Source organism: Paramormyrops kingsleyae, chromosome 8 (assembly GCF_048594095.1).
Source record: "Paramormyrops kingsleyae isolate MSU_618 chromosome 8, PKINGS_0.4, whole genome shotgun sequence".
Taxonomy (NCBI): Eukaryota; Metazoa; Chordata; class Actinopteri; order Osteoglossiformes; family Mormyridae; genus Paramormyrops; species Paramormyrops kingsleyae.
The window spans coordinates 13,219,434-13,363,612 of record NC_132804.1 but is presented as its reverse complement, the minus strand read 5'-3'; the positions used below and the strand labels follow the sequence as shown (position 1 = coordinate 13,363,612).

General features: G+C 39.5%; 7 protein-coding genes and 1 long non-coding RNA gene across 19 annotated transcripts; 5 read left to right on the top strand and 3 right to left on the bottom strand.

Annotated features, from left to right (window-relative positions):
• Positions 1-38,478: 38,478 nt before the first annotated feature.
• On the top strand, positions 38,479-40,163 carry LOC140592195 (uncharacterized). Its single transcript, XR_011992483.1, has 3 exons — positions 38,479-38,739; positions 39,402-39,467; positions 39,580-40,163. It is a non-coding gene; the product is annotated as an uncharacterized lncRNA (long non-coding RNA).
• An 8,730-nt stretch (positions 40,164-48,893) lies between these two features.
• LOC111857093 (monocarboxylate transporter 1-like) lies at positions 48,894-75,415 on the top strand. The gene is made up of 5 exons (XM_023837598.2): positions 48,894-49,047; positions 62,742-62,987; positions 69,118-69,261; positions 70,340-71,155; positions 72,336-75,415. Exons 2-5 carry the CDS (start codon positions 62,771-62,773, stop codon positions 72,608-72,610), a joined length of 1,452 nt encoding a protein of 483 aa, XP_023693366.1. The 5' UTR covers positions 48,894-49,047; positions 62,742-62,770; the 3' UTR covers positions 72,611-75,415.
• Positions 75,416-75,693: 278 nt separating this feature from the next.
• Positions 75,694-97,668, top strand: sycp1 (synaptonemal complex protein 1). 6 transcript variants are annotated; one of them, XR_002841291.2, is made up of 36 exons: positions 75,694-75,996; positions 76,186-76,253; positions 76,796-76,922; positions 78,120-78,204; positions 78,458-78,501; positions 78,642-78,806; positions 78,909-78,976; positions 79,141-79,214; positions 79,328-79,386; positions 79,505-79,562; positions 79,736-79,809; positions 79,894-80,002; positions 80,097-80,191; positions 81,327-81,511; positions 81,593-81,639; positions 81,717-81,778; positions 81,862-81,978; positions 82,829-82,933; positions 83,032-83,129; positions 83,285-83,378; positions 83,948-84,015; positions 84,097-84,178; positions 85,013-85,060; positions 85,151-85,213; positions 85,307-85,369; positions 85,445-85,561; positions 85,647-85,757; positions 85,832-85,924; positions 86,155-86,229; positions 86,332-86,403; positions 86,701-86,874; positions 87,085-87,159; positions 87,332-87,439; positions 87,614-87,685; positions 91,606-91,691; positions 97,422-97,668. XR_002841291.2 is itself a non-coding variant. In XM_023837555.2 (35 exons), exons 3-35 carry the CDS (start codon positions 76,797-76,799, stop codon positions 89,313-89,315), a joined length of 3,024 nt encoding a protein of 1,007 aa, XP_023693323.2. In that variant the 5' UTR covers positions 75,699-75,996; positions 76,186-76,253; position 76,796; the 3' UTR covers positions 89,316-89,826. The 6 variants fall into 6 exon arrangements, 5 of the variants coding, with proteins under 5 accessions (XP_023693323.2, XP_023693324.2, XP_023693326.2 ...); XM_023837555.2 differs by lacking the exons at positions 91,606-91,691; positions 97,422-97,668 and adding an exon at positions 89,178-89,826 and having other exon boundaries at positions 75,699-75,996; XM_023837556.2 differs by lacking the exons at positions 91,606-91,691; positions 97,422-97,668 and adding an exon at positions 89,178-89,826 and having other exon boundaries at positions 75,699-75,996; positions 76,186-76,296.
• On the bottom strand, positions 87,155-92,844 carry LOC111857072 (uncharacterized). Its single transcript, XM_023837567.2, has 4 exons — positions 92,731-92,844; positions 90,654-91,171; positions 90,261-90,419; positions 87,155-90,095 (listed from the first exon to the last, which is right to left on the bottom strand). Exons 2-4 carry the CDS (start codon positions 91,159-91,161, stop codon positions 89,854-89,856), a joined length of 909 nt encoding a protein of 302 aa, XP_023693335.1. The 5' UTR covers positions 91,162-91,171; positions 92,731-92,844; the 3' UTR covers positions 87,155-89,853.
• On the top strand, positions 92,726-109,232 carry tshba (thyroid stimulating hormone subunit beta a). The gene is made up of 4 exons (XM_023837568.2): positions 92,726-92,858; positions 107,288-107,446; positions 107,801-108,017; positions 108,756-109,232. Exons 2-4 carry the CDS (start codon positions 107,388-107,390, stop codon positions 109,035-109,037), a joined length of 558 nt encoding a protein of 185 aa, XP_023693336.1. The 5' UTR covers positions 92,726-92,858; positions 107,288-107,387; the 3' UTR covers positions 109,038-109,232.
• On the bottom strand, positions 93,161-112,131 carry slc5a8l (solute carrier family 5 member 8, like). 4 transcript variants are annotated; one of them, XM_023837561.2, is made up of 16 exons: positions 112,115-112,131; positions 104,437-105,008; positions 102,791-102,856; positions 102,361-102,412; positions 101,999-102,066; positions 101,472-101,626; positions 101,110-101,250; positions 100,846-100,975; positions 100,594-100,682; positions 97,961-98,073; positions 97,416-97,483; positions 95,288-95,374; positions 94,856-95,052; positions 94,210-94,319; positions 93,959-94,047; positions 93,161-93,870 (listed from the first exon to the last, which is right to left on the bottom strand). In XM_023837561.2, the coding sequence occupies exons 2-16, from the start codon at positions 104,788-104,790 to the stop codon at positions 93,745-93,747; spliced, it is 1,845 nt and encodes a 614-aa protein (XP_023693329.1). In that variant the 5' UTR covers positions 104,791-105,008; positions 112,115-112,131; the 3' UTR covers positions 93,161-93,744. The 4 variants fall into 4 exon arrangements, 3 of the variants coding, with proteins under 3 accessions (XP_023693329.1, XP_023693331.1, XP_023693332.1); XM_023837563.2 differs by lacking the exon at positions 112,115-112,131 and adding an exon at positions 105,306-107,336; XR_002841292.2 differs by lacking the exon at positions 112,115-112,131 and having other exon boundaries at positions 94,210-94,233; positions 104,437-107,336.
• Positions 112,132-113,516: 1,385 nt separating this feature from the next.
• slc25a55a (solute carrier family 25 member 55a) lies at positions 113,517-121,416 on the top strand. Of its 4 annotated transcripts, XM_023837565.2 has the most exons (10): positions 113,517-113,659; positions 114,950-115,016; positions 115,898-116,023; positions 116,294-116,349; positions 119,100-119,190; positions 119,274-119,392; positions 119,486-119,675; positions 119,764-119,918; positions 120,008-120,083; positions 120,240-121,416. In XM_023837565.2, exons 2-10 carry the CDS (start codon positions 114,997-114,999, stop codon positions 120,397-120,399), a joined length of 993 nt encoding a protein of 330 aa, XP_023693333.2. In that variant the 5' UTR covers positions 113,517-113,659; positions 114,950-114,996; the 3' UTR covers positions 120,400-121,416. The 4 variants fall into 4 exon arrangements, with proteins under 4 accessions (XP_023693333.2, XP_072571371.1, XP_023693334.2 ...); XM_072715270.1 differs by lacking the exons at positions 113,517-113,659; positions 114,950-115,016 and adding an exon at positions 117,544-117,611 and having other exon boundaries at positions 115,939-116,023; XM_023837566.2 differs by lacking the exons at positions 113,517-113,659; positions 114,950-115,016 and adding an exon at positions 117,544-117,653 and having other exon boundaries at positions 115,939-116,023.
• A 2,358-nt stretch (positions 121,417-123,774) lies between these two features.
• On the bottom strand, positions 123,775-143,777 carry tspan2a (tetraspanin 2a). Its single transcript, XM_023837330.2, has 8 exons — positions 143,570-143,777; positions 134,976-135,078; positions 127,656-127,753; positions 127,407-127,481; positions 126,778-126,861; positions 126,507-126,572; positions 126,309-126,392; positions 123,775-125,684 (listed from the first exon to the last, which is right to left on the bottom strand). The coding sequence occupies exons 1-8, from the start codon at positions 143,636-143,638 to the stop codon at positions 125,619-125,621; spliced, it is 645 nt and encodes a 214-aa protein (XP_023693098.2). The 5' UTR covers positions 143,639-143,777; the 3' UTR covers positions 123,775-125,618.
• Between the last annotated feature and the right edge of the window lie 402 nt (positions 143,778-144,179).

Here is a 144,179-nt window from a genome sequence, read left to right as displayed (position 1 = left end):
GAAAAACATGAAAAAGGAAAAATGTGTTAGCGGAAGAAACGACTGACACACCCCACCTACACAGCAAAAAAATAATAATAATAAAATCAAGAAAACATAATTGCAACAGTAAAGTAGCAGTAATAGTAAAATAGCATGTTGTCTTATGATCTTTAAATACAATTAAGTTAAAAAAGGGAAAGTTTTGGAAAGATGTCTTTGTTGACCCTATACCAAAAACACTCTTTTGACGGGCACAGTGAACATTAAGTGCACGCATATGGACCATAAATATAACCACAATTACTGGCTGGCTCCGCTTTCTCAAATAGACGTGGATAAAAGTGTCTCATAAATAAATAAATGTAAGTGCATAATTCTTTATCTCAACTCTATACTTGAAGCTTTTATACAAAGATATGGGGAAAAAACGGGCCCATGTACTTAGTTTTATCTTTGTGGTAATTGCCACAGATATAGAAAATTATTACAATCGCATCACTATTGGAATAATGAGTTCATGAAGGATATCACCATACAAACAAAAAGGCTCAAGTCCGTGTACCCAAAAACATCTGAACAAACACAGGACCGAGTGGCCCAACTCTGCTGTTGCGGATTACATTACTGAGTATATACTGGGAAAGCTGGGATATGGGTTGTAATTTCAGCCTTCTGAGTTGGATTCTTTCCCAATTGCCTTGCCTCTTAGCAGCTGGATGCTAAGATAAAGACTGAGCTGAGAACAAACAACCATTACAAGCTCATTTCACCAGTTAAATACAGACAGCAGGAAATGCACCTTCTATTCTGCATTCATTTCCCTTCTGCCGTGTGTGTGTGGACATTTGAGGGTCCCTGTAGCCCAATAGGAAAGATCTCTTCCGTTTTTCTGTCATTGTCCAGGAGCTCTAGCTTAGCCCAGCTATACACCTCTATTTCCAATCATCTCACATGCTTGCCTCCATACTACGTCTCTCTACATTTGTAGTCTTCTTTAATCACATAGGAGCAGCCATAACATTGATCTTTGCCTTTTAAGTCCATGTCAGGTTTTCCTTTGTCAGCCCCTTCGGAAAGTAGCTGGGGCTACAATACGCTGTTGTACTTCTGTAATTTAATCGTTACTGTCCATTAGTTTCTGAATATCTGTTTTTGGCATGCTGTTGAAATGTTACGACTTTGGGGTTCAAAAGCGTCTATTTTAATGGACATGTTCCATAATACTCAACAAATGTATACTGTACATTTACCAAAAGAACAGTAAGTGGTCTGTCACTCCAGCCTACACTAAAAATAGCCCAGTTTCATATTTAATATGATTTCAATTGAGTTTTCCGAAAAGCTGGAGTCCACTGTTGCCTCCCTCAGATTGGCCTGCCAGTAATCTTTCTCACTTGGGGTTTTATTTCTTGCTGAATCCACTCGCCTTAGTCTTTAAACAGAATTGAATTATTATGCTTCTGCCACATGCAAGTTCTTACTCCAGGTTTGATTGCAGGTCTGTTGCAGTGTTAGCCTACAGGAAGATAAATAGAACTTAAGGTAGTATCAGATTTTGAAACGAACATGCATCAGCATTTATTGTTAAAAGAGATAAAATGTCAATCACACTGTGCCACATGTCTTTATATGAACAGACAAACCAAAAGTTCTTTCATTTACTAGTACTGCTCTCCAGCACCCCAAACACTGTGTGATTTAGGCATCATTTACTTTTAAAGACTTGGCATAACTTACAAAAATCTGCCATACATATATATGCATACATACTTCCATGGTCCCGGAATATAGTTTTCATAGAATGACAAACACATGCGTAAAGGAGACAGATGAAATTCCCCAAGAGCACTTTAATCAGGCCTGCAATCTGCCTCAATATCTTTCAAGGTATGACAGTGGGATTGCCATCAAATTGACTGAGGAAATTATCATAGTCTGAGTTGTCATCAAACTTGAGCTTCCACCCCCTCAGGCTGGAGAAACATGCTGATTTCCTCTGCTTACAGATTCACACTGATGGGTTAACAAAGAAGCAATCAGTCAGTGCTGGTCGAGATTGTCTGGAGTTCCAAATAAGGTTAATGGGGGTCTGCCTTTGGGCCAAGCCTTGCTGCACAACAAATTGGGATCTTTTGTGGATAGACGGCTGCAATTTATTTGCAAATGTGTTAATATTGCCATGTATATTTTATGATCCGATCTCACTCTGGCACTCGGTGAATGACTGTTTTGGCAAATGCAAATTTCTGCTTTTCATTTCTACCCTTCAGCTGAATCAATGATTGCTGGTAAATGGTTACAAAAGGTGTCAACATGATTCTCTTCTTGAACAGCAGAATAAAATGGTCCCATTTTGAAAAGGTGGAAAATATTTAATTGTTGCTTTGGGTTTATACAAACACATACGAACAAACTATCAGTCATATCGGAATTAGATATTTTTAGTGGCGTGAAAGATAGAAAATATAACTTATATAGCATGTGTTTTTCCAACACGGCATCCTATCTGGGTTCCAGTTGCCTATAATTGATTGAAAAAACAAGGGCTCATCAAATACAATGAAAGGGCATCCTTTTGCCATAAGAAATACAAAAATACTTTCATCATCAGAGAGAGGCATTGTGGAAAGAAAGGGGAAAAGCACCATAAAAATTGCATTTCACATCAGCAGTTGGAGCTAAAACTTTCAAAATTCTGACATTTACGTTCCTTTTCAGAGTCTGCATTTGCTTCCAAAGCTTATTGACTGAAATAAAGCCTCTGCCCACTGGCCCTATTGGTTTATCGATCAAGCACTCCGGTTCAGCTCTCCTGCATCTTTGGGAGTTCCCAGACGTTGATGCATCTCCCCCATGGCCTTGTATGACAGAAGTGGGGAAAAAGGATGGGGTAAAGAAAGCAGTCACTTTTGGCACTTTTTCCGAGGCTCATACAGACTTAAGTCCATCAACCAAGATCACCCCACGGCAACAGTGCTGTCCTTGGCTGGGAACCCCCCCCCCCCCACACACACACACACACGCACACACCACACACACACACACACACACAATATAATTGCCATTGATGTATCTGTGAATGGTGGGATGGTAACGAGGACAACAAGAGGACTTCATTAGGGTCTTAACAGGCACGTTACAATGCAATCGTCTGCATTTTAAGCCATAGCTAAAGAAGATTAGGGCTACCTTTCGCATTTAGGAGTCATTTACTTTGAGTAAAGCAGGGATATATGACTGAAAGGCACAAAGTTAAATGTCTTTATTCAAAAGGCAGTTTGTTTTAAAAATGAATAAAAACTAAGCCTGTTTTATTCAGAGTAATATTTAAACTTTATGAATAAAAACTATAGGTAGGTACAGTATGTGGTCTTCAGTTATATTGCCTTTTACAACACTTGTGTTAAAGTTGGATCTTGTCCTGCTGCATTGATGACCTGACATTGAGTGCTTAATGCATCATTGTCAGTAGTTGTCAACCAGAGTATTCTGTCTATCGGTTGACTTTTGATTGTGCCAGATTTTGGCAGTTACCATAAAAACTGTTTAACAGAAAAGATTAGACATGGTGCCTGCACTTTTCCAGTCCGAAAGCACAGCACATTTTCTTTTCCAAAAATTCTTGCTGATGCTAGGTTGCCATCAAATCAATCTAAAACCTCTCTAACATCCAGGCAAGAGAACTCTGTACTCTGAGAGCTCTGCACTTGTTACCCCTGGCTGCCAGGTAATAAATTAACCCCATTCCAGCTGCAAATCGGGGCACATCTGATGGAAACCAAGGAAACTGACATCTTCACTTGGTTTTCATCTACGTTTCCATGGGCAAGCATCCCTAGAGGCTTGGATGTGAAAAGTTGAATAAACTGGTGAAATAAAACAGAATAAAAGCAAAAAAATAAATAAAAATACAATTCCTGTAAAGGATTAGAAATTTCTTCATTCTGCTAGAACCTATGGTCAGTAGATGGCAGATGCTCTTCTTCCAACATAATAGCATCCAGTAAAATAACGAAGTATGACATTAGGGCTGATCTGTTTGAGATCCAAATATTCTCATCGAACCGGAGATGACAAATAAGGCAATTTCTTTAGCCTCCTCTCTTCAGGACAAAACCTCCAAAAGCAGAGCAATTTGCCCAGGAAGGTCATTGAAGTATAAATCACTGAAGATTTTTTTCTTCTGGATTCCTTTGTTGTCCATGTCGTCATTCGGAGCAGTTTCCAGTAGCCTTCTCTGAGTGCAAAGGACAAATATTAATATACTATGAACAACCACCAGCACTGTTCAACATTCTGTATTGCATCATTCAGTGACCACACAGGTCAGGTTCTGCAGGCTCGTATCACTGTGGTTCTGGTTGGATCAGGCTAGCAAGATCCTTTCATGTGGGAGATATCCCTCTGTTGGCAGAAGTTTAATTGTATCTACCACATTCTTTACAGTACAAAGGAAATACAAATAGTTCAGTATAAACTGAAAAATGATTTTGTTTGGTAAAGGTTACAATAATTTTATATTAGGTACATAATACCCATATTTTACTTCAATCAGAAGAAATGGAAAAAATGTTTACTTTTTTAAATGTTTAATGGGGTTTAGCTTGAGGTACTGGTTTCTTTAAATTGTCTGTAGTACTGTATGTGTGAGTGTGTGCCCTGCAATGGACTGGCATCCCATCCAGGACGTCTCATGTCCTGTGACTTGGTCCCTATGGGATAAACTCCAGACTTGCCATGTCCCTCTGTTGGAGAAGTGGTCATGGATGGATGGATGGATGGATGGATGGATGGATGGACTCTCGCCTTATACCTCCAGGGTTGGGGGTCTGAGTCTATTAGATTGAGTGTATGTGTAGGCTTTGCATGCACCATATCTTTATTGCATAGCTTTCTATTAGGCACTCTGGTCATAAAACAGATGAGCATTCTATAGAGGCTCTGCCCTGAGCTTGTGCCCCAAGCAGCCTTTGACAGGCACCGGCCTCAAAATCTCACTGCACCGGACACGGTAAGATGGATTATACTGAGAACATAAAAATGTCTAAAGTCACAAGTAAATAAATGGACTCCAAAATATATTGTTTAAATGATTTTTTAAGCTAGATCTTTTGTTTTGTAGCTTGACATTATTTTGTAAAACTAGATAGATAGATTGATTCATTCATTCATTCATTCATTCATTCATTTGCCCATTCTCTTGCCCATGTGGCTGTTGCTGGAGACCTGACTCCATACACAAAGGTACATGCATATGTCTGCATGCATACCAGTCCCCAGAACCAGGTCACCTTCAATCTGATGCACAAGATTGCATCATCTGTTCTTCCTGTTATGCTAGACACCTTACATAATCTATGTGCTTATAATGAATCACTTATATAATCAATCTAAATCAGTACTCACATAAACACGATCATTATGTACAATGCTTACGCTATTGCTATATTTCAAGAAGAAATGATGTAGTATATTAAACCTACATGAAGATTAGCTGATCTGTCTTATACCTAATCTGAGTTTCACTGTATTGTCTGAGTGTTTAATAGTACACAAATGTTGGAATATAGAACTGAAGAGCTATACATATTAAAAAAACAGCAAGAGAATGTTGTGTTAATATGTTTTGGTGCAAATACCAGAACAAATTCTTAAATTACAGACTGCTGTTCATGTCAAGCGGAATATTTGACCTGTGTTGAAACACTCCTGCTTTCTGCACTTTTACTGCTGGGCTTTTTGTGGACAAAGGTCAAAGTTATGATTTCAGCTTTTAACATAATCGTCTTACAACTGCAAAAACTAGCTGAAGTGATCAGTCAGACAAATTTATGTCTGTGAATGATTTTAGTTTAATTTGTCACTCATCCTGATAAGGTCAAACGGAAAATTTCAAATCCATGAAAAGATTGCACAAACTGCATGGAAGAGATATTTCGGGGTATTATTGACCCTCTTCAGCTTTAATGAGTAACATAATTTGTTAGGAAAAAAATCACCTTCAGCGATGGGGAGTAATCCAAGTTCCCCGGCTGATCGATGACCTTACGGCAAGAGTATTGATTAGTTAAGATTTTTTCACTCTACATGTAAGAAAGACATCATTTCACTTGGTGAATGTTGTATCATTAGATGTGTATGCTGTGATTTTTTTTTACTGTGGTTAAAACAGGTACAAACTCATAGTGGATGATTCCTTTCTCATTTTATAATGACTATCATTTATCTCAACTTGGCATTGTCTCATTCCAGTATCTCATTCTCATTATTGGTATTTGGAATTATAGTCACTATTAGAACTACCCAAACACAAAGAAACAAATTAAGGTAGAGCAAAATTATATTAACGTGGGTTTCTGATTTAAGGATGTTTGTTCAGTGATAAATACAATTTGTGTAAGTTGAGTCCTCAACCTTTTCAGTTTCCTTCACGTTCCTCTCTGTGAGACTGGTATAATGACTGTCTGCTTAATGAGGCAAAGCTTTCATTTATTTCTTCCATACTTTTCCGTCTTCACATCTCAACATTTTACTAAAACAAAGTAACTTCAGTAGCTCGTATAATAAAAACAAAACTTACTCCCTCGTCACATTAAAAGCTACTCCATATTACTTGTTTTCTAAGACGTTTAAGCTCTATTCTAGCCACATATGAACTGTATATACATGCCAAACCTCTGCATTATTGAATGGCAGAGATTTTAGGGATGTTTAGGGTTCGCCTGGGACTTAAGTGAACCGAGGCTGGTGTTTCAGCCCAAGGACATCTAACAGAACATTACTAAATGAAGACTGAACCCGTGAGAGAGCAATAGCAGGCTTCTACATCAGATTCCGAGATCCCGTTTTTGCACCTGAGATGAAAATAAATGCCAAAACTAACCCTTTCTCAGTTTTATCATGTTTGGGTGTTTTAGTGCCTTACTTTATTCCTTTGTGATATAAAAATGAACCGTTGATTCCTTCAGACGAATGCACACTTTTGATTCATTGTTATAAATTGAACGCAGCAGGAAGAAAGGGAGTACGCTTCTGATCCAAAACCTAATTGTTCTTCAGTGACGGTGAGTTTCTGCCGGCCAGCTGTTGTTTTCACGTTCGGGTGACAGAAGTGAGGTTTTCTGAAAGGATCGATCTAACAATAGGGCCTAACGGGTGGAGGAAGGGGCTGATCACAAACAGGCAGAGGTGGAAATTTCAGGTCCAGAAAGTAAAAATCCCATCCAGGATTTTGTTTCAACCAACCAACTGAGTATGAAGAGTCACTGTCACGGAGTGCTCAGCTGGTTGGTTGAAACAAAATCATGGCCTGGATTTATACTTCCTGGACCTGAAATTTCCACCTCTGCAAACAGGTGAGTCAGTCTCATCATGCCACCACGTGAATTTCTATTCCGCCCCCAGTAATTACAAAGAAGGTCTGGGTTAGCTTGGCAATGTCTGTCCGAGTAGAAACTGGTTACTGCTGTGATCGTGTTTAATGTGTGCTGTGTTCAGGTTTACTGCACCAGTATCAATAAAAAATCAGTTATACATTTTCTAAACTGATGCATAAGACAGAGGGGTCAAGCCCATCCATGCATCAGTAATTGATTAATGATTGTGAAAGATATAAAGCAGAAGAGGATGAGAGGGACTGGAAGATACAGCCTGCCTCTCATAGTTTTCCCATCAGTTTCTGGATTCTTGGATTCAGCTTCCCAACCTGCTGTATTAAGGTTGCCAATACACCCCCTTCCTGCAATCCATTTGTTACTTACTGTATCTGAAAAGATATTTTTATCAGTTACAGTACATGGCATTGCTATCAGCGTCATCTTCATGCAGGAGAATACTTATCGATGTCATGTCCATATCAACCCAAGCATCCATGCAGCCACGCCCATTCATAATCTACATAATCACTATAGATACCTTCATAATGCATTATAACGGTCATTATAATGCATTAAGAAAGTATTTACTTTGCATTATAGATGCGAGCTTCATAGAGCATTCATAATGCATAATAAACATGGCTATAATGTATGTCTTTTTATAAATAGTTATAGCCGTGTTTATAATACTTCATGAATGCACTGTCATGTGTTATGAAGGTATTGTTACCGTTAAATTTTATAATCAAATGGAAGACCAACATTGCAGTCACATCAACAACAACGAGCTCTGCATAAGTAACTATCAGGTTGCAGCGCAACATAACAGGTCTCGGTGTTTGATCATTTTTATGTTGTCATGGTGAGTGATCAAATCAGCCTCAGTGAAACATACATGAATCCCAGGTTTATTAGGAGTAAATAGCTGGGCAGCATCAGAACAGAGACGAGGATAACGATAGCAAGATCCTGATAGGGTAAGAGCATCGTTCATGGTCTCTTATAAGTTTTGGATCCTCTGCTGTCCTGTGTCTCCATCCCAACCATTTGGCTGCTTCAGCCCCATAATAGGACACATTATTAATTTACCACTCACAGATGTTTTGAAAATCCTAAAATAGGGGATTGGGTGAACTGTATGAGGTTCAACACAGCTTATGTATTTACTGGTATTAGTGTAATTCCTGAAAGGTACAGACAGCCAGTGTCATGGCTGCTCACAGTCGTTTGTGTGTAGCAGGCAGCACAGCAGCTAAGGGGAAAGGCTTGCAGTGTTAAAGTTGCCAGTTCTCACCTTTTTAGATGTCTGACTTTTGGTATCTCTGATAACTCAAAAATCTCCAGCAGAATAGGTGGTTATATAAATGGGTAAAAAACAGCCATTTAGAATATAAGATCAGATACTAATGAAATGACCAATCAAGGAGTCGCAAACCAAACAAGTGACCCACCGAGCTTCAACCAGATTGCTCTACTGGAAGCGAACTGAAATTTTTTCACTGTCCTTCTGAGTCAAGATTGTTTAAAGCACAGAGAGACTACAATAGGCTCCAGGCCTCAACTATATTTGTTTCCATTCCCAAAAGGTGACAGCAGAGATTGGAATTGGTGGGGGTGTGGAAAGATAATGTGGGTGTACTTCGATTATGACACCTCCTGTAACGAGGCCATCCTTTCAGTCCCCTGTAACTTTAGACTCCATAGCTCTGGTGCGTCAGATGATTGCTTGTGCCATTAGCCTTCAGGAAGTTAAGCATATCGGTGTGTCGCTCAAAGCACTTTATCTCCGGCCTGGCCTTGGATGGATTGTGGGAGATCGGAGCGAGCAGAGGGATGAGGGGATGAATGCAGCTGATGAGAGACTAATGTTTGAGGCCCCAACCGCACAAGGCCAGCTCGCCTCATCACAACTCATCTCTGGCCTCTTTTGATGTACTCCAGTTATGGAGGTTTTTAGTTACAGTTTGCACTCCAGCCGCCATTGTCAGCTCATCACGCCTTGGGGGTCAGTCAGCTGACTGCAGAGCATAGCAACCAAATAGAGTTATTTGAGTAAACATGCCACATCCCTGGTGTCAGAGGACTGGGATAAAAGCCATAGTAAGAGATGTCCACCAGGGGGAGGACTGTCTCAACATTGACTGCCAGATCACTCATTTTATCAAAACCCATAGTCCCTTTGGTGAAAGTATTCAGTTACCAATTGTGATTTGTCATTTAAAATCTTCAATAAGCAGTAGGATGTTTTGATATGCATAGAAACTGGCCTCATTTGTTCCAAAGTGTCACAGTATATCTGGGCACGGACCGAGGAAGTAAAGGCAGGACTCCAGGGGTAGGGAGAATATGGGGTTTAATCGAAAGGGAAGACAAGCAGGGCAACGGAACAGGCAACAAACTCAAAATGACGTTAATGACCGGACTGGGGAAACATACTTCAACGTGGACTTATATACACGAGACTCATTAACAACAACGAGAAACAGCTGGTAACACGGGGATTCCACACGAGGCATGGCACACAGGAGGATCAGACGAGCAGGGCATATATATATATATATATATATATTAGTGCTGTCAAATGATTAAAATTTTTAATCAGATTAATCACAGGGTTCCTGTGGATTAATTTTGATTAATCATGATTAAATATCATTCATTTTTAATCTATATTAATCACATTTCATTTTGCATGAGCAAACAGACTCAAGAAAAAAGGAATATATATGCACTTAACATGTTTATTGAACATCTTGAACATGAGTCGGATGCATTCCATCTGCCACAGAAGTGCAATACCATAGACCCATATCAAAAAGCAAGATTTTTTGCGTAGCCGGACAACTTGTCGGATTTAAGGTACCTCAGTTTAAATGGTCTTTATCTTCGTTCGCTTACAATTAGCACGAACTACCGTAAATCCGACAAATAATCCAACTAATCATGAAGTCCAATTCTAGCCCGGTTAATTGCCATTCTTAGCAATATCAGATGATAACACATTACGTGTGTTGCTTTACATATAAAACTCCGTAGCAACACATCCACAGATAAGTTGGACGGTATAGCGTGTGCAACCGATTTAATGAGCCACAAATGAGAAGTAGTGCTTAAACAGTATAAGACTACAACTTTCCCTTCTGTTGATAAAGGTCGCAGCCATCTTGGATTCTGAACTCGGGATCCTCTGTGCTGCTCCGAGAATTTTTTCGGATGTTCGAGAAACGGGAGCGCATGTAGTCACTTCCGGCTTCAAAACTCCGGAATCCGACTCGGAATACAAGTTCCGAGGGGAAATGGAACGCACTAAAACTACCCGAAATGGGTTGACAGAGACATTTCAGTGATTTTGAATCATTCTGCGCTGCAGATGGGTTAATTGCGTTAAAAATTTTAATCAGATTAATCATGATGATGGATTAATCCGCGTTAACCCGTTAATTTTGACAGCCCTAATATATATATATATATATATATATATATATATATATATATATATATATATATATATATATATATATATATCCCACTCATTGTTTGCACTGAGTATATACTCCATATACAGATGGAGTATAAGTTCAATTCATTTTGTATTTATTTACTTATCTTACATGTGTACGTACTACATAAAAACGAAATAATGTTGATCAACTTTTCATTTTCTCCTTCAAAGAGAAACAGCAACACGTGGAGTAAACAGTATTTACTAAAAATGATGCCATAATCTGAAACCTGTGAGACTAAGAATGGTGATGAAGAAAGTGCCAGTGATGCTCCTGGAGAGCCGCAGTTTTTCATGTCAGGGTAAGAGCCGCCAAAGGGTCACCATGTCAGTCTATAGCTTCAGAGTTGGCTTCAGGTCTCTGACTGAACCATAGTTGTGTGGGTTTCCTTTGATGTTCTGGCTGCCTCTCATCTTCCAAAGCTTCAGGTAACCCAATTATTCTAAACTGCACTGGTAAGATGTGTGAGCTAAATGGTTCCCCACAGGGCTGTCTCTGGACCCTCACTAGATAAACAGCCAGTGGAAGAGCAGAGGTAGGTGGAGTGGAGGTGAAGTGGCAGGCTTGGGAGTGAATAGGCATGCAAATGAGTTTTGAGTGTGCGGTTGTATTTGCTAAGTTAACAAAAATAAATAATAAAGACAAAAAAAAACAACTTTCAGGTATAAGCAAGTAGGTCAAAACACCTCTCAACACTGAGAATCAACTGAACATTAAAGGCGTCTAATGAATCAGATTAATGCACATGTAATTAATTACAAGGCCTCGCTTGGGTGTGACAGTCAGCTTACCATAAAATGGCTACTAGAAAGGCTCCAGGGCATAGGAGCTCTGCATTATTCAGGCAAAATTCATTTCACAATTTCAGCATTCCCCATGACTGAAGGTGTGGGCACATCTAAAGTCTTCAATTATGAAGTCTCTTGCTTGTTCCCCCTAAAGTAGGAGATAGATCACCTCCAAATTGCCCGGCTGCACTCATAATTCAGCTGAATTTCTTCCAGCAGATCTACAACTCTCCCGGTACTTATTTCCTGATTCAGTGTGGCCATAAAAAGGCTGCAGGATGAAAGAATCCAGAATGGTCTCATTTCCAAAAGACTGATTGATAACTAAACTCTCTGCTATGTAGGTATTCATGGCAAGTAAGTTTTAATAATCTATTTATTTGTGAGGACATTTTTGTCCTGTGCATATGATATTTAGGATGAGTTTATAAGTTTCCAGTCACACTTTATGTGTTTAATAATTTAGGCAAGCATTCATTTCATTATTTAAGCACATAATATTAAAATTAGGGCTGTCAAAGTTAACGGGATAATAGCGTGTCAACGCGAATTCATTATAACGTGACTAATTTTTTTGATGCCATTAACACGTGTTGAGTCAGGTGGCAGCTCGGGAGAAATAATGAACAAAGAAAACGGTATTTTGAATGGGAGGTTCAGCTTCAAAACCAAAGACCAAAGTTATTTGCAGTTACTGTCAATGTGAAATGAGTTACCACCGAAGTACATCAATCTAGTCTTAAATACCATACCAGGCTGCAGCTTTTCTCAGAACGATAGGCGTATTCACACTTTCATGCCTTAACATATTATGATAATACTTTCCGAATTTTCTTCAGTGTCCAAGATTGGATGTAGGCTTATTAAGTTTATTGGAATTCCTAATTCTTTCATATAGTTTTCGTAGTAAATTGTCACCACGCCTTCCCAGATCTTAGTAAAATTATTATATTTTCTCCGATTTACATATTATAGCCAGCTGAGTGGTAAGGACATTTTGCACCGCTTGGTCAGCAGAGTTACAAGTAGTGAAGTGGAGAGTGAAGGGCAGACAACTGCAGAGCCAAACGAACTTGCGTGAGGGTGAAGACTGTCACTACAGAACTGAACAGTATTGTGATATGTGACCTTTGTGCTGTTACACATCCAAGTGATTTAAAACTGAGAACCCCCCCCTCCCCCCAAAATGTATTTTTTGTAGGTACTTGAAGTTTTATTTTTGTGTTAAATGTATATATATCACATTAAAAGTTGTATCTCAAACCCTCTTCTCTATCCATTGGGGCTCTTTGTAAATTTTGGGTCAGACATTTAGGATAAAATGGCTTTTTGCTTTAAAAAGGTTGCCCACCTCTGCTCTATACAGTAGCTAGTTATATGACTAAGTAATATGTAAAATTTAGCAGGTCAACGTGCCGATCTGTTGTTGGGCTTGGTTTTTCCTTAAGTGATGAAGGGTTTCTGATGACCTTTGGACAATTTTTGTTGTTGTTTATTGTTGGTAATTGATTTCCGATAATAAATGCATACATTTGCATAACGCAATCATGCCTTGCCAACTCTAATATTGATAAGAATATTAACACCTGAAAAAATCCCTTAATGGTAAATGTTGAATGTTAAATAAATTCATGATTTAATTTGTGATTAACTATGGACAGTTGTGCGATTAATCACGATTAAATATTTTAATCTATTGACAGCTCTAATTAAAATACCTCAAACTCTGATTATATCCAAATACTTATTACACAATATCCGCACTTACCAACACAGGCATCCATCCTGGGATGCCCTGGTGCATTAATAAACCAGGCATCTTGCACATCATTGTTGAATCTGTCAAGCCCAGATTGGGTGAGGCAGCCCTTACCCGGAGGTTGCAACAATCTTGCGACTCCTAGCTACATCCTTATTTTTATGCCAGGGAAGTAGAGGGGTGGTGGAGGTCTTGGTCTAGCGTGTGTAGACAGTCACCATAAACTCCGTCATTGATCTCTGTCTTCTATAAACCTGTCTTACAAACTAAGCCATTCAAACACATCCGTCAGACTAGTCCTTCAGGGAGGAGATTTTATGTGACAAGCAATGGGCTGTGGTCAGTGACTGGGGGATTAATGTCTTATCTCAGCTATACATTGATCAAAACACAACTGAGAGACATCCAAAAGTGTGTTCAGTATCCACATGCCCCCCACCCCCCTCATCCCCAACAGATTTTATGGCCTTTTGTGGGCAATTATGTGATAAAAAGACTGCAGTCCCAAACACTTTCACGTGTGGCAGACCAAAACTCATTATCACAAGGAATATTCCATGTTTAATTGAATTGCCATCTGTAATATATGGTAGCCCTACAGGGGAGGAGAAACGTGGGGTGCAGAAAGAGATAAGTGTAGCAGGCACCCTCTTAATGAAAATAAACAAATTTCTGCAGCATGCCATCAACTGTAAAACTACAAGCGATATATCAGTCAGGTTCTGCCCAGTGGCTGCACGCGGACACGCACACCACAGCTGAAGCCTGCTAAGCTGAAGCTGGAAGGTGGCTCATGACTGTTCTTCTCACCGAAAGACAGATTGCACATCTTCTAGCACTACCACTTTCCATAACGCTTGATCATACAATAGACACACTAGTCTATGTCTCACTGACTTACACTGTAAATTATTTCAATAAAACTGCTAAGGAAAAGCAGCTGTTGAAAGGGAAATAAAATGGATATGATATACTGTATTGACTGCTTTACTTCATGCTTGTTTATGGTTGTTAATCTATAGCTGAGATTCTATTTTTTTGTCAAGGGAGATTCCCAACCCCTGATCTTAAACTACATGTTGACCTTCATTAAAAATTTCAGAATTATTTAGATGTATAAATCTCACCTGTAAACATGTACTATACTTCATTGTTTATGCTGTACTGTTTTAATGTTCTGACTTGAATTTGAGTAACAGCTTCTTATAGTTGTTTTTAATTACATATGATTAAAAATACTGCAATGTAACCATGGCAGAGCTGTTTTCTGCACTGGCATTTTGCACTTATTCCTTTAGCATAATCACTGTGAAAGGACATTCAGACTCTTCTGACAAAATCAACAGGAATTAACTTGACACTTTTGTTCAGAAAACAACCTTGTGGGATTTCTATTAATCCAAAGGGTTTTTAAGACATTACTTTATTGCCCCCAGATTATGGGAGGTATTTTCTTCAAAAAATATATACAATAGAATATACAATCTCCACTTTACCATTTAGTTTTTAAAGTGAAATGAAAATGAAAATTAAAATGAAATAGTGCCATTTGAATTTTAATTGTCCACTCATGTATAAGTCAGATGAGAAAATTTAAAAAGAAAATTAAAAAGCCTTTTTGTCTTTTCATTTTCCAATTTAACTTTTCATTTCCTACTTTTCAATTTGCAAGTTCACAACATGCAAATATATGTTAATTGGAGCAGGCAGTGGGCGGAGCTACGGATCACTGCTGCGCTTTCTCTGTGCGTTTGCGGATTCTGATGTCCTTTTGTTCCTTGTACATGTTCGCCCATGTCGCCCAAACTAATGGCAAAGTGACACGCGGCTTAAGTTAGCTACTTTTTTGCAGCTTCGGATTCATTTAGCTTTTTATTCGCAGCATCTTATTTCACGGCTTAAGTTAGCTTCTTATTTGCAGGTTCACTAACGTGGAATGCTTGTGCAGCACGTGCCATTTTTACACAAGACATTTTGAAAATACAAAATAACATATGAATAAAAGGTTTAAGCTGTAGCACATATATTTATGTCATATAAGAATTTCAAAACTATCCCTGTGATGAAAATGGTGGAATTACACGATGTGATTTTTCTTTCGTAACAATAAACTGGTCGCACGACACTTTGAGCAATTGTACACATTGATTAGAATATGAACCACATTTCCAAATGCAATGTGGAGGTCTTAGTCATCTTGGGTAAGGCAAATATGAAATGTATAGCATACAGCAGGCACGCCACTAGGACACTGAATTTAGCCTGGGCAAGTCTGGGCCAGACTAATTTCAGTGTTTTATTACAATGACATACCTGCATAAATATGTGTGTTACAACGTAAAAATTCTATTCCTATTATGTTAAGTATAAACTGTGCGGCATGAGCCGCTGCACACACTCCCCTTTAAGGAAGCTGGGAATAACTGACTGTGCGCAAGGAACACAAGGACAACGGAATCCGCAAACGCACAGAGAAAGCGCAGCAGTGATCCATAGCGCCACCCACTGTCCCGCTCCAATCAACATATATTTGCATGTTGTGAACTTGCAAATGACAAAGTAAGAAATGAAAAGTGAAATTGGAAAATGAAAAGACAAAAATGTTTTCTAATTTTATTTTTAAATTTTTCCCATCTGACTCACAAATGAGTGGAAAACTAAAACGCATATGGTGTTATTTCATTTCAATTTTGGCAGGATTTTTGCATATAGACCCAAAGTTGACCCAAAGCACCCAGACTCTCCAGTTTACTAGACAGGAACTTCGACCAACCACAGTGCCACCTTAATCAAGGACATACTATATCAGTTCCAAAAAAGAAAGGATTTTTAATATTATATGGGAACACATACACATAACATCTGCTGTGGAACTGATAATGATACATGGTACTTATTAACCAGCTTTTTGGTTCAAAGAGAGCTTGTACCAATAGGGTACAGATTGTCAGGATTGTCAGCCATCTCATTTCCCTGTCTGGCCAGCAGATGTCGCTGGTCACCCCTTCCCTAGTGTTTGAGTCCTCTGTGATTATGACCCATACCTGAGTCTTGTTTGTCCTAGCCCTAGTGTTTGAGCCATAAGTATTTGTTAATGACCCTCACCTGTGTCTTAGCCCCTGTGTTTGATTGATTAGTTATGTCCTGCACCTGTCCCTTGTTGAAGCCCTTGTTATGTGAATTTAAGTGCCTGCTCTTACTCTGTTCCCCAGTTGGTCATTGTGTTTGCTACTGTTCTGATGCATGTATTGCTTTGTGTTCGGCTCCCTGTTTTGCTGTGCTTGTTACTGTGCTATTCTTGTGTTGTACCTGCCTTCGTTAGAAACCTAGTGGTTGCTTTTGTTTCTTGTTTTTTTTCACATTCAATAAAGTTCATTGTGTCTTGTGTGCCACACCATGGCTCGTCCCTCGTCTTTTCTCTCATGCCCACCATAGCACATATGATGGTAATGTTGTTGGGATAGCAGTCCATATCATTCCATGTACTTTGGTATATATGTAGCAAAAGTGTGCTACTTATGAGCTGGGCAGCAGCAGAATCGCTTTTATATTTGGTTATAAATCCAGATTCTTGATTATTAAGCGCCAGCCCAAAAGTCCTGCTTCAGTGAATTCAATAACGAATATCTTGACCAAGACCTATTATCGACGATGTGCTTCGGGTTCATAAAAACTGTTGATCGCATATTCCGGACATGCCACATTCCTCAGAAGTGCTTCATGCCAGGCGAAGTTGTGAGTTATGAGAGTTCTGATCTAGTGCACCAGGTTATAAATCATTGTATTAGACTCGGCCTGCCTCGACTGCGCACAGTTATACCTTCAGTGCAATGCTCTTTCGTTCAAGCGTTCAGTATTCACCCTGGTACCATTACACTTCACCCTATTGTGGTCAAAGAGGGAGGGATTTGTTCTCACCTCTGTCAACGGAAAGGCAGTCCACAGCCAGTTTACCAATAAGGTGGAGAGTCATTGATTTTATCATTATGTTTACCAACTGGGACCTGCTGTTCCTCACTCAAGGTCTCCTAGAACGTCTTGCACCCAATATTCAGTTCCCAATTTCCCACCCAGCTCAGCATTTTTGATCTAAACCAACCTCCTTAGTTCCAGGCAAGGTTGAATTGGACAATTTACACATAATTAGAATGCAAATGTGTTTTAATGACACGCAGTTAACATTTAAAGCTAGGAATTTGACTTGAAAGGTGCTCAGTTTGCACTCTTTGTGTGCCAAAGTCTGAATACATTGAAACTTTTCATACTGATTCATTAGGTCTACAGGATTGATGCTGTAGCAGAAAAAGACACAAACTGAAAGAAAGCGGCATTAAGATGCCACCATGTTCAAAGATTTGAAAAGGATTCACCAAACTGGTTTTGACATGAATCACATGAGAATTGTAAAGGATTGAGCAGGTCTCCATGTACAGGTATGTTCTTTTGTAGCTGGCAAACCATGCTGCTTCCAACCTTTTTTTGGTTGTTGTGCCTAGAGCATGTTGGCAAGCTATCACCATTATGGAAATTCCATGTCAGGCTATTTACATCCCAAGCCTGTAGAAAGCTGACTGCTCATGAGGAAAAGAGACAGAGAGCGTCACTGTAGATAGTGATTGTTGTTTCCCTCTTAATTCACGTTATTGTACACAGTGTATTTTTGTCCGAAGACATCTGGACACATGTATCGTGTGAAAAAGGCCCTTAACGTCAGAATCAGTAACATCTTTTATTCATTCAAGCACTCAGCATGTGCAAGAGCCACACACACACCACAATATAGACAGGGCCAATGATCCATGCTGCAGACAAGGTTACATGTAGGGCATTCAAAAACATACAGCACTTACAACTAGACAGAGCATAACTACAGCAAGCACAACATATACAATAGAATGTATGTACAAAATTACATTAAGTAATAGGCAAGTGATGATCCAAGTTGCAGGCATCACATAGAAAATACTGGGATACAGGAATATGCTACGAAATCAGAAAACAGTGCTATACTATATAAAAATAATGCTAAACAATACATACTACAGTATATACTACATTCTCCTCTCTGCTGGCATTTATACCAACTGCTTATTTGTGTTTCTTGAGGTATGTTGTTTTTTTTTCACAAAGAATGACACCATTTAAATATTCAAACCTACTTTCTCATTTTACATCTAAAGAAAAAAATATGGGGATATGTTTAGGGAATCAGAGAATTTGTTCTGTGTGACTGATCATGAACATCAAGCCAGTGAGATTATGTCATAGTGCATATGGTTTTACATAGTTCTTCTATGTAGCCTTTGAGGAATAGAACCCCGTGTTACCTTCCCAAGTGCCCTTTGCTTACTGTGGTTTTTTCCACCTTGGGCAAAGTGCTGTTTATTTAGCATTAAATAGGCCTGCCGTTTACGCTGCCCTGCCAGGAGCAGATTAGAGCACACTTACAACTGACGCGCTTGTCAGACCTCATCAGATACTGGCTTTGTCTCCTCCTCCACGGGCCTGCAAAGGAACTGGCGTTTTTAAGGAGCGCCCACCTACGTACGTGTCCCCAGGAGGGGAACGGTGATGCAGGAGTAGGGGAGGTTCTTCCTCCAGTGTACTTAACGTCGCCCCGGACCTCTTCACCAGGACCGGAACGAGTCCATTTGTCACGGGCTGTCCTTTGCAGTCAGATTTATATATTGCAAAAGTCATTGGCCTAATCATGAGTAGCTTTTTCATCATGAGGCACAGGTTGCCCAATTGATGAGTGGGTGGAAAGGCAACTCAAGGTAATGAATGTTGATAAGCGGCGATTATGGTGCCGTCCTCCAAAGCGCAGACCAACTCGTTTCCTGACAGAGGTGCATAAACTGCAGGCCAATTTAGTGCTGAATAAACAGTGGTTTGCAGAAAGCGAGAGCACCGCAGTAAATGAAGTGTGCTTGTGGAGGAGCAAAATAGCAAAGCACAGACCCATTTCTACACTTTTGACCAAATGTAATCAAAGAGATGAAATCGCAGGCTATTAAGGCTCAGAATGGCACTCTTTCTGGTGGGTGAAGGGCTTTTGCGCTCATTTAGTATACAAATATATCTCTAATATCACGTGGGCAGAGGTCAAATCAAGGGGAATAGAATTCCTCTAACTGGAAGGTGATGATGAGCAACAGTTTGTTTTTTTTAATGTCACAGGAAGAGGACAATCACTATGACAAAAAACATCGAAAATATTTATCAATATAATTGATTAGATCCATCTATTTTACAGCGGCATAGCCAGTACACAGTGAGCCTGGAGCCGATAACATTTGTAAGTTAAGTACTTTGCTCAACATTGCAAAGGCGGAGCCTCGTATAGATCTTCAGACCCTGACCTTTTGGCCATATATCCAGTAAACAGCCCACTACGCCACCAGCTGCTCCTAACAGACCCATTCATTTTAGTAGTTTGAGCTGTCTCTCTTTGCAGCCTCATTCTGAACAAGGGCTCTCTGCAGTTTTGCCTCCTGCTTTGCTTAGGCCGTGCAGCTTGTAAACGAATTCCCTTTGATTTGCTGTCACTGGGCACGTAAAGCAACACAAAGAGGCTGCAAATCTCAGCCAGACCTGCTTATTACCAGAATATCGATCTGATATTCCCTTGCTGATCTGCTGTTTCCTACTTGCTGATGGTGTCACAATCATCCGAGTCCTATCGCTGAGAGCACCTTGTATTCCTTGTCTAGTAACAGTGAAACATGATAATAACCCAACATTTGTATTCTGACAGACAGACATGGTGCACAGCAAATGAGGTTTTGGCAAGTTGGAGTCGCCCTTGTTGCAGAAACATATCAAGCCTCAAGCAAAGATGCAAGCCAGGATTAATAATGTATATGGATGCTGAGGTTTAATTATTCATTCCTCTCATGAATTATATAGTAGAGGTTGCATTAATATTTAATGGCTTTAATCTCCACCCACCTTCCAACCCACTTAGTTATGGCTACAATATGAGTGGTAGAAATACCAGAGTGGGACCAATCAGAAAAGGAATCCCTGAATGGCCTTTTCACTGGCCACACCTCTGTGTGGCAGCATGTCTATCAGCGACATGAGTTACTTTGGTTGGGCTCCCTGTGAATTGTGGGATGGCGCTGAACCAGCAGGCCCAATTGAATGTTTTTCTTCCTACGCTCCGTCCACCCTGATACCCCACTGACAAATTGCTTTCCCCATTTTCTCAGACAGCACTCAAAAACCTTACTGCATTTACATAGAAAGGGGCAGCATGTGGCTCGGTGGGCTAAGCCTCTGTGCCTGCGATTTGGAAGGTTGCCAGTTTGAGCCCAGCCTCACCATGTCTGCGGGTCTTTGAGCAAGGCCCTTAACCCCCAACTTCCTGCATGTTGTAACAGGTGGCCGCCCTTCACAGTCAGCTTGCTCTCACCTACAGAGAGCGAGCTGAGGGAGGCATAAAGGAAATTTACCCACAGGGAGCAATACAAGTATCAATTACTGGTATTACAAGGCAATCATATATTTTACCATAAAACTTTAGCACATTTGCACAAAGTTTCTGTACAAAGAAAAGTTATTGGCTAAGAGTAACTAACACATGGTGAGGAAATACACTCACAAGATGAAGGTTTGACAAAGATACATTCTAATGCTGTTCTCACACAAACTATTATGGACCTGTAAGTCATAAGACTTCATCTCATTCCTTTGATGGCCTGTAAAGAAATTTATATTGTAGTTGGAAATAAATATATCTCAACGAAACGTGCCCAAAAGGAATGAGGAATAAAACAACTAATGACACGCCATTGTTTAATTTAAATGTTTATTTCTTATTTATGACACTCGGAGAATAAATCATTTAACTCTTATACTGAACCTTGCAGAATTACAGTTAGGATGTAATTAAATCATTTTACTTTGTTATACTTGGAAAAGCTATACAATGCATATAATTGGTACCAAAATGCAAATACCATTTATTGTAGGTTTTGGTGTCCACCAGAACTGTTTCTGTTTGGTACAACAGCATACAGATACATCTGCCACAGGAAAAGATGTTTATTTCTGGGAAAACGTTGTCCTTTTCTGGGGTTTGAGAAGAATGTGGCAGACAGCAAACAAAATAAAGGAAAGTCCCTTTTCAGCATGGATTAAAGGGAGAGCTGATGCTCTTGGTGAACAACTGGTCATCTAATGTTAGGGTTGGGGTTAGGGTTAGGGTTAGGGTTAGGGTTAACATCAGGGCTGCCTAAAAATGAAATCATTGAAGTTTTGTTTTTTCATTACACTTCTTTATAAAGTTTCATTTTAAGGAACTTTTTTCAGTGTTCAAACACAGTTGAAAAAATTAAGCATTGTGCAAGGAAAATGTTTTGACTAAATTTTTCACCAAACGAGATGCCTGAATTCACTGTATGCTGTTAATAATATTAAAATTACTTTGTAAAAAGAGACCAGTATGACTCTAAAGATAAAAAAAGATGTGGTCTGGTCAGTATTATAAAAGTGAAAATGTAAAATAATGGGAAGGTTTTATCATGGTTTTCCATTCTTCAGAGGGAAAGTATTCAATGTTTTAGTTGCTTGAAATCTTGCTGTGTAGACAACCATTGTGATTAGACTTTAAAACGCCATTTCTCTTGTCATGTAAAATATGTTATTATAGACAAGAATTTATAGTCCAGAGCATCTAGTGATTTAATAATAGGTATCCATGAGATTTGTAACTGAGATGGTTTATCACTTTATCCTGGTGAAAACAAATAGATTTTTAAAAGCTGATAACTGAGCTTTTGATTTAATAAAGACAGTGGTTTAAACCACATTGAAGGGAAGTTGACAGTGTGCAGACATTGTGTTTTTCAGTGGCACATTAAGTATATTTAATAGTGCATACATACTGGTAACTGTGGACAAATTAGCAATATGTCATTTTTATTTTTAATTTTCTTTTTTGCCTTAACATCAAAAATAAGTGGTTATTATAGCTAATCAGTACAACAATCCCATAACATATAAGTCTGGAGTTACAATACAATGTAACAAAATTAATTACAAATTAAGTAAAGATGAATGTTCACAATTGATACAAAGTAGACTACCAAAAAAACCCAACACTGGAAGCCCCGGGGGCAGGGAGGGACCCTGAACAATTTTTTTTTCCCTGTGATGGTGCTGATCTCAGTGTCCCTTGCTTGCATATGATTTAGCTGGAGTTCAAGTGTAATTCTTAAGAGATAAAGGTAGACATCACCGTGGCTTTTGTTCTTGGTAAAGTAAAAAAAAAAAACCTGGGAGACAGTGATTTAGTTTATGGCCCAGCTAGACAGAATTAGACCCCAAAAGGACAGATAGACCTATTATATCTGATAGATTGGAATGCAAATGCCAATAAGATGGACAAAATTCACACAGCCGCTGTACATCTTTGCTGTCTTGCTGAATTTCCATGTCTAGGTGTGATTTACTGGTGATGGGAATGATTGCCTTCTTCCAGCTCTCATTAATTACCCCAAAATCTGTTAACATTTATTACACCAAAATCTGTTAACATTTAATGAATATTTCAAAGGTCAGGGTCAGCAAAGGGATGGTTACATTTCTATAAAATGTTAAGGATTTAATTGCCTTTTCAAAAATGATTAATTGAGGTGTAATTTGCCAACAGTTATTATCTAAGAATATCTACAGGCTTGATAATTAAACCCAGATGTGCTGTCCTAACTATTGTGAGCCATTTTAATGCCTGTAAAGGGAAATTATATGACAATCAACAGCAAGAAGGATGCCAGGGTAGTTTATGTGTCTTTAAAAAAAAGTATTTTCACCTGCTTAGTGAAAACTTTTGGATTAGCTTGGAAACAATTCATTTCAGGGGTTATTAGGAAAAATGATCAGTATGCTCTACTGCATCAGCACTGAAATGAAGGACCCTGCATCTGGACCGAAACACTTGAGTGCCCCGGCTCTGCTGTATGATGGCTCTGTACCCAAATGTCTACCAGAACAAGGTAAAAGAGCAGAATCAATGTAGGTACAGAGGTGTACTTATATGATTATGGAAAAGCTCTTAATATCAACCCAAAGTTACAGAGAGGGACTCTCAGTGCATTGATTTCTTCCTTTTAGTCTGCTATTAATCACGGGGGTCCTCCACAAAACCACTGACATGACATGTTTTTTTTTGCACAATGATTTGTCTAACAAACAGCCAATAAATCTGTCGGAAGAGGCATGTGTATTACGCACTGTGGTATTGACTATCTGTCCTGATCTTGAGTTAAACTGCGATAAACAAATTAAAAGATGCTCACACTCCATAATCACTTTTCATACTTTTTCATGACTTTTTCATGACTTAATTAAATGATTGTATATGACAGCATAGACCTATCAGGTGTAAATGTGTTTCTTTTTCCCCAAATTAAACTGCATGTTACAGAGCATTGGCCAGCGCCAGTAAAGAAGTCTTTAAGGTAGTGAGGTCACTTTTTTCTCTGGTACGGTACCCTTATTCTGCATAGTGGACAACTGAAAAACACAACATGTATGTGTCCAAGCAGCCCCCAGAGAGTGTTGCTGTGGCTAAAATTTGTTCTTGCTTCAATGCTGCACTGCTTGATCAGCCATCATGAACAGCCAGCTAACACAACACAGAACTGACCATTGTCTGCGTCACAGAAACCAGTGTGACTTTGGAAGTGTTAGGGAAGCTACTTTTTAAATGGTAGATTTTCAAGTTACAAGCTACTTATGATTACGTAGCTAAGCTACAGCCAAGCTACTGATTTAATATAGTAGTCATAGCTACACTGTAAGCTACAGAGAAAAAGTAGCTAACTACATTGAAGCTATTTCATCCGGTAATACTTAATATTTAAAAATGTGAAACATGATGTTAAAAGTTGAAATGAAAATCTATATTTTTAACAGTATAATGTCAAATCACAATGAGGTTTCAAAAACGTTTCTGTATTTGGTGTAAACCAAGAGTACTTCACAATTGCTGTGTGGAAATTAGAAGGGGTACAACAAAAAAAGGGATTTTGATAATCTGTCCAAGAGCCAAAGTGCTCCTATGCATTTTAATTAAAGCGTCTAAAATAGTGTTTGCCGTGAAATGTTTTTCAACCCCTTAACATCCATCCCCAAAGAATTCAAGCAAAATTCACACTTCGTAGTTGAAAATATCCGTCTTTGTAAAGAGAGAAAAATGATACAGGTCGTTGGTTCAGTCGGAACTGATCGCGGTCGGAAGTCTGCCCTTTATTTTATATGAAAAAATGATCATATGTATAGTACAGTGTATAATAGAATTATATCAGCTTTAAGTCATATTGTTTGGTGTTTTTAACCTTTTTATCGACATTTTCCTTGTTCATTATTGTCATAACCTTTATATCAACATTAAAGTTGCAAAGACACGGACAGATACGAATCTATACTGTTCCGTGACCTGTGCGAGCAACAGCCTGAGCACGAGACGAATGAATGACGGTCTGCTGCTGGCAGTTGGGGCGGAAATACGTCCATCCACGGTACATTCACGCAGGGCAGGACTCGCGTTGCCTGATGCAGCGCAGTCATGGCCACGTATTTGCAGTCTCGCCGAACTTTACACTGTCGCATATCCCTTATGGGAAAGGTTGAACTGAACGCAGATTGCATTTGATGCATATGGTATCACAATAAATAGCCAGCTCTTCCACAAAAGGAACTTTGTATCATTGTGTTATAAGAAATGTAGTGTTAAGTTTCCAGCTGAAGTGAACCCCATGCTTCTACAAAGATACAGAACTAAAACATTTGCTTTTTAAGGACATGATTGCACAGATCTGTTACTAAAGATGACTAGTGTTGTGAAAATAAAAATGCTAATGTGAGAAATACGTAAAGGAGCTTTCTAATTAATCATATAGGTACAATCCAATTGTTTATTACTGCTAATTGTAAAATGGCATGTAATGACATGGATTACAGGAATACATGAACAATCAAAAATCAACCTTAAAACACTGGGCAGGACTAGGAAGTGACAAAAAAAAGTCATTTTGCAAATGGGGTCAAGATTTACCATGTCTTTTTTTATTGTCACAATGTCAAAATGCCACTTTAAAATAGGGTCTTTTAATTACACCCATTAATTATTAACAACTCAATTATCCTGTAATGGGTTGTCCATTTTAGTAGCTTGGCAAAGTCAGCAGTGATTCATTAGCACTTGCATATTTGCAAAATGTAGGGCATTAGCTTACAAGCCAAACTTTTGAATTATACGTTGACTGAAACCAGTAGTCTCCACATTTCCTGACATTTCCACCAGTGAGGTCCACTGTGTGTTTCTCTATTGCTCTTGTTAATGTAGAGAAACAATAGCAAAGTAACGGATAATGGGGATAGCAGGAGCATTTTAGCGATAAAGTCATGAAGGTCCAACGAAACAAAGCAGTGCCTTTTGACTAATCATGTGCTCCACAACAAAGTTTTGGAACCAGTATGCAAACCTGCCATATCTCAGCATAAAGCCCATTTGTCTTCATTGCGTTCATTTAATCCTTAAAGGACAAAAATTTAAGGCTTCAGTGTTTTGAAATGAATTTCAGGACTGTGCCCTATTTCTCATTAGGAACAGTTCTGTGGCAGTCACCGGGAACAGGGGCTGACGGCAAGATTTATTGGATTCCTGCAGATCTAGATAACTTGCCTTTGGAGCCACTGTGGGTGTAACCTAATTCAAGCTCGAAACTACAGTCTTTTATTTACAAAAGAAAGAAGCTCTAAATTCTAATGAGGCAAGCAATTTCTTACGACAGCGCTCTCTTGGTTCTTACCAGCAGGCAGCAGAATCTCCTCTTCCTTCCTTCTGAGTTCTCCGCACTCGAAGATTCCATAATGGCCACTCTGGTCTCATGATGCCGTTGCTGTCATAACAGGCTGCTTTACGGGGGAAGCTGCTCCATCCGATCAACATGGTTGATGTGATCAAAATGCAAGATATTTCCTCCCCCTCGAAAGCCTTGTTTAAATTTTGCACGTCCGCGTAGCTGCCAGGGTCTGACACAACTTTCATCAGCAGCCACACAGATGTTTGCGTGTCTGTCATGCATGTGCAATACGGACCATGGAGGCCTTCGGCAAAAAGTTATATGAAGAGATCTGCCACAACCTGTCTTTATACAATCGGTCCTTGATAGAACACAAGGAGACCCAAATGTGCGCAAATTTGTGGCACGAAATGTTAGGAAAAGATGAAACCTTCTGCCAACACAGATGTTAATTCCAGGAAGCGCACATAAAAATTGTAAACCTTCACTCTATTGTAAATCATTCTGGATAAAAGTGTCAGATAAATGAATAAAATGTGAATGCAAATGTATTTGCAGGATGACGCTACTTACTGTGCATGAGAGGGAGGCATCCGCGTCAGAGGTGGAGTTTGATGTTTGCACTTGGGGGCAAAAAAACACGCATCCTTCTTACCGTATGTGTTCACACATGTATGTGTTGCACACATAATCTATTATTTTGTCTACAGTACCTATAGGGTACGAACAAACGCATATGCAAAGGTGCAAAGTGCCAGAATGTAACATAATTATAACCTCACAGCGGCATTGATTTTCTGAGGCTTGGCGGTAAACAATTGCATTCCAACAACTAACCAAAACAACTGCTAAATCTGTGCATAATACCATTGGACACAGGTGACTGGGGGAGGGGGGGCTCTGCCCATGGTCTGTATCTGCTCACCACTGTTTTTAGTATCAACAGAACTGGATGTACGTCTGCCATCCATGACTCTGTCAGCAGCTGTGTGCGTCTGTTTAGTTTCGAAGTATAAATCAGCCTCAATTCCCCAGCATGTTGGCAGCCTGTTCTATTCAGCAGTACTGTCTTTGAGGGAGTTCACTTCAGTAGCTTATCAAGCAATTATTCTTGTGCCTTGTCTAAACATGTAATAAAATGTTATAAATTCTGATTTGATCAAAACACCATAGTATATTTCATCTTTTACATCCGCTATATTTTGCGATGTTTAACATTTGTTCTGGTTAAAGTTTACTTTAAAATTATAGTTCTCAGTTCAACCCCCAACCCCAATGGAAGGAACGTTTTTTTGTTAGTTTTTTAACATTTAATCCACATCCAGGGACTTTATGCAGTTTAGTCCCTTAATCGTGTTGCCACATGTCCACTACAGTCAATCCCAGGAGCAATGAAAGTATTTAAAGTAAAAAATTCTCTGTATTATCAAGGGATGCTGCAGAATGCCCGAACTTCGCCTTATTTCCCCTAAAAACCTTATAAATATGACCTGGAAACCGTTCCATCTTTGAAACACCATCCGACAGAGTGGCCCACTTAGTGTGACGCGTTACTTAAATGGAGCCAACGTTTGAAGATGGAATAAAGAATAAGGTGGGTTGTCATCCTTCGGACGCACAAATCTAGCAGGATCCCTTTTTTAAGAACATGTGGGCCTCGTGTGGCATGTGCACTATTGTTAGTAAGAGTAGTGAGGTCCCGCAAGCTGTACTGCCTAGGGGGCAGACCCAGTGCTCGGCAGCATCGCATTAACTGTAATTTATACTGTACCAGAAGGTTTACAGGTACCCCCCCCCCCCCCCAACACACACACGCACATACACGCAGCTATAGGTCCAGGGCCCATGGGAATTGGTAGGCACTGAAGAGCCTGAGCATTTGGGTCTACCAACCACAGTGCATGCTGGGAATCCTCAAGGTATAACAATCTCCTTCGTTAATATCACAGGGCGCTCAAGAGGGAACATCTCTGCAGTGCATTGTTCTACAGAAGGGTTCTGTCGTTCCCCTAGCCTTAATTGCTCATCTGCCAGCCTCTTCGGTATAATCCTCAGAGCCTAAGTACTGTTAATTGTTCACAGTTAGCAATTTGGACCACAGATAATGAAAATTATGTAGCAAGTTCGCATGAAACAAAGCCCAGTCCTCTGAGCAATTTATTGGGGTTATTACAAATAATGTGATTATGTTTGCAGGCTCCTTCATTCCTTACATTTTACTAATGGAAGTACCTCACACTCTGATACATTGTTTTTTGTTTTTTTGCAGACACACTTGATGTCCCAGCACCAGTTACTTTATGCATTTCTGCTGAGGACACAAATTACTCTAAAACAGTTGCAGATGTATTATATCTGGGCCAAGGGAAGCACCAAAGCAATGCTGAATGCCGTTGTGACTTCACAATGAGTATAACGGCCCCTCAGTTTGCCTCAAGCCCAAACTCAAACTGTTTTCCTTTGACTAAACAGAGCTGCCCACATTCTGAACTCCTCTATTTAACAAATGTGTGGCAGGTGACATGGTAGTTAAGCAGGAAAGGATGTATATGAATTCCAAATAAGCAATTTTACTCCTTGCTGCATTTGTGCTTTTGAGAAATATGCGTACTTTCAACCTGAACAGTTTCAGGTAATATATCTAGCTCTATTAATAATTTTTATTCAATATATGCCAGCGTCTTTTCAAAATACCTTAATCTGTAAACCCTTTACATAATATATTTCTCACATTTTTAAAAGTCTTCTATACCTTTGACTTGATGAACCTCCATACATCACACACATGAACAGCTCCTGTCATGAATGGACTCAGAGCAAGTCAAACAACATTCAGTCCATTAGTCGAATGAGAATCACTGTTATGTTTTTGTGTGGAAACAAATCAGAGATGGGTCAAATCAGCCATGGGCCTGGTCTCTCTGCATGGAGACAAGTAATCAACAGTCAATTTTAAATTGACATCTGTCACCCATGTTGATGCTGGCATAACACTGATATCGCTTAAATTTAAATTAAAAATAACAGAACATGTGAATCAAAATGCAATAGCAAAACAAGCATGAACACATAAAATTACAAATAACAAGGATGTTGTAATAGAAGGTAGTCATCAAGACTAATTGGATGCTCACATAATTCTCCTTGCAGAGAAACTTAAAGGCTAACCAAAGTCAAACCAATAAAATATTTTTTTAGTAAAAATTATGCACTGGAAAGTTGAAGAAAGGCCCCTTTAGTTCAGGTATCTCCACACAAAGCATTAGGTAAATATCATCGGGATCATATGATCTATCAGGTTCTGCACCTTCATAATTGTTTTATAATGCATACAAAGGACATTCAGTTCCCTTTCATAATGCATTCATTGAACATTCATAAGCAGCATGTTATGACTTTATGCATAACATCCTAACATACCGTAACAGCTGTAATACACATTAATAACAAACATTATATGATTATTCAATAATAATTGTGTAATGTCTCTTATTAAAGTATATTAAAACACTCTGAAAGCACTTTGCTTTGTCTCTATGTCTGAAACTTGCTATAGGCAGGATAATGAAGAGAACCACACAGCAGATTTCAATAGCTGTTGGGTCATGGATAGGGCTACAATGAGGCCCAGACTCAGGTCTCAGGTTCTCAGCTTGTTTTCCAAAAAAAATGACCTCTGGAACTGAAATGAAGGCGTAGGTGAATAAATATACTTGTCACCTGACTTTACTCTTGGACAGGGCTTATCAACACTATAGGCGACATAGGCGGTTGCCTAGGGCACCAGCTTATGAGAGGGCACCGACTTGCTAGCCATTCTCAGACGTTGCGATGATGCCACCCTAAGGCTCCCCATCAGCTAAGACTGGTACTGCTCTTGGACCACTCGTAAAAGTTCAAGTTTACTTCATAAGTAGAACTCATTTACAAGATTAGCTAAAATTCTAATTGTGCATTCAAGTTTAACATGCAAACCACATTTTCGTCTCGACACATTATGATGTTATTAAGCCATCACAGAGGCACTCCCCCTACCTCTGTAAAGCTTTTGCCAGGAAAACAAATGAAGTTTCAGGTTCAAGTGATCCCCTGTGTTTAGGATAAATGTTGTCACAGAAACGAACAGTCATGTCATCGTGAAAGAAGATGTGGTAACAGAAAACTGTCTCCGCTTGCCTCAATCCATGCTTTCACATCTTGGCCTCACCAGGAAACCCCAGTAATACACAAAGGGCTCCAGAAAGACAGTTGGGTAGAGAACTAAGCTGTATAATCTGCACATCGACTGCAGGCCTCGAATAAGACCAGCAGCAACAAGCAGAGCAGCAGCTGTGACAAGCAGCTAGGCTTTGTGGGAGCACTTTGAAAAGTTGAGGAAACAGCCCACTGTGTCTTTGCTGGAAAACCAGTTGAAATTGCAGAGGTGCCTCAGCAATATCTGTGTATTGGTCTGCAGAGCCAATATATGTGTGGCCTACCAGTGCTATAAAGCACACAAAACCTATTTCAGCTAACTTAGAATTATAATGTATTCTACCGATATTGCAATATCTTATGAACATTTTTTTCTAGATCCTAGAGATGGTCACCGAATACAGGAGCAGGGTAAACAGCAGGCCAGGGCAGCGTGTAATGATACTGAATCACTGTGCATACAAATAATGTGAAAACTTTTAATATACGCTAATCCTATTTAAGTTAATTTATATCGTTCATAAGAGCTGCAGTGAATAAAATAAAGCAATTTGCAGTAAATAAAGCTGTAGAAATAACTGCCAGTTGATTAAGTAAGCCTTAATGATCATTTTAAAATGGAATTGGTAGTTCCACAAAAACATATACAATAATTTCATTTAATGAAAACAGTCTAACAATATAAACTGAATCAATTTATTTCAATTTAAATGCCCAATAGGTATGTGAAACTGAATGGTATTATAAGGTATATTTGTAAATTGTGTGCTTAAGATACATACTAATTAACATAAGTATTTCAACACAGACACCACTTTATAACCAGATCGTTAAATGCAACTGAAGCCATGAAAAAAATGGTATCAAAACGTCAGTAATGCAGAATACATTTAACATGCAACTTCCATGTTCTTTTAAATGAATAATTAATATCTTCAAAAAAGCATCCAGTCATGTTGGCATGTTAACAATAAACGTCTCATCAACCATCCAGTGTTAAGTCTCATCAAAATGCCAGGTTAGCTGGAGCGGAAGAATACATTCTGTTTGGTTAGACCTACTGTACGACACGGGATCCGTGCTGGTCGACCGCAGATAGGGCCCTAGTTGGCTGCCTGTGTCACCTAATGGGTTGACTAGCACTGCTTGGGACTAATGTCTTGCAAGTTGTGTAATTCTGGGCAATAAAAATGTCTGATGTCTAACACACCTCTTACCTGTTCTTTAAATCCCAAGTCTGATTAATCACGTACACCAATGTATTTAATGGATGTTTTACTTACTTTACATAAAGGCATTCCTTTTTAACTGTGGTAATTTTAATTTAATACTGTATATAAAGCATACACAGTGCATAGGACAAGCAGGAATAGAAAAACAATATTTTTTTGTTTGTCTTCCCTATTACATGGTGGTTCTGAGTTTGTTGTTAAGGGTCCAGGACCTGTTTTAGATTTGGCAGTCATTTAAATTTTATGGGACAATCAGTGACATGTAGTCAGTTAGGAAAGGATGTGCCTACTGAAATAGTCAACAGAAAAATACCCCCCCCCCCCCAAACAAATACAACCATATACAAATATCGCTAATGACCCATTTATTCTCCACATACCTGCTGTTCAATTTCTTTTGATAAGAGCGTTTTATAACTTATTTTTTTTTAAATATAAATACATAAATCTGACAGCTAGTCAGACTGGAAGGTGCTTCAGTTTTGTAAGAAAAGTGGTTCCCTGTAAAATACATTTGATTGGATAAAATAACTATGTTCCACCCTTGGTTTTTTAAATCATTGTTCTGTCCGTTTCTGCTGCAGCAGAACAATGCTCTACATTCTCCACAATACCCAAACTTCCCACCTCTTGCCTCCCCACCCAGTCCTCGAAAGCCTATTTGTGAAAATTAGAAAAGACATTTTGGTTAAGTATAAATTATAAAGCCACTTCACTCAGGAAGAATCTGAGTTAATACGGGTCAGGACTCCTTCTCAGGCTTCTTGGCTTTTTTGAATTTTAAACACAGCAAAATAAATTTGCGCACATTTGGGCATTGTGCAGATGATTAGTTTTCATTCTCTGTGGAAAGCCAGAACAGCCCTGACAAAAAAAGCAGTAATGAGTGAAGTATATTACATCTCATCATTGGGGATTCAGTGTGTGTGTGTGTGTGTGAGAGAGAGAGAGCCGAGGGGGGCAACATGATTAATCTGGACACCATCAGAGCTCAGACAGATTATTATCCCATAGACAATGGGATCCTAGCCAAATAAATACACAGAGCCATCCAGAAAACCGGAGGGCAACTTCAGTTTGAGTAAAATTGAGACATCTGTTATGGTGGCGGTTGAATCTTGAAGGAGGATTTCCAAGTGGCATGTCACGGAACTGTTTCATCAACTCGATCAGAGAAACTTACACTACCCAAATTTTTGTTTTCCTGTAAGGTGTTTAGAAAGCAAGAAATGTTGATGTCAGGCAGACAAGCCAGTGTCTGTCTGTCTGTCTCTCTCTCTCCTTACCCGAAGGAGCTAGGATCAATCTATTATGTATTTCAGATAATGTGCTGCAGGAGGAGAATTCTACTTGATGCTTCCTCAAACCTGCAGGAGGACAAACTAACAACAAGAGTCCAGCAGAGTACAGGTATATGCCATGGAGATATTATTACAAGACATTGGGACCCACTTAAATGGTTTAAGTCTGCGCCATGGTGCCGGGTGTGGAGTTAGCATGTTCTCCCCATGTCATCGTGGGGTTTCCAGTTAAAACATGCTAAGGTCAATTGGAGTTACCAAACTGCCAGTAGGTGTGCATGTGTGAGAGGCTGGTGTGTGAGTGTGCCCTGTGATGGGCTGGCACCCCATCCTGGGTTGTTCCTGGCAGGCGCCCATGGCCTTTGGGATAGGCTCTGGACCTCCCGTGACCCTGAATAGGACAAGTGGTAACAGAAAATGGATGGATGGATGGATGGATAGATGGAAACTACGTACAGTGGTACCTCGGTTCTCGAACTTAATCCGTTCCGGACTCCGGATCGAATCCTAAAAAGTTCGAGTTCTGATCGAATTTTTCCCATAAGAAATAATGGAAAACCAATTAATTGGTTCCCGGCCCCCCAAAATTACAGCTAAATATGTTTTTTTTTTTAAGCATTTAAACACAAAATGAACAGGATAAAACAAGAAGAACATTTTGGGTGCGTTCAACTTGCTTACAGCGCTGGCTTAAAGCAACGCATTCTGATCCTGACAGCATTACGGTCACCCGGCTGAACTGCCTCTGTGACCACACACCTTTGCCCTTATTGGCTGAAGAGTTTAGTTACACGCATGACGTTTGTATCCCAGGCAGTTCTGATGCGTAATCTGCTATTTCTCCCGAATATCACGTAAAGCAGTGAGAACTGGTTTTTAGTTAATTTTCCTGGTAAAATAAAGTTTAAATAAATGACATAAATGCTCTAATAGTACACGTAAGTTAATGGTTTATTTATTGTTAGTTACTGTAATGTTGCGCTGCTTTATTTGGTTAATCGTCCAGTCTGTGAAGAAGGCATTCAAGTAAGAATTGCATTGTAGTATGACTCATTTCCTGGTGCGTACAATTTGTATTAGGTCAGCGTTCACGGTTCGACTTCTGATATTCAGATCGAGTTCTAGGTCAAACTGGTTTGTTCGACTTTCAAGAAATTTGAGTTCTAGTGAGTTCGAGAACCGAGGTACCACTGTAAATGGAAAGTTGCCATATAAAGAATGCCAGTATTCTGATGATTCACTAAGCCAAGGTGTCCATTCCTAAATTATGCATAATCAAGTATCTACTAACACAGATACCTAGACCTGTTTGAATGTTTTCAAAACTTAAAGTTCATTTCACAACAGGGAAACACTTCCAAGCATCTCACATCTCCTATGGCTACAAGAGACTGGTTCCCATGAAATTACTTCTAGTAAGACTCAGGGAATTAGTTGCAGACAGTATTCAAATTTCAGCGGACAAAATCATAACAATGACAAGACCTTTGAGAGGCATTGCAGTGTTTGGATAACAGTGCACCTTCTCCCTCTATCGGGAACATTAATCTGCTTGTTACAGTGAGAGATTGAGGGCCACAGCACCGGTGTTCATCACAAAATGCCCACAGTTGGAGGCTGATGACTACAGTCGAAGAACTGAAGAAAGGATCACTCACGGTAATGATGAGGAATACCTACTCCTCTATAACAGGAAAGTTAAACAGGTAACATTGCATGCTTTTTTTTGTGTATCCTTCCGCCCCCGTGACCCTTTTTGTACTGGTATTCTAGAACATATGCAATCATACTGGAAGATTTCTGTCAAAGCATCCTACCTTGATGATAATTACCTTTTTCACAGGTTCAAAGTACTTCCATGAAACTGGCAGACAGTAATATCTTTTGCTTTGACCTATCTATATGTATATGACTTATCTATACAGTATACATGAATATATATAATATACAGTATTAATGTGCAAGTCCCAGTCAAACGTTCTAGGATTTCACTCCAGTAATACTGTTACAAACAAGGGATCTTCACCAGTATACCCAAGCACTGGACTGTTATGCTAAGTGACCCAGATCTTCATAATGGGAACTCAGTTTCTTAATGTCCATAACAGCTAGCCCGGAACCTCTATTATTATTTAGTTCATAATAGAAAAGTTTAAGAAAGAGAGGGAGTAAACTGGAATTAAATCACTTACAGCGAGTAAACAGCTCTCACGGGAATTTAATGAATCATTTTACAGCTCCCATTTGAAGTTTATTCAACGCAGTCAACCTTTCCATGTTGTTTTTAATTGTACTGCCACTCATGGATATTGATTAGCATGTTAATTGGGCAGTTTTTTAATAACTTTTGGACTAATTGCCATGTAACACTGCCCCTAACCTCCAAATCTCCATGGCTTTCAATTAATGAGGCTGTGGAACCAAGTGAGCCAGTGGAACGGAGCAGTGAATTTAATACAAATAGTCCTGTTGTCATAGCGTAAGATGATGTCTGCACTCACAGAATCTGCTGTATTAACATGATGAATTAAAAAAAAAAAAGCAGCAGTGGCTGAGTTTTTATTCCAGGGGAATATTCAGTCATAAACAGACTGTGACAAGTGACGATGAGTGTTCGTGCTTAGAAACTCTGAGGCGTAACCTTTTCGCTTCCGTGAGCTTAATCGGATCACATTCCTGGGACTCACTCTTTCAGTCCTGTGACCTCCGTGCGTTTGACGGTCTGTGCCGATCTTCCCCTGCACCAGCACAGCAGTTGATACTGACATTTGAATTTCACAAACAATATCTGCAGATGCAGAGGAAATCAGATTATACTGTCTCTCCTTCGTGTCTTAAGTATGTCACCATAATGGTTAAAAACACTGTAGATATTTAGATGAGTATACGCAGCATTAAATCGTTATAGTACATTTAAATCTTACATTTTTATTCCAATACTTTTATTTCTAGTGCTGAAGCCTTTTCAGGAATTAAAGTTAGTGTCGTATGGCATCTGCTGACCTTTTGTATCTTTGATGTGACCTTTGATGTGCTGTGGTACCAAATGGAATAGGGAGAGTTTCTATTACATATGTTCCCATTTGGCTTTGAGAAGGCAACATCAAATGCCTTATATGCCATCTTCGGTGTTTGAAACGAACACCGCTGTTGTACGCCTTCTCGATCAGAAGGACCAGCAAAGTGCTATCATGAATCTTTTATCTTCTTGAATTGTAGCATCCCAGGTTGTACGCAAATATCCACCGTACTGGAGATTTGATACCCTGCCTCTTTAACGTGTGGAAAAAGCTTGACAGTGCAGTGGATTATAGCGATTTGGAGAATGTCGCACAGCTTGATGCCAAAGCAAAGTACAACTATACCTCTAACCATTTTAATGGGAAAAGGTGACAAAATGGGAATTGAATGGATTAGATTTAAAGAGAAAAAAGTGGATGGATGGATGGATGGATGGTTATGATTTGGTTATGGTTTGAGGTCAGTACATGGGAAACCCACAAGACAGCAATTCAGGAGTTTGGGTTCATATATCAATTTTTATCAATGTTTCTCAGTCCAAGAGAAACTCAGAACTTATAGGTCTGGTAAACTGAATGAACTGAATGAATGTGCTTATCACTGAACTTAGTTAAAAATAACTACCGTTCAGAATTGTTATATAATGTATTTGGTGCAAAAAGACTGTTACTAGTCCACTTGTAAGCACTGCAGTTCACTTTCACCTGTACTTGTCTTCATGCTACTATGACACATTACAGACTTGTTTTTATTATTTATATAAATCCTCTAGGCATTTTTGGCCGATAAATATTGCATCAGCTCCTGTTTGACTGGTCAGCCTGTTATTTAATGAAAACACCAAGAGGCACAAAATTACCCAAAACCAAAATAGTGGAGATTAATAATTCATTCCTATATTTTTGAGCTCAGGATACATACAGTTAGTGAACACATTGGAAAAGGTTAATTTCATTCAGACACAATTTTTTTACTTTTCTTCTGAGGTTCTCTGAAATCTCCTTGGATTAAGCCATATTGTACTTAAAAAGAAAGGAGGAGTAGGTAATGAACATTTAGTGGATTTTATGTGGCAGGGCAGGTGAAACCCACATCTAAATTGATTGGAACACTGTGAATCAAATTACGCACCCTTCAATAGATCATGATTCTATCAATGGCAATGGTTTTTTTAAAAACCATTTGTTCAATAAGGATATGACAAAATAAAATGTTGTGTTTGTTGTTTGTCAAATTTGTTAATATTTTGAGTTAGCTAAAGATCACGGTCATCGCTAGGTGACCTTTAACATTAACCACAGGTCCAAATGAATTTCTTTGTATCTGATCAGAATAAGGTTTTATACCAAGTCATCATCATCTTCATCTTCATTTTTTAAAAGTTACGATGAGTTTAGAAGTTCTCCAAAAACCCAATGGCCTACTGATACATTCATCAGAATCTAATTTCAAAATAACTTACAATGAGGAAAAATGCACTGTGTGTAAATGGCAGAATATAATCAATAATGAGAATCCAAGTTGTCGCTCAGTCTGTTTGACTGGTATTCATTACATTCACTGAACTTGTGCAGTGATGTAGCAGCTGTTGTATGAAGAGGGATTACTACCAAACACTGACTATCCCAGCTAAACTGCTGTTATTTAAAAAGACAGTGAATTATGCATGTCCACACACACTTCAGTCCTCAACATAGCATAGTGAGAAGCTGTCTCCTAAAGTGACAGTGACTCCTAGAGTGACTGAGAAAACGACTAATTTGCCACCCGCTGCATCATGGCTTGCAAAATGCATGACCATGCACCAGTGTTGTATGTCTACGTTCTCCCATCGCTGGTTGAGGGGGGAGCCGCTTTGTGTACAGTCAATTTTCCCTACTTCGCCATGCAGAAAATTGATAATGTGGTGATGAGTAAAGAACGGCCAGGCTGGGCTATATGTCTTGCTTATGTCAGCAAGCTACTGTAGGGGATAATTACACCGGTCATCCATGGCAGCTCCTGCACAGCACCGCACCCCTGATCCCCTGGCTCCACATCCGCGGCTAGTTTGTAACATTCCCAGAATCAATCCGTCACCTTGACGCAGACCGCGGCCAGCCAAACGTTTGTGCGTGAGCGTGACCCCCGCTTTGCGGCCTACTCTGCAGGTGTAGCTGGTAGGCATGTTGCCAAGGAGATGGGTCACAGTGTGCCTGAGTGGAGAACAACTGGGGACAGAACCTCCCAAAACCCCAGCAAATACATTCACCGGCACAACACAAGGTTGCAAGAATCACTGAATTGGAAATGGCTGCAAAAGAATGCATTGTTACGGAATGTTAATATACCAGTAAAGAAGAAATAAGTCTTTCTTGGATTAGAGGCAAGAGTTTGAGTCCCTTGGAGATGAGTTAACAGCCCAATTAATCATTTACCTGGTTATTTACCCATATAGCTAAAGGCTGATTAATTCATCTGTGCCGAGCGTATGCCTTGGTCTACACAAGTGGCTCCCCAGACAGCAATTCCCTCTGTGCCGGATCCGTTTTCGAATCACTAGATTCGCGTAGCAGTCACACTCACTATGCACCTCTGCGCCAGCTTTGCAGCATATTTGTCCGCAAGCTCTGACTGACAGTCCGTCAGAAAGGTCCGTATCTGATCCGGAGCAGCAGCGCAGACCGGACCCGCGCTTTTTTAAATCTCGCAGATGCGCGTGTACGTGCCTCAGTAAGAGGTAACTGAAGAGTCACACAATAACCAGGAAGACCTGCTTGTGGTTCTTGGTAAGTGCATTATAAAACTATATTAAGATTGACATATACCAGGTGATAGTTCCATCTATGCGATTAAAAAACATAACTAATGCGAAAGTAGGCTTAAAGTAAGAATTAGCGATTGTGGTGAAAGCCTGTTCTCAAAATTGGTGAATATCTCCGTTCGCGTGGATGTTATGTGCAATGAGATGCGGGCAATATTTTTGTACGTCTGCGTAAAATTCTAATTTTGGGTTCAGTGTCACCAACTTGGCAGTAAATATTATCTAAGCTCATTTCCAGCCTGTTTGTGTCTTCCAGTTGATTTATCTGGTTAGCATGCAAACGTTACTTGAAGTTGCTCAAACTTAGTAGGCCCAGTTGATGGGACCCTGTTTACACGGTTTTTGGATAAATCAGCAAACTTCGTTTAGTTAAATGTTTGCATAACGTTTATTGCTAGTGTTAGCATAAAATCTTTTTCAGATTTAATTTTGATAGTGTTTGAATAAATATGTTTATTTAGATTTGAATTGTATTTTATCTATTAGGTGAAACATTAAGTGTATTTTCCCCCCTTTTTTCAGTTTCTTACTTGTTCATTTCAAATTCAGATTCTCATTTTTGCAGCAGTGTTAGAGTTTTTTTTGAGTAGCTAAATATCTCCTATTTCTTTGAACTGTGCTCCATAGGTTTTGTTCCATTCCATCTGCTGATGCTAGTCAAGTTGAGGTCAAGCTGCCCATCATCTCTTGCAGGTAACCAGCTATATCACATACATACAGTCACATTTTGAGACACATAATGCACCTGTACCTTGATTTTGAAACTTGTTGCTTGATCTTTATTTCCACCTTTATTTCCACCCAGGTCCCTCAGATCTGTTGATAAAGGTTTCCTTCATGTTGCTCGGTCCCGCCACAAAAACAAAGGGGACCGTGCTTTTGCCGTGGCAGCTCCACGTCTTTGGAATGGTTTGCCTCCAGATATTAGATCTGCACCCACGATCACAATTTTTAAATCCAGACTAAAGACTTATTTGTACTCTTTGGCCTTTGCTTCTTAGTTTTTTTTTATTTTTATTTTTATTTTTTATTTTTATTTTTCATCTTGCTTTTGCTTTTTATGTATGTAATATTTTTTTTTTTTTATTGGGTCATGCTATCATGTTGCACTGTGTCCACGTCTTTCTATGCAGGTAGTTCTCGTTTGTGTTTACTGTAATGCTTTTAGCATTTTATGCTTGCTGTCTTTATTTAAATTTAGTTGTAGTTTTAGTTTGACATTGTACAGCACTTTGGTCAGTTTTCACTGTTTAAATGTGCTATATAAATTAAACTTACTTACTTACTTACCTGATTCCCTGTCGAATAACACATTAAGATTTAGAAATGACACTCTATAGCAGGGGTCTCCAACTCCGGTCCTGGAGAGCTACTATCCAGTAGGTTTTCTGTCCCACTTGGCTTCTGATGAGCCACACCTGGCCCTGTTATTTACCCGAGAACAGGTGTGGCTCATCAGAAGCCGGGAAGGATAGAAAACCTACTGGATAGTAGCTCTCCAGGACCGGAGTTGGAGACCCCTGCTCTATAGGCACCACCAATATCATCCAGCACAAATGTTGAATTCCTTTCCTCCTGAATAAAGTCTGAAAACTGTATTCCCAGTTTACTTTCAGACGTGCTACTTCCTACTCTTCAGTGACAGACCAAGTAAGATACCACCACACACACGCAAACACAGATCAATGTATATTCAGAGATTAGTAAAATAAATGTACTTTTTTATGTTCAGACCTGTACCCGGTTCCACTGGCTCCAACTTTTGCTGATCATCTGTTTTCCTTTAACCATCCAAACTATCATGTAAGTTGACTGTTATTTTCAATGTCTTGCTATTTGACACTTGGTCTCCGCAGACACGTAAATTCGTAAAAAAAAAATTTTAATTATTGCATGATGCATTATTTTTTTTATAAATACAATTGATATTGAATTGAACAATTTATTCCACGCAAGCTTGTCACAATGTTTTTGAATATATTTTTTACATTTTTCATTTGACTGGAGTTTTTGTAATGACAAAAAATGTTATGTGTTCTCTGGATGAGATTGAGATTCAGAAATGTAAAATAAATAAAAATAAACTGTTTTGAAGATGAGAAATGTGTGGGGATTTATTTGGGCCATGTCTGGCCCAGGTGTAGCTGAAAAAATTAATCACCAATCACAGACCAGGGCCAAATGAGCCCCAGATGTAAAGTTTGAGTCACGGATCTGAGCCAGATCCACACCAAATATCATAGCATTAATAACTGTATCGGGCCAGTACTGGCCAAGGTCTGTTCCTGATCCCCAATCCAAATCCGTGCCGGTATTGGGCCGTTGGAAAGAAAGACCCCGGCGCAAACCCGTTTTGCGGATCTGCACCAAATTCTATCCAATGTCTGGCCCAGATCTGCCACAGTTACCTTTTGCTGTCTGGGTCCTGCAGTTGCAACCATTTATACTGTGGCTTGGTCCGAGTTGCCGCAACACGTATTTACATTTCTGGTTTTCGTGGCTACACTGTACTTATGCCATACCGGCGACGCAGATTCTACACAACAGCATATATCAGTATTTAGAATTTCTAAATTTGTTTGTGATTTTTACACTTTTTAAATTCTTATAATAATAAATAATAATAATACATTTTATTTAATGGCGCCTTTCATGACACTCAAGGACACCTTACAGAAGCACATAATAAACATAAAACATTCCCAAAGTAGACAAATGTTAAGAAGGTCATGATCAGAAACACGTACACTTATAGTAAAATAAAATAAAGTATTAAAGTGAATAAGCAAGTTTAAATAAATGAGTTTTCATGTAGGATTGTGTATTTATGTCTTATGTATTTCAGTTATCATTTTACTTGTTCGGTACTTTTTCAGAATCTATTTGTGAATCACTGTTGTACATACAGCACTTTGGTCAGTGTCTGCTGTTTTAAATGTGCTTTATAAATATATTTCCCTTGATGGATAATGAATAACTGATAATATATACAAATAAGTATACAGAGGCATACATTTAGTTAATAAGAGGATTATTTTTATAATCTTAGCTTATTGTTGTTTTCATAAGCATACCCTAACACAAAACTTTTTGCCAGAATCATATTTTCAAGTCAACTCAAGTGGCCTTCATCGCCATGTCATCCATATACAGGTATTGCGTGTCACGAGATAATGTTCCCCCCGGACAGCGATGCAACATACAAACGTAAAATGATAAGGGGAGGGGTTTGCACAATATCTGAAGTGCAAAACAGCGAGGGGGCTAGACACAAAGCTTTATATTCATAGTGCAATGTTTATGTAAACAATAAATAATACAGTAGCATAAAGTAGCAGAATAAATATCGTGTCAGTTGACTGACAATAAATACATACATAATAATAAAGTGACCAGTGCCGGGAGTGTTCCTAAGAATGGGTAGATTAGGGGGGGGCAGCAAGGTGTTGAGTGTCCTGGCAGTCTTCCGTATTCAACATATTTGATGAAATATACTGTCCATTGTTTGTTTGCAGCTGCTTCCTTTGTCTTTGGAACCTCTGTTCAGTGCCGCCGCGTTTTTTCTCAGAGGGGCTGATGGATGTCTCACAAGTGTGAGATCCTCGGGGATATGCAATAATGGGAATAAGCATATAGCAGCGATGCCCTTTCAAAAAACAATACTTCTCATGTTGATTACTGTACCACATAAATGAATTCGTTTAATACCTTGCAGTTGTCGTGTCACACTCGCGTGTGATTTTTGCTTTTGTGATAAATTAATGTGACTTAGATATCTACAGATAGACTGTGCTTTCGCTTTTAACTGGGCTTGGTTCGACGTGTTTCTTTCCCATTGCAGAAATGCAATATTATTTTTGGTACTCATGTTTAGCTCAAAGTTCAGGAGAAATTCATTGCAGTGGGGTTATTGATTAGTTTTACACACCCATATGCATCCATCTCGATTATCATTGACAGAATATGTCAGAATATGCAAATATGAAATAGGCTACAATATTTCTGACGGTATCCCAGGCTTAAAATATTTAACCCTACATTTTAATATTATCCCGGTAGTGTTTCATGCTTCCACGAGGTGGCGCTTTTAGAACATAGAAATGCGTTTGATTGCCTTTTATGGATAAAGTTTGAGGTAACTAAACTATGGAAAATGATCTGATCTGCCGCGTTTATATCATACGTTCAAAACCATCATGCAAGATTGTCATACTGTTACTATTAAACTAGAAAAAGGAAAGGGATATTTTGCTGTGATACTATTCTTTTTCTATAGAGAACCTAAAAAATGATAACTTGGTGTTTTTAAACAACCTTTTATGTAATCTAAAGAAACCTTTTTTGCACAAAAATCCTTGGACTATTTTAAAGTATAAATGTATTCATTTATGTAGTTAGTTTCACGCCTGCAATGATAAAATGCATACTTCAAGAAAAAGATTGAGGCTTCACTGCCTTCATTAATTTTTAATACATGAACCCAACTTGAATCTGGCCATTGGTTTTATATAATATATCAAAGTTTCATTTAAAAAAGACAGCTGTTGAATGAACCAGACATCCATGGTTATCCTTCTGTAATATTATTGACTTTATTCATTTGTTTTGTTTGCTGGTGTTTGCTGTTTATAGCATTTGTCCTTTTCATTTTGAACATTTGCAAGCGGAACACTATGACCTACTTTTTCCTTGGTCAAATTGAACTATGTAACATTTTGCTCATTATGCCTAGAATGTGACGCCCATGTCTGTACATACGGGCCCTTTAACCACGCATGCATACATTCAGGGGGACGAGGACCAGTTCCCTTCATACCTCGTAATTTATGCTTGTGAGGCTATGAGATGTTTATTTTTGTATACACTGTGACCCTATAGGCAGTGGCATAAAATAATTACAAAAGTGTGTGTGTGTGTGACACTTGCTGAAAGAGATAAACCTCTATTTTTAAGAAGGTGTGTAAACAAAACACTAATTGGGATTGTGGGAAGATTTTACTTCAGATTCCTACTTTTCCCACAATTCCCTGGGGCTATCGAGTGTTCCGCTGCAGCGATATGGCATTGTTTCTACTGCTCTACAGGAACGCTATGAAAATGTGACACGTTTCTTCATCTGTGGATCACAAGAACATCTGTCCGTCTTTTAAAATTGCGTGAGCTTAGAAATGCACCACTGCTTCTGAAATTGTCATGCATTGAATCAAGAAACCGGCCGGCGTCAAAAAGCGCCGTAGCTGAGCACCAAGGCTTTCGGATTTTTGAAGGAGAGTCGCACTGCGGCTGCTTCATGCTTACGGTCCAGATGCTGCAGAAGATCTGAGGATCATATTAACATTGCATTCAACTTGACTGATGACACGCTGTGAATTGATGGCTCTTTAGCTTGACGTGTTTCCATGACCTTTTGCTTTATGATCGCGTGTCTGGTTGGTTATAAATGGACGTGGATTCTGGTTCAGGGTTAGGAAACACAGATTGCTTGTTTGTGCCGTGGAGGCTGCATTAGTCCAGATGGATGTAACATTCAGAGGCATCTATCTGGTGTTAAGTCTTGCCACTCTCTTAAATTTGGTCCCTTGTCGACTTTGTTCACTCCTGACAGGGTCAACTTATGCCCCAAGAAGATTTGGAGAAACTAATCGAATGCAATAAAAAGGCTGGGTGGGGGGAGGGTCTCTCAGGTAAGGAGGGGGCATTGGATGAATATTGTCACGTGTGTAGATGAGAGCTAGGGAGTGTGCTTGACAATCCCCCCCCCCCCCCCCCCAAAAAAAAAATGAAAAGCACTGCTATGTGCTTGTGGTGATGTAGCATTTTTATTGAGCATGGCAAGGCTGGAGATTCAGGCCCAAGGATGAACAAGAGCAGCCAGATTGTATTTTCGTTCTCATCACTTCGTGCTCTTTCATCTCAGCGTCGGGGAGTTCAGTCAACAAGGGGTTAAACTTGCCTCCTCAGCAACCAGAAATCTCACCATCTATCTCCCAGTAAGAACGAGGATCAGTTTGACAGCTCTTCAAAGTCTTCATATGATTCCAGAGAGTGACATCATCTCTCCTGTTCCTCAGCACACCACAGATTTCTAGCATGAGTAAAAGACATTTCAGACTGGCCACTTCTTCCAGCCTAATGAGAACACCTCTGGCTCCAATACACTTGGATCCAGCAGAGAAATACTAAGTGACTTCCATGTCATTAATATTAATCTCTGCAACCTCTTTCTTCCCAGTAGAGATGCACTTAGATCCACCTTGGGATTGCAAGTTAAAGTTTTAGCAGTTAAACTGTGCATTGTTGACATCGCCAAGCAGAGGATTTTGTATCTGCTATTGTTTATAATAGATGTTTTTCAGAGTTGAATAACAGAGGATTTATGTAGCAGGGATGTATTTCCCCAGAACAAAAAAAAAGCCGTGGAGTGTTTTCATTCTGTAGTTCATTAAAGCCCATCATCACTCATGCATTGAACTGATTGGCTATCGTCTGCAGTGGAATGACAATGATAAGACAGAGGCAACCAATCCCAATGTGCATCCATACTCACTGTACTGTTCTATGATTTTATGCATGCCACACAATAAGAGATTCATACATATGCTACATATTTTAACAGCTTACTAGAGTGAGTAAAGAATATGGATAAAGTAAAGGTTTAACACTACATGTTTGTCACAGTAATACATCTAACAAATGCTTTATTTCACAGCTTCACAGGGTCAGTATTACTTTTGAAATTTGATGCTAATATATATAAAACAGTCTTAAGTGGATTACTTTCTTCATACAAACACATTCATTAAAACAGTTAATGTTCATCAGTAGTATAACTTGATCCCATGGTGTGGTCTCAGTTGGTAGGCTTCTGACTGCTTAGTGATACAATCTGTGTGTTTTTTTTGCAGTAACATTAGTGTGGATCTGCCTCTAGGTTTTAACGCTCTGCCTTGATGTTTGAGAGTAATCAGGCTGAACGACTGAACAGAACTCCAGCGATACTCTCTTGTCATCACCAATACAGATTACATTGTTTAAAGGAAACATTAGGAGTTTGTTGGAAATCACAATTGACAAGGCTCTAAAAATTAGGAAACAAGTCCATGGCATTAGGCTTTCACCTAAATCATTTCACGCATATTCTGAAAGAGTCCAATATTAAGTATTCCACACTCGATTAGATGGCTCAGCAAGCTTCTTCCATTATTCTAGGGCATCTTCATCATAAAAAAGCAACTCATGTTTTTCAATATTTAATATGTGCTGGAAAATGTATGCCAGGAGTAACTAAAGCCAGTCAGTGTGACTGGTATTTTTTTATTTTTTTTTTTAAGCATTCTTCGATTTAAAGTGTTTGGCGCATTCCTTAATTTTATGTTTTTCTTGGAATGGGCTGAATGAACAGTCTGAGATCAGATAACTGAGGTAATACAACATTATTAAGAGTATCTACTACAATAATCTAAAGGAAAACACATCTTTAAAATAAAAGTGTCATTAAAAATGTATGCTATTTCCCTCCAAAGGTGCCCCTGATTTGTCTGCGGGCATTCTGTAGACAGGACTGCCTCTAATGCCATGCTTCACTATTCTGGTCCTTGTGATCCATGCTGTATGCTGGCCCAGCTGAGCTCTTAATTATTCAGGGGAATTTTAATTATTAATTTAACGCACCACAGGATTTAAATCATGCTACTGAATTTGTTTGATCAAATCTTGCTAAAATTTTTAATCCTGTTAAACAAAAGTAAAAACAAAAGTTTTTTGAATGAAAAAATGTACACACCCTTTACCAACTTTCTTTGCAAAAAAAAGTGAGACGGCCCTACAAGACGCAAGCGCAGATGGGGCTTGTTCAAAGCATGGTTCCACATTTCACCGAAGAACGTTTCTGCACGTGTTTGAGCTGCACGCATGATCACAGCGATCGCCGGTTTAACACCAGACTACATCTGAAAATGGGTCCCCACGTCAAAAAACAGGATTTTATTACATTGTGGGGGACATTTGATAACCCTAACCCCCTTGTAGCCCTAACCCTAACTATAAGTAACCAAACAAAATACTAGTCTTTTTTTGAAAATGTGTACTTTTTTGATTGCATTCACAGATCTTTGTGGGGACCTGAAAAGGTTAAAACAATGCTGTGGTCCCCACAACATCAAAATGACAGGTTTTTATTACATTGTGGAGAATATTTGGTCCCCACAATGTAGTATAAACATAATCCACACACACACACAAACAAACTCCTTTACTGAAGTGTGTTGTGGCTTTTGATGCAGAAATATTTCATTAGGATTCCCATTTTCTTAGCCCCCTCCCCAGCATGAAGGGGCATTTTTTGGTGGCTCAACAACATTACTATAGATTAGTTTGATGAACGAGTCAGTGTGGATGATTAAGATGATTAATCATGACCCACAACAGCTACACCTTATACTACACATTTTTGGGTTTAAAAATATCTTATGATATTTGTGTGATTTAATTGCATTTTATTTGAAACACAGACACAGTATCTATCACTAGAAAACAATAATTCCATTTTGATGATGACAAAGGTACACATAACCAGTACTCATAGATATGCCTGGTCAATGCTAATCTGAGGTTTTTTTGGCCTCATTTCCAAAAACATGTACTTTTCCAATATAATTGCATGAATAATCTTGAGTATGAAACACAAATTCTATGAATATGGGATAAACAATTAATCTTTCTCCTCAGAACTGTGAACAAATCAGTGTACTAATCACTCTCAAATTTTGACATTTTCCGAATAAATTATTCATCATGAACGGAAAACATTATGTTCATTCAAAGCTCTGTGGAGTCTAAGTAAAGATGCATCGTTTCATAAACTATCTTGGAAAAAGAAATATTTTGTATCAAGGCAGCTGTACAATGGTGTGGTCCAGTTTCCACAAATGTATAGCTTTATTACATTCTACTCTGCCTTGTACACTGTTCCTTCCGAGACAAGTCCCCAGATTACCGGAGGACAAAACGGACCCCATCTTGACATTTGAACTTCTAACCTCTATGGAGACAATACTTGGGTGCCATATTGGGGGGATTTTTAATCTGGTCTTATTTTATATTTAAAATTAAAAAACAATTTTGAGTCATGAAACTGTCCATTGTACAAAGAATTCACAAAAATCTAAATTTGCATATCAAAATATGGGTCTGTCCATTAATCTAAATCAATGTAATGAATGTGAAAGGACTAAATATTTTACTGCAAATCATTTTTTTTTTCTTCAGAAATTCGGCCTCATCTTCAATCTCAACTTCATCCATTCTTATCACCAGCAGCACTCAGTTCATATTCGACCATAAATAGACCCATTTCCCATTCCTGCCTACAGCCCAATTCGCAAGAATCTCTGGAGGAGTTTTCCCATCCACTGACAGTTTAATTTAATGTTCACACCACATGCTGTAACCACAAAAACTGCTATTGCCGTTTGGTGTTAAGTTTTACAAATGATACCCATAAACTGGTTACTTACATTGTACTGCAAAATTATTGCATGTGTTTTTAAACAAATTTATTTGTATTTCTAATATTATTTAGTTTAATAGTTTTGTTTTATAAGTGCTTTCTGGCACTTACCAGGCTGTTCTTAATGCTTTGTCTGGTAAAATAAAGGTTAATGAATGAATGAATGAATATTATTTTAAAGAGATTAGGGGTAGCTGCATTCAAATTGTCGCTTTTAGCAGTCGTTTTAGTTTGCCTCCTATTTAGTTTGCATTCCCCTTTCTATCAGTAATCATTTATTAAGGCTTTTTCTATGGATGATGGTTCCTGTGAGCTCTCTGTCCATAGTTTCCAGTTACAACCCTCATATACTGCACTCCATTCATTAAATATGACAAAGGAGAAATGCATCGTTTGCCATTCATAAAAAGGCATAGTCTAAAATAAACATCTCTTGAGTGCGTAACCTGTCCGGAAACATGAGATATGCTACATATATAATTCCCCTAATCTGAACAAATACAATGGAACTTTGACGCTAATTCGGATTTTATTATATTTCAAAATCCGCTTTCCTTTTCCTAAAAAAAAGCACACCCTTTGCTAACCTCCCGACTGCCCTGCATGAGACGCAAGCGCAGATGCGGCTTGTTAAAAGCGCGCTTCCACATTACGCCCCGCAAAGTTTCTGCATGTGTTTGAGCTGCAACGCATGATCGCGTCGATCGCCCGATTAACACCAGGCTACATCTCAGTATTCGCCGTCACTAGTAACGCTGTAAAGAGGTAAGCAATGTAACGAATGTACTGTGATCATTTAACATCACATCACTGAATATGATACTCATCTCAAGCCGCTGAGTTAAACTTGCCAGCATCTTGGTCTACAGCAGAAAAATGTGGTCACGATGTTGCTTATAATGCAGTTAACACTGCCAGGCTAATTATAACCTCCAGGCTCCTGCAACTTGAGTTCTCTAGCTAGCCAGTAATGGTTATTCTGTAGCCAAAACTATTATTTTACTTGTTACTTAAGAAACAGTTGTTCATTTAACTTTTATTGATATATCAAAAACATTACTTAGTTCAGAGCTTCAGATTGATAATTACGATTTTCGTTGTAATCTTTTTGAGAACTTGAGTGACCTTTTTGGTTGAATAGCGTATTTTAACACGAGACTGCTTCCATTCTAACAATTTTTTTGGAATTTGGTTATAGTGCAGTTATTTTAACGTAGTTAGTTTCTGATTGTTTCAATTTTTCAGACGAATGATCATCCGTCAGGCTCTCACTTAAGTAGTACTTAAGCGGGGTTATTTACTCATGGATGCCACGTAGGGATTATCTTTGCACAGTGTGGTCTAGCGTTTTGCTTCGTAACGCCCCGATCTCTGCCTGGCCTGATCCGGTGCTCATCGGAGCCACGTGTATGTCTTTGCCGGGGTTCGGAGGGAACATCCCATGGCTATCGCTGTGTCCGATGCTAGGGGCGAATCAAATGTTTCTCATTTGTAACTTAACACACAAGTTAAGTTGATAAAACACAGAAGTATTACAGTACACATTTCTTAAAATTCTTTCCTGGTGGGTAATTGCAATTTTTTGGGGGGGCCAGTGCGTGTTTTTTCTCCTACGTATGTCTGTTTAGACTCATGGTTCACCCTCAGTTCGCAAGATACTAGGAGGAAACGCTATACACATAGCGGGACACTTGTAGCAAACGCATGTTTCTCTCATTAACTGCACTAGCGCGGTACTTCCTGCTTACGTAAGCGGTTAGATCCCTGGAATCACGCTGCACCAAAACAGGACGCGAGCTCATGTGATACGCGCGCGCGCCATGCCCTTTAATGCTGCGCTCAGGCTTTGCACAGCCCCGGGAAGGTCTGAGGTCCTCTTGGTTTCCTCATACACTCGATTTATGGTTCCTTGTTTTATGTCCCGGAGGCCACAATTATTGCAGTGCAGTTTCTCTCCCACTATCATTTCTGTATTACATCCTCTGTTTTAATTTCCTATTTCAGGGTGCTTTGCAGGCATGTCTTGTTGCAGCAGACACAGGAACATGCACTGATAGATACAAATGAACAAAAATAATCTCATTAATTTTGCAATATACCGCCATCAATATTATAGTGTTAATAAGAATGGAGTCAAAATATACACTTTCTGGCTACTGTATCCTGCAGCCCCTGCTCAGTTCCACTTTGCAGACTAAAAAAAAAGAGATTCTAACGCCAATCTAATAATATTTCCACAATGTGCCAAAAGTGAGTGAAGAAGCACAAGAGAAAAATTATCGCAAAAGACCTTTTAGCCTTTACTGAGACAGAGATTAAGAAACGGATAAAATGCTGATTGGTCAAAGACCACCTTTCCGTTACACCACAAAAACAGCTGTGCTTGCACACTTAGTGTCACACTCCAGAAAAATGGAACCAAGGAATTGTAAGACATCTACCAAACGTGAGGAAGGGGGATTATTTCTAAGAATGATTTACCACTTTGACACACTCTCGTTAGAGTACTATGCCGGTGATGCTTTTACTCTGCTATAGGTGTTGTCTTCTGCATTTGCCACTGATAGCCGCGATGTGAAATAGATTTTGTGGTGTTCATGCAAACGGCAAGTGTGCATTGTGGCTTCTCAGCAGAGTGCAGATCTGTACAGATTGCTGTTGTGAGGTCATCTGGAGAAAGTGAAGAATCCCAGTCTGCTTTTCAGATTATCTTTGCCCATTCTTTATCCACAGGCCTATAAAAGGGAGTTTCAGGGATTCATTTTTTCCTTAACTTGCTGTCTGATCTGGACAGACCGTCAGAGGCAGGCAGACACCGGAAGGCCCCTCATTCCCGGGAAGGTGACCTTCGTTGAAGGACAGAATCTTTTAACCTGAATCCAGCAACTGTCACCTGTGCTGGCTTCCAGGGAACTGCTTAGTAATTAAGCTTTGCAACATTTAGATTGCTGTTCTGAATCTATATGCAACAGCTTTTTTATTTATTGATTATAACGGGGCTCCATGTGTGTGGAGTTTGCATGTTCTCTGCATGTCATCGTGGGGTTTCCTCTGGGTTCTCTGGTTTCCCCCCACAGTCCAAAAACATGCTGAGATTAAGTGGAGTTACCGAATTGCCCATAGGTGTCCATGTGTGAGTGGATGGTGTGTGAGAGTGTCCTGCGATGGGTTGGCTCCCCATCCTGGGTTGTTTTCTGCCTTGTGCTCCTCGGCTCCGGACCACCTGCAACCCTGAATAGGACAAGACATTGCAGAAAATGGATGGAGGGATGGATGAAACTTGCTTGATGGATGAAGCTGCTGTAAGGAAATACTGTATTTTTGAGCAAACTTGTCTTGCACAAATTGCTAATATGTCATTAAATGGTGTGTGTGTGTGTGTGTGTGTGGTGCAGCTAGGCTGAGCTTCCAGTGAATGCCCATGCAGGTACGAGTGTAAGCAGGACTGGAGAACAACTTCTGACATTATGCATGTTTACAGTAGGGAACATACAGAGGCATCAGGCAAGTAGAGAGAAAGCACTGAAATGCATGGGCAGAACGTGGAAGGGGTATTCGAACCCGCAACCCTCTGTGTGTGAACCAACCAATTTGTGATGACCATTCAGTATGTCTGCCTGGCAGCCCAACTGTTATGATTATGCATCCCTGTATTTTTTTTATTTTTTAATGGCTGGTTGGAATATATCAAATGTTTTTTTTTCCTTCTTTGTTTTAAGAAAAGTTACCCATCTACTTGTTGACTGAAAGAGAATTTAAATGTGTAATGTCTGGAGGGGGTGTGTTGCATTTTTCCAGCTTGCTTTGTGAAACTGGAATTTTTCTATGCAACTTGCGTAAAATGCGACTCCACTGCATGGATTATTCATGGAGAGCCCATTCCCGTCATGTGCACAAACCCGGAAATTTTGTCAAGTTGCAAAGTGCATCCACATGCATTTTGGGTGAAGTTCTTATATTAGAATTTTCTCCTGCACTTGTAGAAATATGTTCGCTTAAGGCATCTGTGGTGGATGAGGTATAAATGTACGGCTTTTGCTTTCTACTGCTAGAGCAGGGGTGGGCAATCTTACCCGCAAGATCGGGCCGGTGTGTATGCAGTTTTTTGGGATAACCTTTAGGTCAGCTGTTTAAACCCAGGTGTGAGGACTCTTCAGCCAATCAGTCCTCTAATTAGTAATCTAATTAGGGAGTTGCACCGAAAACCCACATACACACCAGCCCTTTGCGGATAAGATTGCCCACCCCTATGCTAGAGTATCTGCTGTGTGCGTGTGTCGGTGATTTTCTAATTATTGGTCACGACCTCCAAGAGTGTCATTGGGTGGAAGGCTGTAATTTTGCACAACGAAGCTCAGTGAGCATAAGCATTTAAAACTATTAGAACAAATATTTACCACACAGGAAGGTGAATATTAGAAAGCTGAACCTTATTGTTTCAGCATAACTGAAGTTAGGTCGAATTGTTTTTTTTCAGCTGAAAAAATACTCTGAAATGAAGATGGTAATGAGAGTGCAGATAAACCACATTGTAGTTGTGCTTCTCAGAGAATTGAAATCAGGTCAGGGGTAGATTGGGGGCTACACATTGTAGCATTGTGAAATTCTGCCAGATCATTATCATATGTGTGCATGAAGCTGTCTAATCAACTGTGTTTTTACCCACCCCAGAATCTACCCAATAGATTCGACCCCATAACCGGATTAATGAAGACAAGCCCTAATTTAACCGAATGAGGGTTTTGTGCTGCTCCGTGCAAGAAATCAAAGATCTATGCAGCAGCTTTTGATTGTGTGCATTACAGCCAGAAGCTAATCGAAGCTAAGATTACATTTTTCAGCTATGTTAATTGTTTTGAAGCTGGTTCAATTGTAATTTTCCATTTTCTCTGCCATGTATGTGATTACAGCACAAATGGCAGTGACGGCTGTATACTTTCCTGGTCATTTTACAGCTGACCAATCTAGACGATGTTTTGCTTCTGTGAATGATGCCATGCAGGAGCTTTTAGATGGATCCACCTGCAGTCTTGCATTATCGGGTTGTACATGCGTGAGGCTTCTGGCCAAAAGCTCTTCGCCAGTTATGACGGTCAGATTGTTGAAACCTGGATCTCTTGCAGTGTCAGCCCAGTCTCCCTCCTCTCCATGTTGTCGATCGTGGCTTTTTCCTTGCTGTATGTAGGTCAGGTGCTCTCCTCCCCCCCCCCCCTACAGCCGTGCTTGTCTGTGGCAGCGCTGGCAGTTACAGGCAGAGCTGTGAATGCCCGCATTGATTTCTGTTTGAAGAGACTTCCTGCTATAGCGGAGTGCCATTGGTTAACCAATCTCTGCAAATCTCAGTGTTCCATTCGCAGCCCCACTCTGCAGCAGGGATACTTAAGTCTCTGAATCTATTTCTTCAGGATAACTCCTCCAGTTGATCACCCCACCAGACTTTTGGGGAACTTAAATTCCCCCCCCCCACCACCACCCCATCTCATCCCTTTCCTTGTGCCAGAATCCAAATGGTAGCCTTGATCCCCCAGGAATTCCTGGGGCAAACTTCCGGAGACCCAACTGTCAGGCTGTTCGACAGCTTGGAGATATGATTGATTGCAGTAGCGTGGTTTTAATTTCTGCTGAAAAGTTTCACATTCCTGACAAAGGTGAGAATAAGCAAATTGCCTCTTGCCTTCATAACAAGAAAAATTAATCATGTCCTTCCTGAGCTGTGTAACAAATTTCTGCTATACACCTTGCTTTATGTCTTGTTTATCTATTGCCTTGTTTATTGCAAGTACATTGTCTCCACTGTGCAAAGTGGCTAGAATATTCTGGGTGGTTGACATTTACAAGACAACATAATGGGATGCCCGGAAAGGATGTACACACAACAGTTCCACTCCACCTGACCATTAAGTTGCGTTTTCCCCTGCTTGCGTTACCTTGTTGACTGTGCAGAAGTGTGTAAACATAACATGTATTGCTGTGCCGCTTTACTGCTGAAATTTCAGAATAAATCTGGACTAGAGCATTTTTTAATGAAATAAAACCGTTTCATGTTGAGGGGGTGATTCTGAAATGCTGTTTATTGAATTTCCGGGGCACTGCGTTCAGATCTGATTCATCTTCAGATGTTTTTTTTTTTTTTTTGTGGTTATCACTATAGCAGGGATTGTGTTGAGTCTAGGTAGGGGAGCGTTTGTCATGAGGAGAAATAAGCATTTTCTTAAAGGCTACAGAGCGTCATTGAGTCATTGAGGGACCTTTTCTTTAGATGTTATGCAAGAAGTCTGGAGGAATTGAGGGCACTAATTCACCAGTCGTGGAACCAAGTTAATCAATGTCTTTGAATAATAGATATTCATGAGAGCTCCCTGACTTTGCAGGAAAGCTAGCAGAGGTCCTGCAGTTAATTGTAAGTGAAGCTGAGATTAGTGTGTTACCTAAAATTATACAGTTCATATGGTTGCTTTGAGGAGTGCAAGAAGATTGTAGAGGCTTCGTGAAGCAACTTCCTGCATTAATATATTTCAGATTTTTGGGCATTTGATGGACCTTGTTTTGTATGATCTGTGGCCAACAACAGGCCAGTAACATCAGGTCAAGGTGTAATTTGACTGCATGTATCACTCTAATGAGACAAATCGGCATTAATTCCACATTAAAGCCTTGTGCATTATCCCCGCTTTCTTAATGGCAGTCTCAGATATGACCCTTGGTTTTAAGCAGCATAATTTTTTTTATTTGTTTACATAGAAAACGAGTTTTCGGCTGTAGTTTCCTGTGATGTTCTGCTTGTCTCCTGGAATGATGTTCACAAAAACATTTTAATTCTGTCTGTGTCACTTTTCTCTATAATACTGTTAGTTTTCACAATAAAGCACCTGTACAAATGGGCATAAATATTCAGCCTTTTTTAGAATCTGGGAAATGGCATAAAAGCAGGGATTGACATAACTGGTACGCAAGTGCGCATTCACCTTTAAAAGCGATGCGTGCGGCAATCGATCGTTGTAACAGCATGAATACGAACGTATTTTATGTGCATTTGCATGATATGACAAGAAATTATCGTGCATTTTAACCTTTATATGCTAATTTGTACTACTTATGCAATATCATAACTGTTACAACAGTCGATCATCCGGTTCTGCAGGGCACTGTTCACAATGAAGCGGTGATCAGTGTGGGATGTGGCCAAAGGACGTCCACTTCCATGCCTTTCTGTGACCCTTCCAGTCTCTCTGTATCTGTTGCAACCTGCTGATGACACTCTGTGACACTCTGAGCTCAGAGGCCATATCCGTCTGAGAACACCTCAATGGCGTGGTACTGTTGCTCAGTTGTTAGGTGTCGTCTTGGTGTCATGATGTCAAAATGTGAAGAACATGATGATGAGGAGGACTGTCTAAATACCAATTCTGATTGAACCAGGAAATGTATTGGTCAATTCATGGATCAAACACCTGTTGTGAATTTTGCAGTTAAGCTCCTTGTTAGAGAATAGCAAGTCGTGTAAAAAGTACTAGAACATTGAACAGTTGGAAATGTGCATTCAAAAGTTTAGGGAAGGTCACATTAAGTTCACCAAACAAGGTTATAGTGCATTTTAGGTGAAAGCCGAATACCCCTAACTTTTTGTGAGTAGTGTATAATCGCATGCACTCAACAGGCCGATCTAAACGCTGTTATTCCCAACCACGTGACCAATCTAAAACCTGATCTTGAACCTATTTGGCAAATGGCTCTAAAAACAGAAGACTTTATACCATGAAAGATATTAAGATTTTAAGGTGCAAGCCTTCAGTAAAATAAAACAAATATTGAAAATTACAATACAATACTTTTATCCTGTGCATTGCCTCCGTCAGGAAGCCAAGTAAACCAAGTAACATCACCTTCCCTGTGAGATGACAACTGAATGATTTGATTTTAGGACTGAATCCTGGGATTCTGTGAAAAATCCCGACCTAAACTCGCACTTTGTTTACAACCAGCAAGCAATATTATTGATTTCTAATAAAATCAATGATTGTACTGTTCTCCCTTTCGGACAACACAATACTGCATGCGTTAACACGGTAAATTTCCCAGCTCTATAAATTAGTCTGATCTATCTTACAAATTCAGTTTTTTTTTTTTTACCGTTTTGACATCAGAACTGTATGGTATCCAAAAAGCATACAGCAAACGAACCTCTTAAGCCGGCTGAAAATGAACCGCGATAAGACCGCCAGTTCGGCTTGCTTTTTAAGGGCCTGCGTTCATTTGGCACATTCGCATGCGGCTCGTTTTGTGGGGCAAATGCACTTCAGTCCACTTCAGTCTGCTGAAATACGGTAAGTGTGAAAACGCCCTTAGACTTCGCCTGCTTTTCTCCCAGATGGTCCCTGAACCAATATACAGTATTACCATAGTAAAAGGAGTAACCAGTGGAACGTGGGACTGCAGACTGGATGGGTGGCATCAGATTGGGGTGCCTGATGCAGACGCAAGCGCAGAGCGCTGGAGAAACCCAGGAATGGGGCTGAAACGCAAAAACAAGACACCAACCAACTAAAATCCACAAACCCCAAAAGAAGCCGCCGCCCCAGAGAGGCCTGACCAAAACCTGGAGATAAAACGCCAACAGATTAAACCTAGGCCTGCAAACCCGGGAAGCGGACTCCGAACCATGGGCTAAGCCCTGTGCTCAGAGAGCAGTGACGAGACTGAGCCCCCAGCAAAGCCCCCAGCTCAGCCTAGATAAGATATGGAACCAGTTACTTCTGGTTTAGAGCAAGGGAGCATGTGGACCTCTGGCTTCCACACAAGAAAACGAAATGCTTTTCATACTCAAACTAGTAACATTTTCCTATCCGCTGCTGGTTTATTCTCTGGCCTATTCTCTGTTTATTTCATTGTTCCGTTTCCCATAAAAGATGCCTTTAATTTTTTACTTGGAAAAGCTAAATAAGCCTTACTTGGCATCCATTCCCTTTATAGTAAGGAGAAATGGAGAACATTCAGTGGCCTGTTCTATTAGCTACACCTGCTTGTTAACAGCAAATCACATGACTGGCGCATGTACAGCATGCAGATGGTGAAAAGGTTCACTGACTTTGTGGCGAAGCATCCGACCAGCTAAGATGTAAGTGATAAACGTGGTATGATTGTTGGTGTCAAACAGACACCCTCTGGGGATTCTCACACAGCACAATGTCTCAGGTTTGTATAAAATGGTAAGATAAACGGAATGCATTCAGTTAGTGAAGGTTCTGTTCCAGAAAATTTGAGAGGTCAGGCATGAATAGTCAACAGCAAGGCCACGAGTACAAAAGTAACAGCTCATCACGACAGCGGTATGCAGGAGATTATCTCCTTTGGTGTGTTTTGCTCCAATCGGGGGGGGGGGTATCCTGATCGGCGCACACTACTGAAGCGTACACCCCCAAATCTCATCTTGATCTACCAGTTATAGTTACAATGTAATTTCCCCAAAGTTGATCATTTTTATCTTGTAACCCCTCAGGGGGTAGCGACCCCCACTTTGACAACCCCTGGCCTAGAGTTTTAGGTGAAAGAGGAATTATTTTGGCCTTTACTGGTAGGCCTATATTACTATGGTGTAAGTAGTACATTTATAGTACCATAAGTAGTACCATAAAAAATTCTGTAGTACACAACAACACTTCTGCTTTTGAGACTTCCACCTCTGACCATATAAGTCCTTAATCACTGACTGCTTGTTTCTTTTAGGAGTAACGTCAACAATTTGGACCAGTACAGTTCATTTTTATATCAACAGCATGTTACAGATGACAGTACCTGGTGTCTCTGGTGAAAGATCATGCATGATTGTCAAAAGAAAATATTTATTCATTTTCCTTTACACCTTATGTAGTAGAGCAGTGTTTCCCAATCTGGTCTTTGGGGATCCCCAGACAGTCCACACTAGGAGGATCTTTTATTATTATTTAAACCTTGAGCCATAATAGCTGAGTGGATATTTTTTCAAAGGAGACTGTGCATTGCGTGGTGTTCTTTTGCATAGGCTTTTATTTTTGCAAGTTGCTAATTAAGTGTAGCTGGTTAGTCACCTCACAGATTTCAGCTTTCCACTCTGATGCCCACCTTTGGTACAGAATTCTGTCACATGCTATCCAAGGTGTTTCCGTCCTTCAGCTCGTCACATGCTCTGCGGCGCTCCGCCTGTATTTACAGCTGTTTTTACATGACACACGCTGAAATCAAGCAGGCAGAGTGGGAAGAACATTGTGCTTGAATGAATATGGAAGCAGTACAGCATTTACCCGCCTCATGCTTGTGGTGGTCAGATCTTCCCGTTTCTTTCATGGCTTCTGCATTCTTCGGTTTACAAACATGGAGGGCAGATATTTACCCTTTCCTGCAGGTCACGAAGTTGCCCCTATATGATTTTAATCAGTCAGCACAAAGAACCAGGCCTACTACATTCAAAGTCTCCAAGATGGAATGGTTTGTCAACAATTAATAGCTGAACTTTGAGGAATATGTAATTCAACAAAAGCATAAATCGTGTCAGTATTGATATTTGTGTACACTGGGTGTCCTTCACTTAAGAGTTCAGTGAATAATATAAATTCTGTGCATGTTCTGAAGAATATGAAGAGTATGAATTATAAAGAGGAAAAAAGGCACTGTCACTGACATACAAATCTCAGACTCCCCCAGCTCCCTGGGCCCAAACGCTTTTCTTCTGCTTTCAGTAAACATATTGCTGGTTCCCATTGTACATTAGCATTTCAAAGTTTTATACTGTACCAGCAAATTAAATTGTTCACTAGGAATGGGTTTAGGGAGAAGATGTGCATTTCTAAGTAAATCTGCTTGTCTTTTTCTCCTTTTGACGGATGAAGGGTGTGACGGCCTACCTGTCATTCTGTGCTTCAGAACTTCTCATGAAGGTTTCTGGGTATTTACTTGGGTCTGTTCATGGAAGCCATGAAAGATTTGATGACTTCTTGGTGTTTATGAAGCATTCTCTGAAATTTATTTATACCATCACGCTGTGGAATTCTCGAATCTGAAGAGTGTTGATTTAATTTTCTAAAACCGCTCAAGTAGTCTCATCCAGACCAATCACAGCAGTAAATCAATGAGTGATTATAATCTTTTATTCCAACTGATGTTAGAACTAACTCAACAGAAACTATAAAAGCAAAAGAAATCGCTACAGATCATAGACAGCATCAGTGCTTCAGGCTGAGGACCAGGACCTGTGGTCAGTGATTTAAATACCAAAATGATTTATTGATGTAAGGCACTTGAAGTCCAGTCATACCTTTTACAGTCCTGTTTAAAGAGAGATTAAACGAGTCCATCTTAACCAATAAACACTAAATAAGTTGGGTTTTACCCATAACACAGTACATAAAGATAAAGTAGTAAAACAATAACTGAGAACACAGACATGTTTAAATCGCATAATGCACAGTTAATCTTCCATTAATCATTACTTAGTGGTGTGTTTGAGATTTTGGTACATGGGAGCACCAGTAGTGTTTTCACTATAGGACACAACTGGCCCTGTAAAATGGCCTTATATCCCAATGCAGCCATGCAGGGGAAATGCCTGACTTAGTGACACCAGCCATACCAACACACAGCGTGGTGTGGTAACCCTGTCAGTTACCTGAAGTTCTAATCCCATTTGTAATACTCTAGTTACTATGAAATACGTGGAAGTTACTCTCCTCTACAGCTCCCTCTATTGGTTCATTGTACAGTTACACTAAGACAGTCCAGCTTCCTCTAAAGGCAGGAACACATCTGCAGACCCCCCCCCCCCCCCCCATCTTCTCACAGTCCAGCAGAACAGCTGTGAACACAACCCGTATAGCCTGATGAGACCTTCATGAACCTCTCCAAGTGGATCCACCCTTCCACCTTCTCCCAGCCCTTGATCTTCTAACTGATCAGCATAGCCTGCTGTGTTGCACCATGTTTGTCCAAGGCAGAGCTTATGTAAGCCCACTCTCCCTTTTTCTGTTTAACTTCTGTGCTAACCGTGCGTCATTGCTGTCATCCGAGCCCCTCGATATCTCCTGCATTCAAACTGTTTCATTTGGGTAACTGTGTTAAAGGTGAAATAAAACGTTTTTTTTGTGTTTGTCAACAGTTCTTCAGTTTTGCCCTCTATGGCTCAGGTTAGGCCATTGGTTCCCCCCTCGCCATCCAAAGTCTGAATGATGAAGGGCGGGGGGAAGCCATTTTTCAGCTTGTATCCACTGGGTCACTTTGAAATTTTGCTCATTTTATGGTCTTACTGTTTGGTGGGACTTAAATGATTTTCTTTGATTGTTGGCAAGATAAAAGTAGTCTACAGATAAGCTTTTCATTAAGGGCTTTTAAAATATTAATGATATGGTTTTAGGGAGAAAATCTCGAAGTGCTTGCTCTTTCTATACCTGTGCAGGTGTTAATATGTATTGCCTCGTTGCTAAATGAGCTGTCAGGTTTGCTGAAAACTTATGGGAGCTGTTAGGACCAAGTATACATCGAGGCTGTGTCTAGACAGCAAGAACGTTTCTTCTGCAGGGAGGATAAGCATCAGTAGGCTGGGGAATTCCGACATCATCCAGGCTTTGGCTCAGGGCTTTAGCTGATAACATTGTAGCCTGGTCTGGCCTTTAAAAATGCCCGTCAAGTTTGCCATCCAATGTCTTTTGTTTGTTTGGTGATCCTGCTCAGCTAACTAGTGTTTTACCATACAAAGTAAACCAGGAGCAGTGGCCTTGTTAAAGAATGAGGCTGTGCCCAATTTCACAAATCGCTCGTCTTCCTATTTCCTGTTGGACATGTTTTTCAGTCTTCTTTTGGGGGTGTGTGACCGCCAGGCTCATGGCTCAGCCTCTGGTATTTCTATCACTTTCTAGCTCACAGTCTGATTCACATGCTTGCTCAGAAATTAAAATACTATTGACAAGCTGATCTCGGGGCATGTTGGTGCCCACATACAAACGGCTGCCTTGGCTTTTTATTTGATTCCATCTTCTGAAACGCATAAGTGGTTCTTTTTCACACATTTTCTATTGGCTGACTAAACTCTATGCAGTTTTGTCATCAGCAATTTATGTAGTCGTCTTTGCTCAGAGCATAAATGTTGTCTTGCTTGAGTTTTCCCCCTTTTCTTGCTGCTCTGAAACATTTGCGAATAAGAACGTACTGTCTATTCCTGAATTGGCACCATGGTTAAAAGCTGCCTTTCAAGCAAGTATAGGGTGAAACTTTAATCTGACCCATGCCAACAGGTCATTGACTTAACATCATGTTGTTTTTCTGTCACATTTATTGCACTCTTTTGTAGGTTAACAATTATATTGTGTTTAACTGTGTTTGTGTGTGTTTTTCAAGCTTAATATTTAATGAGGTAATTTTTTAGGTAAACATTCACCTTGATACATGCCATTGTCAGAGTTAACCAAACCCCTGATGAACTGTTTCTTAGCATTTATGCTATTACTGTGGCTTTAAGGCAATTCCCCTCTAATGTTTTAGTGTAAGTGGGGGTGGGGTGGGGGGGGGGGGGGATTAGAACAGCAGAATATTTCCACACAGCTTATCTCGTCCTATGACTGGGAATATGACCTCGCAGTCTCTGTAATGCAATAATAGTGTATAGAAACCCGCACATTTTTTTTAAGCATAAACATCTTGCCTGGATGGATATTTTTCAGATTTGATCCTAATCCTCGATACTTTAATCATAACTGCGGTTAACTCATGGTAATGTCTTATTGGCAATCAATGAAAAGCTGCTATACATGAATTCTCTAAAGTGAAAAGTAATTCCCTTTGTTCATCCAAAGGGTCAGTCACAGATTCCCATGCCTGAAAAGTTATGATAGAGATGCAGGAGAGAGAGTTTCTCTTTAAATGTGTGGAAATTGCTGTCTGTCGGGTATACAGTATACAAAGCACTGAGTGAAAAGTGTTGTGGTTGCATTTTTTTTAGAGGTTTCTGATACAACTGGCCATATGGCCATATGTGTATGTATAGGTTGAATTATACCTAGGGCCAAATCTCAGTAGTAGTAAGAACATGTCTACCCATTGTCTACCCCTAGGCTGATGTAAGATGTTGCTGTAGCACATGGGAAAATAGCAAACTGTTTGAAACTCACACTGTATATAATCTGCTGCCAGTCAGTGGGTTTGCATCTGCCTCCGGCCTGCGGTTATTTTCATATTAATATTTTGTAACTGACACTTTTGTCAGACCAGCTTGAAATTTACTCCTTTAATACAAGCGGATTTTCTGCTCAAGCAGTTCAGGTCAAGCACCTCGGTCAAAGTAGCAGAGCACCGAGTGGGATAGGATTGATAACCCTTAGGTCATTCAGTCTGCTGCTTCCGTGGGCCTCTTGCTTCTAGCTAAAGGGTACAAAGGTACAATAGCTGGATTTTGAGATCATTGTGCCTAATCAGCGTACCGCTTGATGTTCCTCTTGCAGGTAACCCGTGAAAGGCGACGAGAGCAGCCATGCCGGCCGCTGTAGGGGGACCTGTGGGGTACACTCCTCCTGAGGGGGGTTGGGGCTGGGCTGTGGTGGCGGGAGCCTTCATCTCCATTGGCTTCTCCTATGCCTTCCCCAAGTCCATCACTGTCTTCTTCAAGGAGATTGAGGTCATCTTCGATGCCACTAGCAGCCAGGTGTCGTGGATTTCGTCCATCATGTTGGCCGTCATGTACGGTGGAGGTGAGTGGGCAGCGCCGGAGGCGGAGGGGTTGGGGGGGGAGGGGGTCAGGTTCACATCACATCATCATGACTTGCTTTGGGGAGGGTCTGAGCTACTTAACACAGCCTCATTAATTACATTTAGGTTAGTTTTCCTTTTTCTCTATCTGCAGTATGCCAGCATAGAGCCTTGTCTTCAGAGCCAAGCAGTATGTCTGCCTTGGCTCAAAGGTGTCGATCCCCAGACTTCTGCAGCTCTGTTGGTTTTTGTTGTACTGTGGCACTTAATTGCTTTATTAAAGCCCTTATTTTTATAGGTAATTTCTTCTCATGTTCCAGATGTGGATAAACCGTTAGCAAAAAAAGCCCCACACCTGCCCCCATCTCAGGTTCTGGTGCACTAGTGAGTAGTGGCTGTGTTCGAATTCAGGTGCTGCATCCTTCGAAGGATGTGGTCTGAGGAGCCTTTGTAGGTCACATATTTCCATGGTTCTCTCAAAATCCACACGAATCTTGGGATATGTTGGGCTGTGAAGGACCGTTGGATGCATCCTTCGGGGGGCGGGAAATAACGCAATTATAGGCAGCATTTGAAGAGGCCATGTTGCACCGCTGTGATGCATTCAGTCTTCAAATGCAGCTTCAGAAGGATGCAGCCCCTGATTTCGGACACAGCCAGTGAATATCAGCCTGAGCTGTCCTCTGTCTGTCCTTCCATCTTCCAAAATAAGGACGGTGTAGATTTGCTTTCACATTGAGGGACTAAAACAGCCATGAACCCCCTCCCCATGAATGCACCTGGTACTTCTACATCCATACCCAAATCTATGGAAGTTGTCCAGGATGGGGGGCCTAGTACCTTTGCCATGCAGGACCGGGCACCAGGCGAGGTTATACCCTGGATGGGATGTCAGTCCTTCACAGGGCACGTTCACACGCACAAAGCATCACACACTACAGGCAATTTCGAATTTTGCCACTATTTTTTGTTTTCGGCTGCAGCATAAAACCTGCATGAACAGAGAACATGCAAACTGCACGCATGCGGAGAGGAGGCGGGACTGGAATCCGCAGCCCTGGAGCCGCTGTGCTGCCTTCTGCTCGGTCGGTGTCAAATGAAAACAACTGGTCCTCTTCAGAGATCCCTAAAGCATAGTTAGATAAAACAGCAGACAACTGATTAATGTACCGGACCACAGGGAGTAACGTAGCATGCAGTGCAGCAGGCAAATGAAACAAAACCATGCCTGATTTTCAGAAGAGACAGGGAGACTCTGTTTATGACCTATATTTGGCAGAGGCAAGTTAATGAAAGTGTGTTGAAACGTTACTTTGACGTAGCGCTTCTCGACCCGTTTTTGTGCACGCGGCAATAGTCGGTGTCTTACTTATTTTAAGCTGGTCTTAGAAACTGACCCCAGTCTGTTACTTCATGCCCTGAGCTGTAAGCTTTTACTGGGATTGGCCCTTTGAGCCTTCCGCTTTACTTAATATTTCAAACAAAAAGGACAGTTGTGGCAAACTGGCTTGTATTGAAAGCTTGAACAAAAATTGTAAAGCAAGGGGCCTGTCAGTGATTTGCTTTGGCAGAAGCACATATTTAGAAAGTGAGGTCAACTTTTAGTCATTTGTTTAGTTTTCTAAAGAATTTACTTTACATGAAGCTGGTATTCTAAACAGTTAGAGAGAACTGCCAGTTTTTGATTGGAGGTACTTTGAGGGGATGACTTTGTAAATGGAAATGAAACTTCCATAATTCCCTTTTTCTGCCAAAAACACAGTTAGCTGTGATTTGTGTTTTATGCTATGCCTTTATTAGAGCTAGTAATCTTGCGTGGATTTGAATTTTGAAGGTTAATCTGCCACAATCTAGTTTAAGCATTTTGTTTGTTCCGGTTCATGCAAGTGGTACACATGAGCGTTAATCATTGCTAAGCTGTAGTGTTGTCTTGTTTTTGTACTTTGTGTTTGTGTGTGTGAAGCTGGGCTGTAGGAGGAGGAGAAAAGTCTTGCAGTGGTACTCGACAGTCACGAACCTTTCCTCCCTCTCGCTTTGTGAAATGCTAGCGCACTGTATTTTTGCTCACTTCCTCGAGCCAGATCCTACTTTTATTAGTGTGGCAGAGCCTCATATCCAGGATGGCCTGCTGACAGCTGCAGTTTTTCTAACACTCTCTGCACTCCTGTAGGGATGGGAGCCGAAGTTCTCAGCCCTGGGTTCAGCCGCGGGACCTGTATTCATAGAGGAAATGACGTGAGGCTCTGGAGATGAAGGACATGGGTCGATGTGTGATGAATTATTATCTGCTGCAGCTTCTGGGCTACTCTGAGGCCGTGACAGGGGTACTGGCTCTTTAAGAATGGACCCTGCCCACATGGGCAGCCAGCGGAACAATCTGTGACCCCTGACGCTGCGCAGTTCTGCACGTATAGAGGATTTTGCAGCCGTCCTCGCCGTCATTCCACGAGAGCTGAGTCAGCAGCGTGATTCCTGTCTTTTTTCCGTGGTGCTTATTCATTTACTCCCCAAGGGATTAGATTGTTGGAACAACGATCTGTCGACCAGACACAAGGGGGTAAATGCGGGAGGAAGTCTGTGTTCTGTGGCATGACGTGACAGAACAGACACACCTCGGCTCGGCCTGGGTCACGTCAGTGTCTTCAGGTTGCAAGACATCAGCTGCTGCTGTGGTTGGACTGTGATGAGGGATGTTGCATACAGAGATCATGGCAGGTTGTTTGCGGTTAAGCCCCCCCCCCCCCAAACAGAATCCACTCTATAGGTTAGTGTGTTTTACAGCTATAGCAATACTGTTTATCTTGCAATATTTTCCAGTTGGCATGGACCTGCCATTGCTTGTTTTTTTCCCCTTTTCCCACAATTCTTCACTTTTTCCATGCAGGAGAACACACCTCACAGGTGACATTTTCTCTTATCTCCGCCAGATCCAGGAAGGGGTAACGGTGGCTCATTTTGCAATTTGTTTGCCGCTGCTAAGCATGCCCTCTGAACCTGAGGTTGGCAGACTTGGAGCCAGAGTTCAGGTTGTGACAGCCCTATGGACAGTGTGACGTTTGTCGTGTATCTTGAATGATTCTGGTGAATTTGTCACTCAAAACAAATCTGGGAAGGATTAAAATCCTGGTACACCCTGAACCGCAAGGCCCGATATCTCTTGGGAATTGTGCAATGTGGCGAAAAACTCAAGTTCATAGTCAATATGTGTTAGAAGCCACTGGTTGGGGTTTTAGGGGGAACAATAAGTAAAAGCATTAAAAAGAGAAGGTTAAAATCTGCGTAAAAGATTGTTTGTATTTCTCCATCTACATCATCACCCAGTTTGCAGTTTCTGCTCACTGATACTATTTCTGATTTTTTTTCCCCCCACTTACCTTTTTATGAAAAGCATTGTCTAGCAAAACTGCTTGCTTTCCCTTTTGTTGCTCTTTGTAACACAAAGACAGGGCCTTTTCTCAGTATGGCAGCTAGCAGCGTGGAGTGTTATTTATTGTGGATGATAGTGGGAAAACCAGTTTGATTTATGCAAGTTACCAGTAACGGATTGTACTATTAGTGGCAGGTCAGTAGTCGCCTTTGAATGTCATTAGGTAGATTTAAATTGGAGAATAAATTTTGTTTGATAGATTGTGTAGATATTCCGGATGAATGGATTATGGCCTTCCTCTCATGTCGATGACTGACTGATTCTCCGGTTTGTTGTGCTGGTGTTTTCAGTGTAGTCTGTCACCCTGTGTGTGTGTGGGGGGGGGGCTTACCATTTGCATACCCCGCCTGCACATCCTGCCATAGAGAATGCCCCCACCCCCCAGGCCGAATTCTCCGTAAACCACATTGTTGGGTTGATGACCGGCAGATGAGTCTGGCCTGTCTTTCTAAACCAAAACCCCTGGACTGGGTTTGTGTCCATTTGGCGGCGGTGGCATTTGGCAGGGTTGTGGTGTCTCCCGACGTTCTCATTCGAGCCGACGTGTCGAGCCAGCAGCGGACGCCTACCTGCCATGCTGTGTACGGCAATGACTTGAAGCTCCTGTGGTAACCTCCTGTAAACAGTGATTTGTATGTGCATTATGGTGATGTGCTGATGTTTTGGTGTTTGTCTCTCAGAAGATTATTCTGCCTCCTTGTAAACACTGTTCCTCTTTTTTTTTTTTTTTTTAAAGCATGGCAGTCAACCAAATAGTAATAGGAATAGATTTCTCAAACAAATGGAGGATAAACAGAATTCCTTCAAATGGGCTGAGAAAAAAACTAAAGCAACATCTTAAAGCTTGTGAAGAAGCGTAAGTTAGTAATGAGTATCATTGCCAAGGGCACTTTTTAACTACAAAAATGAAGTGTACATATTTGATTCTTTCCTTATAAATATTATGGCTTACATTTGTTATTTTCTGTTTGAGTAACATCTCTACAGAATAACTCTGTAGATAAGCATGCATAGATCCATCCACATCATCTCAACCAGCTCCCTTTGCCTGGCCACAGCTGGACGGGAGAGGGGGTAGCTTACAAGATACTTGGCCTTGTCCTGCTTTCCAATCCAGCCTTCGTCACCCCACGTTCCCTCTCTGTTCCCTTCAATAACACCCATTGTCTCATAGTTATCTGCATAAAAATGAGCACCACTCGAAAAGCCAGTGGATTTGAATGCAGATGCGTGAGGAAACCCCAGACAAAAGCACAATGCAAGCAGCATCGTCTCGCCTACGAGCAAATGTGCTCGACAGCAGTGGCTTGTGTACTTGTGCATTCATTGTGTCTTGATGCGCCTAATACCTGTGTGCCTAGAGCTAAGCAAGGGTATTCATTACAATGCTGTCGCAGTAGCAGTAATTTTGTACCAAACGTAGCACTGTGTTACCAAAATGTCTCAGCTGTGCAAGAACGGTATGTCAGCCATGTTGCAAGACTCAGAGATTCAACCTCAGTGTTTCCTGCAAGCTGCCATATTCATCAAAGCCATAATGCTTAATACTTAGTGTTGGCAATATTGAAATTTTAGGGAATCAAAAAATTCCCCTATTAAGGTTCTAGTGTCAACGGCCTATGTAGGTAAGCAGTGAAAGGTTGTCACTTTTTTGATGCTTGTACTACTGGTGTAACTGGGCTTACTTGGAAATACTTGCTGTGTGATACCTATGTGGGCACATAAGCCCAAGAGTGGATTTTAAAAGGAGAGGTGCTGTTACAAGTGTGTCTGCCCTGTTGGCTTGGCTTGCATGTGCTCCAAAAGGTGACTCATGGGCAACAATCAATCAGAAGCCATTCTATTTGGGTGAGCCTTGTTCTGCAGGTATCCATGACAACCAAAACTGGCAAAGAACAAGCATTAAACTGTCCTCAAGTGGCGTGCTAGATCACTCACATATTTAGAAGGAAATTAACTTAAGCAAACCACCTCCAGCATTTATCACCCAGTTACTTGGAGTCTGTGTTCCTACCCTGGTTCACTGCATTTATATTACATTTATTTTATTTTGCAGACACTTTTATCCAAAGCAACGTTCAAGTGAGGCAAATGGCGCATTTCCAGCACATGGCTAGACAAAGCACCACTGTTAGTCATGGTAGACCTGTAGCTTGATGGCCCCCTTGTGGCCAGAAGGAAAATGCATGCTCTGGGGGAAAAAAATCTCTTGCTGTTAAATCGTTTAACCTTTCAAAGATCATGTGTCAGCTTTTGCATTTTTCACGTTTATTTTGCAAGGTTAAAGCTGCCGTGACTACTTCAAAGCTTCGAGACTGAATGACTCTTAACTTTTGAATTCTGTTTTGAAGTATGTACTCTGCGGTCAAGCATTTTAATAAGGTGAATGGTTATCCCAAAGTTTATTTAAATCTGATTTAAAGATATTATACTTTTTAAATATGGATAAGGATTTTGAGTGTATATAGTGTGAACCTTTATGGTAAGAAGGAAATCTTGCTGATATGCCCAGCTAAGTTTTGACATTTTTGATTTCTATTTTTATATTTTTTTGGGGTGGGGGTCACCCATCATACATCACCTTTCTGATATTGAGTTTGACGCCCCTTCTTGCCATGAAGGACATCATCCTTGCTGGAATGTCAAGAATCTGCCAAAGTCTCACTTTCTCATTTTTTATTTATTTTTTTTTGTTTTCTCTCCAGGTCCAATCAGCAGTATTTTGGTGAACAAGTATGGGAGCCGGCCCATCATGATCGTAGGGGGCTGCCTGTCGGGCATCGGGCTGATCGCAGCCTCCTTCTGCAACACGGTGGCTGGCTTGTACTTCTGCATCGGAGTTGTGGGAGGTGCGTCTGCTGCAGTCGTGGGCGTGTCTTGCATAATAGGGATGGACATTTCATGCAGTCGCTACTCGAATTTCACTGGTCATTAATTCAAATAATATTCGATTAACCCCACCCCCCCAACACACACACACACACAGATTTATTTCTTTCCATATAAAACGAGATATTACTCATTGCTGCAAAACGGTAATGTCAAACATTAATAAGTAGCTTGAGTAAATTAAATTGAAACTGAAATTAAATTAAACTGAACAGATAGCTCAAGTGCAGCGGCATACAGTAACGATTAACAGCTCATGCCTTAGGTAGTTATGGCAATGTTCTTTATTTTTAACAATGCAATCCTAATATAATCCTTGCTTATTTACCGGCATAAATTTTTTCCGCACAAAAACACAATATCATAATATCCTCTCTATGGGATCCAAAATATTTCCATACAGAGAAAGGAAAATGTCTTCTAGTTATCTGTTCTTGTTCACCTCACTCACGTTTGTTAAACTCCTCACAAACGAGCCACACTATGAGTGAGCAAGCACAAAAACGATTATGATTGGCTCAGAGTGCATTGCAGAGCTTACATTAAAACAGCAACGGTAAACTTCAGGATGAATAAATCACAAACTCATTAGAGAACGGCTAAATCATGACAATTATTTCACAAACACAACAATTTTAAATTGCTGCAAAATATATTTTAAAAAGCTCTTATTTGACTTTGAGTTGTTATAACAATGATAATAATTTCCAATTTTACACGTTCTTGATTATTTGACAAAACTGACTCATCCCTAGAGCATATCTAGGAACTGTGGCTTCACTTAGTGTGTCTTGAGTTCCTGTGAATGCAGTTGTTCAGGAAAGGAGAATGATCTCTGCTCCCTATTAGAGGGAATAGTAAGGGACAGGGAAGAAAGACCCAACTGCAGATCCTCAGTGTGTTGTGCGATAATTGAGCAGCAGTTTTTTCTTTTGGGTCAAAACAGTTAAATTACTCATGAATATATTTATTTGTTCCTTTTACCTGTACAGTCAATGTCATTAAACCACATGTATGGTTACGGTGTTGTGGTTACAGGTTTGGGACTGGCCTTCAACCTCAACCCTGCACTGACCATGATCGGCAAATACTTCTACAAACGGCGCCCCATTGCCAATGGCATCGCCATGGCAGGCAGCCCCGTCTTCCTGTCCACACTGGCCCCCCTAAACAGTTGGTTCTTTGACCACTTTGGCTGGCGGGGCAGCTTCCTTATCTTGGGTGGGCTTCTGCTCAACTGCTGCGTGGCAGGGTCCCTCATGCGACCGATTGGGCCAAAGCCCGCTCCCAAGGCAGCTGGAGAGGATGCGGAGGAGGCGGGCACTAGTGTCGATGGCAGAGTTGGGGAGAAGAGGACTGTGCTGCAGAGGATCAACAGCTTCATTGACCTCAGCCTCTTTACCCACCGTGGCTTCCTCCTCTACCTGTTGGGCAATGTGGTCATGTTCTTTGGTCTCTTTGCTCCCTTAGTATTCCTCAGCAACTTTGCCAAGAGCAAGGACATCTCCAAGGACAGGGCAGCTTTCCTCCTGTCCATCCTGGCCTTTGTAGATATGGTTGCCAGGCCTTCCATGGGCTTGGTGGCCAACACCTCATGGGTTCGGCCCCGTGTGCAGTACTTCTTTGCTGCATCAATCCTTTACAATGGGCTGTGTCACATTCTGGCACCGTTATCCTCGGACTACACGGGCTTCGTGATCTACTCGGTCTTCTTCGGCTTCGCTTTTGGCTGGCTGAGCTGTGTGCTGTTCGAGACGCTGATGGATCTGGTGGGAGCTCAGCGCTTCTCCAGCGCTGTGGGCCTGGTCACCATTGTGGAGTGTGGACCTGTGCTGTTAGGGCCTCCCCTGTTGGGTAAGTCTGGGAATGCATGCACTGTCTTCCTGTGTAAATCTGCAATTTACCAGTTCCTCCTCACTCACTCGTAATTCTGAGTCTTGCTTGTGGTGTCAAAACGGGAGGAAATTTCTACAAAAGTATGTATTGATAATCCAGAGAATTGAGTGTACAGGTTCTACAGCTGTTTGGGAGGTATGCATAGGCACAGTGAATGCCTCTTTCTCCCCATTTGTAACCACGGTCTCTAACAAAACATGGTCAGACTCAAAAGGCACATTTAACCTCTTTGGGTTTCAGTATTAAGGAAGTTGTAATGGAATTTAATTAAATTAAATTCTTTGATCGGACTCTTAATTTTTCTTAACTGATAGACATTGTGTTGATCAGTCACGTTTAGCATACAGTATGTTTTTAGCTAATGCTGTTTTTTTTTCTTTAAAGTACATCAGAGATTGATAAAAGGTAATAGCAATCATTGGTGTGCCCCCAAATATTCTTGGTGTAAACATGGAGCTTAATTCTTAAAATATTTATTCATGAACCAAAAAAAATATGCACTAGGTTTCTATTCATTATGGTGAGATGTGTTTCTCATGGGTTTGGCTTAGAGCTGAGATCTCTGACAAGCTCAGCTGAAAACCCCGCAGTCCTACACTCCGGACCCCTGCTGCTGTGCCCTTCAGTTGGGTGGATTATTTTCCTTTATTTACCTCAATAAACCAATCAAGGTCCCAGCATGGGTTGCAGATGGTTCCGACTGATAAGCATCATAAATGTTCCTGTCTTGGTATGAGTGTGAGCGTAATAAGCGATGCAGTTTGAGAAATGACAGCAGATTGGCTCAGCCAGCTGCTCTGCCTTCATGTACAGCTATTAGACTACTGTCCTCGTGGTGTTCCCTGCCCCCCCCCCCCCCCCCCCCGCTTATCCCTGGGGCACCTGGATAGCAAAGTGGTCCACAGAGTTTCCTAATTCCACACACACTTCATCTACAGGGTCTCTCTGGCTTTAGATCAAAACCCAGATGGTCGTCTTGTCTCCAGCCATACCACCAGCAGATTTGAGATACCTTTACAATCATTTTAGCCTGGGTATCTCACAGGATTTATGATAATTTTTATTATGAATTACAGCTCACCTCTGTGATTGCTAATGCTCTGTACAAAGCATAAGACTTTTTCCTCATCTCCCACAGGTATGTTTAAGGACGTTTATGACGACTACAAATACACCTACTATGGCTGTGGGATTATCCTGATTGTGTCCAGTGTCATGCTTTTTGTGGGGATGGGCATTAACTACCGGTTACTGGAAAAAGAAAAGCAAGAGGAAGAGAGGAAGGCCAAGATGGAGGGTAGAGACGATGACTTCAGCGCGGGGAACATGGCTAAGCATAGCCTGGCTGGCAATGACCTGTCTGTGCCGCTCAAAGCAGCTGAGGACTCAAAAACAAACGAAGATGCCGTCTAATGTTTATTTGCTGCACGTAGGCTAGAGGTCAGACTTCTAACCTGGCCTTTCAATTTTGAGAACATGTATGTCATGTATGTTCGGTACTGTATTGTTTCAAGATGGAAAAAAGAGGCGTTAGGCCTGGCAAATAAGTGTGTCAGCAGCCAGCACCATCCCCCCCCCCAATGTTTCATGACCATTGACTTTCTAACAGGTAATATTTTGTGGTAAGGGCACTTCATGAGCTACTCTCATAGGCTGCAGTTTTCCTGAACGTATGTCACATGACCACACACATATGCTGACAATAAATAGTGTCTTAGGCACATGTGAGGCATACTGATTTGGGAGCCATAGTGTAGACTTGTACGTAATTTTTTTTTCTCTTGTCAGGAGTAGAGAAATGAATAAATTCTAATGTAGAATTTCACAATAGGTACTTTTATACATGCCCACATAAAATGGGCTTTTTGCACTACGTGAATCATATTGTTAGTTTCATTCACACAATCAGTTTTCCCTCACTAAAGCAGTCTATCACATTTGATATTTCAGACATCTGTTGTTGGCAAAAGTCAACTTTTACGATCACAACCCAATAGCCGTCACAACCCCAGATTATTTTCTGTCACCGTAAATAAAATTGGTGTATTCATTCTTTATGCCTCCCTCTAAATGTCTGATCAAGTGTTTTAGATTTAATATAATATGTTTAGGGTCAGTGTAGCACTATGGGTTCACACCGGTAGGGTTATGGGTTTGATTACCGGCTTGTGTACAGTACATGTGGAGTTTTTATGATCATGTGAGTTTCGTGCTGTGGTCCAAAGACACTCAATTGGAGGAATTGGTGTCTAATTGCCCATAGTATGTGTGTGTGCCCTGTAATGAGCTGGCATTCCATTGAGTGTCCCTGGGATAGGGTTCACCCTCACAGTGACACTACTGGAAAAGCCGTTATGTAATACGGATGGATGGCTTGCTGTGTATTTTTGTCTGGAATGTGATGTTCACTGATTTAGAGCTCTGAAGGATTTCATTGTAAGATAATTATATGAAGGTGGGCTTCTGGAAGGAAACAAGTTGTGTAGCAGAATCTTGAATAAATTATCAATTTTTTTAATTTTCAGTCATTCAATCCAGCTGTTAAATGTCAGTTACACATCTTCACTGCTAAATCTTTGTGATTTAAGTCATTGTCATGCAGATCATAAAAGTTCCTAATTTGATTTAAACCTGCTGTAAAATCTAGCTGTTCTAATATTAAACTGGAATGTAGGTCAGTGTGTCCTTACTGAAGTTGCATTCTAAAAAGCAGATGTTTGCATATTCTAGACACACCATAAGATCTGATTTTTGAGACCCTATAGATCATACAACGTGCATGTCATTTTAGTAATAAGTATGTAAGTTAAGGAAAACCACCAGTTTAACACGATAAAATTCATGATACCACAAACATGTCTTCTGTCATACTAGTAACGTTGTCTTTGACTGGTAAAATTCTTTTGATGGCTGTTGATACTTTGCCATACATCTCAGGATGTATTCTATGTAGATTTCTGCCTTCTATGCGTCTTATTTCTTTGTAACATATTCTGAAATAATCAGACTCTATCCGCGAATGTCATTCACAAATCCATTACCAACTCCCACTCTTTGCAGTGGGTGTGTGAATTTTTCTGCAAAGCATTTTTATTGTGTATGACTTTCAGAATTTTTGTACTGGAATAATAAACTTGTATTAGCTTTTTGGCTATAAATGGATGCTTGGTTAATCACATTGCACTTAATAGAAGAGTCTCAAATGGACTGTATCAGGACGGTCAGACAAAATCACTTATTTTACCTGTCCGTTGTGTACAAACAATGGCAGTTATTATTATTCCAGGGAAGGGGTGTATGAAAAAGGATCTAGTGACAAGTGCCTTATCATTCCGTTACCTGGGCAGTCCTTTGCATTCGATGCACTTAGAACAAGCATCCCTGCCAGCATCCCTTTCCTACCGTGTCATATATCTATAATGTTGGTTGCTACGAACTTTTGAAAAGAATCAGGAAAACAAGGATTCTGTTATGTTACTTTTTCCATGACTTGTAATCTAATATCCATTATGGAGATAATTTCCTTGATTTTTAATTTTATTTCAGTATCGGATTCTGCTCTTTATGGTTGCTAAGAAGCCTCAAAGGAAGTGTGTACTTCTGCAGGGTGATATTGCGGGTCACGGTGAGGGGTACCAGCACCAGTTGTCAATGCTGACAGCTGACAACCTACAGAGGCCTTATCAATCTTTGCTGTGCCAGTTACGTTCTGTGGCTCTCCTAGTCAGCCGACGACAAAGATAGATGAAAAGATTCATCTTGCATTGGGGATAAAGGCCTTCACTTGATTGAATCACTTGATAGCTGATTTCATGGTGATTTTTAGCAGTTCAAATGGCATAGCAGTTTAATGTTTCATTTGAAAATACTGAGGTATAATGTAACGAATTCATGTTAAAAAATAGTTTGTATAAAAGTGGAAGTTTTAGTGTATGTTTTGGATTCTCTTAGCTGTGGGGAAAAAATAAGGTTGCCCACAGATGTTGGACCACGTCGAATGCGAGCTCTTTTTGTAAAGTAGTTTTTGTTTGGTATGAAGGGCATATTCCTGTGTTATAATACCTCCTGCAAAATCCCTAATACATGTAATAAATCTTGTATCCAATTTCAGAGAAACATATTGAAAGATGTTTATTTAATATGACATGCAGTGTTTCATACAATTTCACTAAGATTGTTCCAAGTAAAATAGCTATAATAAAATGTTATGAAAATGAAGAGTGTTGTGTATATTTTATTTCTCCAGTTTCACAAAACTAATTAGCATTTCTTTCATTGTGATAGTGACGTATATAATACAAAAAATAAACTATAAGCCGTATATAACTGTCACGCTGGTATTCATGAAACTGGAATACACTTTAAGGCAGGGCTGCCCAACCCTGCTGACGGAGACCTACCACCCTGCAGAGTTCACGTGTGTTAAATTACTGTTGCAAATAAGCTCTACACTGTCTACAGGGTGGTAGATTCCCAGGAGCAGGCAGGGTTGAGCAGTCGTGCATTAAGGGGTCATTCTCCCATACGCCAAAGTAAAAACTGAACCATATTTTCCCATCGACTTCAGAAACACGTAACTTAAGAGCATTTTTTTATTTAACCGCCTGCAGGGGAGAATAGTACGAGAATACAAATGTTCTCTGTTAAACTACCGCATTTCAGAATATTTCGACTAAATATCTTGCGACTGTCGCTGTTCGGTTTTAGTGTAAATTTCGAACTTCATAATAGTTAAATTAGTGGAGATAACTCTCTCCTCGAAACCAAATACCCCAAATAGATGTCGCACGTGCTTTACGGTAAGGCATTTCTGCACATGCGGTATTTGGGAAGCCCCGAATTGTTGTCTGTGAAAACAAAACTGTAAAAAAAATCGCGTCGTTTTTGCAAACAATGTACAAAGTATAGCTTGGTGTTACTGTATGATTATTTTTATCTTTTATAAAATAATTAACAAATACTGATATCACGTACTGCCTTCGTTTCAGGTCCATCTCGCGAGCCCCGCTTCACGCGCCAAACCTAACGACTAAACCGTTAATCCTGGTTTCCTCAGGTAGGTAACAAAGGCTAGTGGATTACGCGCAACTTTATTCAAGGTATTTATCTAGTTTGTACAAAATGTAAGACATATAGGCAGGCATAAACAGTCCAGTTTAATTAATAGACTCTGTCCATATAAACATGGCTAAATTACCGTTTGCCTTTCGTGGTGTATTTTGAAATGTCTTCAACTACTTTATTTTACATGACAACGATCGCGCGATAGACACGAATTGATCCTTTCAACGCGGAGATCTGATTATAGGGGCGGATGAATTAATCAAAATTAAATAATTGGTGGGGGTGGTGACAGGCCCGCGGTTCCTATGCTCTTGAAGTTGATATATGACCTTCCACGAACCGCAGTAATATAACTAAACCGTTTGTGTAGAATAGTCTAAATCGTTCGTTTTAATTATAGGTGTTGTAATCAAGTTAATTCTTTAAGTATTGGTTTTATAAACTTAATCTAACGAAAATTTAGGGGTGATAATTAACTCCAGTTTTATAGAGACGATGTGTTATCTGTTTGTTTTTCATTGTATGACATGTGAGAATGGAGAAGGAAAGACCATTTAACTTCAAGCTCTTGGTGCCACCAAGGATCAGTACCGGACAAGTGTTTGCAGTCAGACCTCAAGAAATTACTCCAAATACCCCTGGCATTATGCAGCCAGTACAGGTAGCTTGTTATCCTGGGAATACAGTATGTGATTAAGGAAAAAAATAATGAATTGTACCAGTGGCGGCTGGCCCATATCAATGTCAGTTTCGCTTAATAGTGTGTGCCTACATGCAATCTGAATTATTTAAACAACATTTCCACCAACTGACTCTCATTCAACAGTAAATTTCCACTGACAGATTTCCACCAATCATTTTTCTTCTTGGCTGCTCATCAAAGCACCCCAGAAGTGCAGTGAAATAGCCAATCGTGTATGGTTTGCTAGGCGAAAATAATAAAGATTCGGCCTATCAGCATCGCCGAGTTAAATGGTTTTGGGGTGCTGGAAATTTCGCCCCTGCTACAGAAAATGCGGGAAAGTTTTGGATTGCTCTCAGGTCAGTCAGAGAGAGATGATGGCGGCGGCGACAGTTGAGGGGCAGCTTCCACCAAATTCGGTGAGATCGTTATTGAATTACCCTTTTGTGAGAAGGACGATGGTGGATAAAATCGATGTTAAGGAGCTGGGTCCCGACAAGCCAGAAATAAATATCACCCAGCCAACTAAGGGGAAGGTTAAAGCCTACAACAGGACTTGATTTACTTTATCTGTGAAACTGCTGAATTTGAGAAGGAAATTAAATTGTTGTAATTTTCTGACTGTTCATTTGAATGCTTATACTGGACTAGGAAGGGAAATCTATTGGTATGTCAGCCCCACCAAGAATTTTTTTTCACCAGCCGTCACTGAATTGTACTAACAAACTACAGGATACATTTTGATACTGTACTTTGGTGTTTGCCTTGTGTGACATTATTAGTGTTGTTTATTTAGACTAATATTGATTCACTAATTAGGACTTCATCCTTAATGGCATCAATTATACAGTGAAGCCCTACAGTTAAATAATGTGGTCCTACTCATGATTTATTGTCATATTAAACTTAGGTCAGCTGGCTGGAGAGAGATTTTCAATTCAAGACAAGTACATGCATACATTTTGTGTATGAGAGTTTTATTAGTTTGTAAGTAGTCTGTAGGATTTCCAAATTACCCCAACACTTTTTATGTAGCTAATTTAAGTTAATGATGGAATATTACAGATTTGCTGTAAGACTTTGCTGTAAGAGTCTGAAAGTGTGAGTGTGACAGTTGGCAACCCCAGCCAGCTGTACTGAGTACTTACCATTCTATGGCATGGCTTTGTTTTTTAGGCCCCCAGTAAGTGCCCTCAGAAAGATTTAAACAGTCCATTTCAAAATACTAGTATGGTTGCTTCCTCAAAATCTTTCAAAACAGGTAAATTACAATTCATAATTTTTATTTCTATGCAGATCAGCTTGATTATAGCACTATATCTGTACCATGCATACATGTAATGTGTAATACAAAGTACACATATTTATTATAGTATGTTGAATACAAAAGTGGTGAATAAATATAAATTGATGTCTGTATATATTTGTCGAATAGCTGAACTTTCTATGGTTAAATAAAGCTCTGGATAAACTATTAAGATTAGTTTTAACCAAGTATATTAATTTGTTAAAAGATGCAGCAAAGAAAATTGTCGTAATGCCAATGGAAAAAGAAGAGGTAAGTTTAAACATGAACAGCTGACAGTGAATGTGTTTTTGAATCATGCTGATAAGCAAAAGCTGTAGATTGTGTGGTGATCAGTTTATTTCAAAGCCAATAAATTCTAAGTATGAAAATTATTTTTATTTTTGCTTTAGAAAATTTCACTGTCAAGTGATTTGTGTTCTAAGCTTTTGGAAGAATTTGAAAAAATAAATAGCTGGAAATTTGAACTAGATTCAGAAATTTCACGGAAGGACAAATTATTGCATGAGAATAAAAGAACAATTGAAAATCAACGCAAAGCAATTCAGGAGCTACAGGTACATTTTGAGTTTTTTCTACAATTTGAAAAGTTCAATTGATACAGTGGCTTTTGTGTAATATAAAATTGAAGATCATGCCCTTTTGTTTTGATCTTATAGTTTGAAAATGAGACCCTTAGCATAAAACTGGAGAATCAAATGTGTGAAAATACAGAGCTGAAAAACAAGTATGTACAGGAAAGAAATTGCAATATAACGTTGCTGTCATGTTCCGGTTGAGAATTTAAATGGTCATTCATGACCTGTGATTCCTAAAAGCATCTTATTTTACTCAATGTATCATTATGCAAAAACGGCAACATATGTGTTACTTATATGAATTACATTACAGAAGCAGTGCAACCCAAAATCTGTGTACTATTCTGAATGATGCTTTTGAGAGATCAGTAGAGAAGATGAGTTTATGTAAGTAATGTACAAATGGTAATTTTGAAATATTTATTAGAGGACCTCTTTATGTCTATTTTATATGCCAATTATACAACTTTTAAAACATACAATGTAAATTATTCCTGTAGTTGAATCTGAAAGGCTGGAAACCCATGAACTCTTTATCCAAAACAGCGAAACCATTCAGGTACTTGTTCTTTATTTATTTTAGTTGAATATACATTGAAATAAAATACCAACAGAATGCTGGAATTATCTGTCTTATTAACTCAATTATCTGGCATATTAACTCAATTTTATTTCAGAGGATAATCGGTGCATTTGAAGGCCTTCGTGGTCAAACTGAATCTGATAAGTTAAAATGTAAGTTGGAAAGGAATATCACTAAAACATTTATGTACTGTATCCTGTACATTACAGTGCCTCACAAAATAGAATATATAAATGATATCTTGTAAAACAGAATTTAGTTACTACTAGTTTTTTACATTTAAATCATTTCTTTTAATAAATTGCTTATAAAATCCCATGTGTAGTCAAGGAAGAGCTCAAACAATATGAGGATATTGAGCAGAGGTTTCAAGAGGAATTAAGAATGAAAGAAGAAGAGGTTGGTATTTTATGTATGTTACATATATATATAAAATCTTCATAAAACAAAAACAATATAATTCATTTGTATTTTACATTTAAGGTTGCAATGCTTTGGGTAAAAATGAATGACAAAGATAACAAACTCCAAGAGGTACTTAAAAACTTGCAGGATAAGCAAGAGGACTGCATTCAGTTACAAGAAGCAGCAAGTATGGATTGATCATTTTCTTTTCCATATGCTGTCTTGTGCATATTATAGACAATGCTGTGTATATATATATATATATATATATAAATTCACAGGGCAACAATATGAAAAGCTTCAAATTTCCAAACAAGACCATGAGCTGCTGCTTGAAAAGTTACAGGAAATAGAAGAATCTCAAAAAGACATTGAGGTTGGGACTGTGTGGTATTTAATAAATTATTAAGCATAGAATTATAGTGTTAGTCAGTCAAGGGAAATAATGTTTGAATGATCTTCATGTTGGTGTAAAACTGGTATCATGTCTGCCAAAATGTCACCCCTGTATTTGCAGCAACTGTCACCAGTTTATTTTTTGACTTGACCATTAGCATACCTCATATGGATAATCTATACATCATGGTACAGTATTTTTAATTTGCATATGGTGTAACATTAAATAGCATTTTTGTTTAGAGCAGATACTACCCAGATAATTAGCTCTAAACATTTTGTTTGACTGCCTGAGACTTCTGCACAGGGGGGTGAGGGGTGGGGGGTGGGGGGGGGGGGGGGGGACACCAACAGGATTCCTGGCATTCATGTGTTTCTTTAAATGACAGCAGTATAACATCTGAACTGTTCATTAGAACATTTCTTTTTTATGACAATTATCCACAAAGTGTGCAGCTTTTGTCACTGCAGTGTATCTTTCTGGGCTTCTGGAAGAAAACATTTGTAGACCCTCTTGAAATGGGAAGTCAGAAACATCTGGCCTATTTATTGAGATCCACATGCAGGCTGTAAGGTGGTCTCCTTGCAGCCTGTTGAGGATGTTTGCCTTGAACTGCAAATAGTTAGACTTTAAAAGTGATAGCTGGTAGCTTAAAAAAGTGATAGTTTAAAGGAGAAAATCCCATTGTGAAACGTATTTATTACGTGACATATTTTCCGACGCGCGCTCTATGTCCACTGGTGGGAGTGTGCCCACCTCTGTGTGCACACACGTGCCTGTGCGCGAGCATCGGGGCGGAACTCCGCCATGCGCGATACAGAGAGCAGAGGAGAATTGTAAACACGCAACCATGTTGAGACAAAAATGACAAGCTGTTGTGTAAATATGATAACAAGGCTATTTAGTTTGTTCAATAAAAGGACAATATATAGACCTGTTCTATAGGAAAGGTAACCTTAAATGACATCTGTTGTGATCTGGTGCTATTTAGAATATAAAATTAACTTGACCTTCAAGGGGGGGGGGGTGGTGGGAGGTGCCGTTGGGGTGGTGGGACGCCCCCCTAATAATGTATAATGGTAGGAGAAACACTGTATTGTTTAATTATTTTCAGGGAAAAAGACAAAGTCTTGAAACTGCTTTACAGAAAAAGGAAATGGAATATATGAAAATTGTCACAGAAAAGGACAGTACTCTGGATGAGCTTTATAAAATTAAAGATGAACAAAAAGGAAAACTTTTGCAAATTCAAACCACGGCCCAGGAACTTCAGGAATCACTGAAATCTGAAATGCAAAGGTAGGGAAAATTTGTTCAATTGGTTCCAAATTTTACCTGGTGCACTTTCTTTAATTTGACAATACATTCTCTTTGTTTTAGGAGAAAAGATCTTGAAGAGGAATTGAAAATAAAAACCAGTGAATTAGGTAACATTAATACTTTTTCAGAATTGTACGTTAAATTCATTTATGTACATTGACTGTAAATGTTCTGACCATTACAGGAGAAACAGTACAACATAAAATAGCAAAAGAAAATGAGATAAAGATTCTTAGAGAGGATATGGTATGTTTTACATTCTTGTTTAAAATAATTAATTGTGTATGATGTTCAGTAAAATTTCATTAAATATTTCTTCTATTTTGCAGGATGCAATGTCAAAATCTCTAATAATATTAGAAGAGAAATTACAAACAGAGGCAACAAAGGTATCACAACTTGACATGGATCTTATGAGTAAAAATTCAGAAATTTCTGAATTATTGGTAAGTTGTTTTTTCTTTATTTGTTTGTTTATTTCTTTATTTGACTTAATTTGTAAAAAATAAGTTTTTTCATCATGTGGCTAAAAGTGCTTATTTTGTTTCTAATGTAATGACAAGAAATTATTAAAAGAATAATTTCAGTGAATATCTAAAGTAAAAAGTTGAAGAAAGTACAACCTGAGGAGAGTAATAGTTGTTTTCATTATTGACAAAACCACTTTGTGATAATAATTTGTTTTAAAGTATTGTGACCATCTGTTAGTAAGCTATACAATCAGTTTTCTGATAAAATCCCAAGTAAATGAGTTTGTGTTTGTGTTGCAGTTTTGGTAAAGGTCACTGGTTGTTGGTGACAACATGTGTGACAACAGTGTGACAGTCTTTTATTTTTTAACTTTTACTATGTGCACTAATTACAAGTTTATTGTCCAATTTATACAAGCCTAATGCCTCTTCTTTTTTGCTTACCAGCTTGTCTTTGTAGACAGTCTAATATTCTATGAAGTCAGATACAAAATACCACTTGATTTTAAATCATTTTACGCCATAGGCATCATTCACAAAGGGACAGTGGCTTAATCAGTTGGGCGTTTGAATCCTGTTGTGTATATGGAGTTTTTGCTGTTCTCCCTGTGTTGGCATTCCTCCTGAATTCCAAAGACTTGGCATGAATACAGTAAATCAGCATCTCTAAATTTCCCATCGTATATGGAATGTGATCCCACAGTGTTTCCTTGCCTTGGATAAGCTTCAGGTTCTTCTGTAACCCGGTACAGGAAAAGTGGTTGCAAGATGGATGCATGTTTTGTCATTTGCTTTAATACAACTTGTTTATTTTCCTCTCTTGTAGAATAAAGCTTATGTAACATCAGTTGAAAAGGAATTTTCTGAGAATTCCCTGAACAATTTACAAGAAGAACTGAGGAATTTGAAGGAAATTACTCAGAAGAGTGAGGTCAGGTTTCTTTTGCCTCCTTTATTTACTTTTGTTTGGGTTTATCTAGTTTTTTTTTCAGATGTTTCTTATTATATTTACGTCTTTGTCTTTTATAGACCAAATTGTGTGAAATGGCAGAGAAGTTACATGTTGCACAAAGCAATGAACTAAAACTTGCAGAAGAAAATAATCAGTTAAAAAAGAACATTGAACAGTACGTGAGAATTTTAAATTAGTTTACAAAAGCATTTATAAGGAATAATTAACAAATAATTAATAGTGTTGGTAGGTAGTTTTAATAATAATAATAATAATAATAATAATATTAATAATAGCAATATGGAAAATATAAAGCATTCTTCTTTAAAGGAATGAGTACAAGGAGGTCATGGCAATCTTCAACAAACTCCAGCTTCAAAATGAGAGAATTACTGAACAAGCAGAAGGTGCATCACCCGAAAAGGTTCTTAACATTATTGATCTACTAAATATGAGTTCTGACTGCTGAAATTCATGGAATTTACGTATTTATTACTAGAACATGGTGGAACAAAGGCCTAGATCAGGGCTCACCAACCTTTTTGAAACTGGGAGCTACCTCATCGGTACTGAGCCATACGAAGGGCTACCAGTTTGAAACGCCCTCCTAAATTTATCTAAACTTCATGTATAATAAACATGTATTAAATGCTTTTATTCTAGATATTGTCATTTTCAAATCTATATAAATGCAAATGTGATTAAAGAAGAATAGCAACAGGATAAAATTAAATTTTAGACGCTGCTCACTAGTGAGTTGTGCTATTTTTAGAACAGGTCCACAGGCGACTCATGTAGTTCTTGGGGGCATCCTGGTGCCCACGGGCACCATGTTGGTGACCACTGGCCTAGATAGTTCAAAACTATTTTTTCTTATTGTGTATAAGTAAGGATTTTAGAATTAATGTTAATATAAAATTTGGAAGACGGTACATTTGTCTTGAAAAATCAAAATATGATCATCCATAATTCATCCATTTAATCCATAATTAGGAAAATAATGCAGAGGAGACAACTGAAAAAGAAATTGAGAGATTAAAAGAGGAAAACGATCAACTCAGGTGAAAAAGAAATATATAGCTGATTCCATTAGTATATACTCTTGCTGTTATTTTTCTAAACCATGTCCTTTTTTACCTAAGAGATGTACTGGAACCACTGAAGTTAAGAGTTGAAGAACAAGATGAAAAGATGATGGCAATGCAAGAAAATTATGAAGAATGTGTAAGCTAAGCAGCATTCACTTATTCGTTACAATTTCATCTCCTGATATCCTGAACTAATTTTCACTTATTTCTCATTTTGTAAGACTACACATGTGGTTCATAAAAATAAAATGTGAACTGATACGAATATTTGGATTTGAATTTTATTAATCATGAGTAGGGATATCACGAGAACCGATACTTCAGTATTAAGTGGATGTCAAAATTATGAAAACATGACGTGGCTGTTTTTCTACAGTAATAGGACATACCCGAAAGATGCTTACCACTCTCGAATCATGTGTCCATTCATAAACATTGTCTAGTTTAAGTCCTGACAATCATAAAATGTTACAGACCACAAACCGATTAGTAAAAATCTTATACAGATCCTCCTGACAACGTTTATTTTAAAGTTACTAACCTAATTACATTTATTCTTAAGCTTGTTGCAATTGGTGATGTGATCACTGTTTATATTTTAAGCACAATATTGTTTGTTTTAGATACATGCCACTGTTCTTTTTTGTAATGGTAATAGTTGTTTGTTTTTATTTACTACTTGAAGGGCACATGCCACTGTTGTGTTTTGCAATCTTCAAATGTTTTCAGCAATGGAGTGTGTATGTTGAAGTACATGGAATTCATTGTTTTGTTTTTTACTGTGGTGTTGAATTGGGTAATTTTACTTGTTGAGTATCAGCTGCTAATTCTGGCATCACAATGTCCTTAATCATGAGATATATTTCAATTTATGCCATTTTTAGTTTTTATATTTCTGTGATGAAATTTAGCTAGAATATAAACGTTCAGTTTTTTCTTTTATAATTCAATGGTCATGGTGATCATACAGAACAAAAGTTTGCAGGAAGAAGTAATTAAAAATAAAAAGCTATTTAAGGTAAATTAATGTATTGTTTTATGTTTGGCTTCTTTTTAGTGTGTTTTTATTCTTTAATGAATTAATCTATTGCTCCTATTTTATTTACAGCTAAATTCCTCAAAACTAAAAACAGAAAATAAAACAAAAGCTTACAATGAATGCCTAAAAGCGGTTAGTAATTGTTGCATTTATTTTAATTCATCATGACTGCCAAACTTGGATATCTGAGAAATCTTACTTTTAGCTTTCTGACTATCTTTTCAGAATAACAGTTTAAAAAAACAGCTGGCAACAGAAAGAGAGAAATGCAATAAACTTGACACTGAGGTAAGCAATGTATATCTCTGTGGTTATACCATAGTGTGTAAATGAGCAGTGTTACATTTTATGTTTTGCTTTTAGGTGAATGAAATTAAAGAACAATTTAAAAATATTCAAAGTCTTAACAATGAAAAGCTTACGAAGTTACAGGCAGAAATGAAAATGAATGCTGTGACTGAATCTGACCTCTATAAGAAGGTAAAAAATAACAACAACAATTTCTTATCAACTAAAAGCCAGACTGATTAGTGCTTTGGCTTACTTCCTCTTTTTACTCTTTCAGGTAGAAAAGCTTAACCTTGAAACCCAGGAAGCTGTTCGAATCAAAGAGGAGACAGAAATCAAGTGCCAGCACAAGATATCTGACATGGTGGCCTTAATGGAAAAGCACAAGGTAAAGATCAGTGTGCCCAAGAAATTGTCTGAAAATGTCCTGCATATGTTGGAAAGTGTTTCATTGTTTTTCAGAATCAGTATGACAAGATGATTGAAGAAAAATATGCTGAGCTTGATAACAGGAGACTGAAAGAAGCTGAAGCAAATGCCAGTTACACCTCATTGGTATGGTACATCTTACTCAGTACAACACAGCAATAGTGGGATTAAGTTAAAGCATTATGCATTGAACATATTTTCAGGTGGCTACCTTCAAAAGCAAATTAACAGGTCACTTTCTCAGAATTATCCTTCACACATTTTATAGATATATTGTATTGATAAGTATCACAACATTTTTATTTAAACCACAACATTCATAATGTGAAGGATTTTGTGAAATGAATATGTTTTAGGTACTGGAACTTTCAGAGACAAAAATTGAGAATTCAAATTTAAAACAGCAGCTTGAAAATGAAGTGAGAGAGATGGTAAGTTTTAAACATCCTGAATGTTTTATGGTTAATAAATACTGAATCCTGTTAATACTGAATAAATACTGCTAAATTAAACCAGGTTCTTGTGGCTTACAGGACGAACTTAAACAGGAAATTACAGATTTGAACTTAAAAATGAAGTCTGTGCAGGAGGATGTGAAAGAGAAGGTACACTGTATAGTCATTTTAAGATTCAATACTTGTTGTTAAGTCTAATTGAATGTTTCTGTTTATTCATTATCTTTCATTCTTTTTGAATTACTGTACTAGTTACATTGGAAACATTTGTCTTGATTCATTTATGTATGTATGATTTGATTTTATAGCAGGTATAAATTATTATAATGTATATCAACATATTTAACATCCAGTTTTATTTAACATTGCCGGCAGTAGGAGACAAAAAAGTGTTTTGAAAATTCAGCTTTTCTTTTTTCCCCCCATCTTATTTGTTTGTTTTGCTAGACACCTCAACATAACATCAAAGAAATATGTTGTAGTACAAGCCAGAAAACACAGTCTTCACTCAGGTTCATGAGGAAATCAGCATTGTCTACGAAGAAGACAGAAAATGGCACTGATATTACAGATTCATCTCTGGGTCCTTCCAAAAACATTATGAAAACACCACCAAATAAAGTAAGAAAATATCTGATCTCTTTCTAATACCAGTATATGCCCTTGAAGTGTGATATTTATCATCCTCAGAATCCTTTGATTTGAATTTGTAGAGTTCTTACAAAACTCGGCCAGTGTTTTTGATGGCCATTTTGGTTAACCTTGTTAGTTTATGTCATTGTTGATGTATACTTCACTACTGCCAAATTTTAAATCTGTGTTATGTTAAAGGAGTCAGGAACAGAAAACTTAAAAACTCAGTCCTGCATTTCACGCAAAAAGGCAAAGACCACACCACGGATTAAAGTAATTATACAATTCATTTTATTTATTTCTTCAACCTATTTGTATGTATGCATCCACTGTGTTATTTTAAAATATCATTGTATCCATTCTAAAAATTGTAGCAAACGTAAGCAGCAGAGTGAGTATAAAGTAGTGTCTTAAGTGTGAACTAACAGGTTTTTTTTCATTTTAGTCATACAGAATACGTACACCACCTTCTACTGGAAAATCTGTGCCCTGGATTAAAACTGTCCTGGAATTTGACTCCACATCTGATAGCTCTGAACAACAAGATTTACTGGTATTTTTAAGCATTTTTCCCAAATATAAAAGCTATGGTTGCTTGTCTCATAAATTCAAAGATTATGTTATTATTATTGATTCAACATTATACAGTATTACACTGTATTACGTAATGCACAAATGTTATACTGTGTCACTAAAACATTCTTTTCAAACTGTTGTTGCTTGGAAGAGTTTTCTTGTTGAAGGTGAGCCCAATGTTAGGAAGACAGGTGATTACGGAATACCTATGCATCATCTAAAGGTACAGTATTTATTGTAGGAATTTAATTCAAGTAGTGTACCTAATTTAAGCATCAAGATCTTTACAGGGTAGCTCAGCACATGTCCTGTGGGCCATGCATGCCTATTCTACAAAATGCAGGGAAATACTGCTATGTAACAATTGAGAATTAATAACCTCTAGTCATTGTGTAAAGAAGCATACAAATTATTGTGTACTGTTTCATTCTGTTTTGTTTGAGCTAAATAAAGAAGTTTGTATTGTTGTTTGTAAATTGATAGCCATGTAGCGAATAATGTGCCACACCTTTCATGTTCATAGTTTGCTAGTAGTGCAAGTGTCGGTATGATGATTAGAGTACAGTAAAATGCGGTGTACAGATTGCAGGTTAGGTTCATTGTCACTATAAGTACGATGTGCAGTATTAGCCCAGGGTGTAGTTTGCCCCATGGGATAAACTCCAGGCTCAATGTGATCTTGCATTGAGTCAATGGTTCTTAATTATATTTGTGGTTTTCCACAGAAGTCGCAGTAAGATATTTATTTGTCTTTTATTGATAACATAAAGTTTTTGGGAGTAGAACCTTTTCAGATGGGGAGAGGTGACTGAAAAGATGCTGGAAGCTTCCAGCAGTATGGGGGTCTAAAAGTACTAAAAGTAAATAATTTAAAATTTCACTGTTGCCATATTTAACCATTTAAAATTTAATTTTATGATAGTTATTAATTGTTAATTTGCCGCTTAATTGTGAGAAATTGGTCCTAAGTTCTGTAAATATAGCTGCTCAGCCTGAGGAATTTTGTTTTATGAAGTATTATGAAGTCATATTTTGCTCTTTGCTTCAGTTTTTATAATGAGTGGTGGTGATGTATAAACTGACACTCATGTGTACTGTACCTAGGCTAAGAGGAAAATTCAGGAAATAAATCGAGGGTAACACTACTTAAATCAGTCTTTATAATGCATTATAGATACCTTCATAATAGATTATAATGCGCTTATAAAGTGTTATAAACATGGACATGAATACTCTATGACACTCTAATCAGTAGTGCACTATAAGTATAAGAATTAAGGATACTTTGTACTGCATTATGAAGGTATTTATAGTGCATTATAGATGAGAGCTTCATAAGCATAATGAAGTATGGCTATAATGTGTTATGCCTTTTTATAAATATTTATTGCTGTGTTCATTTATATGACTGCTTTAAGTAAAGTGTTACCAAATAAAGTTTATCAGAAGAACTTAGAGCTTAAAAAACCTTTGTGAAGTCTTGATTTATTGCAAATATCATGGTTGGCAATCCATATATAGGCATTGCACACCACCTGTCTCACTTAGTTAAAAAGGCTTTATGTGTGTGTGATGAATTTATTAATCTGTGTTGATGATTTGAAGTCTCAAGGGTTTGCATTGTAGTATCCTGGTATTTTTCAGTCATCAGATGTTGAATGAAGAGTTATTTCACTGCTTTTTCACATTCTGCCATGCTGTCCTTTCTGAGCCAGAGTCCCACTGTGTCTAAATCCCCTGGGGTGGCTTTGAAACTGGCAGCAGTGAAAAGAATGAGAGATGCTGGATGGACAGCTGTAACCAGTGCAGATATGAAAAAGAAGAAAAAAGCATCTGAAAAAATTTTTGCTTAGCTCTCCTCTTTTACAGGACTTGATGGGTAGTATTAAGATCTGACTGAATTGCAGTTCTGTTCGTATAATGACAGACTAGGAGTTTAATCTCAAAATCTTTAAAATTTTGTTGAGTGAATTAGACTAGTTCTTTGGTTCCAATTAGTTATTTAGGTTTTAATGTGTGTTCTAGTTGGCCTGTTACTCGTATAATTTATTACACTTCATATACCTTGTATTTATAGTGTCATTAATGTTAGTACTTTATATTAGCCATAAGTATACTTTATAAACTGGTTTTTGATGTCAAATTGATTTTTATTTAAAATGTTATATTTATCTACTTCCATTTGTTGTTTTCATTAAATATGTTAGCTTGTTGTTTTAATAGTGTTGAAATTAAATACTTTAATGAATAGCATGTCCTTGTTGACATTGTGTTTACTCATCAAAGTATGTCATAGCTGAATTGGCAATTTGAAACTTGGCCTTGTTAGCAAATTAAAATAAAGTACATTTGTGAAAAAATGTATTACGTTCAGAACCTCACTTTGGTTGACTAAGAATCATTACCAACTGGTTGAAATGTTTCAAAGCTACAAGTCCCATGGTCCGGGGACTTATTCTCTTCATCTTCATTCATGAACTCCAGTCGAAATTGGGTGGGTTGGGAGGGAAATGGATGGTCGGCATTGAATTCCTCATCATGCAGAGTGGTCATAGTGGGGTTGTAAATGCGAGGGCCATCGTAGAGTCCACCAGAGATTACTAGAGTGTCATCTGCTGCCACAAACCTGTCCACTGTGAAAACAAATAGTTGGGGATATAGAAAAGGAACAAAATAACTGTGAACAGCCATCATTTAAGCTCCTGCATTCCTTCTGTGTGTTGTTTGATCATGGTAGCAGACCTCAAGTTACCAGTCTCTAGTGCAAACCTGAAGCAAAATATTTTTAAAGTTCTCACCTGTTTCCTCAGAATTATAGAGAGGACGATGAGAGTACTGAGTCTTCCGTTTGCACCTGTATATGGCGTACGTGAACATGACCAGAAAAGCCAACCCAGTGACAACACTGAAGAGAATTGTCATGTTCTGTTCTGAATAGGTCATTCCACCTGGTGGTTCTGTTTTGATGTAATGGGGGACAAATATTAAAACATGAATATTGCCTATAAATATAACAATAATCTTTATATAGCACTTTTCATACATGGAATGCAGCTCGAAGTGCTTCACATATGAGAAAATTAAATTTTCATTGACGATAATCTTGGCATATCCAATGAGATGTGTTGACTAAATTCAATATAGTTGTCATGTGTGCTAACTAAAAATATTGAGTTTTTAGAAATATTTACCTTGGGTGTTGAAATAGCCAGGGGCAGATGTCCATGCTGTGATGTTTTTATTCAGGTGTGATTCAGTTGTTTGTGATTCATAAGTGGTGTAATTTGATGTGCTGCTGACGTTCACAGTTGTCCAGGCTCCATGGGTAGTGGCAGGGAACGTGACATTAGATGTTGTTGTGACTTTAGTTGAAGGTTGAAGGCCTGTTGTTATCTGAGGGGTTATAGCTCCATTTGTGATCTGTGAGAGTGTTGTGGATTTGGAGAATCCCAGGTTGTCTTGGGTCAAATTTGGAGAAAAAATATCAGTGGTGGAATCATTCTGGGTGTGATTTGGCAAAACCGTTGTAGAAAAAACAGTGATATTGGGAGCAGAGATTGTTGAGACAACATCCGTGCCATTGGCAGTACTGATTTCATCAGAAGACCCCGTTGTGGGAAGAGGTTCAGACAGAACTGTCAACACAAAACTGGCTAGAAAAAGAATCCGACAAAATCTTTGTGCGAGGGTCATTTTCATGTCTTGGGACCTATTTAAATAAAAAATAATAATAATACATTTATAAATTTAATTGTAAGTGAATCTTTTTATTTACTGATATATATTATCAAATGATTAGCAACAGTTTATTAATAGTTAAGGAGCAGACCTTAAAATGTTACCAAAAAATGAATGTGCATGATTGAAAATTTGTATTTATTGTTACATAAATATCAACAAAAAATTACATACAAATAGATCTGAAAAGTAAGTAATGGTGCGATTACTATGTACCATTAGTCACTGCCTTGTATAGAAAGATACCAGTAAAGTAACTGATGAGAAGTAAAATATTCAGTGACTGGCAGTATACTTTGATCACACCCACTGTGGGATTCAAAGCCTTTATCATCAATATACTGGAGTTCCATTATATCATTATACAATGACCATAATCCGTAATGTGTGTGTTCCTTTGCAAAGGACTGGCATCCTTCCCAGAGTGTCCCCTGACTCATGCTGCTTGGGATAGATTTCAAGCACCCCTGCAACTCTGTACTGGACAACAGGTTAGAAGATGGATGAATGACAAATGATGTTGATTATATGAGTTAATACTATTCTGACCAATAACCATTGAATTCTCATAAATTTGGCATCCCTATTTTCCTTAATGCATACTGTATGTTCATGCCCTTGACCCTCTACTGGAGAAGCCACTGGAAAACAGATGGATATACATGATTTACTGAACAAAGACAGTGTAATATGAATACACAAGGGAGGCTACCTAAATGGTAAAAGTATAAGAATTTGTTTTGCAATATCATAACAAAATGTGCTCATAGGACATCTTAGACCATCTTACGTAACCATAGTGCCTCAGGTATTTAAAATTGCATATTCCTCTACTACACGGCAAAGTTGAAAGTAAAGCTGGTCAGGTCTTGTTCAGTAAATGCTTTTCCATGAATCATGTGTTTACATGCTCTGGCATACAGAAGGAAATTACTCAGCTAGTCTATAGCTTTCTTTCTTCACGGGCTCTTCCTGCAAGTCACCTAAAAGAGCCCATGGAGTACCATAAGGAGAAAGAGCGTTCTGATAACAATGCTGGGAGAAACAAGACTTTTGTGCCTCCTGCACTCCACCTTGGATCTGAGCATTCAGTCTTGTGGCTCCAGGGCTTTAGGTTTCATTTTCTTGGGCATTTCACACAAACAAGGAGAGCATGTCCGTACCTGTTGTACACTGTACTCAAGGCAAAGATATTTACAAAGAGAAACCTTGCTTTGCAACTCCTTTTCACCCTTCTTATTCATTAACATTATAATAGAGATTTGTGACACCCATCAAATTCAAGAATTAAGATCAATGAGCTTCTCTGTGTTATTGTCCTCTGAATATTACAGCTGCAGGCATGTATATCCAGTCTCCATGAAATCAGGAAGTACCTCTGAACAGGATCATTTCCCTGCTGCTCTGACACAAGCATCCATATCTCAAACGGCACAAAATGCCTATTTGCACCAACTAGTCTAAATGAAGAATGAAAAAGGATATTTTTCAAAAGAGTACTGATATTTTTGGATGGAATGTTTAGCTTACCGGAGTTCCAGCAGACACCCTGGAAAATCCAGACGTCAGAATTGTTTGTTCTTTGAAGTTCAGCTTTCCCTATCTACTCCCAGTGAGCCTGGGAGTGTTGGAGGAGGGCTCACACGATACCTGGGCAGGTAAGTGGGAGGGCCATAGCTTTGTTGACTCCCAGAATTGTCAGCCAGTTGTCTAGGAGACGGGGGTTGTTATGCAGATCGGGCCTCTCCATGTTTGTTTTGTGTTGAGCTATATCCCAGTGTTCGTTTGCTGTTGTTAGAGCCTCAATTATTATATGTTCTTTAATCTATAATGCAACATATGTCTGTTGGAAACACCTTCAACAATCAGTTTAGAAGTGAACAACGCAATAGAATTTATGCACCAAATTCATTCAACCACCTACAGAAAAATGCCATAAAAAATAACCAACCAAACATGATCAAGGCAAAATAAATGTCTGGGAGGATCATGTTTATTTTGATATAGCTATAAAAATGTGGTACTATTTTACAATATGACTGTATTTATTTTCAATATAGCTGTACATGGATAATTCTACAATAACTTCACCACAGATGGTTTTTGGCCCACAAAAATTAGAATATGCGTGTTATTTAAAATAGACCACAAAAGTGTATAAAATAAAAAAAAGAATTATCCCTGCTATGCCATATGTATGAAACAGTTTTGGGTCTTTTTAGTAATAGTGTTCATTAATGTGTGAAATAGAAATACTACATTAATATAATCTACTGAAGTGTGAAATCCACAGAGACTTAAATTGCCTGACAAAGGCCCTGTTGTTTCTGGTGAAATGAAATGCGTTTTTGCACACTTTTGTAGTTTATGGTTCAGTGTTCCTTAACAAGGCCCAACAGCTCTTAAGCTACATACACTCAGATGAGGTCATTGGTGTGTAATGCCATTCATCAAATTTGATGTAACCGCCACAATGGACTTAGACCTCGCTTGCTTCTCTAGCAGAATCAAAGTGGGAATGCACATCTACAATCCGGCTGCAGTTCAGAACCATGTGAGTTTTTCATGGTTCTTATCCGCAATATCCATCTGCGAGCCTATGAATGCGAGGTTTTTCTTTCCCTCCTTTAGACTGGAGCTTGACTTCACTGGTGCTTCGGACTCCGGTGGCTGAAAAGGAAAGACACAAAACAGACTTGAGCCAAATGCCGTATGACAATATGTCAGGTTCTGATATTCTTTATTTTGCAGACTGTACCGTGGAGCAGTCATCACAGCTGCTAAAGCAGAATAAATCACTCTTCCTAACAAACAGATCAGGCCGGATTGTTCTCTGCTTGCAGCCACCTAGTGGAGGGGGTACATGAATGTATGGTAATAATTATAGTGTTTGGCATGTCATAGTAACATCGAGGTTAAAATAAAGTTTTATTAAGAAGGCATTTAAAATGAAAATCCGTAGGAGTGCTAGCAGGAAAGGAGGATCATGGGAAATGCGATATCCATTACCTGTGACACTGCTGACCAGCAGTCCTATGATGATGGTCGCCAATGTCCCCACAGGACAGAAGTAAAGATAGGACAGTGAGTACCAGCTGTCTGCTAAGGCTGGTCTGCTGCTGCAATAGTAAAATTGGTTAACTGCAAAACGAATATCATTCAGCTATTCTAGTAAGGCATAGTTTGGTGAGCTATGAGAGTCCATAATAGGATGACCCAGATACAAGCTGTGAATGGCCAAGGTATTTCAAATATTTATAACCAGGACAAGACATCAAAGCCCTTTAGCATCTGAAAGTGATTGTTGTCTATCTCTGAATTTGAACTGAACAAAAAAGTGAGGGGAAAAAAGCACATTTACAGCAACCATAACATCTTATTTTTATAGCCTTAGATTCTTGGTGCACTGTGAGATACTGAGTCACATTTTCTGTGACTTAACATCTGTGATTAGAGATCCGTGTGCTCACAGCGTTTTTGTCTCACCTTCTGACCTGTTATCAATAAGCTCTGTTCCCTGTAGAGATTGTTGGTATACCCTTGAGCAATGCACTTCACCTGCTGTGCCTACTGTAGCTGTAAATGTCCAGTTTGATGAATGGGTCATACTGCAACATACTAGGCTCTGGTGAGGATTATGGGTGTAGGGGCTTACTTAGGAATCGTTGGAATCAATGTTTGTGTGCTGCTCCAGGGTGACATGGTGGTGAAGTTCTGAGTATTGTTGTAAATGCACCCCTCTGTGCTCAGAGGAAGTGGTCTGGTCTTCTCTGGCAGAGGAGGGTACATCTGGGCCCCAATACCCACCCACAGTGTCAGCAAAAGGCCTGTAATCATTCCCACAAGTCCTCCCTAAACAGGACAGAAATGCTTTCTGATTAAGCAGAAATTAACGAAATAACACATGATAACACAAGCCAGATTTACTTATACGATATTCAGGGTGAACAGCATTAATAGCATAATAAAAATATATTTCACAGATTTTATTAAAAACTTCTTGTACAATAGTTAAATATATTACAGTTGTAAGAATGACAACAAAACTGCCCACATGGACAGCAGTAGGTATAAATGGAATACTTACAGATGAGTTTGCACAGCGGAAAAACATTCCAAGCACATAAAGTCCCAGCAATGGTCCGCTGATCATCCCAAAAACGGACAGGGCTGCCTGTGTGATTAAATAATGGAATGTTTGACATTTGATTGGTCATGACAGATGTTAACCAGCAGAGGGCATGATTGCATTCCATTTGTACAGGAGACTCAAAAAGTATTCACTCCTTTTTTCACATATTTTGTTATGTAGCAGCCATGCTGTAATCTGGAGTTTTTGAATGAATTTAAAATCAAATCTGCAAATAATACAAAAGGCAAACAATTTTGTATAATTTCTGTACGTGTCTTAAAATATTTTTGTAAATGTATCAAAAATAAGATACATCAGTAGTATTCAGACTTTACTCAGTACCGTAATCGGTTGAAGCACCCTTTGTAGTAATTCCAGCTACAAGCCTGGCACAGGTGGATTTGGGGATCTTTTACCCATTCTTATTTGCAGAACCTCAGATGCTAGTTTCAGGTCTCTCCAGAAATATTTGATTGGATTTAACTCCAATAGAGAGCCACTTCAACCACCACCACAGTTTGTCACCCTGGATGATGCACCAGCAGCCATTCTGCACCAGTACAGTCACCACCAGCTACGGTGGTAAAGGGGCAGGAGAGAATTCACCAGTTAGATATAGGGGTTGATTGATTGGAGGCCAGTGGTCTGTACTACGAAGCGGGGTTACTGGCTTATCGGGGTAACATCGGATTTTAGGTAGTCTGGGCAAAATGTAAGTGAACGAATATGAAGTCCATTTAAACTGTGGTATCTTAAATCCAACAAGTTACCCCCGATAAGCCAATAACCCCACTTTGTAGTACAGGCCACAGATTTCATAGGGCCACAGCGGGCAGTTGTGGCCAGGACCACCCCTACTCTTTCACAAAGATGCCCAGGGATCCTTTATGACCTCAGAGTGTCAGGACCTCAGTTTTATGTCTCATCCAAAGGATGGGGCCATTTTCAGAGCACAGTGTCTCTGTCGCTGCCCTGGGATCCACACAGACCACAGGATGGATTAACCTGTTGACCACACCAACACCTCTTTCATCTTTCCTAATTGGTCTCCCATCCATGTACTTGCCAAGCCCAAATCTGCTTAGGTTCAGACGGATTATCTAGTCTGAACTGCAGGTGCAACGTCTGCTGTGGAATAGCATTCAGCTGCCCACTACGTTGCAGAGATGGGTGTCCTTCTGGCAGGTACTCCCATCTTCTCTGAAATCTTCCCATCTTCACCAAAATCTTCTGGAGTTCTGTCAAAGTGATCTTCAGGTTTTGCGTCACCTTTCTGCCTCTAGCCCTACCTTTCTACCCCTTTTGCTGTTTGGTTGGGTAGCCATCTCAAGAAAGTGTCTTGATGATTCCAAATGTCTCCCCTTTAAGAATGTTAGAAGCCACTGTGTTCTTCAGAGCCTTTAAAACTGCAAAAAAAAAATTCAACACCCTTCTCCAACTTTGTGCATCCACACAATCCTGTTTTAGATGTTTGCAGACAATTCCTTTGATCTAATGTTTTTCCTTTTTTCTCCTGGCAAGCACTTTCAGCTGTGGGGCCTTATATAGCTAGATGTGTGTCTTTTCAGATCATGTCCAATCAACCAAATTTACCACTGGTGAACTTTGATCAAGTTGTAGAAACATCTTAAGGATGATCAATGGAAAAAGGATGCATGTCATAGCAAATTCCTGAATAATTGCTGAATGTATATGTGATACATCAGTATTTTTTTCTTATATTTAATACATTTACAACAATTTGTACAAACTTGCTTTTGCTTTTTGATTATGGTGCATTGAACAGATTTATGATTTCAAGTATGAATTTAATCCATATTAGAATATGGCTGCTGCATAACAAAATGTGGAAAAAATAAAGAGGCCTGCATACTTTTAATGAATGCACTGTAGATAATAACGTCATTTGCATGCGTGTGGTAGTTGTTCTGTGATAAAGCATAAAGTTATTAGCTTAACAATATAAAATTAAATATTAATTATCACAACTGAATGAGAATAAAAATTATACAGACCAGAATTACAGGTATAGGCACCTTGAAAACATGATTTCTTTATTCATTTTGAAAATTTCCAAATATACCTGCAGAATGCTTCCCATTTGAGATGCCACAGCTGCCATCCCGATACAGACTGCTCCGAAGACCACACCTGGAAATGCAGAGCGCTTCAGCAGAGTGCTTACCAGCCAATTACGCTGGAAGACACGTAATGCAAGAAACTACATCTACCAACAGACAAACTTCCTTCTTGTAAAACACCTGTATTTACTATTTACTTGCTAATTTATGCATGTAAACTTTATAAACTCATCACGCTGTAAAAGCGTAAAATTATATGCCAGTTTTTCCTTCCATTACTTTAATTTCATTTTAGAAAATGATGACATTTCCTGTAATTCATTTCATCTGCATGTTTCAGGTGTTTTGGCAACAACCAATAGTCTTGTTAAAGTGCCTAGCTAAAAGATACTACAATTACATGTCCAGCTGCATAATGGCTAGAACTTAAAAGTATGACATGATTGTATATAGCAAATTCAATTGTCACGTAATTATTGGTTATACCACATTCTGAACCATGTCTTCCATAGTCAATTAACCAAATTAAATCACAAGACACACTCACTGAGGCCCATGTTAAGCAGAGAAGCCTGCTTCTCAGTCATGCTGGTCCACAGGGGCTTGACAAAGTCCTCCATAGTAACGGCGACCAGGGCATTGATGCTGGATGACACGGTGCTAATGGGAAGGGAGATACCGATAAGTGTTACATCAAATGACATTTTCCGGTTTAGGACTGCTGACTTTTTACCACACAAAATGTTTTATTTCTTGGAATTTTTATTTCTTTTTTATTTGTTGTGCAACAGTTCTGAAAATAAAGTTAAAATCATTTTACAGGTGAGTTATTTATAGACTATGCCAGGTGTAACAAAAATCAGTTTTTACCAGAATATACAATGCCCATTCATACTGAAAAAAGGATTCAATTCACTTGGTTTTACTTAAATTATGTTGACATAAAATTGTAAATGTATTAGTTTTTATTAGCGCTGCACGATATATTGTTTTGGCATCGTGATCACGATGTATGCAGGTGCAATAGTCACATCGCTGGACGTCAATTAACGCAAATGTCAAGTAACGCAAATTAAATTAAGCGGCGTGAAGAACGCTTTTTTACTTTGGTGATATAAAAAAGTTCGTTTAAGTGTGTGAAACAATGGTCCTTTGTTGGTGATAATTATTTAGCACAAGTTTTATTTATTGCAATGTATATTTATTTTTAAGTTGTATTTGTCATACGCGGAGCAGGGAAGCAGGCGCAGGGAGTCGGGTAAACGAGAGATTTAGTAAGGAATCACACACTCAGGTAACATACAGCGACGCCAAAACGTTAATGACCGGACTGGGGAAATATACTCTAACGTGGGCTTAAATACACAACAGCAATGAACGTGACTCGAAACAGCCTGTAACACCGGGATTCCGCACGGGGTAGATGAGGGGGCGTGATCCTGAACAATAAATAGCAAAAAATGTGGTACAGACTAATATCCATGACACACTATCCTTGATGATGGTGGGCTTCTAAAAATTATGCCTAGTAAAAATCTTAATATTAAATGAGCAAAATTATTTGATTGGTTCTTCTTTCACAAGTCACAGTGTAAAAGCAATGATGCCTCCATCCATTACATCTGCTCCAGGGTAAATGCATTCCTACAGCCACTAGAGGAGCTCTCACCTTCTCTCAGCATTGACAAATAATGTTACACAATCTACCAACCAATTAATTAAGTTAAATTGGACATGGGAAAATTTTGTGAGATTAATACAACTATGTTCTGTTCTGTTGAATGCATCAACTTAAAAAAGGTTTCATTTTCAAAAACACTCATTCCAGTTGTGTGGAACCACTGTACATGATTCAATTGGTTTCATTGAAAGCAACTTTTTTTCAGTTTAGCTTTTTCAACGATTTTCCTACAGTTGTAACAGTAAGACGTATCATTCAAAGTAAAATGGAAGACAAGGAAACAGTAAACTGATAAAAGTTTAAGTTGATAAAGTATTTTCACTGGTGTTCGTTGAAGAGAACACAAAATTATAACAGAATCCTTATGCCTTTCTGAACATGAGTATATTTGAAAGTAATATACAAAGAACTTTACTACACAGTGTTTAGAGGTATGAAAACAGAAAATTCAACCTTTCTGCATCGTTACTTTGCCCATAACGGTTTTGATTTATCATGGGATTGACCTAAGAAATTAAATGAAAGCCACGGACAGCACATGAAGGCCAGCAGGCACACAAAAAGTTTAATAACTCATAAATGCATAAAATATATGTGCTGGTTTGGAGGGCAGCAAGGGTGTTTATGGCAGCCTCTCAAGTGATATCTCGCAGTGATCTTTGTATCTCCTGTTATTCCTTCATTTTGCAAACCAAAGCGACCAAGGGAACCAAAAGATTGTCTGTGTTTTTCAGATCATGGGTGGTTTGCGCCCACCCCCCCCTTAACCCCTACAAAGTGGACTATAAGTACTGTTACACAAGCTCGATCCAGCCAACAATAGACCAAATAGCTTACTTCTTTTGCAGGAAATGTTATGAAGGCTATAATTCAGTCCAAAGTTGCAAAAGAGCTTGTTAAACAATAACTTTTGTAGAGACCAAGAGTATGAATTTATAAAAATCAGGTAACTCGTTGGATTTTCTACAACTTACTATAAATGTTTAAGTTCACTTAAATGATTGATCCGAAATCTGATTCTGATCTAAATGGGCAGATATAAAATTATCATTCTATAATGGAAGAATGTTCTAGAAAAACCAGTGTATTCGGTGGTGTGCTGTAGACTTGGGGACTTTCAGGCATACGAACGAAGAGGACTATAAGTCCAAATTGATTGGGCTCCTGTTTCCTGTCCGCAACATAATTTTTTTTTCTGTGCGCCAATTCCACCTAGTACGACTTCTGGCCGCTACTCTCGCCATGCAGCAGCGTAGCGTGCGTACTCCCAGCATCCTAGTTCTTAGTACTGTACTTGCATATACCCTTAAAATGATGTTGAATAACAACTTACGAACATTTCAAGTCGCGAACGGCTGTTCGGAACGTATCTCATTCATAAGTAGAGGAGTGTCTGTATTTATTTTATTATCTCTCTGATACCTCCATATCCACATCATGTCCCTGTGAAATCTGTGGGCTTCTAAAAATTATGCCTAGTAAAAAGGTGTGCATCTCACCTAAGAGTGCCACTGTATGCAGCTGCCACAAACAGCCCAGGAACTCCAGGGAACTCTGACAAAATGTCCATCACCAAGTATGGCAACATCTGGTTGACACAAACACAGAAGCATGACTTTTTGTATGAATCTGGACTAACAGTAGACAAGAAACTTCGAATGAACCTGAAAACTGTACAACAATCTTTTACATTAGTCAAAATGCACAATTCAATTGATCAAGACCTAACGTAGGCTCTTATTGGCAAGTACCTGGTCAAGAGCCCCAACATCTTTGTTGGTGATTGGGTCACAGTCTTTGTAAATGGAATACATAGTGAGGCCAGAGAAGACTGCCAAACTCACAGTGACCCACAGGCTCACCATGTTTATATACAGAGAGCTGGCGGAGAAAAAGTAAGAAGGTGCATTAAATCAGCAGGTCATGTCTCACTACCTCGGCCTTCCATGGCTTCCAGGACCAACCACGAAGGAGTTTGACGATGTCATTATGCTTACCGCAAGTGACATACTCACAGCTTGGCATGGGTGACGGTGCGACATGAGATGTAGCGTTGCACCTGCGACTGGTTGATGGCATAGATTGACGTCCACATCAAACTCCCGCCCACGACAATGGTCCAGAACGTGTGCCGCCTCAAAGGGTCAGGACTAAAGCTGCATTGAAGCAACATTTCAGTTCGCAAATTAATTTGGCTTTGAAAGGCTGTGTTTTTTTTTTGTCTTGAGCAAATCCATGCCAGAAGTAGCATTTTCTATGAATTTTTGCAAGTGGCAATTTTCTTTATGGGTATGATCTACTCAATCATACTGCAGGTGTACCAGACAACTTTGCCGGGTTTTATGGGTGTGTGTCTCCTTTTTGTGCTGACACTTACTCAAACGCATTGAGTCTTTCCCCTTGACGGGCATCATCCCAGATCTTAGTCAGACCCTCCTGGAGGATGGCTCCCCGGACAATGACAGCCACAAAACCAGCCAGCATGACGACCATCTGGAACACGTCTGTCCAAATGACTGCTTTAAGGCCACCCTGGTGGCGGGGGGGGTCACAACAGAAACAGCAGTACAGAAAACAGACATTGTTATCCCATATGCAACCTGCTTTAGCCAGCTACATATCAAAATGGCTGGACGTGCATCACAATAGAGTGTCACAGAAAGATTATAAGTAGGTGTACATGTGTAAGTTGTATGTCTGTGGGTATTTGCAATATATCATCGTGTTGCTGAGGTTTTAACTCTTTTTTTTTTCTAAGCATGGTCACACCAGGGTCAGTTACACTCCACCCTTCCCATGTGCAGCTAATGCAGTATTTAAACTTATCTGAGCAAAATTATGTGTGCAGCACCACCAAAGACCTGAACCCAGTTAAACAAGAATTTCCCAAATGGTTCCACTGACCAATGTGCAGTAAATGATACACACGACGCCCGTGGCCACCAGTACGCCCCAGAGGTCAAGCCCTGTGACTGGAATAAAAAAATATATACCAGAGACATTATTTCCTGCAGCACACATGTTCAAAAAAACGAACAGCCCGTGTTGCTGTTAGCTGTGGCATATATCCAGCTGTCTGCGTAGGTGAAATCAGTTAAATCATAAACCATCGCCTTCTATCAACATTCACTCCTGCAGATAACATTTGTAATCTGATAATTAGACAACATTAGACAATGATTTAATTTTCCTAGTCTGGAAGAGATTGGCCTGATAATGATTGACATAAATAAATATGATAAAGTACTCTGTTAATCAAGACTCACTCTGGTTTAATGCGAGGGCAGGGGCATAGATAACCATCCCTGTGTACAAAGCCTGTTAGGTGAGATGGTAGCCATTAGATGATTGGATATAAATGCTAACTGATGAAACATGCAACAGGCCTATGAGCACTTCTTGTGTAATATCATGCTTTCTGAATACACTCAATCACTTGAGAAAAAGAAAACAGGACATCTTTTTGGATGGTACTGTAAGCATTCTATGTAAGAGAGTTTTATAAAGTTAATGATAAATGAAAATGGCTGTGGGGTAAAAAAGGAACACGTTATCTATAAATTCTGAGGGAAATAATCTTTTACAGGCAGCAATTAAGAAGACAAAGAGATGTTTTCCGTGATTTTTTAAAATAGTTATTGCCCAAGCTTCATATCAGATCACAAAATGTGAATGCTCGCATTTTAATGTACTTACGGTCTGTGTGATGTACATGCTGGTTCCTATGACCCGTATCACTTTATTGAAGCGCATCTCTAAGTACTGCCAAAGAAAGATTTTTATTTATAAATAAAAATAAAATGTTAAAAATTTGACAATGTAAATTTCTTAACATGCCCATAATTATATTTCTTTTTCAACATAATTTTAAGTTTATGAAATTGACAAAAAAAAAATCTCACTATATCAAAGCTTTCGAAATTAATTTCAAATTAATGCATTTTTAACCTTCTAATATTAGTTTTCCTACAAAACAGTGAACAGCTACACCCTCATCCATTGGTCCCCTTCTAGCTGCCGTTGTTGGATACAGCCCCACACCCTGAAGGGAAATGCCACTTGCTGGGTATAAGACTGATTTTATAAAGTGTTGGGGGAGAAACTTCATTTTGGATGCATAGCTTAATATGAGCAGAATATATAGAGGAGTGCAACTGTACCTTGCATAGCAACACATAAGGCTGACTAATCAATAACCAGTTGCCCTCATACTTAACCGGGCAACTATTGATTATAACTCCAAAAAGAATGTAGAAATTTTAATCTTAATAACTGAGTAACTCAAGGTAGTAGAATAAGTAATCCTACAATACCTAAATTATTTTTAAATTGATAACTGGAATAAATAAATACAATAATGTATAAATCCCATAACCTCCAGAGACCCCACCCATTCATTTATGTCCATTGTAATGGACATTTTGTTTTTGCATCTATCTTTTCACTGATGTAAGGAAACATATTTATTTCTGTTGTACACTAAAGAGGACATGTTGTGAAATTAAAAATAAAAATAAATTTGAAAAAATCTAAATTGTAAGATGTCTTATTTCCTCCAAAGACAAATAACCTACAATCGAAGGACACTTGGGTCTCAGGAGGATATAAAAGATTGTAGAGAATTCTTTTTTTTTTTCATTTATAATTTAACACATTTTTCTGTAGTGTATAAACAGTGACCAGCTCATTGCTGAAAAAATATTAAATTAAAAGAATGTATTGGTGGTATATTTATTTGTTTTAAAAACACAGACTTTAAAAACCATGTTTGATTTTCGATGTCCAGCTTTCTGAAATAGCATATGATGATTAATTTAATTTATATCATTTATCTTCGATTACATTACCTTTGTGTAATTTGAAATCTTGGGGAATCTTAAATTCATAGTAATATAAACTTAATAACAGTGTTGGGCATTTCCAGTCCAGAAGCTACAAATACAGCCCAAGATTTTGCTTCTACCAACCATTGCGTGACTGTGACTCTTTACGCTTAACCAGTTGGTAGAAACAATATCTTGGTCTGGATTTGCAGCTTCTGGACTGGAAATGCCCAACACAGCTTAATAAAAATGAATGAAACATTTCCCATGTAGGGTGCGTGTGCTGTCAGCTCAGGGAACACTACATTTACAGTATAGATCTGCGGAGTTCCTTAGAATTTTTTTGGAAGAGTCAATAGTTTCTGCATGCAAATAAAGAAACCATTATAATATATGATGTAAAACTTTAACACCATATAATGAATATTGTGGTGTCCTTTTTGCTTAGCTGATTTGGCCATACAATAATGAAGAGAATTCGTAACCTTCAAAACTGTGCCGCTCCTCCTAATTACTCACCTCATACGCGCTGGTGATCCCTAAACGATAGAATAAGGGGACGAAGATCTCGGCGCTGACGGTGGACATGATGGCGTATGAGAAGCCGAAAAGCCAAAAGGGTGTCCCATACAAGTAGGCCTCTGCCGGGGTACCAATCACGGTGATGCCCGACATGAAGCTGGCGGTCAATGACATAGACACTGGCACGGCGCTCATCTGCCTCCCTCCAAGCAGGAACTCCTGGCTGCTGTTGTCCCTACGGCTTCGGATGGCCTGGAAGAGACCGATTCCCGCTGCCCCCAGGACAATTCCGGCAAACACCACATAGTCCCACACAGAGAAGGGGGCCACAGGGCCCCCAGTGCCTACCATGGTCGTCAAAGTTCAAGGACCGGCGACTGTAAACTGCACCTGCAAACTGTCGCTCTGCAGTCGCACCTCATGCTTACATATGTCCTGAAAGGTCAAGGAGTCACAGTCCAAACTACAATGTTTAGTATTCCCGCATTACGATTTGCTTCTTACTTTCTCCTGTTGACACTGGATCCTTTCCAGCCTCTGATTCCGTAGTGTCTCGATAAACGTTTAACCTTTATAGATAACCAGACAATACGTTTTACGTTGCTACGAGGAATTCAGATTCACACTTGACTATGCTGTAGAGTTTCCATCCATTCCAGGTTGTGTTAGTTTTACCCACTATTGCAGATTACTGCTTGGTGTAAATCAGAAACCTAACCAATACCTCGAACTTTACAAATACACTGTGTTCTTAAGCTGTTACAATTGTTGCTAAGTGTAAGAGCAGCAGTGAATGATTGCACCACAAAAGATTAGCCATCCTGAAACACCGACATGACTGAAGGTAGCTACTTCGATGTTTTTACCTGGTTTTCAAGCAAAGTAACCAATTTCTCCACCTATTGCTCCTGCTCTGCTTACATGACATGCTTCTTGCAATGATTTCCACATTTCCCAGGCTGACCTAAGTTCATTTCACAAGTTGGGGAGGCCAGCTAATTATGTCCACTTACAGGAGCTTCCCTAAGCCCCAGAAACTCAGGGATCAGAGATTAAATCACTCTTCTGCTGATGGTTGGCTGAGATGTTTTTCTTAGCCACAAACATGAGAACCTAATGTTTGTAGAGGGACAGTTAATGATTTCAATGGGTCACTCACAGTTTCCATCCATCGCTGGATTGGTTTCCCATAAATTCTATGAAAATAGATGAGTGTAGCATCTGAGAACACCAAATATCCATGTGATTAACTCAAAGGGATTACTGGTAAGTAGGCGCTTTCCTGGGAGATAAAGCCAGAAAGGATCTATGACATCATGAAACCACACTTTCTTCCTTGGATGAAAAATTAACTTCACTGATGCTGGAAATTTTATTGAGGAGCAGGTATTCACTGTTGACTTTTCTGGCAAGTTAACATTTAGACAAAGACTTAGGTAATATATAACTATTACATTAATATTTTGAAATATTCCATGATCTTTCAAATAGCGGTCGTTCCTCTGTATGCATGGGGGATGTGCTCCAGAACCCCCATCGGATACCAAAATCCGCAGATGCTCGAGTTCCTTATACAAAATAGTGTATCATTTGCATATAACCTACACACATCATCCTGTAGCCTATACTTTAAGTCATCTCTAAATTATTTATAATACCTAATGTAAATAGTGGTTATGCTGTATTGTTGGAATAATAGCAAGGGAAAGTATTTGTTCAATATAGACACAAGCATTGTAGTACAAACAAAAACTATATTTATAAATAGAAAAGCTTCAGTAGGGTACGCCTACACATCACTTATTTCATGTGGATTCAGTGTAGTGCTTGATGCAAGGCAAATTCAAGTTTTGTAACTTTAAGATTTTTTAAAGATAATTCTTGAGGAGCAGCATAGTGGTGCAGTGATTAGCATTGCTGCTTGACCCCTCTAGGACCTGGGTTTGAGTCTCCACCATGGTTCCATGTGTGTGGAGTTTACACATTCACCCAGTGTTGTTATGGGATTCCCATGTCCAAAAATGTGCTGAGGTTAACTGGGATTGCTCATAGGTGTGTGTGAATGGTATATGAGTGTGTCCTCTGATGGGAAAGGCTCTGGGCCCCTGTTACCTTGAATAGGACAAGTGGTTACAGAAAATTGATGGATATTGGTTGAATCCACAGATATGGAAGACCCACTGTATTTCAACAGATTGACCATTCCAGTCAGATTTGTATAGGGCTTTCTAACATGTATGGGAATATTGATGCTTTTAGAGACTGCATATTGTAGGAGATCGATGACTGAAAACAGACTACAAGACTTCCACCTCATGTGGAGGCATTATGCCAAAATAAAAGATTCGGTAATATTGTAGTGACTTAAAGATGTTCCTGTAGTATAGCATGACATGGTTAAAGCTTTCATCATCATCATCATCAGAAATTGCTATGAATTAAAATCTATTTTCAGATTAAAGAACTTTGTAATACTTTTTCTTTCTATTAGAGTTTCACATGTATTTTGTGTCATCCCAAAGCTATAAAATGCCTTTGAGGTAGTCACAAGACCTTTGTACAATACCCATGAAACTGAAGAAAACTTTTAAAACCGATAGCATTTTTCTGGCGTGAGTTGTTTCATTTTGGATACTGTTTGCATTGTGATGCTTTTTTTTCTGCTCATGCAGTTATGCTCACAATTTTTAGGAGTTTATTGAGTCACGATTATATTCCCACACTTGACAAGAATCAGTAACGCAACCTACTTGCAAAACTCAATGTCAAGCAATCTTAATCTAGACAATCATTTCATATATGGCAATCTGCTCCTGTGCTGCATTTCACTCTCCCATCGTTTACGCAGGAAGCTGGTATGTACAGATGATCAACATCCATAAAGATGTCTCTCCTCTTTCACTGGGTTGGAAGATAGGAAGCTTATGGATTAAGAGGGATTTGACATCATGTATAAAGGACTGGAGGACTTTTGCCCTACAGTCTTAGACTTGTTCATTGCAGCCAGGTAAGTAATTTTCTACCAGCAATGGAAGGAGGACATTTAAATCAACACATTTTCACCTTGATTTTACACTGCTGCACTTTTTGCCACTTTTGTAACCGTGTAATGATTACTGAATTATAAAGGGTAGAATGAAATGGTTAACTAGCAAATATCAAAAATGACATGCAGTTAATTGTGGGCTAAACGGCCATGAAATTGGGTTATCATTTAAGAGTGTTGTAAACTGTACTATTAAAGGAGGTGTGTTACCAAATAGCTTGTAATTGTGATCAGTGACCTTTGTGTGTTGCGTGTTGAGAGCATCTGTGTATCACGGACGAGGGAACAGAATGATCACTTTCTGTTGCTTTGCAGAGTGTGGTTCCCATATCAGCCAGTAGGTGTCAGCAGGTTGGATCTTATCATGATGGGCAGCATCGCTGTGATCGTGTGCGGGCTCCTATGCGTGCTATGCGGCCAAGCCCTGGCCCTGTGTGTCCTGACTGACTACACTCTCTATGTGGAAAAGCCTGGCTGTGATTACTGCATGGCCGTCAATACCACCATCTGTATGGGGCTCTGCTACTCATGGGTAAGAGCATCACCAAACTTTCCAGCGACTCAAAACAAAGCAGATCTATAGCTGCAACATGAACTCTGTGAATAAAATAAAACATGTTTGAGCAATGTTTCTGATTATGTCAGCATTTATTCCTGTACAGAGCGTTTACTAATGTTAATTATTTCATCTATCATGAAATAATTTTTTTCTTATTAGGATTCTGGGGAATAATAAAGTGCTTATCCTTGTAATGTTTACAGAGGCTTAGGTATAGAAGATCAAGTTTCTCTTTTTCTCAGCTGAGTTTCATAAACTGACAATAGTTCGGTAACACACAGTGAAGCATAATAAATATTATATACCTTTCTATATATTATATGGCAGGGTTAGTGTTTGGACTCCAGTCTACTACATGTCTTCCCATAAATACCATTTGTGTCCTCCTGAACCCAGATAATTTCTAACATTTTCTTTTACTGCTGCTTGTAGAGAGAAAAGAAAACGAAAGGACACAGGGTAGGAAAACAAATATCACAGAAGTTAAGAAATTGCTCCTCCTGCGAAAAACATTCTATTTGGAGACATAAAATAACTTAAGTCATAAATATCCAGATGCATAAATGTATGTACCTATGACACATGTCACATTCTTTTCATAAAAACAAAAAAAAAAGGTGGACAAAGCGCGATGAAAGCAGGGGGCGTGGTGGTTAAGAATGAATTGAAAAAGAAAGGCATAGCAGTGACTGTTGCCTTGTTCCTGGGCAGGACACCAACATGGTCGGGCCAGTGGGGAAACGGCATCTGACCCAGAGGGGCTGCACTTACCGCTCGGTGGAGTACCGTACTGCTGTGCTGCCTGGCTGCCGCCCGCACGTCAACCCGCACTTCACCTACCCGGCGGCACTGGGCTGCCACTGCAGTAACTGCAACACCGACAGCCACGAATGTGCCCACAAGGGTGGCTCTGATGACAGAGCCCAGTGCACTAAACCGCTGAGCTATATTTACCCATACCCAGGACAGAGCAACCACGTCCCGTCCCTTTAAGAGGTGAAATCCCACCTGGGCGTTCTTTCCCTGCTTTGTTTTTACCTGTTACTCCATTCTAATGTAGACAGAACGATGATAATGTCTTCTAACTGTATCTGCCTGGGCCTTAGCATCTTGAAGCTGATTGCGTTGGACTTGCGTGTGGCTACATTCCGAAACACGCCCGCAGTGGTAATCCGTGTGACCGGATGATTTGTGTGGTGAAACTGGATGGATTAAATGCTTTTCCCAGCTCACACTCTTTCCAGTCTCATTAGCCTGCACTTGAATAACACTGGCCAGTGAAACACCAGGCTCATTGTGTAGCATAGTGCCATTCTCTACACGTGACTGGATGCACTATGTAAGCAGCTGTGGTCATCAGACAGACTGCCCACGTGATGACAGCATGCCACCCTATGGCTGGGCATACAATTCACTTCGTCTTAGCTCAGTCAGTTCCAGTAACACCTTCCCCCATTTCCCCCATGAGTCAAATGAACAATTCAGTTAGCCTTAAATAATGTACTGCAGGATTGATTTAGTTCCTGGTGCACAGTCTAAGACTACTGCAAAATAGCAAACTATATATTTTCCTGGTTATCTTCTTTTACATGCTCAGAAAATATTTCGATGTTTATATATATTTTTAAAAGCAATTTCATCGAGCATGCTTTTATTAAAATAAGGTGCCACAGTTCTTTTTTTCAGTCTTAAGCAGAAACATTCATGAATAATATTATTGCTCAAGCATTTGATTCAGCATGCTTCTGGTACCACTGCCTTTGCCCCCCTCCCACCCCAATTCTCAGTGGAAAATAACTGATGGGGGATATGTGTGCTAAGAGACAGAATACGGGTCAAGGAAGAAACAGCTGCTAGCTATTTATGGAACTCCAGCTCAGTGGGAAGACTTGAACACATGACCAAAATGACCGACCACTTATTTTTGTTTCTGTCAGTTACTAGAGGTGTTGTCTGTGCTGATTCATTACACTGACGGAAGATTTCCTTTGGTAGCTCCCCTTCAGGGCGATGGAGGGAAGGCATCATGAAATTAATCAGTCATCCTGACAGGACAGTAAAATAAAGTTGCACCCAGATGAGTAACTGGTTTCAGATCTCTGCTCCACATCGATCTCTGCCTTACCAGAAAGGGACTGGCCATTCCAAGCATTCCTCTGTGAATCCAGAAAGCCAGCCCTATAACTGGGGAGAGTGTTACCAGGAAAAAAAATCTAAATCTATATATACTTCTTGGTTTGTATTATTGTTATCACAATATATTTATATAGCTAAAATTATTATTTTAATTTATTTTTACTATACCAACATCAACCCCCTAGAACCGCCGTAGCCCTTTCCTGTTAAATAAAACCATCAAAGTTAAGTTATTTGTATTAGTGCTTTGGAAATTACATTTGGAATCACTGTGACCTGAAATACATGCTATCTCTCAGACATTGTCGATATTTTAACATCGAAGTTAGTATTGTGTTAAACATACCATGCACACGAGTTTAAGGGGGAAAAAAAAACTTGTATTCTTGTATTTCCGGTTTTGTTGACACCCAAAAAACAAGCAGAAACACACACCAACACTTTTTCTCAGGTTTGTTAATAGTCAGTCTTAATTTTGACTTTAATTACGTTAAAATGATTGATCTGTAACTGGATCTACATGTACAATTTAAATGTTTTTGGGCAGCATGAGCATTATTTAACTGCAAATATACTGATACAACTGAGTATGTATATTGTAGATTTATGTTATTTGTATAAACGTTTTTTTTTATCATGTCTGCTGATTGTGCTGGAAGAAACGGCAAGGGAAAGATACTGAACCTGAACTCTATACAAATTATTGACCTCTGACGTAAAACGCGATAAGGTCTTTAAGACACTTGGAATTCAGTTTCCTAAATATACAGACAGCTGTGTAGTGTACGTGGGGCAAGCTATTGTTTCCATTGTTGTGTATTCTATTAAAACATTTCCCCCCTAAATGAAATCACAAACGTTTCTAAACTGAACACTATTAGGAACTAAACTAAACAACTATCTTTTTAACGATAGCTTAAGCTGACCTGGGATCAATAAAGCTTATCATATCTTATCATATAGGCTTTATGAAGCGTATATAGAGTGCGTGACGGTGGATACGGGGCATGGGAATGACATTGTAATAAAGAATTCAAAACTCGTTGATGTTTGCGGTGTACGGGTTTTATTTTAAATTACGTTTTCTCTCCTGAGATTTTTTATCTAGTTATTGAAAAGCAAACGATGTCAGGGTTTGAATTTTATCCACTTCCGGGCTGTATCCACTTCCTAGTTAACGAATGCTTTGCATCGCGGCTCTCTTCTCTCAACCGGAGAAGGAAGAAATAGGTGATGGCATTTTGGAGGAAGAATCACACTTCAATGCAACATTAAAAGATAAAGATCGCTGTTGGGAAACGTTCAAGGACCAACCTGTTTTGCCTTTTATTTCCTCCATTTACAAAAGCCTAATTTGCATTTTATGCAAGCAGTAATTTTAACTCTTACAGAACAGAAAGAGCCATTCTTAACACACAAGTCAAAAATATAACAACCCCCACACTAACTAATTCTAATAACTAATAACTAACTCATGTAACAGTTTTAGATGGCTTCACGTAGATGGGTCAACGTGCAAGTGGTTCTAACGTGTATTCAAACAGTGTATTGTCTAATAACAAAGTTATTACTGTTGCAGGCTACACTCGTGGTGACTCAGTTGTATTCTAAATTCATTATTGTTTGGGGATTTATTTTATCGAGTATCCAATTCGTAACAGAAAACACAGTCTTAATATTCGTATATTAAAGAAGCTTTAAGTCACGCAAAACATTCTGGTCGCTAAATATTCTCACCCCCAGATTTTTTTTTTCACAAGTGTGAAAATGGTTAAAGCACAAATAGCTTCTTTATATACAAAATATGGAGGCATGCGGGTCCTTGCCCTGCCCTCGGGTAAGGAATGTTGGCATATAACCTTGACCCTCAAAATTACATTCAGAGCAAATGATTGACACTTGCTGAAAGTTAGTAATGAACTTATGTCACTTACATGCTAATGTGGATCCTAGCGGGCAAACCTGAAAAAAAAAATTAAGTCGTTTGTTAATCTATTATACATTGACGTGATTTGCATATTCCACCACCACCAGAAGTATTGCGTAAATTTCGCAAGTTTTTTGCTCACTGTATGTATTCATAACTATACTCAGACCCCAAATGCTCAGAAACATAAAAGAGATGAATTTGACAGGATTTCCTTTTACATACACTTATTCCCAGTCACAAAAGTGTAGTCATCCTTACACGGAACTATCTGCGGTACTGATCACTGTCTCATATTTAATCGAAAACTCATACTTTCAATGACGTACTTTGTTTATAGTACGTTATAGTATAATAACTACTGAAACCTGACAAAACAAGTAACAATTATCAAACAACCAAGCTTGAGAAAGTACGTTATTATTTAGTCTTATCAGAAGGTAGTGTGGTAGGTGTCCTTAAAAAGAATTACAGGATAGGCGTGCTTCAGAAGATACCGGTACTACACACGTAGCTTATCTTAGGCTTGAAGCAGTCTTTTTACTTTTACAGTCTTGAACTCTTATACTATTTAAAAATTTCATGAAAAGGACTACGGGAAATGGCGATTAAAATGTTTCCAAATATAAACATAGACAGAAGGTAAATTCGGGAAGTTTGGCCAAAGATAAAATCAATTTCATATTACACCAGTTACGGTGAATATAATGAAAAAAGCCATAAATTAACTATTAAAATACTGCAGTACTATATGTGCCATCATCTCGATCAGTCCTACTAGCCCAACTTCCGGCCAGAAACTAATCTAATACCTTCCTGGTTTATGATGCTATGTTCTATCCTAGAGTTTCTGATGCTAATTATAGGAAACTATGCATTAGCACAGTCACAGTACCCCAAAGACAGTCACAAAATTTAGTTTGGAGTTCTATAGTCATTTTTATATTCATAAACATGTGTTTATATCTTCACAAAAAGTAAACCCGCTTCGTAAAACACCACAGAGTGTCACGTGACTGAGGTAGCAGTCGAAACCGTTTATCCAGCACACTCCCCACTTCCATTTTTGGAAACAAGCAATATTTTGAGTTAAATGTAGCTTTAACGCAAAGCACTATTTTAAAAAACACACTAGTAAAATTAAAATACCTATAAAATTAAATCATAATCCACGGGCTAAGAAATGTAATATTAAATAAAATAAGACTTATACACCAGAGGTAAAAAAAAAAAGCTAGGTGGGGGGGAAAGCACCTGCTTGAGTCAATGAATATAAATAAATAGTAATTAGCATGACAGTTCGTAGTGTTTCTGTCAGGTGACTGCACTGGTGGACATTTGACACCACTCTAACCGGACCATTCATCGGCGACACGAAGGCTCGTCCGAGGCGCCGCGATTGGGCCACGCTGACTAGTTTGGCTCCGCCTCTTACTTTATATTTGAATGGAATTTTCCAGTAGTTCAATCGGTTTGATACCCTGACAGAGAATAAGGTGTATTATTCGTGTGGTTCTGCTTCGTACAATTATATTTTATAGATAAGCGTTAGGTAAGTGTGTTTTTCTGGTAATTTACATTAGCAACTTAAGTTTAGATATCTTTTTAGTAGCCGTTTAGTTTTTTTTTTTTAGCTTACCGGTGCAAGGATATATATATTTTTTCCTATGACTTATAAAATATGTAATTGGTTACAAAGACATAAAGTTTTGCAAACGGATAGTGAAATATAGCACGCTCTTCTATTCCGTTAGCTTAGGAAGTATGATTTCATACATTTCAGATCATCCGTTCAGTTTCGCTAAATCACTATCAGTTTAGACCGCAGCAACAAAAGTAATTTGCAGGTAGTTTTATAACCATATTTAACTAACGTCGATCAAAACTATTTTGTAATTGGTAAGCTGTTTTAACTAGGTCATCGGTCACTGCCCATGCGGTGAATATTTTGTTATAAGACTAGTGTAGTAACTTGTAATAATATGTTATTTTGGAAGTAATTCGCTGGATTATCTTATCATTTTCTGTAGCGTTGTTTGTATTAGTCCAAAGAAATATGTTATTTATACACGTGTATGATTTGTAATATAATGAATTAAAATGTCTCGTCTTCCGCTTAGATCGGCGGGTTTGATTATAAGTCATAGCTCCGTAGCCGGCAGCGGAAGCCGGAAGCCCTTAGTTAACGGTCGCTGCTTAGCTTTGAAATGCCGCATCACTATTTCCGCCTGGTAGCGTGCCGCTTTGCACGTTGCTTTCTGTAATTTGCTAGTTTCTAATTTCTCGCTAGTCCATGTATTACTTGCTAACGTATGAGGTAAATGCGTGACGCGTGTCTGTGCGTGTGGATTAGGTTTATATTACATAGTGGGGACCAAATGTCCCACACAATGTAATAACATGTAATCTGTGAATCCAATCAAAAAAAATATATATATAAATACCAAAAGTCTCGTATTTTGTTTGTTTACTTATGCTAAAGATTAGGGTCGAGTTGAGGTTTAGGTCGTAATGTTGGGGTTAGAGTTTTTCCCATATAACTTATAAGTGAATTGAGAGTTCCGAAAAAGATATAGTTACAAACCTGTGTGTGTGTAATGTATAAACACACTAATGTCTGTGTAATAAAATATGAAGAATTGTAATTGATATGTACGTATTTGTGGGTGTGTAATGTAAATGAATCTTGGTTTGTTTGTTTGTTTATTTATTTATCTATCTTACGCCCCCGCATCGTTTCTCCTGGCATCTGCGCGGCTTGTAAACGGCTGTCGTCGAGCACTTATCTTGTCCAGTTGGAGGTTTTGCCTTCTTAGAGTGATCGATGTGGTTTTCTTTGCAGGACTTTTGCTTCACAGCCGTTGCACATCTTCCTTGTTTGAAGTCGGAATGTCTCAGCAACAGATCAGGTATACATGCCACTCTTTGTTTTATTTCTTCTCTCCTCGTCGATATGTTCCAGTGGCCTTGTATTATGTCACGTTATGGTATTTTATGTAATAAGATAAACTATTCAAAAATATTTTAAAAGCTGTCATAGTCAACGTTATCTATGTTGCCCATTCAGATCTCACCGCAATATAGTTTCAATAGAGTTAAGCTCCTGGCGTATTAGGACTATGGGAGTGAAATGTGTCATATCTCAGCTCAAAAACTGTGTTGGCCATAAGCCTTGCATATTTTTTTTCTGGGAATCTACTCAGCGGGTCATGACTGAGCGTGTTTGCTGCTGACTTTCTGTGCTCTTTCTATATTTGTCTTCCCTGATTTACAAAGCTGACTGTGGGAATTACTTTAAAATGAATTTTGTTTTAGAGCAGCTAGACAGATAGGGGGGAGGGCATTTATTTATTCATGATCGCGGTGGTGCATTTAAAACCATTCTTTGTAAGTTCACTGAAATGTGGAAGTCATTTTATTTTTCCTGTTCCTGTTTGGTATTACCCTCTAATGCCAAGCTAAATAGTCTTTTGTTTGTTATTTTAGCAATTAAGCCCATTAAAAAATTAATTGCTGTGAACCATACAATGATGCAAAATATTATGCTTGAAAAGCCAAGATGATCTGCTATAAATATACTATTCCTTAGCGAGTCTTCCCTTTAGTATTATGGCCAGTAAAACAGGAATGGGGAGAATGAGGCGTGGTTGCAAGTTAAGTTTCACAAGCTACAACTTGCATGATCTTAAGGTTTGATCTTATATCCTCATACTGCATATAGTTTGTTTAATCCCACTGTCTGTTTGGCTAAATGAATAAACTTATGCAATAAACCAATTTGTGTTTTCAGCCTCCCTGCCAAGCTTATCAATGGTGGCATTGCTGGTATTGTGGGAGTTACATGTGTGTTCCCCATTGACTTGGCCAAGACCAGGCTACAGAACCAAAGGGGCGGCCAGCAGATGTACAAGAACATGTAAGTCTAACCAGCCATAATAATAAAAACAAAATTATCAGCTTGCATTGTTTTACTTGTTGGTGAATTACTTAACTTTTTCTGTAGTTGAGTAAATGCTCTGGAATGCAAAGGGATGGCCCTCCACCCCCCTTCCTAGCATTGTGCTTTTTAGTATTCATTTGCTCCAAGGCCTGACTTCTCTGCTCTTGCATATCCATGGTGCCATGGGGGTGAGGGCCACCTCTCCAAATTGCACTGCACCCAGCTAAAGATGCTTCTTTCTTGTAGGATGGACTGCCTTGTCAAAACGGTCCGATCTGAAGGATACTTCGGAATGTACAGAGGTAGGATCATTTTTGAATTGAACCCTCACTGTCCTTGTCTTGTACATTGTCACCATTTACAGCTTCAACCAAATATATTAAAGAAAAGGTACATTATATATTAAAGTTGGGTTTTAAAATCAGAATTGTATCTGATTAATCTCATAGTGCTTGGTTACAAATAGGTATTGCAGTTTGTCTACCTTCCTGGTTTAAAATCAGACTAATGTGCTTGCTACTTAAGGTATAGGATGGGAGTTCAGTATATTTGCTTTAATCAAGAGCTTAGGGCTGGGCGATATTGAAATTAATATGCATTATTTAAATTTAAAAGTATCGTAATAAATGATATAGAGTCATCTTATACCTCCCCACACACACAATCACACATGCATGAGACACTGAAATTGTAGTATGACAAGAACACAACCAAAATGTAAATACAGTTTAACTCAAGAGCCCCAAATAGCAAACTGTGTGTACGAAAAAAGTAAATCATGCTAAGGATTAAGGATTTTGTTAACTCGATTTATTATTTTTTGGGCACATTAAATTGTGTTTACGTTTTAGTACATCATACACACCTAATAAAAAAAAAAAAAAACTGTCAGGTCCCTCCAGGGCTAAATACCTTTGCTTACCATATGAGGAATTAAAGAAATGCACTGTGTGCTGTGGTGTGTCAACAATGACCACTGATCACCAAGTTCTAAAAAATAATAGCAATATGTTAACATAGGCTGGAAGGCTGAACTGAAAGTGAATTCATAAATCTTTATCTTGCTTTCTTTTGTGTAGCTTAAGCTCACTTCCCCGACAAAATCCATAATTGTTGGTTAGTCACTGTCAGATATCAACAGTTACTTGTCTGACATTGATTACCGATAATATCGTCTTATCGCCCAGCCCTACTTACAGCTGTCATCACATCCATGAAATTGTTCAATTAGTGATTTGGATTTTTTTTTGTTGAAATTGGATTAAAATAGCATCTAAAGCATCTAAAAATTTTGACCTTCAATATGGGATTGGTACAAAGTCCATGTACCCATTGTTTGATGCATTATAATTTCAACCTAGACTGTAAATTGCAGTACAGATACCTAAATAGACCTGAAGTGTTAGCTATTGGGCTAAAAGCTGCAGGCCATTGTTTTGGGCCTCGGCTTTTGTGAGGAATGCTGTTTGTTTGCATCTGTGTTTTTCATGTTACAGACATGGGCCCCGGGGATTTTGAAGGCTAGCCGATAAGGCGCAGCCACGCTGGAGGCAAACGTTACATGGTTCTTACCACATCGTTCTATTAAATCTAGGCACCATGTCATGTACGGTTGTGCTCTCTGATCTCTGTAGCCAAAGACTGACTGATTTCTTGCCTGTCTTTCCGCTGTCCACTAACACTTCTGCTCTGTGAGAATGTATGACTGAGTTCTTTGGTTCAGTGTTCTCTAGTTTAAATGTGTCACGTATAGGGTTGGGTATCGTTTGGGGTTTTTTCGATACCGGTGCCAAATCGATACTTTTAAAACGGTACCGGTGCCAAAACGGTGCCTGAACCGATACTTTACAAAAGCCACAAAATGATGGTGGATGACTCAAGAATACATTTTTATTGAACAAAAAATTGAATGCTTAAAATTGAACAATATATTAAAAGTTTTTAAAGTATATATGAATATATATGTAAATACAAAAAACAACAACAAAACATAAGCCACCTATGTAATGTTAATTTAACGTTACATTAGCCTACTACTAACCTGCGGAAAGGTTGCTGTCCTCATCGTAATCGGTGGACTCCTTTTTGCTACGGTTGGTATGACTGGGGCTGGGGTTATCCACACCGACCGTGCCAGCTGTTGTCCGCAAGCTGTCAAGCACGGTGCATCCCTCTGCTTTTAAGTTTATTCCGTGTACCCTCAAATGTTTCATTAGATTTGACGCGTTTCCCCCTTTACACGCAACTGCTGTAAAACATTTGCTGCACGCCGCGGTGTTGGAATCCTTTCTTGTGAAATATAGCCACACTTTCGACAGTTTAGTTTTAGGCATTTTAACAAAAGTTGTTTAATTTAGCAAGCTAAGATAGCGGTAGACCACCTGCTGCCGTCAGAGCAAGTGTAACGTTAGTTGCTGCATTCACGCGCATCTCGGATGGTCTCATTTCCTGATGATGTCACGTGTGTGTTGATGAATCTTATGCTTATTACAACTGTGTCATCATAGCCCCAGAGAACAAATATTTCAATCGACAGTTCAGGCATCGAAGTGGCACCGAAATTCGCGTTTTGTTTCGGTCCGGTACATACCGGTTATATAGGTACCGGTGCCGTATTGGCACCGGTTTTCGGTACCCAACCCTAGTCACGTACGTGTTCCCATGCTTGTTAGCTCACTTTGACTGCCATTTTCCATCTCATTCTCTCTCTGTTCTTGTTGCTGTACACCTTTTTCCATTCTCTTTCATTACTGATTACATTGCCTTTTACTCAGCTATCTTTCATCCTTTTCCGTACAAGTCCACTTCTGTTTGGTGCAACTGTATCAAATCCCCCTCCATGATCATGCCATTATAGTCTTTGATGTGAGTTTTCGTGTTCTTGTGCTACTTTGCCTCCTTGTACAGTCAGTGGTACAAATGGATTTGGTATGGAACTTAGTAAACTTGGTTTTGATTGTGGCGGGGAATAAGTGTTTTGTCCATGTTCTTGTAACTCGTGCTTGGCAAAAGTTTTTAATTTGGATCCTAATCATTATTATTTGTTTTTTAGGTGCTGCTGTCAACCTGACCTTGGTGACCCCTGAGAAGGCAATCAAACTTGCAGCCAATGACTTTTTCCGTCACCACCTTAGCAAACATGGGTAAGAAGCGAGCAGGGTTGACACATTTGAGACTGGATATATTGTCAATCTTTGTGTTTCATTATTATTGTTTTTCTATCTAGGAAGGGCTTGACAGTATTCAAAGAAATGCTGGCAGGGTGTGGTGCTGGCATGTGCCAAGTCATCATCACCACACCTATGGAAATGCTCAAGATTCAGCTCCAGGATGCTGGGAGGCTAGGTGCGGATATAGAACGGTCCACTGGCTATTGATCATCATACTGTACCTTTGATGTAATATCATCGTAAAAATAAATAACTTGTTCCTTCACAGCTGCCCAGCAGAGGGCGCCAGCTGGGGTGCAGCCAAAGCTGTCTGGCACCAGTGCAATGTTCAGTCGCCCTTATACTGCTGGCCGGACCTTGCCTGTGCAAACAGTGTCTGCCACAAGGATTGCTCAGGAGTTACTGCACACACAGGGCCTGCGGGGCCTGTACAGGGGACTGGGTGCTACACTTATGAGGTGAGGAGCTGCTGTGGCTGGATTGAATTGTATGGTATTCTGATGGTGCTTCCTGAGACTGATGTTGCCCTGGCCTCTGTTTCAACAGGGACGTTCCGTTTTCTGTGGTCTATTTCCCTTTGTTTGCCCACTTGAACCGACTTGGCCAGTCCTCCCCTTCAGAGAACTCTCCTTTCTACTGGTCATTTGTCTCCGGGTGTTTAGCCGGTTGTACAGCTGCTGTGGCCGTTAATCCCTGTGATGGTAAGTCTGGGGTTTGTGATTCTTAAGTCAGGTGTCTGGGCAATAAGGTAATTCCTCTGGGTGTCTGAATAAACGCTTATTCTTTGCAGTGGTCAAGACGAGGCTACAATCTCTGAACAAAGGTGCTAATGAGGAAAGCTACCGTGGGGTGATGGACTGTATAAGGTAATTCATCAGATGGGATTTGTTTGCTTCTACTTCAGATACCTCATGCTAAGACTAACAATCTACTTGAATGTTTGTAAAGCTGTTAGATGTCGTTTTGGGCTTTTTCCTGTTCCAGTTCTGTAACTCGTTTTTTGGTGTCTGCTGTTTCTGCAGTAAGATCCTGCGAAAGGAAGGTCCTTCTGCCTTCCTGAAGGGCGCTGGTTGCAGGGCTTTGATCATCGCCCCACTCTTTGGCATTGCCCAGGTGATGTACTTTATGGGTGTGGGTGAGTTCATCCTGGACTGCACCCCCTTCAGCCTGTACTCTTCCTAGGCAATGTTCCTCGGTTCTCTCCTGGACCCAAACCGTTATCCAGCTGAAGCAGCTGAAGACGACTATGACAGATAGTATCTTCGAATATCATTACTTGACAAAAGTGAAACATCTAGACTTGTGGTTGTTGCAGGCCTTTCAGAGCATATTGGGTTGCTGGCCACATGGGCACATTAAACCAGCTTATTTGATAGGCGGTTTACATCAATGCACTTGGCAGCATGAGCTATGAGCAAGAGAAGAAGTATCTTGTCTTGCCTGGATTTCGGCAATGCCTTAAGTATTTTTTCCCTCAGTGAGGGAAGGCGTAAATATGGCATCACCCACCTCACTAAAATGACTATGGACTGTCATTTTCTTGTGGGTTATCACTTTTGTAAGTATAACTGGGGCATTCTGATGCAGAACGTACAACTCTGCCTTTCAGGGTGACATCATAAAAGTATTCATTTTGTGTACCTAACTCTACTTGTGAAATTCTTAGATGTAAAGACCAAATAGTAAAGAATACTGTGAGCTGAACATCAGTCAGTGTATGCAAAATGTCCTCATTAACAAGCTGAATCCTAACATGCCTGTAAGACAGGGACCAAGAAGACAGTAGCAGTAGATTTCTAACCGACATTGGGTAGTATCTGAATATGTCTACCAAGAACTTTATTTGTACTTGAGCAATACTGCTATCATACACTATACCGTTTCAAGATGCAGAAGTCTTGTAATCGTTTGTGTACGTATTAGATCACGTAAGTGGTCTTGTGTTGAGTGACTGGGTGGTGTGAATTGATATGTGTATATACCGTATTTGTTAAATGTATTTTAATTTTGGGTATCATTCTGACCATTCTGGTTTGCTAATCCCTGCACTGCAATATGAATTGCAAATTTGTGCATTGGTATTGCATTACTACTACAATGTATTTTTGACTTATGTGCAACAAAGTATGATGTAAAATTGAATCAAATGCTTTTGTGGTTAAAACACAAAATATTTAATAAAATGGGCTTTTGAGGAAACTTGTCTTGCTTGTCAACACAGTTACTTGCTGTTTTACACTCTGTATTCTGTGTAATATTTGGAGAAGTTTCAACCAGCTTTTTAAATATCTGTCTTCAAATAGAATGGCAAAGACATCTTCTATAAAACATTTCTGAGAATTGCCAGTTCCCCATAGGCTGTTTGCATCAATGAGTTTTTTTTTTTTGGTACCCATCACTTACTTGTGGAGTTGCTTCTACAAATTTAGTTGAAGTTTGTCAGTTGCATTAATTATGTTCAGTGTTGTGTTCCTGTTCAAAAGATGGCTTTGTCACAGCTTCAATCATACATAACAGAAAACTTAGTCTGGTTGCATATGCGTAGCTCTCTATTGAAGGCATGTATTTCAGCTTCCCCTTAAACATGAATTCTCAGCACTCTTCAACCTTTTCTGCATCACATTTAAGGCAGTTTTCCATGAACCGACCATCGCACGCGCATAATAGTCTGAAGTGATTGTTCATGTTCTCTTGTACTATGGTAAAATACAATAAAATTACCACTTATTTGTGAAATTATCCTGTGATGCATGTTTACACCCAAATGCTGCAGAGGCACAGTAATGGGAAGTTAATCTGGTCATTTTTCAAAATAAAACACCATGCACACTCCTACGCTCAATAGAAGGGAAATAAAATAAAAATAAAGGTTTTTATGGTTTTACTACAAGGTAAACTATGTAGTATACCTTTCAAGGTGATTCAGTTTCTCCTGTACTTGTACATATTCCATGTGTAGCACACATTTTTGTGATGTTTTGAAGTTGGGCTGCCACTAATGACTAACTTATTGCAGTGCTTCAGATAACGGACGCCGGCTTTTTGGCACTAAACGGACATTAGTTTCGCAGATTGCCTAAAACACAGGTATCAGACTCCAGTCCTGGGGGGCCGGAGCCCTGCACATTTTTGGGTTTCCCCTCGTTTAACACACCTGATTCAACTTCTTGTACTAATTACCACATAGCTGTTGAGCTGAATCATTTATGGTGGAACAGGGAAAGAACTAAGCTACACAGGGCTGCGGCCCCCCAGGACTGCAGTTTGACACCCTTGGTCTAAAACATTAATGAGATGCATGGTATGACACTATAATAACACTGGTCCCAACAAGCCCAACGCGCTCAAACACGTTAGCACCGTCAATCCATGTAGAATAGGCCAAGATTTTAGTCTGAACATTTTATCAAACACTTATTCAAGGGAGATTCTCAGGTACCAGGCGGACAACTTTGTGGCTTTAATGATGAATGTAGCAACTACAAGGATAAAAGACATTAAAAAGCTGTCTGTACTAATGGTAATTTAATAAACATTAATAAACAACTTATGGTGGTTTTGTTTATTCTGGCCATCCCTCGTCCAGAATAGCGACTGTGTTTTTTCTTCAGGTGCTCGTGCATACCATTAGTGCCCCTGTAGTATACCATTAAACTATGCTGAAAATGCGTCCACATTAAACGCTTCAATTCATTATAACAAATGTTTTCCTTTAATATCACTAGGTAATTACACTTTGCACGGTGTAAAACCACCTTTTGCTTTGTGATTATTTGAACTACTCCCATCATAACGTAGTGATATTAAAGGAAGGCATTTGTTATGAGTTCAAGCATTTTAGAAATTTCATTAAAATAATTATTTTAAAAAATACGTTTTTAAATATTAACGTGGACACATTTTCAGTGTGGACGTCATCGACTATGTTGACTAATCGCTGCAGTCCTACTTTGAAATCTACACAAAATTCCTGTTTTGAATCTGACCATTGTAGGTAGGGCAGTCTCCAGTTTTGAGCTATTTTTCACCCTGGTCTTGATTATGGTCCAGTTTTTTAAAAATCAGCATGGCTTACAGTTGAAGGTGATGGAAGATTTATATGGCAGCATGTTTATTTGGCTGACTGAATTTGAAAGAAAATACCTTTTGTGTCAGGATATCATTGCCTTGCTAAATGGTTTGATGATTTTACTTAGAATTCAGTTTGAGTTATGCAATGCAGTGAACCAGAGAAACAGTTTTCAAGTTTAGTGTGGGTGTTGGCCTGTTGGGAAGGAAATGGCATGTGAAAAACTGAAAGACTGGAAATGACCTGAGTGGTACAATGCATGTCACACTTGATTGCAATTTGCATTTGCATCCAAGGTCAGTTCGCCCATTTAAACAATTTTAAAAAGGTTTGAAACAGTAGTTCTTAAGGTATGATAAATCTAGTGAATGTGTAATTCAAGAACTATCAAAATTCCCAGTTAACAAACTCAGATGAGTTGAAGAAAAGCACAACATGTATTTAAATACACTAATACTTGCAGGTAGCTCAAGGAGACAGAGGTCAAGTACAGTAATTCTACAAAAGTTTATTAGTTCTCATTTCTACAATTTTGAAAAGCCGTAGTGCTAAACTGTCAAATTACACCAATTACATTTGAAGTTAAAATCTGAAAGAATCATGTAACTGAAAAGGTTTCTTTCCTCACTGTACACAGGTACAGCTCTTAGACACTCTTTTACTGTTCTGACAATTGAGTTGGGAGGAATTATGTACAGCAAGTGATGCCCTTGATGAAATTCCTGCTAATGTTTGTTAAAAAGGTATTAAAGACCCTATTTTGAGCTTAAAAAACACTTCAAACATGAACAGTACCATACTGCAAGCACCTGTAACTGTTTTTGTACTCAAATTTGGCTACTGTGTATGCCATTTCTTTTCTGTCTTGCCTTTTATCTTCCTATATAAAATCTGTGATGATGCATACTATCAGAGGTATAATTCCTATCAGGAAATCATCCTAATTTTATTAAAGGAGCCAAGTAAAAACCAGGTGGTGGAAAGGATACAACTGACAAAGTAAGCAAAATGTTTGTGAGAATGCTGTATGCTTGCTGAATATGACACAATGTGCCTCAGAATGTGGCTTAAACCTCAGATCTTACAAGGGACCTAGCAAAGGATTAGGAATCACGACAACAGTGCTAGTGAAATAAAATAGTGATCTATTATCTGCCTCACTTGTTCATCGCTTTTGACAAAAGCATCTGCCAAATAAATGTAAATGTGATGTAAATGTAAAAAAGTGTCAAATCCTCCCCTTCAATTTCTACCAAAAAATTGTCTAATATCATGCTACCCACAAGTAATAATTAAAAAAATCTCTATAAATTAAGGGGTATTTTTCTGATTTACAAAAACAAAGGCACTCTAACAGTCGCCATATTTAGAACAGCCGTCTTTCTTAACATGGGAAACACTCTCTACATCTACAAGTCACCAGTACATTATACCCTTAATAGTGCATTCCTTTAAAAAAATGGACAAAGTCAAATTCACACATAATGTACATGTCACCGTGCCATCACTTCTATTTCAGGACATGCACGTAAGGGGGCTGCATGGGTCACTCGGTTCTGTATGTCATATTTTATTCCAGCTGCCAACACTACCTGGCATCACCTGACCTGTGTGGGCAGTTACTAAAGGGCAGCCCCTTTGACTGGGCGCCACCCGCCTCCCCAAGCAATTCCTTTGGACAGGGCACCAGATATGAGTCTCCCGAACCCTTGCACAACATTGAAGGGATGTAGTAACTAATTTTAATATGTCTGCTTGACAATATTCTGAGGAGAGTCTTTGCATGTTCGTGACCTTCCTTGGGAAAGTGATCAAGGAATGTGATTAAATTAAACTAGTGAAGGTGTGTATTTAAGCCAAGTTAATGGTATTAAGTGGATGACTGCTGATGTGAAGGGGTCAGTATTGCCCTTACATAGCATCAAAGTAGTCACATCACTATCAATCAGGCATTGGTCTTTGTGGAACCATGACAAATGGTCTCTGGTGGCCATTAAGGCTGTGGACATCACAGTGCAGCAGCAAGTGGCTCCGGCAGGACTTGCTCAGTCAATAAGTTAACGGGTTACAAGTGAGAGGGGAGGGGAAGAGGTCCGAGGAAAGCCGTCCTGACCCACATGAGGGGATCCTGGTAATGGCACTCATCAGTGACATCACTGGGCCGGACGGTGGTAATGTCGGCACGCTTATGTGGGAAGGGGGAATCCCCCCGTTCTTCAGCCCGTACCACCCTCAGGATGGTGCCATGGAGATTTGCTTGGCTGGGGCAGGGGGACCTGGGACAGAGGGAAGCAGTAAGGGTATTGGGGGTTGGGAGGTTGGTGGAGGACCTCTAAATGACTTCTCGGTTGTTCCGTATCGCACAGCACAGCACCATACTGAAGATCATTCCAATAATCTGAGAGGGTGGGAAAGAGATAACAGAACATGGTCAAGCACTACGTCCAGTTATGAAAATTATATACAATATATTACTGTATGTGGGAGCTGTTTGCTGGTTTACAGTGATATTGCAGGCCATCTGTGAAATTATGAAATTGTATCTAGCATTCATCCAGTGGCCACTTAATTAGGAATACCTAGCATGTCCTTGGTGTAAGTACGAGTAGGACCTATTTTTGTCTCCAGAAAACCTTCAAGGGAAGATGAGTTGTGCATTCAGAGAAGCCATTTTGGACACTCCTTTTGTACAGAGCTGTGTGTTTTTGTTTATTGCACCATTCTCTGTCCAGTCTAGACACTGTAGTGCATGAAAATATCAAGATTGAGGCTATTGCTGAGATGCTAGAACCACCACGTATGGCACTAGTGTACCAATCACACCACATTGAAAATCATATAGATTTGGAGGCTTAGTCATTCAAAGCTTAGTCAAACCACACCTGGCCCTCTTGCTCATGTCTATGTGCTGTGTGTATTCAGCTGTTTGAATTAGCAAGCAGGTGTCCTCAACAAACTGACCACTAAATGTGAGCTGCACTCATATTGTTTCTGTATAATTCCCAGGCGTGTATTTCCATACCATGATTCCTGCAATGCCAATCCCCACGTATCCAATGATGTAGAGCTTGCTGTTTAAAAAGTCTTTTATGGCCTCCTCGCAGTCCTGAAACACATACGTCGTACGTGAGTTACACTCTGCACCTGCTTTTAGTTGTCACAGTTCATTCTTTCAGAGATCAGGCTATCTCAGAACATTCCGCAGAGGATAACTCCCCACCTTGGGTTTTGGATCAGTTTCAGGACACTGGGAATTGTTTGATGTGCTGCTTCCACAGCAATCCAACTGTAAGAGGAGATACAGTGCTGTAACCATCAGACCATTTCAGAAATGAGCGCAGCAGAGCAGAGACATACAAGCTCTCAAATTAGTTGGACTAGTGGCAACAGGAGGACTGGAACATCTGTACTCATGCACTCATCATGTTCATTGTTAACTGCTAGGACCTGAAGGAGGTATCATCGCTAGAATGGACTGAAACTGCACTTACAACTTTGTGGTACATGTTCACCACTGTACTATTGTTGTTCTCATCTTCTGATTCACTGTAGAAGCCTTGCACTTCCTCAATGATCTGTAATGATAAATGTCAGTCACATGGCTCATATTGACATAGGCAATTTAGAGGAGCAAATTTACAAAAACAGCATGTCTTCCTTAGACTCTGGGGGGCACAGGAGTATCTAGGGGAAGTCTGTTCAGACAGTTCTGGAAATTAAGTACATGACCTTGCAGGTGTGAAACTACACTTGCAAACAATGATCTACTGTGTAGCCCCAGTTAACACATTTCCAATTTAAAGGTGAGCTGGGGATTTATTGTATACTTTTATTTATATAATCAAACTATTCACTGGAAATTTTAGTTTAACACTCCACACTGAGCTTGATTGAATTTTATAGGGTTAAACGAATCAAGATACTAGTTAATTTCAAAAGCTGAAACAGTTTTAAAAACTCCCAACCAGCATTTAGGTAATTTCTTCTTTGGTTGTATGATTTAGCTGCCTAGAATTTTCCTGCAAAAACTTCACCTAATGTACAGTATCTTGCTTCAAAACCCCAACAATCCAGGAGAGCTATGTAATTCCCCTGTTCTTGGGGAATCTGTTACACATACCTTATCTTTGTTTAAAAACCCAAAAATTCCAGCAGCAACCTCAGCGCCAAAGATGATCAGGAGACAGGCGAAGAACTGTAAGCAGAGAGAGGAGGACAGAACATCCCCCGTCAACTGTGGCCAGATAGAGAGCACTTCCCACAGTGGTCGGTGCTCTGCTTGGGCTGTATGTAAACTATCCACAGTGTTTATGGAGGAGAAGGACACTATATACATTGGGGGTCAGGTTGAGGCAGAGTGTTTTCTCACCGATCCCAGAAGACACTGCGATTCCCGGACTGTCCCGCAGCACCCGAAGAAACCCACAAGCATCATGAGTCCTCCGACACCGATCAAGATGTACACGCCTGGTGGAAAGAGGGACCATCACTATGGCAGAGCATATTGAGAAGCTAGGTGATCGGGATCCATATATATATATATATATACACACACACACACACACACACAGTGGTACCTTAGTTCTCATTAGAAGTCGAATTTCTTAAAAGTCAAACCAACCAGTTCGAAAAAAAATTACCTAGAACTCGATCTGAATCTCAGAAGTTGAACCGTGAACGCCGACCTAAGATAACTTGTACGCTTGGGGAAATGAGTCACACGGCACGTCTCTCAGCGGAAACAAAGGGTCATGCTTCAGTCTCAGCCTCGCATGCGCTGTGATAGCATTGTGCATGTTTACACTAGCTGAATACATATATTTAGACAGTAAAAATACATTTAGACAATGATAGACAGTAACAGTAATTATTATCATATAATAAAATACATTTATTTGTTTTCTTATTAATTATTTTAATATCATTAATAATAAACCATTAATACATTTAATGACAATAATATTGTTGTGCCCAGCGGGGACGGAACGGAGACAAAGGTGCAGAAGTCAGGATATTGGGGAATACGGGGTTTAATTACAGGTAAGACAGGCAAAACAGAGACGGACAATACAATGACTGGACTGGGGAAACAAACTGAAACGCGGACTAAATACAGAGGACTAATGACAACAACCAGAAACAGCTGATGACAGGGGGATTCCACACGAGGTTAACGAGGGGGCGTGGCACATGGAAGTCTTTTTTAACTTTACACATTGTTCGGATACATTTATTTTCTTACTTTACAAATTACTGTTTTGATAAATGTGCTTAGATGTGTTTAGTACAGTATATGTTCTTCTTGTTTTATCCTGTCCATTTTGTGTTTAAATGCTAAAAAAAATAAAATAAAACATATTTAGGTGTAATTTTTTGGGGCCGGGAACCAATTAATCGGTTTTCCATTATTTCTCATGGGGAAAATTAAATCAGAACTCAAACTTTTTAGGATTCGAACCTGAGTTCTGAACGAATTAAGTTCAAGTTCTGAGATACCACTGTGTGTGTGTGTGTGTGTGTGTGTGTATATATATATATATATATATATATATATATATATATATATATATATATATATATATATATATATGTGTTCTAATGTACATGATGAATATTTTAAGGTAGACGGTGCTAGCACAATATCCTTGTAGTATAACTCAATGGAAACCACGTATTATATGGCAATAATTGGCCAGCAGGGGGAAACCTTTCTCCTAGAAAAAAAACTGATAATAACAATGACTGTCCTGTAGAGGGTGCTAAAGTGCAGGTTAGACACTTATTCTAACTCAATGTTATCATTAAATCTTCAGAAGGCATATGGAGTTTGACCTCATTCAGCTCATCAGGGGCAGTAGTGGTAAAATAACCATTGCCTTATCACTTATAAAAGTCTAATGTGTACCCTGGGATAAAAGATCTCTCATATATTGGGTGTTACCCACAAAAACTATGCCGAAGTATGGCAGTTTCAGTATGAACAAAAAGTCTATATATTACCTGGCTTTTGGAGTGATAACTTCAGCAAATACATGCCATAATCAACCTCTCAGCCTACAGTGCTGCAATTGTGCCTCAATGGCAATTTACAGTTATCAGTCATAACCAGAAGGGGGCAGTGCAGCACAGCACAGCAAAGTATGTGTTTTTACAGAAATGATGAGGCTTGATACGCCATGATTTGGGACTAGATCAGAGATGTCAATGAGAGAGAGAGACAGAAGTATTATTTGTTCAAACAACATTTTCAAAATACCAGAAAGCAGGCATATAGTCTATAGAAATAAAAAGTGCAAACGCATCACAAGTGCTAGATTTTAAAGCCATTGTTTGGAATTAATTTTGCATATTTTTCTTTGTAATTCATACCTCCGAGGTTCACAAAGAGAAACTGGGGAAGGACATGCATGATAAGAACAAGGATGGTGTCTCTTGCTGGATTTTGAAAATAATGAGCAGAATGAACATTAGTCTGTAACTAAAACAGTCCTAGCTGAACACATCGCCTATGGTCTTTGCCTTCTCTTAGCAGACTTTCATCAGTGCAGAGTGGACTTTCTGTGCAAATGCCAGCTTGTTAGCTAGCAGCCTGGCTCTGGGTGCTTTGCACTTGGAGACTGGCTCCATGGCAAGGAAAATCCTCAGGGACTTGTTATATGGAGGAAGGATAAATACACAGCCCTGCTTCAGATACCACATATTCTCTCACCACCTGTCACACTCCAATAATAATGCCAAGAATCAATATCTAACAATCAATTTGTTATAATATTTCATTTGAAGCAGCACAACGTGTCATCATAAAGGAATGTGAGCTCAGTTAACTGTTAATAGGCATGTCATCTTAGTCATTTTGAACAAAGTAAGATAGATCCCAGTTTAAATCTCCAAAGCTTCCTGAATTTAAACCTAAATCTCTAATGCTTTCCCCTCGCATCAATCCAGAAACTCATCCACATGGGGCAGACTTAGAAATGCTTGTCATCCGCCCCCTTCTTTTGAACCCAAGCACAGAATGACCAGCTAACAAACTGAATCAATTTGCCAGTTCAAAGTGTTGGCCTTTTTATATGCTTTTTATCTTCAACTACCCACATTATACACATAATCTACTGTGAACAGTCAAGGTACACAGCTGTCAATGTTTCATAAACATCACTGTTTAGCTAGAGCAGTGTTTCCCAATCCGGTCTTTGGAGACCCACAGACAGTCCACATTTTTGCTCCCTGAGAGCTGGGTGGAAGCGAAAATGTGGACTGTCTGGCAGGGAGCTCGGAGAGAGCAAAAACAAGGACTGGCTATGGGTCCCTGAGGACCGGAGTCATAGTTTGTAAATGATGAAGAACTGGTGTATTGTGGTGGGGGTAGATTTGTTGCACCAACTTCTGCCTTTTCAAGTTATTGCTGCTTAGATAAATATGTGCAATGTAGTTGAAAATGAGCTTACATTACTTAAAAAAAATTAAACAAATAAAAGGTTTCCATGCCATTGGCTTAGAAATCCAAATAGAAGAACTGAGCTGGAATTAAACGGGGCAGGAAAGCTCAGACCATTAATATTCATCAGCACTCCTGCGTTTGACTGTGACAACCAATAATGAAGGTGAATTGTCCCGGAAAACAGCACAAGCCGCAGATTCTGGCTTCACTTAGATCCGGCTAAAGCTACTGGGATGTGACAGCACCACCCCCATAATTAGAGCAGGTTACAGGGTACAGCTGGGGTTTTAAAAAGAGGGGTGGGGGCTTTTATGAGTCTCCATTAACCTGGGGGGTCGTGTGCATTTACTGTGGGGAGAGGGAGGGGACCCAGCAGGTGCCAGTAATGAGCTTAAAATGGGAGGATGCCCCCCCAAGCCAGTGCTGCCTACCCACAATGCCCCTCTCCCTCACCAATGTTTTCACTCTCCAGCATGAGAAAAGAAGGCCACCACGAGCACCTCCCCCCGTCAATTCTCCAGGTCCCCAAACCATGTCCCAGTATCTCATTAGTGAGCGGCTTTGCCCAGTCGAGGGAGCCGTGAGGCCTCCCTGTGCCACTTTCCAGCCGTGACTGGCAGTGCCCTAAAACAAAGGGGAAGAGCGATAGGGTGTGACAGACAAAGGCATGGCTTGGCACAGCATCTGTCTGTTTGGGTCACTGTCTGGGGGGTGAGGGGGGGTGGGGTGCCACGGTGATTCAGTCAACTCCCTCTGGGTCTCACCCTCCTCATTATCAAAGCCCCCCCATTGTCCCTGGCTCTAGGTGGGGCATGAAGGGGGGGGGGCGATTGTTGGTTACCATAATTCTCAGAGAGGGACTGCAGATGCCGCATAATTAATACACTGGGGTGTCCTTAAGAGAGAAAACCCCATGAGAATTTACTTGTTGTTTACTTCTGAAATGTATGGCACTGAAGCCAAAAGCTCTTCTTCAGGTGAAGACTGCTGTTCACTCAACTACTGATGTCTGTATATCTAGAATGAGACCTTAGCAAACCACACCCCTACTCTAAAGACAGGTGCACTGAACACCGTGCGTGGGCTGCATTAAGAGCTAGTGCTTTCATTCAGTGGTCACGGGGCCAGGTTCTGTAGGTGGAAAAACAACACAAAAACAAGAAACTCTGCCAACTGGTTGCTTGCAACGTGATGAACTCACATGTGCCCTAGACAGCCTACGAGAAAATATATTTAGGGAGCCACCAGATATTTTGAGCTTCAGGACACCTTCGACTATGGGCAAGTTGCACACACACCTACACACACACACATGCACACAAGAGACAGATTTTTATGAATCGTGTTACATGGAGAAAAGCCCTTAAAACCCAACTTGGGTACAAACAATTTAAAGTTGAGAAGCCAATAAAAAAAAACTGATAGGTGTGAAAGTATGAACTAGGCCCAGATGGATGCCATGCAATTTATGAAGTCCTGAATTTATGGCCTGATGGGTGTGCACTGTAACACACCTTCCAGAAATTTCCACCCAGCCCACAATACTTTGTTGCTGCTGAAGACGTTGACCTCAGCCATGGGTATGCTGAAAGACTATAATGAGAGACAAATTGAAACAAAATGAAATGAGGGCACCGTCTGTTTTCATCCCTTATGCTTTCTAAAGATGTCCAAGATAATATTTATTGTGTTACCATAGCGACACCGTGCGTGAGATTCCATAATCAATCACTGGTCTGTCATGTCACATCTTCTTGGCTGCGTTCTTGTGAATCAGATTCCACGGCAGAGAAAGAGAGCTGCGGTGAATCTGCAGAGCCATGAGTCACAGAGGTGGGACTCACAGTATGTTTGGACCAATGCTGGTTACTGTGCTCCATATTTGTGTGGGAACAGTTCAGTGGTACTAAACTTGTGACCAGTTTAAGAAAAGGAAATGACATGTCCTCAAGTAAAATTAAACTTAGCTTCTCTGGTAAACAGCATTATGTAATGTGTGAGTAAATGTAACATGATCCTATGCATCATGTTCCTATCTCATTTTATTTGTCATTGAATGACACAAGTGACGCCTGCAATTCAACAACCATCTTGTAATGCAAGGTGTTCCCCTAACCTCAATGTCAAAATGAAATACCTTTAAGGCAATGAAAGACCTTCCTTGCATAGCTACATGTCATATTATTACGGCATGTAATCTCCGGCTGTGGGCCTGCCTGAATCAGGAGTACAAGCGAAGGTTTGTAAGTTCAACACAGCCTCCATGCAAATATGACTGCTTATTGCATCTTTCGCTTTGGTTGTCATGCCTGCAATTCCCTATCTGCCCAGAGTCATTAAGATACCCGTAAATAAGTCACGTATGCAGTGTGCTGCTAAACCAAGCCGGTGTACTACATTCAGGGAACTCCTGCTGCAGTCCTACCCCCACACCCAGGACAGGACTGCCTCTACTGGGAAGGGGCCAAAAGAATGGAGTCTGATGACATCATATGATGAGACACTTCAGTTATGATGTCATTTAGACAATGGGCTACATTTTTCAAATTTCCTTCATTGTCTAATGAAAAATTACAACGAATATTACAATGGCTCTATCTGTTCTCCTCTAATAATAGGCTTAGATTTCAAAATGATGCTACACAAGAGATGTAGAAGACGACATCATTTGCTTGCCACCAGTGTAAAGTCGTCATAGGGACCGGCTGGGATCATATGATTGTGTCTCCATATCTTAAAAGAGTAGCATTATTTTTGTGGGAATTTCCCTTCTAAATATTCACCGGGATACTCCCCTACTTCATGTGACATTGTCCTGTGGTTTACCATGTTTGCATTTATTCTCCTGACATTTAGATCCACAGCTCCGCCCCCCCACCTTGTTGTGAAATGTTCAGTCCTTAAAATAGAATCAACCTCAAATTAGCTATCCTTAGGCGTTAGTGGGTCTCAAAAAAGCCATTTAATTTAGCGCAAGAGTCTGTATGAAATACAAAAATAAGAATGATAGCCATTAGCAGAGGTGGAGAGTTCAGGTCCAGAGAGTACAAATCCAGACCAAGACTTTGTTTCAACCAAACAGTTGAGCAAAGTACTCACAGTCACAGAGTACTCAACTGGTTGGTTGAAACAAAGTCTTGGTCCTTTCTGGACCTGAAATCTCCACTGCCTCCCATTAGCTTAAAAGCTTTTACAAGTAAATCTAAAGATTGCAACATTAGCAAATAACTAAAACAATTCATAAGAACAACAAATTGCCTGATACTGTTCCTGGGAAATCTTTGGTATCATGTAGGTAGTATCAGTATTTGATCATGTTAGACTTGTCTTGTCTCGATACCAGTTACAGCCTAGCATGAAAATCTGAGGGGATTCTAAAGCTATGTTATTTTATTATTTTATTAATAACCACAGTTAAGGGGTAAAAACAAAGGCTAGAAGTACGGAGTATATGAATGTAGAAGTAAAAATGGGGATAGAGAGAGACAGTGATTTCACGACTGAAAAAGTGTGGCCATTGTCCCTAGAATCCAGCTTATCCTATTGCTGTGAGCACAGGATCCAGCTGCCCTGTATGAACATGTGACCTCCGAAGGTCTGGACACAAAATTACAGCTGAGCCTGAAACTGCAGGCAAATCCAGTACAGCCTGTCATATTAAACACATACAAATAACACAACAAAACATGTAAAAATCTGGTACCATTTTGAATTCAGTTAGATTTTCAGTCTGCTGTTTTCGTGCAGTTATTCAGCATCATTCAATAGCGTGATAAAATATATATGGTTGAGGAAATTATTTATTAAGTCTAATAAACTGATTATACTTATGCATAAGGTTATACAAGCAGTCCGTGGATTCAGAACATCCAGGTTATGGACAACTCATACTTATGAACAAACTGCCATGAAGTCTATTATATACAAAATTCGGATTAAATACAATGGTTTGTAATAAGAAATGCACACAGTACTCTGTGGCACTCGTGAAAACATTGTGTGGCTTTAGCAATTTGTCAGCTCGAGGTACGGTACAGTATTATATGTAGTGCATTTTATTATTACTGTATAATGATGATAATAATAATAATTGTAATTATTTTGTGCTGTATTATTATTTTTCTGACGTACCTACAAATTCAACGTAAAGACTTAGGGAACAGATCTTGTTCGTAAGCAGGGGATTGCCTGTATACAGTACATATGGCTCAATGTTTTTGGGGAGAAAGAGCTTGGATCTGCACTCACCCAAGAAGTAGGTTTCTGGCGCATCTGTTTCACTGAACAGTGCCCTGGTGTCTGGATCAAAACGGAGCCACAGGCCTACTGCCAGGACCAAGGAGCCCCCCAGCTGTGAAGGAGAGCAGGGAAAAGGCCAAGAAAATCAGATCAATCAACATTCACTTACTCATCCTGTTTAACCCATTGTCCTGGATGCCCATTAATGAGACACACTCATGGAAGAAGGCTTTTTCCTAGACATCCCAGCCCACCCCACCCCACCCACTATTTCTTCTTAACCCCCCAGGCTAGTTCTTTGTTTGCGTTGCACAACAAAAACCAACTGAATTTAGCAGCCACTCTTCTTTGACTCACACTGCGTGCACTGGAAGTGACGGTCACCTGACTACACTGAATCCACCAACTGGATCGCTCTTTAAACTGTAACTGTTAGGTGTTGGCCAAGGTGGTTTGTGGGTGGCGGGGTTTGTGTTGAGGCCTTCAACAATTAGCAGCTCCTTGTCAAAATATGACAACGTAACACTCACTTGATATTCAATAACTCCCTGTCAAGAACATCTTGGTCTCTAGAAACCATGATGACGTAAGCTAAACACAGGAAAACACTCATTACTGGTTTATTTTTGTTGCCGATGTCAGCTCACAGGTAAACATTTTTTTTCCCCTCTTACAGAATGTCTCTGAGGACTGACATTAGGGTCGTGTGCTGCAGAAATCACAGGTTCTGGATTGCTGCAGAGGATGCCAGAGGTGGTGTCTTTCCTAGATATGCAGTTATCATCCCCAGCTTGGAAACAAGCTTTTTGTTTTTGGTGCAGCAGAGAAAAGACATTATTTTGAGTTAAGGCAGAGATTAGCTACACAGAGTGCCGTAGCAATGTAGCAATCCTCTAACAGCATGGTGTCTCTCATACGTCACATCTTCTGTGTACACCCTTCTACTTAGACGTGCCTATAAACAAGCAACTATGACTGTATTTGACTTGGTCCCACACCCAAAACAGGGGCATGCATCTAGAACTTATCAGCACAAAGAACAATTTAAGTTTAGCATGTTGGGATCTGCTCCTCTTTCGAGTATACTGAGCGGAGGTCCCTACCAGAGGCATGAAGATCTGAACTTCTAGCACAGCACTAACCGGAGAGGACCACATGTCACATTACTCCTAGATTTAATCTTTCAATTTATTTTCTCTAATCCTCAAAATAAACTGCTGTTTATACAGAGAACTTCACCCATTTTGAAAAGGAGGTGAAAGTGGGCAACCAAGATGTACTGTACAGTGACCTGGTCACCCCCACCTGCCCTCACACGTAGCCTGGCCCACTCCCTGAGCTGGCGACTCCATGTTGCAGGCACAGCCCTGTGGACTCTGGGGCATCGTTCTCGCCACCCTCTGTACCAGTCTCCCCCCCCCCTCCGTGCCCATTATCCGACACGTCATCCACTCCCTACCGCACTCCAGTTACAACAGCCACCCTGTCCCCTCAGACGCGGGACAAAGGCTTGCTGTCGGCCCAAGTGACACCACTCACAAGATGCACTCCTCACCAAGCCTCCCCCCCAGCTCTGTCCCCAGGGTCAGAGATGTAGACGAGATCCAAGCACAGACCTGTCCCCATGAGGGCATTGTTCGAACGTAACCCAGCTAAGCCCCCAATCTGAAGGATGCTCACATGCTCAAATTTAGAACTAAACTAGACTTGTAAATATTCCATTTTCAACTTGTTCCAACACTTCTTGAACAACAGTGACTAATACAAAAAAACATGTTACAGAAAAAATGCTACAACGGTAATGTGCCAATCTCAATCTGACAGAAAGGAGCTCAGCCATGATGAGTGTGATTAAAGCGTGAGGTACATAAAACACATTTTGATGTATTTATGATAAAGATGGGATATATCAGCAAGCAGCTCTTTTTATTTGAATAGTTTCGTTTACATGTATTGACAACAATACCTACATCTAATAATTTGATTGCTTACAGTGATTAAAAAGAAGCACAGACAAGTATTGTATGCTGGCGAATCTTTTAAACAGGAATAGTACAGAGCTTTGACCTCAGTTCCAGTTATTATACTTTACAACCAGCTACAAAGCAATATAAAAGACAATATATATAAAACTGTCTAGTATGGCTTTATGGAAAGTGTGTTACAGTGGCAGTTTTATGATAACAGAGGCTTCAGGTGTTTGCTGTTTGGCTAACACAATGCGACACAGAGCGGTTTTGTCTTACTTATGTTTAATGAGCAAAGTGCATTATTGTTCATGTGAAAAATAGATTCACAGAATACACACCTCCCAAATGCCTAAGCTCAAAGATTGTGGTGAAATGAAAGAAGAAATTGATGCCAGAGTACAGTCACTATGTGTCAGACATAAATCCACAGTAGTGTGAATTCTAAACAGGCTTCTGTGGAGAGTATTTGGACTTACACTAGGGGTGTAACAATGCACTGTGGCACGATATTTCATGATTCAAATATATGATGATGCACATTGTAAGGGTGTAACAATGCACTCTGGCATGAAATCATTTATTAATGTTAACACAGATGGACAGAATAGGCATAATCGCAGTTTTCTTTTGAGATTTTATTTTTGTATTTTGCACTGCAGTCTGCAGAATAAGGAAAAAAGCGCAAAAATAAAATAAACGATTTGAAAATACCCTTTTTTGTAAATGTACATGCCTAAAAAGAAATACATAAGAATGGTGAGATCTTCATTTATTTTAAGTCTTATTTTGAGTTTATCAACTAGCCCTAAATCATCTATCAAATCAAATCGTGAGCAAACTGTATCATTACACCGGAACTAACACTGATGAACCAAAACATTACAACCACCCACATGTGAAGAGAATAATATTGACTAAATATTGACTCAGATAAACAGTGTCAAGGTCTGAGATCTATTACATGGTAAGTTAACATTTTGTACTCGTGATCGACATGCTGAATGCAGAAGGAATGGGCAGGGATAAAGATCTGGGTGACTTTGAGAAGGACCAAATCATTTCGGCCAGATGACAAGATCAGAGCATCTCCAAAACAGCAAAGGTTTTGGGATTTCCATGGTCAGCTGTGGTGAGTACCCACTGAGAGTGATCTGAGGAAGGAAAAACCATAAACTGCCAACAGGGTGCTGGACGACCATTACTCGTCAACGCGAGATGAGAATGAAGGCTATCATGTCTGGTATGAACTAAGAGAAGCGCTACTGTAGCACTAATGGCAGGTAATTTTAATGACGATCACAGGAGTCATCAGTGTATATAGACATTGGGCCCTAATGCACTTGAAGCCTCTGCTAATAACCAGAAAAGAGATGTGTGCAGCATAACATAGATGTCTAGGAAAAACCATCCATCCATCTATCTTCCAGAACCATTTATAGAGTCACAGTGAGCCTGGAGTCTGTCCCAGGAATCAGAGGGCAGAAGGCAGGGGACACCCTGGGCGGGATGCCAGTCTGTCACAGGACACAGCAATTATGCACCACCAATTCCAGCGCAGGAGTACGCAAACCCCCAAACCTGGAGGTGTGAGGCTACCCTGCTAACCACTGAAGCCACAGTCTAGGAAAAACTCCCCAAGTGTAGAGTTTCCTGATTCTTTTTGCTTTCCTGGTATTTCACTGTCACCTCAGAAACACTCTCCAGCAATTAACTGCCACTTTTCATGCACTCGTAAGGTCACCCACTGTCCCTGTGCATTCCTACATTCCTGAAGGAAGTTCACAGGTCAGCCCCTTCTCAGCTGATGCCTGGGGGGGGGGGCACAGTGAATGTTCTATAATGTTCCAGCAGGGGAGTCGCAGGACAATACGACAAACGAATTTCGCACATTTCCCGATGGTGCAAATGCAGCAACAAGCTACTGCTACCATCCTTTAAGAATTAGACTTTGTGCCACCTGAAAGCAGGCAAGTTTCCTGAGTTGATACTCCTGATGTTCTTCACTGCTAACGTGCTGCAACAGAGGAAGGAATGAAGGGTTCTAAGTGCGCTTTAGAATCTGAGCGGCTGAGCCAAGAGGAAGGTGCTCCATCTGAGGAGCATGACAGAAAGAGAGTGCGAGTGAGAGATGGAAGGCAGAGCTGGAAAACTGACGGCCTGTACTGAAATGCAAACTTGTGGCAGTGCCTGAAGAAAGCGCAGTGAGAGGAAGAGAAACTGTAGGCTACTGCCAGTGTGTCTAAGGCTCCCATTTCTACCTTGCAGTTCCCATTACATCTTAAACACCCCACAACACTCAATGGGCACCACTGTCCAAGAACCACACTTCCCCACAAATGTACACATCATAGGCGAAAGCATATGTTGGTGACACTCGGGTCACCAACAAACACACTTTTATCCTCACAAAAAAATCGACATACAAAGAAAGCCCTGCATATCCCTGCATATTTCCATTTTGCTGGTTTAATTTACAATCAATATCATGCTCAAGCTTAAAACAACAGTTGACATCACTGGGACTCGATCCAACAGTCTTCTAACGCATCACTACTGAACCACTGCATGCATATATAGGGAGTGTGGGGTCTATTCTCAGCTGACAAATGCTGCAGCTTGAATGACGCTGAGGATTATCCATCACCATGCCTCAAAAGAAGATCACATCAGTACTGCGTGTCATCTTGAGCTTCACGCCAGCTTAGCACCTTATTTATGACGACATCGATCTGATGTCTGTATATTGCCTCCACATGTTGTCCCTTACAGGACATTAGAAGACATTCCCTATTTCCAGTATAAGCACAGAAAGGGGCATATCATGGGAGTACAAGTATGACAATGATCATTTTGTTCTAGACTCTGATAAAGGCAATTCAGGCATTTTACTTTGAGATAAGAAGCCATTTATTGGTTGTGTGCGGTATCTACACATTAATCTGCCTAGTAGAAGATTGAATTGGCACTTGGATTTAAACCAGACTGAAAAGGGCCGGCCCTGGAACTCCGGGGGTTTGTTTCTTAACATTCCTGTTAACAGCAAGATGAAAACTAGGTCAGATGAAACTTTTCAAACAATGGCTGGCAGGGATAGAACACTATCCAGTGAGTGCTTTCCACAGAAAGGAAGACAATCACGGCAGATGTATACAAGGTCACATCCCGCACTTGAGAGGCTCAGATCCCTCCACCTGTGTGGCACTCCTGATTTCTGGTTTCTTTCCCATTCATCCCTGTTTTTTTTAGTGCTGATTAAGACCTGCAAAAACTGTCTGGGAGCTGGGAGGACTGTGAACAGTGCTTGTAGGGGGGAAAAACAAGTGCTAGTACTCCTCTTTTTATTCAGTACTAGCAGATAGGTGCCAGTACTCATACTGTCAGGGTTGTTGCCCATCTGACCCTGTCCTATAGGTCTCGTCCCCTTTTAGCCCACAGGTGGTGCTGGTCAGCCTGCTTCCTCCTCTCTGTCTTGTAGTATCCCTGAGCTGCTGCATAGCTCAATGGGTTCAGTGTGTGGTACAGAAGCTCAACTTCTCCAGTCTTGAGGTCAATGCTGACCAGAGACCAGCCTCATCCATTATTTAAAATTTATTGATTTCCTGTTTTCCTTAGTGCAGGGGTGTCAAACTCCAGTCCTGGGGGGGCCGGAGCCCTCTGTAGCTTTAGTTCTTTCCTATTCTACCACAAATGATTCAGCTCAAGAGCTGTGTTGTAATTAGCACAAGGAGTTCGATCAGGTGTGTTAAACAAGAGTAAACCAAAAACTGTGCAGGGCTCCGGCCCCCTGGGACTGGAGTTCGACACCTCTGCCTTAGTGTCTGTTATGGTTTATCTTCATGCCCCTGTTTAGGCTTACCCCTGTTTTTTATGTTCTGCTTTACTTTTGTTCCTAGTTTTTTTGAGTATTTGTTAATTGTAATTTATTCCACCTGTTTCTTGTTGTCCCGTGGCTGTACTGCTTAGTTGATTTTGTTATGGTCCACACCTGCCCCATGTTATCCATTGTTATCCATCTTGATTTAAGTGCCTGCCCTCCCTCCATACTGTATGTGAGTCAGTCATTGCACTTGTAATCTGTAGTTTTATGTATTTCTGTAGCTTGTAGCTTGTAGTTGTTCTGGTGTTTGTAGCTGTGCTCTTCTCTGTGCTCCAACTCTTCTGTGCTTTAATTGTCCCAGTCTAGCTGTAGTTCCAGTGTTTGTGTTTTTATTTTGCAATTGATTTAGTCAGTGTTAATTTGACCTGTTTTGACCCCTCTAGGTCCCTTTATTTTCTAGCTTCCCCTTTGTGATCTGTTCAGTTTGTTAATGAACCCTTTTGTTGGAGCTACTCCATGCATCCTCCTTCCCGACGCCAAACCAAACAAAGGTGCTAGCACGGCTATACCGGTGAGTACATGCAAATTTCAAGCACTGACTGTGTAGAGTAAAGAAGTAAAATTGTTACGCCTGTCTGATTAATGACGGTCCTGCTTCTCTCTCACTATGAGCCTCCCCCGTGGACCCAGCTTCTCTTCTACTGTTTCCCTCGCAGTCCTCACCTATCTGTCCACACATCACTCTCTTCTGCATTTTTTTCCCCTTACTTGCTGATTTTCCTCTTTACGAGCCTGTTGCCGTGACCTTGCTGAGCCTCGCTGGGCTGTGCTAGTCGGGCATCTGCGTTAATGAGATGGCATGTCATATAAAAAGGTGAAAATGGGATGGAAAAAGTTTCAAATGGATTCAGGCATTTATAGACAGGCATTTACAGTAGAAATGTGGTCTCTTGAGAAATAATGGTAAAACAATTTAGCATCATGTCACGCAGTGGATGGTACTTGTGACTGAAAGTCCCAAGCGGAAAACTGCTGTTGTACTTTACACAAAGTAATTAACCTAAATTGCTTCAGCTGTATACATCAACAAAGGCTTAAAAATCTCTTCTGGAACTTCTGAAAATGACATTGAATACATTTTAATGATGTAATTTTGTCACTGTGTCTCTCATATTTCTTTTTTCTCTCTCTGCCTGTCTATTTTGGAATCCACGGTCTGCCTTGCTAACATCCACACAACATCCACACCCCTCTGAGCAGCGTATGAGTGGCGTGAGTGGAAAACTACACTGTATAAGAGTCTTGTCGTAAAATGAAAGGAAAAGTCCCACTACGGATGACAGAGCTGCAGAAAACAGCAGCGTTATTTTCCAGCAATCCTAATGTGGTGCTGGTGGTGTGTGTTTGTGTATGGGGGGGTTCCCTTTTAAATGTGTAATGCCTGAATCAAAGCTCAGATGGCAGCCTGCATGCAAACTAATAAATATTCAGTGATTAAAAATTAATTAAAGCTTCTGGTGTAATGAAGAAAAACCCTAGAAGTAAAAGTGAAATACACATTAGAAATTCGGCACTTTGTGGGCGTGAATGGTGGAGTAGCCAATGGAACAGCTTAATTGTGTGTAAAGTCTGGATAAAAGGTGGTTGGATGCCCCGTTTTTGTTAACCCTTCTTAAATGGTCGTCAGCACAAGCAATTTAAGAGAATGTACACAAGCATTTTATTTGGTAGGATAATTTGCATTTAGGTGACCAATGGCTCTGTGTGCAAAGGTTCTTTTAGGCACCTTTAACTCAGCTATGTTACAAGGACAGGGGAAGGACGTGCCTCATTTGGTGAGAAATGGCAGGCATGTAAATAATAAACACAAGAAAACAGACCAGAGTCATATTCCGGTTTTTCCCGCAAGTTTAACAAAATATTTTACTATCAAATCGGAAAAGTCAGAGCGGAAAAGTGCTTCGAGTTCCATTTGAGTTAATATGGTGATCCAATTAATCTAGGTTACAGTTATATGCAGTCTAAATTTATGAAACCCAAATTTTTAGACAAGAATATTCCTTATTCGATCACACTGGCATTTTACGACATACCATCCCATAACATGACAAAATACTAATATCCCGTCCAGGGTACCGTGCTCACGATTTGTAAGTAACTGAACACACATTCGTTATAATTTCTGTGAGACTCTGCGTCACGGATATGTTCAAAAACAATTATGTAGGCCTATTTATGAACCGGTACTGAACTTGACTATTGTTTAAAAATAACAGGCTGCAAGTAAGAAGCTTCATTATTGCTCTTTAATGCTGTCCCCTATGTATCGTTCTGCTTTTAAAGACCACGGGATCTTGAGAGTTTCTCTGAAATATATTTACTTATAATGTCAGCCTAAAACTTAGCCGTAGTCTGGTCGATCCGAAAAGAGCATCACTTCGATATGAGTTGGTTGTAACCAAATCAACGCGAACGCTTGCGTTGTTAATGCTGACACTGATCTGATCTTCAGAATGCTGACAGGCTTCACTAACAACAACAATAACAATAATAACAAAAATAATAATAGCCTTAAAAACAATATAGGCCTACTCTGGCAAACGAAGTAGACCTAAAAGACATTTCATCTTTCAGTATCATATGAAACGCACTTGATCTAACTCTAACAGCATAAGACACTCATCCTTTCCCCTCAACGTCTAGAGGTACTTGCAGGTTGCGGGAAATTAGTGGCAGATCAAAGAACAACCTGTTCATCTAATTGACACATTCAGTATTTATACATACTGATCTTAAAACTTTTGTGTATTACTTACCCAGAATATAAAGTTGAATATGTACAGCAGGTATTTCACACACTTCATCGCGCCTTGAACTTTGCTCATATTGGCTGAGTTTCACTTTGACAGTACGTCCTTCGGCTTTTGCGCTCCGAATTCACTCCGCTTGCGAGCAGCAGACCAGCGCGCCCTGTCAGCGTCTGCAAATGAAACCGCTTCTTTACGCTTCTTTCCAGACCGCCCCATATAATATGTGGGGAGCCATGGGGGGGTTTCGGACAGGCGGTACACACTCCTGTCGCATTCAACACGCTGTATTACAACACGCTTGGCAGCTCTTACAATATTACATATTAGTTATGTCGTTCGTTTATCGGGGCGGTACATGTGCAGAGGTTTGTCTGCAACCTTCACAGAAGCAGTTAAAGAAAATTAATGGAAACAAAATGGATGTGTTCCTTATGCAGGTGAAAATGAAGTGGGTTTCAGTTGAATGCGTAGTAACTATGTTTTTTGCTATTAATAAATTAATAATTTACTGATTAGTAAACTACTATATCATGCTGAACTTTTTTGAAAGCGTTTTCAGGAGGGAACGCAAACACGTTATAAAACATGCTATTAAATAAGTAAATGGGAAAATGAC

Excerpts from the sequence above, each read along its gene's own strand:
- LOC111857093 (XM_023837598.2), top strand. The coding sequence starts at position 62,771 with ATGCCGGCCGCTGTAGGGGGACCTGTGGGGTACACTCCTCCTGAGGGG. Across the intron at positions 62,988-69,117 it reads GGCCGTCATGTACGGTGGAG|GTCCAATCAGCAGTATTTTG; the intron begins GTGAGTGGGCAG and ends TTTTCTCTCCAG. Across the intron at positions 71,156-72,335 it reads GTTAGGGCCTCCCCTGTTGG|GTATGTTTAAGGACGTTTAT; the intron begins GTAAGTCTGGGA and ends CATCTCCCACAG.
- sycp1 (XM_023837555.2), top strand. The coding sequence starts at position 76,797 with ATGGAGAAGGAAAGACCATTTAACTTCAAGCTCTTGGTGCCACCAAGG. Across the intron at positions 79,215-79,327 it reads AGTAGAGAAGATGAGTTTAT|TTGAATCTGAAAGGCTGGAA; the intron begins GTAAGTAATGTA and ends TTATTCCTGTAG. Across the intron at positions 80,192-81,326 it reads AATCTCAAAAAGACATTGAG|GGAAAAAGACAAAGTCTTGA; the intron begins GTTGGGACTGTG and ends AATTATTTTCAG.
- LOC111857072 (XM_023837567.2), bottom strand. The coding sequence starts at position 91,161 with ATGAAAATGACCCTCGCACAAAGATTTTGTCGGATTCTTTTTCTAGCC. Across the intron at positions 90,420-90,653 it reads TGGCTATTTCAACACCCAAG|AACCACCAGGTGGAATGACC; the intron begins GTAAATATTTCT and ends ACATCAAAACAG. Across the intron at positions 90,096-90,260 it reads CTATAATTCTGAGGAAACAG|TGGACAGGTTTGTGGCAGCA; the intron begins GTGAGAACTTTA and ends TTGTTTTCACAG.
- slc5a8l (XM_023837561.2), bottom strand. The coding sequence starts at position 104,790 with ATGGTAGGCACTGGGGGCCCTGTGGCCCCCTTCTCTGTGTGGGACTAT. Across the intron at positions 98,074-100,593 it reads GCATACAGTGGCACTCTTAG|CACCGTGTCATCCAGCATCA; the intron begins GTGAGATGCACA and ends CCTTCCCATTAG. Across the intron at positions 95,053-95,287 it reads TCCGCTGTGCAAACTCATCT|GGAGGACTTGTGGGAATGAT; the intron begins GTAAGTATTCCA and ends TGTCCTGTTTAG.
- tshba (XM_023837568.2), top strand. The coding sequence starts at position 107,388 with ATGTATAAAGGACTGGAGGACTTTTGCCCTACAGTCTTAGACTTGTTC. Across the intron at positions 107,447-107,800 it reads GACTTGTTCATTGCAGCCAG|AGTGTGGTTCCCATATCAGC; the intron begins GTAAGTAATTTT and ends GTTGCTTTGCAG. Across the intron at positions 108,018-108,755 it reads TGGGGCTCTGCTACTCATGG|GACACCAACATGGTCGGGCC; the intron begins GTAAGAGCATCA and ends GTTCCTGGGCAG.
- slc25a55a (XM_023837565.2), top strand. The coding sequence starts at position 114,997 with ATGTCTCAGCAACAGATCAG. Across the intron at positions 116,024-116,293 it reads CAGCAGATGTACAAGAACAT|GATGGACTGCCTTGTCAAAA; the intron begins GTAAGTCTAACC and ends TCTTTCTTGTAG. Across the intron at positions 119,919-120,007 it reads GGCCGTTAATCCCTGTGATG|TGGTCAAGACGAGGCTACAA; the intron begins GTAAGTCTGGGG and ends TATTCTTTGCAG.
- tspan2a (XM_023837330.2), bottom strand. The coding sequence starts at position 143,638 with ATGAGCAAAGTTCAAGGCGCGATGAAGTGTGTGAAATACCTGCTGTAC. Across the intron at positions 126,573-126,777 it reads TGAACATGTACCACAAAGTT|TTGGATTGCTGTGGAAGCAG; the intron begins GTAAGTGCAGTT and ends CTCCTCTTACAG. Across the intron at positions 125,685-126,308 it reads TTGGCATTGCAGGAATCATG|ATTATTGGAATGATCTTCAG; the intron begins GTATGGAAATAC and ends CCACCCTCTCAG.